General features: G+C 39.6%; 5 protein-coding genes across 5 annotated transcripts; 2 read left to right on the top strand and 3 right to left on the bottom strand.

Annotated features, from left to right (window-relative positions):
- Positions 1–42,161: 42,161 nt before the first annotated feature.
- On the bottom strand, positions 42,162–51,261 carry LOC307253542 (L-selectin-like; the record flags this gene model as incomplete). The annotated part of the gene is made up of 4 exons (XM_080031649.1): positions 42,162–43,050; positions 43,517–43,629; positions 44,646–44,990; positions 51,069–51,261. 4 exons carry the CDS (start codon positions 51,259–51,261, stop codon positions 42,913–42,915), a joined length of 789 nt encoding a protein of 262 aa, XP_079887775.1. The 3' UTR covers positions 42,162–42,912.
- An 18,374-nt stretch (positions 51,262–69,635) lies between these two features.
- Positions 69,636–113,336, bottom strand: LOC307253660 (C-type mannose receptor 2-like). The gene is made up of 9 exons (XM_080031781.1): positions 113,125–113,336; positions 110,805–110,854; positions 94,196–94,277; positions 89,347–89,435; positions 81,292–81,509; positions 79,348–79,570; positions 74,818–75,162; positions 73,695–73,807; positions 69,636–73,228 (listed from the first exon to the last, which is right to left on the bottom strand). The coding sequence occupies exons 4-9, from the start codon at positions 89,381–89,383 to the stop codon at positions 73,091–73,093; spliced, it is 1,074 nt and encodes a 357-aa protein (XP_079887907.1). The 5' UTR covers positions 89,384–89,435; positions 94,196–94,277; positions 110,805–110,854; positions 113,125–113,336; the 3' UTR covers positions 69,636–73,090.
- A 205-nt stretch (positions 113,337–113,541) lies between these two features.
- Positions 113,542–115,419, top strand: LOC307253541 (ATP-dependent DNA helicase RecQ-like; the record flags this gene model as incomplete). Its single annotated transcript, XM_080031648.1, has 4 exons — positions 113,542–114,087; positions 114,238–114,317; positions 114,601–114,737; positions 115,351–115,419. The coding sequence occupies exons 1-4, from the start codon at positions 113,555–113,557 to the stop codon at positions 115,417–115,419; spliced, it is 819 nt and encodes a 272-aa protein (XP_079887774.1). The 5' UTR covers positions 113,542–113,554.
- Positions 115,420–116,157: 738 nt separating this feature from the next.
- LOC307253417 (uncharacterized protein) lies at positions 116,158–121,571 on the bottom strand. The gene is made up of 8 exons (XM_080031452.1): positions 121,175–121,571; positions 119,537–120,173; positions 118,959–119,440; positions 118,734–118,810; positions 118,454–118,631; positions 118,243–118,319; positions 117,741–117,865; positions 116,158–117,624 (listed from the first exon to the last, which is right to left on the bottom strand). The coding sequence occupies exons 1-8, from the start codon at positions 121,550–121,552 to the stop codon at positions 116,669–116,671; spliced, it is 2,910 nt and encodes a 969-aa protein (XP_079887578.1). The 5' UTR covers positions 121,553–121,571; the 3' UTR covers positions 116,158–116,668.
- A 12,421-nt stretch (positions 121,572–133,992) lies between these two features.
- On the top strand, positions 133,993–141,817 carry ppdpfb (pancreatic progenitor cell differentiation and proliferation factor b). The gene is made up of 5 exons (XM_080031020.1): positions 133,993–134,155; positions 136,302–136,397; positions 138,059–138,136; positions 140,045–140,138; positions 141,215–141,817. Exons 2-5 carry the CDS (start codon positions 136,343–136,345, stop codon positions 141,327–141,329), a joined length of 342 nt encoding a protein of 113 aa, XP_079887146.1. The 5' UTR covers positions 133,993–134,155; positions 136,302–136,342; the 3' UTR covers positions 141,330–141,817.
- The last annotated feature ends 2,362 nt before the right edge of the window (positions 141,818–144,179 follow it).

The following is a 144,179-nucleotide window of genomic DNA, read 5'->3' as shown; positions in this document are numbered from 1 at the left end:
TCACGTGACTATTTCAACCAATAAAAACCACATTACAAAAGCTTGCCAATCAAATGCAGCCACTTCAGTCAAATGACAAGTGTTGTCATGTTGTCATAGGGCTCAACAATGTCCGCATGTTCCGCACCGATGTTGTGTCCGTGGCCGTGCCATGTAGGTTAAACGCATATTTTACCGACTATCTGGGTGAGTCGAGAAAATGGAAGAAACCGCTGATTCCGAGGAGCAATAGCCACACCCCTGGCCTCAAATACAAACTCACACACTCGCAAGCTCTCAATCACACTAACTCACAAAATAACAATCACACACTCACAATCACAGTGACACAGACTCCCACACACTCGCAATTACAGAGAAACTGTTCTTCTTTGACACATGTCCTGTTCTCCCTGTTCTCCCTGTAGAACAGGACATGTGAGCCAGACCAAACTACTCACTTCGCATGCCCCAGTCTGGCTGTGTGAGAGTCTGAGAGTGGTCTCTTTGTTCAGCCACTCTGTAGTTTCATACGTTAAGTGAGTGTGCCAGCAGGTTTTGATGTGTAACAAAGTTTAATTTTGTGTGTTTTATATTTTTGGGGCTAAACACAACCTAGATAATTTTCTCAGGGCCAGTGACATATTGTAGGAATTTGTTTTAAAATGTGTATGTGCAAAACAATTGCAACAGTGTTATAAGTGTATTGGTTTTAATTAATATAATTTTGGACAAGCCTAATTTATTATCATTTTATTTGAAGGGTGATGTATTTAATTTGGCAGATAATTAATTTATTATTGTTTGAGTTCAAAGGTTATTAATTTGATTTTTAAATACCTTATTTATTGTTTTATTTAAAATTATGTTATTTAACATATCTTTATTTGAACATTGCTGTTTTATATTATGTTTGTGTCTATTCTGTACCGTTTGTGTTGTTCTGTATATTTAAAAAATAAATCCGGAGTAATTCAGTAGGCCTACTTGTACTCTTGAGTACTTGAGTAGTCTTTTCACTGCATACTTTTTTACTCTTACTCGAGTAATAATTTCTATGAGTACTTTTACTTCTACTTGAGTAATTCTAATCTTAAAGTAACTTACTTTTACTTGAGTACATTTTTTGGCTACTCTGCCCACCTCTGACTGTGAATAATGGTACTCTGGTTCAGAGGCTATGGGGATGCCCAAAAGTACTGTTGGAATTTTCAAAGTAGGCCTATCATTGAACCCAATATAATCAAATCATAATAAAATTAAAAATTAAAACTCAACTCATCATGATGGAATGTTGTTTATTAATTTTCATGAGAATGTTACATTGGATATTACTTTGATTTCATAATACACAATTTTATATTTTGAATTTTTCCCACTGGCACTTTTATTTCATGTAACATCTCATTTAATTTCAAACTTATTAACGTGACAATTTATTTAATTTTAGTTATTTTCTTATACAATGGTAGGGTCACCGCCCCTTCACCTTTCAGCCAATGCTGTAAACACACTGATTGGATGAAATGTCCAAAAGGGGAGAGGCTGAATTATACTTGTGAAGAATTTTTATACTTATAGTTTACATGACAAATATTTTACTCATAAAAAAACTATTTTAAAGATCTTCACAAGAATAAACCTGATTTTAGTTAATGTGGTTAGTAACATCCATTCAAATTTTATTTTTTCTATCTTAACAGTATCCTAAAGAAAGTTGGTTAAATATGAAATACTTCAGTGTGGAGTCAGAGATTCTAGAGAATGCTTGTTGTCCAAATAACGTCAAAATCAGTGAATATCTCCTCGTGATCTGCTACCTGTTTGTACCGTGTGTGCGCTGAATTGACAAAAAGTGAATTTGACAACAATTGTTCTCCAGAATCTCTAACTCCACCTCTAACTTGGTGATACAAAATCACTCGCCTACAGCGGCAACTCACGTCTACTATCAATATCGTCTAACTAATTTTTTTGTTTGTAAATGAATCAGTTAAAATATTAAGTGTCAGAAAAGTGATACATTTCCCACAGCCCGAGGAGATACATTTTCATATATTGCATTATTCAACCACAACTCTTAAAACCAAAGATATTAAATTCATGATTATATATGACAAAAACACACAAAAAAAACAATCAAAATCCTCTACACAGTCAGAGATTCTGGAGAACGCTTGCTGTCCAAATAACGTCAAAATCAGTAAATATCTCCTCGCGATCTGCTACCTGTTCCTACCATGTATGCGCTGATTTTGACAAAAAGTTTTTTTGTTCTAAGTGTTCTCCAGAATCTCTGACTCCACCTTTAACTTGGTGATATAAAATAAATAACTTGTTACACATATATCACGGCAACTCACGTCTACTATCAATATTGTCTAACTAATTTTTTTGTTTGTAAATTAATCAGTTAAAATATTAACTGTCAGAAAAGTGATACATTTCCCAAAGCCCAAGGAGATACATTTTCATATATTGCATTAATCAACCACAACTCTTAAAACCAAAGATATTCAATTCATGATTATATATGACAAAAACACACAAAAAAGCATCAAAATCCTCAAAACAGAGCCAGCCCTGGTCTCTGGGGGCCCATAGAAAATATATTTTTAAATGAACACGAGACAAGAAGGAACTAAAGATTTCCTGAACAACATTTGGAGACGTTGGCACTCCCAGGATTCTGTGGTAAAAACAAAGTTAAACTAAATTAAGTAAAGTCAACTCAGACTTGGAGAAGTGTCTTCACAAGCTTTTCCTGGACATTTTTTTAAATCAATTTTTTAATTGAAACATTTATTTATACAGGTAAATCCCATTGAGACCGGAGACTCTTTTACAAGGGAGACCTGTTCCCATTCACGCACACATTAATACACGGATAGCAGGCTAACTATCGAAAAGTATGCAGCTCTGACAGTGAAAGCAATGACATTTGGAGGTGGCTGCTTTAAGAAAATGCTCAGATTTTTACAAGGGAGACCTGTTCACATTCACGCACACATTAATACACGGATAGCAGGCTAACTATCGAAAAGTATACAGCTCTGACAGTGAAAGCAATGACATTTGGAGGTGGCTGCTTTAAGAAAGTGCTCAGATTTTTTTCATATTGTAGCAGCCATAGATTCTGTCCTGACGTGCAATGGAGTTTACCGTGTCACTACAAATTATTAGATTTACAAGTTTTGGACATTATGTCAGCTTTAACTCATATTGGTATATTATATTAACACAAATTTGGTTCAAACTGAATTCTGCTTAGGGCCCCAAAAGTCTAGGGCCGGCTCTGCTTGGAAGATGTTACAGTTACATTATAATCACATGAGTAACATGACAGCTTAAGAATAAAACATATAATTATTTTCTATATAACTCAGAAGTTGAATATAGTCTGACACACTACAGCTAGACAATAAAACAGTATATATCACACAATCTTATATTAAAACTAGGGATGCCCGGATCGATCGGCCACCAATTTAAAATCGGCCAATTTTCACTCCAAATGACTTATCGTAGCAAAGAGTAAACATAAAAAATTGGTATCGGCCCTGAAATCAGGATCGGAGCATCCCTTAAACTTCTATTCTAATAAATCTTAAATGAAGAAGGAATTTTTTTTCTCATGAAACCAAAGATCTTCATATAATTAAATCATCTTCCTTCAATGGTGTTCAAATCTTATCCCACAGTATGTTATCTTATGTTGTTTTTATTTTTAATTATTTTACTGCATTTTTAAAGCAGTTGTTTAAAACAGGCCTAATAATTTATATGACATATCATAATTACCTGAATGCTGCAGCTCTATTCTAACCCATTACATGAGGACTTTGAGGAATTAAAACTTTAAAACCTCTGGAAACCTGGTCTAAAATAGTAAAAATCTATATATGATATCAAAGTTGGGTGTGTCAATAAGCTTTTACTACAATCTGATTGAATATTAATGTAGATAAATATTAATTAAAAAAATATTATAAAACTTAGTTAATTTGAATTTTTTCCTGTCTAGAATGTTTGACAGGACTGTGAGGGTGTGGCCGTATCAAATGGTCTCCATGGCAACAGTAATTGTTTTCACAGAAAGTTCGGCAAGGGAATTGGCATGATTGTTTTGAAAATACTTTTTGTATAATAAGAACCGGAGCATAAGCCCGCCTCATCTAAACCGAATTTCCGTAAAGTTTATGAAAATTAAACAACAATATCTTTCATTTAGATTGATAGATATGCCTAACTCTTTTCAGATGCTTTACTATCATAAAACTAACTCCCCACATTACATACAGGTGATACTCATATTATTAGAATATCATGGGAAATTAATTGGAATTGAGGCAAGAATTCATGCAGAAGGGGCCTGAACCAAGTAGGGAGAACGGGGTAATTTGTCACATGGGTTGGATGTCACATTCGTTATATCTCGCCACCAGAGCGCGCTAGCTCTGAAATGTTGATATAAAAAAGGTCCAGAATTGGGATCAGAGGTCACATACATAGACTTCCTTGGAGTTAGACAGCTGCATTTCAGGTGAGAGGATGTTTTGTGTTTTTCATGTCAAATTCTAAATATTTTGCTTCTCAGTATTTTTCTTCTAGGCTTTTACACAATGGGTTTATAACAAAACACTTGTTACCCTCAGGAAGTGTGAAGGGTAAACTATAGTTTAGATTGTGGTTAGCAAGCTAATTAGTTGTCAGATGGTTGTTGGCCTTGATGCTAGCAAGAAATTCAAGTTGGGGTTGGTCGTCAAATTTTTTGGGGGGTTGGTTGTCACATGTTATCTCAAGGCTGCAGCCAGAAAAGGAACCCAATAACGAAAGAAATTGTCAAGCTGTATCCTCACTGACACCCCAGAGAAGGAAAGAATAGAGCAGGAAAAGGCAGCTAGCAAGCAAAAGAAAAAAGGGCAACAAAATCAAAACAACCCAGTGCATCCCAAACTAGACCAGCTGCCAAGGCTACAGAACGTTATGTAGGCCTATTTGTCAACTTGACAATGCAATTAAACATTCAAATTTGGTCCTGCCTCCTTGCCTTCTTTTTAAGATTTTTCCCATTAAGATAACGTTGTGACAAACAACCCCATAGTGTGTGACAACCGACCCCTTGATGGGGTTGGTTGTCACAATGTGTCAGAGTGTCTTTGATGGTAAATTACTTCTTCATTACAATAAGTTGGAAAAAAAGAGAGACACACATTCCTAGCCAACACCTTAAGCTTCAATTTAATGTAGGAATGGCTATTGACAGATGTTTTGGTGATGAGCAATTCTCACTAGAGTAAAAAGTGTGCCTACTTACCCCGTTCTCCCCTACTGGGTACATATTGATGATTATACTTTATATAGGGCTGACATTTCTGTATTTAAAATCCCTTTTTTATTGATTTTTATGTAATATTAAAATTTTCAGAGATTTTTAATGTGGGGTTTTCATAAGCTGTAAGCCATAATAAATACAATTATAACAAATGAAGGCTTGAAATATCTCACTTTGCATGTAATGAGTCTATATTAGGGATGGGCATTTTAAGAAATTCAATTGATCGATCATCGGGAAAATTAACGAGCAATTATCGAGCAATCGTTATCTTTTTTTACATATTAAAAAATGCCAACAGAACATCAAAAATACAGCGTTTTTACCATAGACTGTATCTATTAAGACAAGGCAACTTTTTAAAATAAAATAATAATAAAATGCGGCGCTGGTGAAAGCCCGAGGCTATGAGCCAACAAGGAGCCAATGCTACGATACCTTTAAAGTTTAAACACATATGCGCCTCCTAAGATGCTGCCAAAGACTGCATAAGGGCACGGCACGTTTCTCTGAGTGGTAAAGGACCTAACCTTACTTCATCTAATAGACAAAATGTGCAAATTATTTCCCTGATGAAGGCGAAGTAGGAAAGCATAGACGCTAAAGTTAGCTGCTAATGCTAGCAGCGCTAACGTGACACGTTTAACAGGGTCGGATGTAGGCTTCAATGAACAAGTGGTACATAATTCGGTTTGTTTAAGTGTTGTACTTATACAAGGTTTCACAATGCTTAATGAACTTAGTTATTTTCGGTTCTAAAGCTGTCCGGTCCGATGCCAAACTTCTCCTTAACTTCTTCCTGTTTATGTTTTGAGATCTACGGCAGCCTGAGCCTGTTCTGTTGTCTCCTACTACTAGTTAAGTATCTCTCCCTGCTGGTAGGATGTTTAATTGCTGCCCATACAGTCTTTGGTGCTGCCACTTAGTGAAACTCATTGCTGTGCTGCCGGACTCACACTGCGCAACACAACGGCTATATGATCGATAACAATTTCACGTGATCGACAATATTCTTAACGAGCAATGATCGATTAATTATGCCCATCCCTAGTCTATATAATATTTTAGTTTCACCTTTTAAGTTGAATTACTGAAATAAATTAACTTTTGCACGATATTCTAATTTTTCGAGTTTCATCTGTAGTTAGAAGGATTTAGTGGATTTGGGTTTAGAGGGGCTTTAAAGCTCGTCGTTTTCCTTCTCTTCCTTGGTGAAGAACTTTCCATCCGCCTGCTTCCTGAAGGACACTTTGACGTGTCCCAGCCCCTGATCCTTCAGCCTCTGTTTGACCTGAGACACAAAACTCCTCAGCATTATCACTCACATAGATGAACCTTAATGCTGAATGCACTCTTGTTAAAGGGGGAGTCAGTGATTCTGGAGAACGCTTGTTGTGAAAATCACTTTTTGTCAAAATCAATGAATATCCTCAGAATCCACTACCTGTCCATTGTGTGTTCACCGGAAAGTCTAGGCTCTGTAAATATGTTAACAAAGGTCATGTTAACCCACCATAGCTAGCAACATGGCGTTTTTTGACATCAAACTTACTCAAGAATCGCTGACTCCACCTTTAAATTACAACCTGCAATCCCTGTTTCTGTTTTCTACCTTCACACTGTTTTTTGTGCTGTTGTAACATGTAATGCTCTTTTTGAAATCAATTATTCTTAATATTTTTTTAAAATTTTCCTTTTAAGAGTAATTAGGTTATTCTGTTTTAACGTAAAATAATAATAAAATCAAACATGATATACCTCCTTCAAGAGGGCTTCCTTCATCGCTTCGTCATCCAGATTCTCACTGTCTTCTATGTTCAGACGCAATTTGAACACTTGCCTTGTCATCACGGGGGCCAACTCTGCCAGGGACAAAAAATATAGATTCAAAAACCCATTTCCTGTAATTCTAAATTACTTAAATAAATCACGAACAGTTGGAATAATTTTTTTTAATACATTTTTACAATAATGTCTATTTGTGCTTTTTCCCCCTTTTGTATTGTACCCTGTCATCTCTTTAATAATCTGGCTGTAGTAAAATGTTATTATTGGTTCCGTGTTACAATAATAAGTGTCCCATCAAAAGCTGATGGGAACTTTAATCTCCTTTGACAAACGGCACGCAGAAATTCTCTAAACAGTAAAACTATAACCAGTATAAATAATAAAAATGGCAATTTAAATGTAGATAGCTATATTTATAATTCCATTTGATAATTAGAAATAAGTGTGCCTGCCTGTCGTGACACAGCAAAGAAAAAATGTATTATATTTTTTATATCAATATATTCAGGGGGACTTTTTGTGCATATTTTATTTTTATATGGGGGGGTGTAGATACAGCCATATGTGATGTGAAAATGTGGTATTTAGATCGTCCATGTTTTGCATATTTTCAGCACACACTTATCTGCAGCTGATAACCACGGCATTCTGCCAAACAATTTCAGGTAAACTATCCAGACTGCTTAAGTGCATTTTTTATTTGGGACACTTTGATGCTAAAATAAACCTAAATCAAAATGTTATTTGAATGGATGGGTTACCTTCGGTTAGACTGTAGCAAATGAATGGGTACTTGTTCCCGTTACAATTGTTGTCTGACCATTTTCCAGAGCGGCTGAAGTCTGCATACACACAATCCCACCCGGTGGTATTAGGTTGACCCTGATCCCAGAACCTAAATGAGGAATCACTTCCGTCCGACCACTTCCAGGAGTCTCTGAAAAGGCCGATCCAGACTGCTGTTCCTCGAGCCAGCTCTTTCACCTTCTCGTTCTCTGCATTGTTTCTCACACTGACCAGGTCTGTGTAGTTTTTTCTGCAGAAGCTCTGAGCCTCAGTCCATGACATACTGCTGCTGGTGAGGTGATATGTGACATTTGACCCTGAAAATAGACCACAGAGAGGCACTGTTATGTAGAGGGACCATAACCTATCATTTGTTTAAACACATTTTTCCCCTCAGTCTTTCCAAATCAACAACAAATAAAACATCCCTTAAAATATACATTGAATACATGAGTACAGATAATTTTTCTCAATAAATTCTATTTATTTTGTAAAACTATGGGCATACAATCGGCCTTAACGAGGAAAACAAAGTGTCAAAGAGAAGCAGAGAATTGGTCAAGAAACTAAACTCATATGTTATATGGTGTGACTTCATATCCTCACCTTGGACATCACAGCAGACTGCCTTATAGAGTCCACTACATGATGTGTCGCTCCATAGTCCATCATCCTCCATCAGTCCACAGTATGGTCCACTGCCGTTTGGTTCTCCGGTCGACCAGTTTCTAAACTCCATCTCTCCGTGTTTGTAGAAACTGCTGTTTGTCAGTGACCACATCCAGCTGTACATGTCAGTACGGTTCAGCCCTATCCAGACAGCCTGAAAGCAATATTTGATTGTGTTACTTTAGCCTCAACTGTCATGTGAAGCTAAAACAAACGCTTTTCGAGGACAGGAAAGACTTGAGAAAAAATGGTCTGGAGCCTTGAAACTGTTGAAACATATTAACTTTGTTTTCATTAAAATGGACAAAGACATAAGGCATCATCAAAACAGAAGGACACAGATATACCTTAAAAAAAGACCTTTAAAAAACAATAGATCACAAAGTGCTTTGACATGATAAATAGGAACAAATACAAATCAGATACACATAAACATTAAGTCAATAGACATACTGTACATCATTGTGATGGTGAGAAAGAAAAGGGAAGATAGAGCCGTAAATGCAATAAACAAAATGAGATTAAAAGGTGCTAGGATACAAAGACAATGAGAAAGACGATAAACAGACGGCCTCACATGAACGCAAGTCTATACAAATGTGTTTTAATAATTGATTTAAAAGCACTCACTGATTCAGCCAGATTTATCTCCGTTTTCTGTATTGTATTTGTACATTTGTATTAATTTTCTCTAATCATTAGTTTTTTGTGTGTAAAGCTGGATCGTTTGAACTCCAACACTGATTTAAATGGAACCAGTTTAAATGTAAGAGATCACAAGCTAAAAGGGTTGTGAACCAGCAGGGGTTAAATGACATATTTGATCAACAAAAAAGTAAAGGACAAGTACGTCTAAATGTTACTGAAGTAGCTACAGTCTATCTACTTTAACTTTACTCAAACATCAAAAAAAAAATCTTTGAAATGTCAGAGAGAGACAAGTGAACTTACATTTCTCACTGTAAGTGTCATGTTGTCTATAGTTGCCAGGTCAGTGTAGTGTTCTCTGCAGTAACTCTGCGCTTCAGTCCAGTTCTTCTCTAGCTCAACATAATGGTACGTGCGTCCAGCATGTGAGGAGACAGCACACAGCCCTGTAGAGACAGACATGAATAATGATAAAATGGCAATAATGGCAATATCAAATAACCAAATAATAGTCTTGGCTTTAGGTCTCAGTGTGTTTAGGTTAGATTGGTCATTTGTTTGCCTTCATTCATTTCCAGATTAATATAGTCTGTGGCTTTCTACATGTCCACGTTGATGCAGGTTGTTGGTTGAACAGGTGTTATAAACTTTGAGCTTTTTACTTTTGAAGGTTTTATTGCACTCAAGCTACTAATGAGCAGAGTTCACATCAACTGGGTAACTTTAATCTTTAGGTTATCTTTCATCACTCTTCCGTGACTGGAGCCCGACGGCGACTCCCTGTGTGTGTGTGTGTGTGTGTGTGTGTGTGTGTGTGTGTGTGTGTGTCTGTCTGTGGTGTGTCTGCAGCGCTGGCTGATACATACACACACACACACACACACACAAACAAACACACTGAGAAGGACAGAGAGATTCTGCAGAATAACTTATGTGTTATTTGTGATGTGAAATTAATAATTGCGTGTCTCCAGAACATATTATATTGAAATAATTGTCAAAACTTTATTTAAATAAATATATGAAAAAAAAAGGTTTTTCGTTTAATGATTTTTCCTAAATGGTTAAGATTTACTAACCAGTTACATGTGTTCACCTACTGTCAAATACTGTTGAAAGTTGTTTTTGTGACCTGCTGTTACTGTCTTGGCTGGGAAAGCACTTCCAATAAGGATGTCTTGAAAGTATAATAATAATTATAATATATACAACAAAAACAAATAATAATGAATATGATATTTTTAAGTATTTTACATCTACATGTATAGTGTTCGTCTCACAATACATTATAGTAAAACGTCTTTACCACATGACATTGAAGGTATCTGTGGTTCAGATAACATTGCAAAATTATGGCGTGAGCATTATATCAAGCTGTTCAACTGTGTCAAGAGTAGAGGTGGGTATAGATTAATTTTTTTAATCTAGATTAATCTAGATAAATTTTGGAATTAATCCAGATTAATCTAGATTAAAATGGCTCATTTGAATTCATTCATAATATGTGTGTGCTCCTAAATAATGACTCAAAGTAAGTCTTTGAGAACGTGTTTCTCAAGCCAGGTGGCGCATCAGACCAGGGGCCGTATTACAGAAACTTCCTAACTCACAATTCCTATCTTAACTGTTTGGTAACCATGGTAATTAGAGTTAGGACCTAATTTAGGAAAATAGCCATTACAGATGAACAGTTCCTAAGTCAATGTTCCTATCTTAAGTCAAGATAGGAAAAGTGTATTACAGAAGCATCCTAACTGCCCAGAATCTTAAAAAAAGTCTCCTAACTTTAGGATAACCCTTCAGCCAGCCTAACTTTAGGATAACCCTTCAGCCAGCCTAACTTTTCAGTTAGACCCAGACTAGCTGTATTTTCTTTTTTTAAACCAAGTCAATGGAGACACAGTTAATGTATTTACTGAAAGGCTATTGAATGACTTGAAATTACTCTTAAAAAAAAAGAAAAAAAATTGTTGGAGACAAAACTTCCTTCACCCTCTCCACAGATCTCACCAACAGCTCAAACTTGTCTTTTTTAAAGTCAAAAGCCTTTTCTGCTCCATAAAGCAAAGTTAGCTGTTAGCCTACACAATACTGTCAGGCTGGGCTGAGAGTCAGTTTAGATAGAACATTGTCGGTTGCTATGCAACAGACAGAAATGCTGCAAACTGACGTTTGATTTAGCAGTTAGGATTTCCTAAATAGACTTAGGATAGGATGTGGTAAGATAGGATAGGATTCCTAAAGTTAGATAGGATTTGCTTCTGTAATACCAAATCAGAGAAAATCCTATCTTAGACTCTCCTATCTTAAGTTAGGACTTAAGATAGGAAGTTTCTGTAATATGGCCCCAGGGGCTCATCTCCTGTTTCCAACATGCATCACAAACTGCTTGAGGAAGCTGTTCTACTATGATAATCGGTGATGAATGAATGTTCAACAAGATGTTACTTAGTAACGCGTTACCGGCATCGGACCTCTTTTTTCAGTAACAAGTAATCTAACGCGTTACTATCTCCAAACCAGTAATCAGATTAAAGTTACTCATCAAAGTCACTGTGCGTTACTTTTTCTGTAATTTTCCTTAGTGAAACATTTTACATAACTGCACAAATGACTGCGATTGCGATTTTATGTAAATAAATGTGCACGCATGTGTCTCTAAACGCTCCAACTGCTCCAACCGCTCCTCTCGTCTTTTTGGTAGCGCCCCTCGTCTCTGTCATGCAGCGTGTGTGTGTGCGCCTGTGTCTGTGTGTGTGTATGTGTGCAGCAGCATTACGGCCGAACTGTGGCGCAAAACAAAGTTTCCCCCCCGATGAAATATAGCGTCTGCTATGGGGATATTTAGGATTCGGGTACGGTGACGTTGACGTTGAAGAGATAGAAGTGTTTAAAACTTGGAAACTTATAGTCACGTGGCGACCGGTGACCACACACACCCACCCTGCGTTCCAATACCCGATTGTGTCGTGGGCAAGTGATGGAGAGAGAGAGCGGCGGGTGTGTGAGAGAATAAAGGCTCCTCAAGTGTCAACAACGGCCCCCGGCTATTATTATCTCCCCAGAGCCGAACAGGAGGTGGAATAAGAGATTAACGGCGATATTTTTTTTATCGCCGATAAGAGTCTTGCGTTAACGCAGCACGTTAACGCCGATAACGGCCCACCACTAGTCAAGAGTAATGTTGTTGCTGTTAATAATGTTGATTTGGACACTAATGTTACAGTAAGCCCAGCAGAGGTGGCACATGCTATTGAGACGCTTGATAACAACAAAACATGTGGTACAGATGGTATTGCTGCAGAGCATCTTAAGCATGCCAGCTATAGGCTCTCTCCACTGTTAGCCATGTGTTTCACTGGTATCATGGTGCATGGTGTTCTCCCTGACTCCATCTTGTCTGTTTTGCTGGTTCCTGTGCTTAAGGAGAAGGCTGGAAAATTAAACAGCATGGACAATTATAGGCCAATTGCCCTTGCCAGTACTCTGTCTAAGGTGCTGGAAAAAATTATTTTAAATAGGATGGAAATGTATGTATTAACTACAGAAAATCAATTTGGATTCAAGAGAAAACATAGTACTGATTTATGCATTTATGCTTTAAAGGAGATTGTCGCTAAATATCAACGCCAAAACACCTCTGTGTTTCTCTGCTTCATTGACGCCTCTAAGGCATTCGATAGAATCAACCATGCAAAACTATTTGGAAAACTACTTATGAGAGATGTTCCTAAATATATTGTTAGAATTCTAATGTATTGGTATGCTCAGCAAACATTCCAGGTCAAATGGGATAATACTGTTTCTGATCCTTTTCATGTGGCGAATGGGGTCCGTCAAGGAGGAATCTTATCTCCTATTCTTTTTAATGTATATATGGATGACCTTTCAAGACAGCTAAATGAATGTAAAACAGGATGTATTGTGGGAGATCAAGTTGTGAATCATCTCATGTATGCTGATGACCTGGTTTTACTTTGTCCATATTCTGTTGGGTTACAAGAGCTGTTGAGGATATGTACACAATATGGAAGAGATTTTGACATCAACTATAATGCCAAAAAGAGTAAGGTCGTTGTTGTGAGATCTAGAGAGGACAAAAAATCCTCTTTTCCTGTTTTCCACCTCTCAAATGGACTATTAGAAATATCCAGGGAATTAAAATATCTAGGACATGTCTTCTCAGATGATCTCATGGATGACAGTGACATTCGTCGTCAATGGTGTAAAATATATGCACAGGCCAACATGATGTTGAGGAAATTTTCCATGTGTTCCACAGATGTTAAGTGTGCTCTGTTTAGGGCTTATGTCACGCCGCTGTATACAGCTCATCTGTGGTCCTCTTACAGAGTGAGAAGTATGCAGAGGCTTAGAGTGGCATATAATGATGCCATGAGGTTGTTGCTGCGTGTTCCTAGGTGGCACAGTGCTAGCCAGTTATTTGTGTCCTCTAATGTACCTACATGTCAGGCACTGTTGCGAAAGTTGATGTTCAGTTTCATGTGTCGTTTGGATTTGTCAGAGAATGGCATCATTATGGGCTTAACCAACCCTATGATGGGCTATCGGTTCACATCCAGGCTTCGAAAGCATTGGCATGATAGCTTGCACCTATTTTAGTACAGTATTTTATTGAGTAATGTATTTTAATGTGTTCTATGTGTGTGTGTATGTTGGATGTGAGTGGACCATCTGAGTCCTTAATAAAGATTATTTATAAATATATAAAACACTTACCTGAAGCCACGATGATGCTCAGAAGAACCTTCTCCATCGTTGTCTGTTCCCCGTCTGCCCTCTGTTAGTCTGTGACCGTCGATATGAAGCTGCTGGAATGAAGCAGAGATATACATCAACCTCTTTACTGCACATTCAAACTTTATGCAAAGTGATTATGGGACTAAACTGTTTATCTTATACTGTACTGAACAGACTATCAGGTCAAGAATGAGAGCAAAAAAATGTACATTAGATTTTTTGATAATCTTTTATAGTTGAGACATAATTGAGTTTCCTAATGGAGCATACACATACAGCCATAGAAAATAAGAACATCTGAGATGAATTCCCATCAGCAGTATGTAAAGACATTTAAATCAACTCCACTTTACCAGCTGCAGCATAAAGTAATGAACACATTAATGCATTTATGAATATAATATAATATTATTGGTGGTCATTCTGTACAGTTAACACAAGATTAAATCTAGTCACTGCTCAGGAGCCAGATGCCGAGCTCATGTAATGTCAGTATGTGTTAAAAGTCCCTCTCCCCCTAAAGGTTATCAGAGGTTATTACAGAGAGTCAAAGGAGGGAGGAAGGTATTAGGGGTGTGAACGTTTACAAAAATGTCTAAAAGGTGACACGACTGCACTTTCATATGGGGGGGTGAGGTTGCTCATTGTTGCTCATGTCTCTCTGTCTCTCTCGCGCACACACACACACACACACACACTCGTTCGTCCGCACGTCATTATCAGTCTATCTTTCTACAAGTTCACGTTTTAGCAGGTTGAACAGGATAATTAATAGATAAAGTTTGAGCTTTTGACTTTTGAGATTTTATAGCACCTATTTATGTTACATCAATCTTCAGTTTATCTTTAATCTCTCCCCCTCTGTGGCTGTGACTGAGCCCGCATGTGTGCCTGTAGCGTGTCCGCAGTGCTGGCTGATACACACACACACACACACACACACACACACACACACACACACACACACACACACACACACACACACACAGAGCGCGGGGCAGACGGATTCTGCTGACTAGCTTTTTATCTTTATTCAAATAGTTTGTGTAATTTCAAATCTGAAATTAATTAATACCTGTTCCTAGAACACATTGAAGTCATTTTCAAAAATTAAAAAGGGAAAAAAAAATTGCATTGTTTATTGATTTTATGATTTAATAACCGGTTACATGCGTACACGTGCCTACTAGGGGTGTGCAGTGTGCACACACACACACACACACACACACACACACGTTCGTCTACCTGTCATTATCATCTTCATTTCTACCTTGACAGAGTAGATTAACAGCCTATCTTTCTACAGGTTTAAGCTTGTTAACAGGAGTATAGATAAACTTTGAGCTTGTACTTAGGCCACTTATGAGCATTCTTTACGTCGACCGAGTTACATCAATATTAATTTTATCTTTTCATCTCTATGCCGTGGCTGTGACTGGGTGCACAAATGTGCGCAGTGCTGGCTGACACACACACACACACACACACACACACACACACACACACAGAGAGAGAGAGCGGACGGATTCTGCTGACTAGCTTTTTATCTTTGTTCAAATAGTTTGTGTAATTTCAGATTTTAAATTAATTAATGCGTGTTTCCAGAACACATTGAAGTCATTTGCAAAAAAAAGAAAAAAAAAAGAAGAAGAAAAAAAAAAAAAAGGCAGCGTTTATTGATTTTATGATTTAATAACCGGTTACATGTGTACACGTGCACACCCCTAGTAGGTAAACCCCGACCTAGGACTCCTGCCCTGATACCTCCATTGCTAGTCCCTCTTTAGGGGCAAAGATAAGCAGCTTTCACAGTTCAAATGTTAGAAAACAAGGGGACTTACCGAAGCGTTGTTGGAGAAGCCTTGGTGAAGTGGATGGAAAATCGAAGTAGGGGAAAAATTCTTAGAAATAGTCTTTCAATAGATCAGGTGATCTACTTTGTTTAATTCACTGAAATCTCAAACGGAGCAAAAGCCTTGAAGAGTATCCTCGTCTCTCTCTCTCTCCTGTCTGTCGCTGTTGGTCCGAACATGTCAAAGTGAATATCACCTGTTACTCCTCCAGTATATAGTGGATATTTGGGGATTGACGCCCTGCCTTCGCACCGAGGCATATTTCCATATTCATAATTTTGTTTGAAACAACATGCTCATACCAGGAAAGGTTATGTGCAAAGCGTGACGTTTCCTTCTGCTATGGACACAGTGAACCTGTCTGCAGCTCATTACTGTCCTGTCACATGCAGATAATTTGCATGTTTGTAAAGCAGTCTTCCTAGGAATGAAGGCAAGAACCGGTCAATTTTGCTATTTTTGTCAATTTTGCTATTTTTTTCTCCTAAACATACAAGTATAAATAAATCAAATGATCTACTTTGGTTCATTCACCGAAATCTCAAACAGAGAAAAAGCATTGACGGGTATTCTCTCTCTCTCCCTCTCTCTCCCTCTCTCTCTCCCTCTCCCTCTTTCTTTAAACAACATGTTTTAGCTCATTTGCAAAGACCGCAACTTCCCGTTTCCACAGAAAGCTACATTGGGACTATCAGCCCCTTGTATTATTCAGGTGCACAGCCCTCCTTTGCATGTTGCATGTAGGAACACTAAGCCTTATAATCCTAAACCCAAAATATACTTCCTTTTAACACGCGTGTGCATGACGTCACCAGGCGTAACTTGCATCAGTTTGAATTGGTGGTTGTGCACGTGCTCAAATATTACCATAAAGGATGCAGAGCCTGTTCCCTTTCCAGTGAAATGCACAAAAGGGCCCTATTCACTGTTGCAGCCCTGTTTTCCCTATTTTTTAGATATATGATGTAATTTAAAATATATATATAGACACGAGACGGTAACAAATAAATTGAACAACATTTGGTGCCTTTTTTAAATAAGACACTTTTCTTATAAGTATCTCCCCTCTGGAAGTCAATAAAGGCTGATCTATTTGTTCAAGCTTTACATGTATTTTAGGTATAGTTGTAATTATTTCAAGAATGATTAGTAGTTTGAGGGTAACTCCTGGCCCCCGTTAGTGTGTGTGTGTGTCTTACTGAGAGTCACCTGCAGCTCCATCAGCTCCTCCCTCTCATGTCCCTCCTCTTCTGATTGGCTCCTCACTGTGACTCTTTCTAAAAAAATATTTCCATATCAGGCAAGGCAAGGCAAGGCAAGTTTATTTATATAGCACAATTCAGACACAAGGCCACTCAAAGTGCTTTACAGGGGCAGGATTAGAATACATAAAACACATTATAAAACATTTAAAAGTGAATAAAAGAAGCAAATAAAAATTAAATTAAAATTAAAACTCGATTTAAAAATCACACACACACACACACACACACACACACACAGCTCATAACTGTCCTGTCACATGGAGATAATTTGCATTTTGATTCCATTAAATGTCTTTTTTCACATAAGTATAAATAAAAAGTCTAAAGTAGTTTATGTGGCCTACTTTTCATCACAGCTAAATTGCCTTCAGAAGTAAACACACATCCAGTCATCTCACACTTACAATGTACCTGAAGGAGGGTCACACAGGTTCACTATTTTCATTTACATGCAGGAATCTGGTTTAATCCTAAACTTTGTATTGACAAAGAACACTCTTTTTGGAAACTGTGCTATCAAAAAGGAATCAAGGTTTTAGGTGATCTGTATGATGAGGGAACAATGACATAATTTGAAAAAAAAACAATTTGACATACCACCAATTAGCAGCTGAGGCGTCTGCTGATACAGACCTTTGGCTGTGTGTCTGTGGCTCCCCCTAGTGAGGACATCTGGCATCGCACATTAGACTATTTTGGAAAGGGTCATGAGGTCAGCAGCATATTATTCCTTGCTGCTTCTTAACTCTGAGGAAGATTTGTCAGCCCTTAGATTGACATGGGAAGCTGATCTTAATAAAGCTTCATCAGAGAACTGGAGTTTGATCCTTAAAGATTCAAAAAAGATGTTGAGAGAACTGAAAACAAGACTTATTCAATTATTTAAAACATTGCATGGAGTTTCTTGGACCCCATCCAGGTTACACAGAGCAGGGTTGAGGGAGGATGCAGGGTGTTGGAGGTGCACTGTGAATAATGGTACTCTGGTTCATAGGCTATGGGGATGCCCAAAAGTACAGGAGTTCTGGTGCAATATCCATGACTCTATAAAAACAATTACTGGCCAAGATATCCCTCTCACTCCAAGTGTTGTACATCTATTCAGGTCATTTACTTCAAGAAAAGTAGCAATACTGTAAAAATACTACACTACAAGTAAAAATCCTGCATTAAAAATGTTATTCACGTACAAGTATTTCTAAGGTAGGCCTATCATTGAACCCAATATAATCAAATCATAATCAAAGAAATAATTAACTCATCATGATGCAATGTTGTTTATTAATTTTCATGATAATGTCACATTAGATATTACTTTGATTTCATAATACACAATTTTATATTTTGAATTTTTCCCACTGGCACTTTTATTTCATGTAACGTCTCATTTAATTTAAAACTTATTAACGTGACAATTTATTTAATTTGAGTTATTTTCTTATACAATGGTAGGGTCACCGCCCCTTCACCTTTCAGCCAATGCTGTAAACACACTGATTGGATAAAATGTCCAAAAGGGGAGAGGCTGAATTATACTTATGAAGAATTTTTATACTTATAATTTACATGACAAATTTTTTACTCATAAAAAAAACGATTTTAAAGATCTTCACACGAATAAAGCTGATTTAGTAAATGTGGTTAGTAACATCCATTCAAATTTAATTTTTTCAATCTTAACAGTATCCTAAAGAAAGTTGGTTAAATATGAAATCCTTGAGTGTGGAGTCAGAGATTCTAGAGAATGCTTGTTGTCCAAATAACGTCAAAATCAGTGAATATCTCCTCGCGATCTGCTACCTGTTTGTACCGTGTGTGCGCTGAATTGACAAAAAGTGAATTTGACAAGTGTTCTCCAGAATCTCTAACTCCACCTCTAACTTGGTGATACAAAATAACTCGCCTACAGCGGCAACTCACGTCTACTATCAAAATCGTCTAACAAATTTTTTTGTTTGTAAGTTAATCGGTTAAAATATTTAGTGTCAGAAAAGTGATACATTTCCCACAGCCCAAGGAGATACGTTTTCATATATTGCATAAATCAACCACAACTCTTAAAACCAAAGATATTAAATTCATGATTATATATGACAAAAACACACAAAAAAAACCATCAAAATCCTCTACACAGTCAGAGATTCTGGAGTATGCTTGTTGTCCAAATAACGTCAAAATCAGTGAATATCTCCTCGCGATCTGCTACCTGTTCCTACTGTGTATGCGCTGATTTTGACAAAAAGTTTTTTTGTTTTAAGTGTTCTCCAGAATCTCTGACTCCACCTTTAACTTGGTGATATAAGATAAATAACTCGTTATACATATATCACGGCAACTCACGTCTACTATCAATATTGTCTAACTAATTTTTTTGTTTGTAAATTAATCAGTTAAAATATTAACTGTCAGAAAAGTGATACATTTCCCACAGCCCAAGGAGATACATTTTCATATATTGCATAAATCAACCACAACTCTTAAAACCAAAGATATTGAATTCATGATTATAAATGACAAAAACACACAAAAAAGCATCAAAATCCTCAAAGAAGAGCCGGCCCTGGTTTCTGGGGGCCCATAGAAAATATATTTTTAAATGAACAGGAGACAAGAAGGAAATAAAGATTTTCTGAACAACAATTGGAGATGTTGGCACTCCCAAGATTATGTGCTATGACATTTGGAAGTGGCTGCTTTAAAAAAGTGCTCCAAATGTTTCATATCATTCAATACAAATCTATTTTAGCATATCATCTAATTGTTTGCAATGCAATAGCAATCTTAATTGTAGCAGCCATATATTTTGTCCTAACGTGAAATGGAATTTACCGTGTCACTACAAATTATTAGATCTACAAGTTTTGGACATTATGTCAGCTTTAACTCTTATTGGTATATTATATTAACACAAATTGGTTCAAACTGAATCCTGCATAGGGCCCCAAAAGTCTAGAGCCGGCTCTGCTTGGAAGATGTTACAGTTACATTATAATCACATGAGTAACATGACAGCTTAAGAATAAAACATATAATAATTTTCTATATAACTCAGAAGTTGAATATAGTCTGACACACTACAGCTAGACAACAAAACAGTATATGGACACAATCTTATATTAAAAATAGGGATGCTCTGATCGATCGGCCACCAGTTTAAATCGGCCAATTTTCTCTTCAAAAGACTGATCAGCTTTTTAGCCTATTTGCAAAGGCCGATCTTTTAATTATTCATAATTTATTTTTATTTTTTATTCATCTTAAATAATTAAGACAATAAAATAGTTTTTGTTTAGGTCTGCAGCATTATTGTTACTGCATCCCATTTAACTGTAACAGTAATCACACATTTTTAGGTTTGTTTTAATCAAAAGAGGTTACCAAATACAAATGTGTCACTTAGCATTTGTTTTATATTGCATAATGAAGTATAATATATCTGATACTGAAAAATATGTGGAGGCCTATTCATGAGTTTAATAAGTGTTTAATAATGGGCAACCTTAATCTAAGTGACAATGTTATGTAAATTCATCATAAGAGTACAATAATATGTATTAGGCCTTTCTAAGAAGAGCCAGCTAATACAATTACTTGGTTAAATACATTTTAAGTAGCAAAGGGTTAATATTAAAAATGTGTATCGGTATCGGCGCAAAAATCAAGATCGGAGCATCCCTAAAACTTCTATTCTATTTAATCTTAAAGAAGAAATTATTTCATATATATAATCACCTGAATGGTGCAGCTCTATTCCGACCCATTACATGAGGACTTTGAGGAATTAAAACAGACACAGAGATTCAACATTAAAGCCTCTGGAAACCTGGTCTAAAATAGTAAAAAAAAAAATATATATATATATCAAAGTTGGGTGTGTCAATAAGCTTTTACAAAAATCAGATTGAAAAAAAATGTTCATAAATATTATAAAAGTTAGTTAAAAAAACAGTTTTACTGTCTAGAATATTTGACAGGACTATGTGGGCGTGGCCGTATCAAATGGTCTCCATGGCAACATGGTTGTTGTTTTAATAGAATGTTTGCACAGAGAACTGTCGTGATTGGTTAAAAATAATATTTGTATTATAAGAACCAGAGCATAAGCCCCCTCATATAAACCGAATCTCTGTCAAATTTATCAAATTTAAACGACAATATCTTACATTTGGATTGATGGATACGCCTTACTCTTTTCAGATGCTTTACTATCATAAAACTAACTCCCCAAAATTACATAGTTAGAAGGAATTAGTGGATTTGGGTCTACAGGGGGTTTAAAACTCATCCTTTTTCTTCTCTTCCTTGGTGAAGAACTTTCCATCCGCCTGCTTCCTGAAGGACACTTTGACGTGTTCCAGCCCCTGATCCTTCAGCCTCTGTTTGACCTGAGACACAAAACTCCTCAGCATTATCACTCACATAGATGAACCTTAATGCTGAATGCACTCTTGTTAAAGGGGGAGTCAGTGATTCTGGAGAACGCTTGTTGTGAAAATCACTTTTTTTCAAAATCAATGAATATCCTCAGAATCCACTACCTGTCCATTGTGTGTTCACCGGAAGAAGTCCAGTGTTTATACACAGTCTAGGCTCTGTAAATATGTTTACAAAGGTCATGTTAACCCACCATAGCTAGCAACATGGTGTTTTTTGACAACAAGCTTACTCAAGAATCGCTGACTCCATCTTTAAGTTACAACCTCCTATCCCTGTTTCTGTTTTCTACCTCTTCACACTGTTTTGTGCTGTTGTAACATGAAATGCTCTTTTTGGAACCAATTATTCTTAATCTTTTTTTTTATTTTTCCTTTTAAGAGTAATTAGGTTATTCTGTTTTAACGTAAAATAATAATAAAATCAAACATGGTTTACCTCCTTCAAGAGAGCTTCCTTCATCGCTTCGTCATCCAGATCCTGACTGTCTTCTATGTTCAGACGCAATTTGAACACTTGCCTTGTCATCACGTTGGCTTCGGGGGCCAACTCTGCCAGGGACAAAAAATATAGATTCAAAAACCCCTTTCCTGCGATTCTAAATTACTTTACAGTTTACCGTTTGAATTTTTTTTTTCAAATACATTTAAAATGTTACTTACTTGTCACTTGCTCTGTCGTCACGGCGGCTGTGGTGGGGGCCAACTCTGCCAGGGACAAAAAATATAGATTCAAATACCCTTTTCCTGGGGCGCTCCGGTGGTGTAGTGGATAGAGTGCGTACCATATTGTCTCCGGCCTTCGTTGCAGTGGTCATGGGTTTAAATCTGACCCAAGGACCTTTACTGCAGGTCATCCCCCCTCTCTCTCTGTCTCCCTATTTCAACTCTGTACTGTCTAATAAAGCTTGAAAATGCCCAAAAATTATCTTAAAACAAAAACAAAAATCCTGTCATTCTAAATTACTTTACAGTTAACCGTTTGAATTTATGTTTTTTAATAAATTTAAAATGTTACTCACTTGTCACGTGCTCTGTCGTCATGGTGGCTGTGGTGGGGGCCAACTCTGCCAGGGAAAAAATATATAGATTCAAAAACCCTTTTCCTGGGGCGCTCTGGTGGTGTAGTGGATAGAGCGCGTACCATATTGGCTCCGGCCTTCGTTGCAGTGGTCATGGGTTTAAATCTGACCCGTGGACCTTTACTGCAGGTCATCCCCCTTCTCTCTCTGTCTCCCCATTTCAACTCTGTGCTATCTAATAAAGCTTGAAAATGCCCAAAGATAATCTTAAAAAAATAAAAACATTTCCTGTCATACGCCTGCTAATTAATATGTAATTCATGAACCAGCGTTTCCCACAGAATTTTGTGAGACAGAGGGAACCCAGTCCTTAGGGGGATCCGGGGGCATGCTCCCCCGGAAGAAAATTTGGTACTTTTTAACCCAGAATGCATCAATCTGGTGCACTTTTGGAGGAAAATGAACTGTGTAGGCCTACTATTATCTGGAATAATATGGAGACACTGGGTCACATAACATGGAAGCTATTGAAGAATAAATGATTATCCTACTTTTTATTCAAATATTTGAAAAAAAAATATGAATGACATATTATCAATCAAAGTGGGTGTGTTCATATAATACCCCCCCTGGAATACTTTTTTTTTTTTTACCTTTCAAAAGGTAAATGCATCAATCTGGTGCACTATGAGAAGAAAATTAAGAGGCTAATTCAACTGTGTCCTATGTGAGCTGTTTAGCAGCCTATTATTTTTTTGGAATAATTCAGAAATTGGGAACCCTGCCTGATATAAGTGAACATACAATATGCAGTTTAGCCAAAACACTTAATTTTCCTCGTTTGTGGAGCTTTGTATCTGTCCACCTGGTGCCCAACTGGTTATGAATAGACATCTAGCAATTTTCAGCACATGTTCAGTCAATTTCAGTCCTTATAACACCAGTTAAATAGCCAGCATGAAATGTTGAAATCGCATCCAAGCTAGCGTTGTTGCGGTACTGTGCGTATGGTTGCCAGGTTGTTAGTATCCTCCAATTTAAATGTCCAATTTAGCGATATAAAACGAGATCTATTTTCTGCAAATGATTTAATATACTCCATATTCGTGAGCATGCTTGTGATAGACGGTATGCATAACATATTTTTATTGGCCGTGAGTAGGGGTGTACGGTATAAACGGTACAGAAGGTAAACCGGTATGAAGTTGCGCTATGATATGGATTTTGACGCTGCCGTGTCACCGGTATAGCAGTTATAAAGCAGTGATGAGCGCTGCCACACAATGAATGCAGGCGGCCGCTGCGTCGCACGTGCACAATACATCCATGACAATGCTGCTAGATCCCGTGTCATTCACAAAAATAAATTGTAGTAGAGGAAACTGGTGGATGTAGGCTATGTTACAGTGCTGATCGGCTATATCACTTGTTTTACTTCAGAAGTGTCGGCCAAAACACAGCCAATACACCGCCCAGAATATGAAGCATGAGACGATGAGACGAGGAGTAAGGATGTATCCGCCGTTTATTTCCTTCTTTAACATGCACAGCAGCATACAGATCCCGGGAAAAGAACATTATAGCAATACGCTCGTGATGAGACATTAAACAGCTGCTGCGAACGGCGAATCGCGACCGTTTAATAACGTGCATAAATTATAACTTATACAGCGATCGGGAAACCCCATGCACTTACTCAAACAGGTGATGCAAAACAAACTCAGGGGAAGCACGTTTCAACCGTGGAATGATAGTTTACTGCGCCAACTTGCAAGCGAGGGGAGAAGGGAGGGAGAAGGAAAAGGAAACTTCACCTAACAGACGCTCCGGCTGACTAACGTCACGGCCGCTGACTGACAGCTATAATGTCATCCGCACTGAACAACTCACATCTTCAAACACTATACGAAAATAACAAACACTGTGACCTATAAAGAGCGATCAGTTTTTCATACTGCGACCGTGAGCGTGTTGAACACTGGTTTACGCGCGCCTCAAGACGGTCGGGCTCATTCTCGTCACTCACAGCCCGCTGAGAAATGCTCCTCGCGGTGTACAAAGAATTGCATCCGCGAGGGGAAAAGCTTCATCCAGTCATGACATAAAGAGCGACCAGTCTGACACACTACAAACGTAAGCGAGTGTTGAACAACACTTACGCGCGCCTAGAGAGGGCCAGGCTGCGCTCCTCACTCACAGCCCGGTGAGAAATGTGTCCTCGCGATGAAGCTTGTCCACTCGCGGAAACTGTTCTGTGCGCGCGTGGATTTCATGTCAGTTTTTATAAAAAATAAGCACCACACAAGGAGTTTAAACTGAAATGAAAGTTAAGAGATGATAGAACCATAAACCGATTGTAAAAGAAAAGGCAGCCACCAGAGCATCAGCAGCATCCCCAGTGAGTCATAGTCAAATCAAACTTCCTATATAGAGTCATTTTCATACACAAAAAGTCAGCATAGAGTGCTTTACATATAAAAACATATTGACCCCCTCCCATACCCATCCACAGAGCAGAACATTGCAGATTGCACAATTGATGTTATTTAAATCCCTCTGTATGGGAGACCGGGGGCAAGTGTAACACTTCACTTGTTTTTTGATTAGTCAAAAACATCTTGAACAATTTGGATAATTTATTCTGTGTTGTGTTACTGTGCTCTACTAGTTAATACAAATTGTATTTATTTTATAAGCAATAGATGTCCTATAAATACAAGAGTATAGGCCTATAGTAATAGCAAGTATTTTACCTCTTCACAAGCATTCATTTAAAGATAAATGAAAATACCGTGATATAATACCGTTACCGTCTATGCTTCAAATTATACCGTGATATACATTTTAGGCCATACCGTACAGCCCTAGCCGTGAGATATTTTTTTTTGCCCACAGTAGCCCAATCCATCCAAGAGCACGTTCTCCCTTGTAATGCATGAAAACCGAAAATCTGGCAACCCCGCTGTCAGTCTGCGTAGGGCTGAGCAAGTTTAAATATATTTTCTAGTCTGTATTTCCACCTTTAATGCCGCTGTTGACTTATTATTTTAATAAGTATTTGTAAGAGAGCAGCCACGTTAGTTTAACAGGTTTAATGTTATAGATCTGCTTGTTTTTAATGGTTTTATGAAATATCTGTATTACTGAAACTGCATGATCATATCACAGTATTTTTTTACTGCCATGCGAGCCGCAAATAGAAGCTTGGCGAGCCGCATGCGGCTCGCGAGCCGCGCAATGAGTAACACTGATCTAGATAATTCAAAAACTATCAGAAAGCGGAGAAGTAGAGCTTTGCGACCATATACTAATCATTACGGCAGCCCACTGGACTTCTGCAGAACGACCGTCCAATCACAGACAAGATTCACCAGCGTGTGACGTATTTGTCACATGAGCTTCTAAGTACCGTAACTCCTGAATGGGTGGGGCAATTCAAAATATTCGAATGGTTTCTGAAAGGAAATAACGAGAGCTTTCCGATGGTACATGCTATGACACACTAGGCTTTACGGTAAAAACACTAAACGTTACGGTAAACATAGGTCGAGCCCGAGCGAGGGAAAAATGACACATTCGGACCAACAGTGTTCAGTTGAGCGGGTGAACGACATCGCGGACATCGTGTGGAGAGGTTTATTGAGTTTTGGAGAGCACTTTCTGACATATTTGAGCTTCTGTCTAAGAAATAACATGCTAAGGAAGTTAACAAGAGTGAGCAAACGTCCCTGGAGTTTCATTACTGTCACACAGCAACTCCAAAGAGAGTAGTGGAGAGAGTAGAGCAGAAGAAAATATGTCTCTGGAACTAACAAAACGCCTTTGCACTCCTCTCATAAAAAATATCATATCTCAAAAACTAAAACATGTACATTGTTCAAATCACAAATGAAGTATTCAGAAATATTTTGTTCATGTTTCTACATTCAGAAATCTTTTGTATGAATATATATATTTTTTTGTTAGTAGAATACGATGAACATATATTTATGCTATTTATATTTTTCTCATTTATGACACAATTTCAAAATGTTCATTAATATTTCTGAATTATTGACTTAGATAACCTTTTAGATTGGGTTGTACAGATTCTAATGATATGAAGCATTTGAAGATACTCAAATAAATCACTTCACAGTGAGCAAAAATACAAATGTATGCGCCGGTTAACGTTATCATTACAGGCCTCAAAGGGTTAAAACATGTTTCCACCTTAATCACACATAATCTTCCAACTTGAGTTTTTGCAGCGTTTTCTGGTATATGACGCAGTTTGCGATGCATACTTTACAGCTATTCAGATAACGTGAAAACATGCAACATGGCCCCTTCAAAGAAGAGGCGTCATGTGTGGCAGACAAGGCAATGCATCCAACACTACAGTGACATTTTCCTCAGATGGGACAGGAATTTTTGTCAGAAAAGAACACGAAAATGTCATGACATCAGATGTCTGGTTATTTGCTGGAAGGGTGTCCTGGGATGGAGTCACATTTCCAGCCTGAATTATTGTTTTAGTCCACACATGCTCTCTACTATCAAGTGGTGTGTGTTGCCCTTTACTGCCAAATAAAAAATATGTTAGACCTGCACTTTAAATTCTAGTACAAACCATTTATTCCTTACCCTCTTTAGAACAGATGTCTCTGATGATGTCATCTTTGATGGGATTCAAAGCGTCAAAATTTTTCACGGAGAATTTTTTGGCGGGATCGCCGGCAATCTCCAGCAACTGAGCCTCAACTGCGCCGCTCACTCCAATGGCGTAGACAGTGATTCCCTGTGCTCTGAGTGTTTCTGCAGGAGTCTTGACCTCATCACTGGATTTTCCATCAGTGATGACCACAAGAAACTGTGGGACTTTGTGACCTCGACTTTGCTCTGCTTGTGTAAAGAGTGGACCCATGAATGTCAGTGCTTTTCCTGTGTATGTCCCACCCCCGTCTTGTACAGTATCATTGACGGCTTTCTCCAATGTCTTGGAATCTGAATGGTCTGTCACATTTATTTCTAACTTTGGTGAATTTGAGTATTTGGCGACGCCCACGCGGACATGCTGTGGCCCAACACGGAAGGTAGTTAGGAACACAAGGATGAACATCTTCATGTGTCTGAAGTCATTGGACCCAATGCTTCCCGATTGATCGATCAGGAAGAATATGTCTGCTTCACCCGTTTGCAAGCAGCCTAGAAAAGCAAAACAAAAGTAGTAAAAGTTATTTCTAAAATGCATCAGTTGTACATTTCCTTTACATTACGGCGCTACACAGCAAACACTGGTCAATTCAAGATTTTTGGCTATTTTGCTTCGATAACATCTCTTCTGTCAGTATAAATAAAAGGTTGAAAGTGTACAGAGTAGGTTTTTATTTGAATTTACCTTGTCAGTGAGCGTCGGTGTTTTTCTCCTACACAACCATCTCCTATATAAACATCTTTAATGGCCATGATGACATCTATAAATTAGAAACTTTTACCCCATTCACCTGCATTGTACCTAATTAAAAAAAATTATGTGTATTGCAATTTACATTTACTTATATTTATGATTACATTTGGTATTGATAATTTAGTTTGACGCTACCTATTGTAACAGAAAACTATTTTTCCTTATTTTTTATAAGCTATCAATATATGCTGGGGGAAATTTTGTGCATATTTTAATATTGGAGGGAATGTGCCAAAATGTTGTTATAAATACGGCCATGTTTGTTGTAACTAAGAAAATGGTATTTAGATCGTCCATGTTTTGCATATTTTCAGCACACACCCTATCATCTGCAGCTGATAACCACTGCATTCTCCCAAAACATTTCAAGAAAACCATTCAGACTGCTTCTCAGTATATTTAAAAAAATATAGATTCAAAAACCCATTTCCTGTAATAAATTACAGGAAATTACTAAATTACTTTAGAGTTTACCGTTTGAATATTTTTTTTAAAATAAATCTAAAATGTAAAATGAATACATTTTTACAATAATGTCTATTCTTGCTGTGTTCCCCCTTTGTATTATACCCTGTCATCTCTTTAATAATCTGGTTGTAGTGAAAAGTTATTATTGGTTCCGTGTTACAATAATAAGTGTCCCATCAAAAGCTGATGGGAACTTTAATCTCCTTTGACAAACCACACGCAGAAATTCACTAAACAGTAAAACTATAACCAGAATAAATAATAAAAATGGCTATTTAAATGTTGTTATATTTATAATTCCATTTGATAATTAGAAATAAGTGTGACTGCCTGTCGTGACACAGCAATGAAAAAATGTATTATGTTTTTTAAATCAATATATTCAGCGGGACTTTTTGTGCATATTTTTATATGGGGGGGTGGGGGGAGGGTGTAGATACTAGGGGTGTAACGGTACACAAAAGTCACGGTTCGGTACGTACCTCGGTTTTGAAGTCACGGTACGGTACAGTACGGTACGGTTCATAGTTAAGGGGGAATAATGAAAAAACTGCTTGTTTGTCAGAATGACATAAGTTTAATTAGTAAACAATTAAACACATTAGTTTAACAGTTTTAGCTGTCAGTATGAAACATACAAATAACATGTATAACAAATATAAAAGAAATACTGCTGCAATTCTGCAATAAATGAAATGCTTCATTAATAAAAGTGTACGTGCAGCATAAACTAAAATTGCTCTGAAGAAAATACAGTGTTAATGCTTAGCCTAGGCTCTGTAAGCTCAGCTGGTATGTAAACAAAGGGTATGTAAACTTTAAGGGTATTTTTCATTATAAATAAAGAAAATATTGCTGCAGCTCTCTTAAGCTCTGAAGTATATATAATATAAAAATAATCATTAAATAAAAGTGAGACTGCAGCATTAACTTAAATTACAGTCACAGTACACTTAATGTACATGTCTTCAGTATAAAAAATTAAATACTGCTGCAAACAACAAGGTTCTCAAATAAATAAAATAATGCTCAAATAAAAGTGCAAATAAAAAAGTGCAGCCTACACAACTTCATTCAACTTTCAGGTTTTTTTTTAGGAAGATCAACATGTCCACATTGTGTGCATTAAGCACAGCTCTTTGGGCACTTACAATGTCTCCAGCTGTAGAAAATACCCTTTCGCTAGGGACTGAGGTAGCAGGTACCGCAAGGTAGCGTTTTGCTAACTCAGCAACATGAGGATATTTCGGCTCATTGGTCTTCCACCATAAAAGTGGATTGGAATCCAGTGAAATGCAGTCCACTGCTTTGTATAAGGCAACCTCTTCCCTCACCAGCTGCTGGACAGCAGGCCTTTTCCTCACTTCCTGGTCCTGAAGCTTGAAGAGATCGCCAAACAGTTCAGCCATGGCTGACTTCTTGACAGGAGGAGCTGCCTCTGGCTCTTCTCTTGCTGAGGATGAACTGGCTGCTGTTGTCTCTGTGGCCTCTTCTTTCTGCAAAATAAAATTACACAAATGAAAAAAAATAATGAGTAAGGCTAAGCCTAATGACAGTAACAGCAAGTGTTACAAATTAAGCATTTAAGGCATTTTATGCTAAAAAAAAATGAACACAATACCTGTTCTTCCATGGTCACAATCTCTGTGATGAGGCTGTTGTAGACGGTGTCACAACAGGCATCATCCACATGAGGGAGGGTCTTGAATCTTGGGTCAAGGGCTGTGGCTTTGTGGAGGAAATCATGACAGGAAGTAGAGTACCTTCCCATCAGGTTTTCTCTGATGGCAGCCTTGACTTCTCTCACAGTTGGACTGTCTTCCTCATTGGGCTCCACAGACTTGAGCACAGTGGTTTTTAGGGGCAGGATCATTGACACTGAAGGTGTGGATTCAGTGCTCATCAGTGTTGTGACAGTTTTTAGGGGTTTTAGGACTGTAATGAGCTCCTCTACCAGACTCACATCCTGGTCAGACAACGTGTTAATGTCTTTATTCTTCTTGAGGGCCTTCTCGGTCAGCGCTGAGTACACAGCTGCTTGCTGCTCTAGGTACCTTTCCAGCATATCGTAACTGGAATTCCAGCGGGTCGGGACGTCATGGATCAGGGTGTGTTTTGGTATACCAAGCATCTCCTGTTTGGTCTCCAGTATGTGTGCAGCTGTTGTGCTACGATGAAAAAAAGACACAACCTTTCTGACTCTACCTAGCACTCTGGACACCTGGCTGAGTCCTGTTGCTTTCTGTGCTGCTAAATTAATTGTATGTGCAAAACATCCAATGTGGGGGCCCAGTCCTGCTTCACTGACTGCATTTACAATATTTTTAGCATTGTCTGTTGTGACAGGAATCGTAGTTCCTGGCCTCTCCAAGTCCCACTCCAACACCGCCTCCTTAAGTGCCGCTGCCAGATTTACACTTGTGTGCTGGTCATAAATGGGGCGAGTTTGTAAAACATGGCTTACCATGTCCCATTCAGAGGTGATGTGATGGGCAGTCACCGTTAAGTAGCTCTCTGTAGCTCTGGATGTCCACCCATCAGTTGTGAGTGCTACAGCAGATGCATTAGACAGGTGGTGGACCACAGCAGATTTGTTTTCTTCATACAGAGCTGGTATGACTTTCTGGCTGAAGTGTGGACGAGAAGGAACTTCATACCGGGGCTCAATCACCTTAGAGAAGAATAAAATATACTTTATTTTCATTGCATTTAGATACAACAAAACGTAATGTGGCACTCATTTAACAGCATTAATATAGGCCTACTGAAACACTAGTATGCGCTAAATCAGCGCATACTAGTCAATAAATATTATATTCAGTTAATTCAGTCAATAATATTCATGTTTCGAGTAGCCTATTGTGCAGCAGTATATTACAGCATTGATTTAAGATTAGAGTACGCTTACCTCAATCATATGTTTAAAGCCTGGGTTTTCAACAACGGAGAATGGCCGTAGATCAGCAGCAATGAAAACACCAATAGACTTTGTTATGGCATTTGCTCGTTCTGAAGTCCCAGACAGGGGTTGCTGAAATAGTGTCGGGAGCTGGGTTTGCACGGCTCGTTTTTTTCTAGCAGCAACGGTGATGGTCACACCTGGATGGTGCCTTTTTAAATGCGTGTGCATGTTTGATGTGTTGCCATCTGCATAGCCGATCGCTTTTGAACAATGTCGGCATACAGCTTTCGACTTGTCCACTTTTCTTTCACCATTTTCAAAATGAACCAGAAATCCGAAGTTTTCCCAGACTTGGGATTTAAATGCCAGGGGGGCGTCTTCAAGCTCCGGTATCCTGTTCGCCATGCAGTTCCCTCTCTTTTCACTAGCAACCCACACAGTCGCGCTCTCGGGGGCGGCGGGGCGTCCTGTGTGCTACTCTCAATGCTCTCACTAGCTGGCTGCTACTGCCATGGCAACTGCGCACGTGCGAGCGGAGCCGCAGGCTAAACGGTCCGGGGGGAACTCCGACTTCAAGTTTTAAGTTCCGCGCCTCAAAACAAGCCTTTACATTCGCCATATTAACGCTATGTATGCCACATTTGCGGACCGCGGTCCACCTCTGTAACACCAAATACGTGCCTGTACCGTCACGGTACGGTACAAATACGTGTACCGTTACACCCCTAGTAGATACAGCCTTATGAGCTGTGAAAATGTGGTATTTTGATCGTCCATGTTTTGCATAGTGTTTAGCACAAACCCTATCATCTGCAGCTGATAACCAACGCATACTTAGAAAAACTATTTCAGGTAAACTATCCAGACTGCTTAAGTGCATTTTTGATTTGGGATATCTTATTTGAATAAATGGGTTACCTTCGGTTAGATTGTAGCAAATGAATGGCCGGCTGTAGTGACAGGGGTGGTTATACCATTTTCCAGAGTCGCCGATGTGTGCATCCACACAATCCCTCCCGGCGATGTTATCAGGTCGACCCGCTCCCCAGAACCTAAATGAGGAATTACTTCCGTCCGACCACTTCCAGGAGTCTCTGAAAAGGCCGATCCAGACTCCTGTTCCTGGAGGTACCAGCTCTTTCACCTTCTCGTTCTCTGCATTGTTTCTCACACTGACCAGGTCTGTGTAGTTTTCTCTGCAGAAGCTCTGAGCTTCAGTCCATGACATTCTGTTGCTGGTGAGGTGATATGTGACATTTGACCCTGAAAATAGACAGAGAGGCACTGTTATGTTGAGGGACCATAGCACACAATTTGTTTAAACTATATATAATATATTTTTTTTATTTTGTAAAACTATGAGGTACAGAAACTGTATGAAAGGTGTTACACATATTAAGTAAGTATGTTTCACTGATTAATACGTCATAGGCCGACGTGTTGAAGAGAAGCAGAGAAGTGGTCAGGACACAGAACTCGTGTTATATGGTGTGACTTAATATCCTCACCTTGGACATCACAGCAGACTGCCTTAAAGTGTTCGCTACATGATCTGCCGATCCATAGTCCATCATCCCCCATCAGTCCACAGTTTTCTCCGTTGTTTGGTTCTCCGGTCGACCAGTTTCTAAACTCCATCTCTCCGTGTTTGTAGAAACTGCTGTTTGTCAGTGACCACATCCAGTCAGTACGGTGCAGCCCTATCCAGGGATACTGAAAGCAATATTTGATTGTGTTACATTAGCCTCAAGCTTAAACAGACGCCTATTGAGGACAGGAAACAGTATGACAGAAGGAATCATCAAAACAGAAGGACACAGCCATACCTTAAATCTACAAAAAAAAAAAGACCTTTGAAAAACAATAGCTTACATAGTGATTTGACATAATAAATAGGAGCAAATACACATAAACAATAAGTCAATAGACTGTACATCCTTGTGATGGTGAGAAAGAAAAGGGGAAGATAGAGCCGCAAATGCAATAAACAAAATGAGATTAAAAGGTGCTAGGATACAAAAACAATGAGAAAGATGAGAAAGAGACGGCATCACGTGAAGTCTTTTAAAAATGTGTTTGAAGAAGTGAATCCAAAGAACTTACTGATTCAGCCAGATTTATCTTAGTTTTTTGTGTGCGGATAAAACTGGATAATTTGAACTCCGACACTGATTTAAATGGAACCAGTTTAAATGTAAGAGATCACAAGCTAAAAGGGTTGTGAACCAGCAGGGGTTAAATTACATGTTTAATCAACAAAAAAGTAAAGGACAAGTACGTCTAAATGTTACTGAAGTACAGTCTATCTACTTTAACTTTACTCAAACATAAAAAAAACTATTATTTTAAATGTCAGAGAGAGAGACAAGTGAACTTACTCTTCCCCCTGTACGTGTCATGTTGTTCAGGATGTTCATATCCTCCATGTTGTCTATAGTTGCCAGGTCTGTGTACTTTTCTCTGCAGTAACTCTGCGCTTCAGTCCAGTTCTTCCATTCATTCCGTTTATAAACAAGATGAAACTGACGTGCAGCATGTGAGGAGACAGCACACAGCCCTGTAGAGACAGACATCAATAATAATAAAATGTCAATAATGGCAATAATAAATGACCAAATAATAGTCTTGGCTTTAGGTCTCTGTGTATTTAGGTTAGATTGGTCATTTGTTCGCCTTCATCAATTTCCAGATTAATATACTCTGTGGCTTTCTATATTTCTACATTATATCAAATCATTTATAAATGCATAAAACACTTACCTGAAGCCACGATGATGCTCAGAAGAACCTTCTCCATCTTAGTCTGTTCCCCGTCTGCCCTCTGTTAGTCTGTGACCGTCGATATGAAGCAGAGATATACATCAACCTCTTTACTGCACATTCAAACTTCATGCAAAGTGATTATGGGACAAAACTGTTTGCTTATGGCGCTTTTCCACCGCATGGTATCAGCTCGACTCGACTTGACTCGCATTTTTGGCTTTTCCACCGCAATTTCATGGTACCTGGTACCACGTAGCGGCTGCTTTTTTGGTATCGCCTCGCTCTAGGTTCCAAGCGAGCTGAGCCGATGCTAAAAGGTGACGTCGGCAGACGGCCGGCCACTGATTGGCCAGAGACTATTGTTTGGCCAATCAGTGGCCAGAGACTACCGGCTTCATTCTGTTGTTTATTCTCCCCAACTCTCCGGGACTTTTGAGTGTATTTACGCCGCGTGCAGCCTTCTCTGGCTCTCTTTCATTTGATTTGCATCACAGATCCGAATTTATTTTCCATATATTCGCTAAGCTCACCCAGTGTTGGTTGTTGGGGAAGTTACTTAACATACGAGAGGAGACATGTAGGGCAGCTAGCAGCTAGGCTAGTAGCCAGCTGGGACAGACATGATAGCGAGCGAATACATTACAAGCCTCGGACTGAACTGATTACCTCAATAAAATATTCAGGCTGAGACACGGCTTGCATTTGAAAACACGTATCCTGAAACAAGCACTAAACAGTCAACTTTATCATGCCCGTGTTTACGTAGGTACGTGACGCATCCCTACAGCTGACTGTGTGGCACACATCGGGACAACAACCATCCCTTTTAATGGCCCGTAGCAATATTCTTCTACTTCTTTTAGCAAACAGATACAAGGGGGGTATTTCTTAAACATTTTTCATCCGTGTTTTTGGCGGTTGGTTCAGTTAATAGTGCAACAACTGCTCGTAATTTCTGCTTTGCTACTTTGCTCCGGAGTAGGCTTTCAGCCCCTTACGACAACCCCGCCCACGTTCAGCAGGTACTATTTGCGGTGGAAAACGACCCGTGCTACTACCAAACCAAGTTGAGTCGAGTCGAGTTGAGTCGAGTCGAGCTACATTTGCGGTGGAAAAGCGCCATTATACTGCACTAAACAGACTATCAGGTCAAGAATGAGCCCTAAAAAAATTTACATTTTATTTTCTGATCATTTTTAATGGTTAAGACATAATTGAGGTTCCTAATGGAGCATAGACACATAAAGCCAATCAAAATAAGAACATCTGAGATGAATTCCCATCAACAGTTTGTAAATACATTTAAATCAACTCCACTTTACCAGCTGCAGCATAAAGGTGATAGACACATTAATGCATTTATAAATATAATATATATAATTATTATTGGTGGTCATTCTGTACAGTTAACACAAGATTAAATCTAGTCACTGCTCAGGAGCCAGATGCAGAGCTCATGTAATGTCAGTATGTGTTAAAAGTCCCTCTCCAGGGGGCGCCTTTAGCTCAGTTGGTAAGGCGTCCCCCTCCCGGGCCGGACCCAGCAGCAGACCCGGGTTCAATTCCCACCCGCGGTCGTTCTCTGCATGTCACTCCCCTCTTTGCCCCATTTCACCTCTGTCTCTCTGCACTGTCAATAAAGCATTAAAAAAAAAATGCCAAAAAAATATCTTAAAAAAAAAAAAAAAAAAGTCCCTCTCCTCCTAAAGGTTATCAGAGGTTATTACAGAGAGTCAAAGGAGGGAGGAAGGTATTAGGGGTGTGAAAGTTTACACAATTGTCTAAAAGGTTACACGACTGCACTTTCATATGGGGGGGGGGGGAGCTCATTGCCGTTTCTGCCCCTGCCTGTGCGCACACACACACGTTTGTCTACCTGTCGTTATCTTTTTAATTTCTACCTTGACAGAGTAGATAAACAGCCTATCTTTTGCACGTTGAAGCAGGTTAACAGGAGTATCGATTACGTTTGGGCTTTTTACTTTTGAAGGTTTTATTACTTTTGTTCACGTCGACCGAGTTACATCAATATTCATTTTATCTTGTCATCTCTCTGCCGTGGCTGTGACTGGGTGCACAAATGTGCGTGTTGCGTGTCCGCAGTGCTGGCTGGCGCACACATACACACACACACACACACACACACACACACACACACACACACACACACACACACACACACACACACACACACACACACACACACACACACACACACACACACACACACACACAGCGGGGATGGAATCTGTATCCATGTGCACACCCCTTGTAGGCTTATCCCCACCTAGGACTCCTGCCCTGATACCTCCATTGCTAGTCCCTCCCTAGGTACAAAGATATGCAGCTTTCACAGTTCAAATGTTAGAAAACAAGGGGTCTTACCGAAGCGTTGTTGGAGAAACCTTGGTGAAGTGGATGGAAAATCGAAGTAGGTGAAAAATTCTTAGAAATAGTCTTTCAATAGATCAAGTGATCTACTTTGTTTAATTCACCGAAATCTCAAACGGAGCAAAAGCCTTGAAGAGTATCCTCGCCTCTCTCTCTCTCCTGTCTGTCGCCGTTGGTCCGAACATGTCAAAGTGAATATCACCTGTTACTCCTCCTCTATATAGTGGATATTTGGGGATGTACGCGCTGCCTGGCAACGGGACATATTTTCATATCCATGTTTTTTCTTTAAACAACATGTTTATTGTAGCTGAGCTCATTTGCAAAAACTGGGACTTTCTGCTTCCACAGAAATCTACATAGAGACTACCATATCATGTGTCTTTCACGTCCACAGTCCTCCTTTGCATATAGGTACACCTAATATCCTCAACTCAAAATATACTTCCTTTTAACACGCGTGTGGATGACGTAATTCAGGTGTAACTTGCATCAGTTTGAATTGTTGGTTGTGCACGTCCACAAATATTACCATGAAGGATGCAGAGCCTGTTCCCTTTCCAGGGAAATGCACAAAAGGGCCTTATTCACTCTTCCAGCCCTGTTTTCCCTATTTTTTAAATATATGATGTAATTTGAAAATATATATATAAACACGAGACGGTAACAAATGAATTGTACATTTGGAGCCTTTTTTTAAATAAGACACTATTCTTATATGTATCTCCCCTCTGGAAGTCAATAAAGGTTCATCTAATTGATCAAGCTCTACATGTATTTTAGGTATAGTTATAATTATTTCAAGAATGATTTATAGTTTGAGGTTAACTCCTGGCCCCCTTTAGTGTGTGTGTGTGTGAGAGAGAGAGAGAGAGAGAGAGAGAGAGAGAGAGAGAGAGAGAGAGAGAGAGAGAGAGAGAGAGAGAGAGAGAGAGAGAGAGAGAGAGAGAGAGAGAGAGAGAGAGAGAGAGAGAGAGAGAGAGAGAGAGAGAGAGAGAGAGAGAGAGAGAGAGAGAGAGAGAGAGAGAGAGAGAGAGAGAGAGAGAGAGAGAGAGAGAGAGAGAGAGAGAGGGGGAGCGGAGCGAGTGAGTGTGTGTGTGTGTGTGTCTTACTGAGAGTCACCTGCAGCTCCATCAGCTCCTCCCTCCCATGTCCCTCCTCTTCTGATTGGCTCCTCACTGTCTGGCTCCATCTCTTTCTAAAGAAAATATTTCCATATGAATCTCACACACACACACACACACACACACACACACACACACACACACACACACACACACACACACACACACACACACACACACACACACACAAACACACACACACACACACAGAACCAGTGAGAAACACGCAGTCGCACAGGTTCACGGGGGTCAACCCACTATCTTCATTTACATGCAGGAATCTGGTTTAATCCTAAACATTATATTGACAAATAAACCTTTTAAAAACGGTGCTGTCAAAAAGGAATCAAGGTTTAAGGTGATCTCTATGCATGACAACTGGCGTCGCATATTATACTTTAAAGCGGGAATGTTGTTAGCTACGGTGGGCCACCTTTGTTTACATAACCTTTGTTTACATACCAGTTTACAGAGCCGAGCCTGTATATTAAAACCAGATTTTTTTTATCAGGGCACACAGCACTGACAGGTAGGGGTCGCATAAGGAGGTATTCACTGATTTTAACAAAGAGTGATTTTGACAACAAGCATTCTTCAGAATCACTGACTCCACCTTTAACTCACAACTTGAAGCCTACAGCTCATAACTATCACCACGCGGGAAAATTAAAACATCTAGCAACATCAACGCCACTTTAACACACACATGGCAACTTCAGACAGCGAAGAAACTCACTCACTCACTCACTCACACACACACACACACACACACACCTTTGACATATTTTCAAGTGTAACGACGACAGACGTGACGACACGCGCTATGCTACACCGTTAGAAAGCATTGTTAACTGCGGTTAGTTAGCACATCATTTCTCACTTTAACTAAAATAGTAGAACTACACTTAAACTATTCTAGCAACTTATTTTTCATAGAGACTCACCGAGGGAATCGCTTCACAGTGCGGGCTCCACGGGACTCGTAGCGGAGGAAAAATATTTTTCTGACGTAGCTAGCTAGCTAAAAACTCATCTAATAAACGTTATTAATATTAGCAGGTCCTTCACACGTTTTCACAGTCTCAAAAATCACTAATTTATCATCAAAATATCTAGTCCTGTATTCTAAATCAACATTAGAATCTTTTAAAATTAGCTTCGTTTACACAGAGAGGTTTGACCCAGCCACTGTGACTTTTTAAAAGTCCCGAAAAGAGCAATTCTCCGTAGCTCTCGCGGGTAGACGGTAAAAGAAGGCGGGTCTAACTCCTGATTGGCTGGCTAACTAGGCCAACTAATACGTCATCTTACTGTGATTGACAGGTGATTTAACGAATCAAACACTATTATATAGATACAGAATATAGAATAGAGATTAAAGGCATTTCAATATTGTTCTATTAGGCCTATCTATTTGATCTGTTTTTCTGACACTATTTAAAATGAAATCATAATGTTTTTGTTACTGATTAGTTACAAATACTTTAAATTGGTTCTGATTTGAAGCCATTTAGCCATTTTAGTGTATTTAAAGTTTGATTTATTGAATTGATGTGAAACTGCCAAGAAGCTGAAAAGTTTAACTTTTTTGTTTTTAACATAATGTGTAATGTGATCTTGTTAAACGGAATGCATTGAAGGTGCTGTGTGTATACTTTGGCATTTTTCAGGACAGGCTTTGCAGAAATATAATATTCACAAGTACTATGTTTTAATTAGTTATTAATTATTTTAATAACATCATCACTTGATATAGTATAAAGACTTGAGGCTGTGGGGGATGATGCCATCTTAAGTGGGCCTTACTTGCTTCTTGTCCTTGAAAAACACTTTTTTGTTCCTTGAATAAAGTGCTACTAAACTAATAATACTAACACTGCCTATGTGTGTAACGTTTATTAACGGGTTGTTCTTGAACGCAGCTCTAACTACTAATAGAAACCCATCATAAAAGCAGGGAAAAAAACATTTATTTAATTTAGCAATCTTCATTTACATACAAGAATCTGGTTAAATGCTAAACTTTGTATTGACAAAGAACCCTTATTTTGCAAACTGTGCTATCAAAAATTAATCAAGGTTTTAGGTGATCTCTATGATGAGGGAACAATTACATCATTTGAAAAAAAACTATTTGATATCCCACCAAATCAAACTGGTGTTATTTGCAGGTGAGGCATCTGCCGATACAGACCATTGGCTGTGCTTCTGTGGCTCCCCCTAGTGACGACATCTGGCATCGCACATTAGACTATTTTGGAAAGGGTCATGAGGTCAGCAGCATATTATTCCATGCTGCTTCTTAACTCTGAGGAAGATTTGTCAGCCCTTAGATTGACATGGGAAGCTGATCTTAATATAGCTTCATCAGAGAACTGGAGTTTGATCCTTAAAGATTCAAAAAAAGATGTTGAGAGAACTGAAAACAAGACTTATTAAATTATTTAAAACATTGCATGGAGTTTATTGGACCCCATCCAGGTTACACTGAGCTGGGTTGAGGGACGATGCAGGGTGTTGGAGGTGCACTGTGAATAATGGTACTCTGGTTCAGAGGCTATGGGGATGCCCACAAGTACAGGAGTTCTGGTCCAATATCCATGACTATATAAAGATATCCCTCTCACTCCATTTTTTTTTACATCTATTCAGGTCATTTACTTCAAGAAAAGTAGCAATACTGTAAAAATACTACAATACTAGTAAAAATCCTTAATTCAAAACGTTATTCACGTAAAAGTATTTCTAAAGTAGGCCTATCATTGAACCCAATATAATCAAATCATAATCAAATAAATAATAAAAAATCAACTCATCATGATGGAATGTTGTTTATTAAATTTCATTTATGTAACATAAGATATTACTTTAATTTCATAGTACACAATTTTATATTATTTGGATTTTTCCCACTGGCACTTTTATTTCATGTAACGTCTCATTTAATTTCAAACCTATTAACGTGAGAATTTATTCAATTTGAGTTATTTTCTTATACGATGGTAGGGTCACCGCCCCTTCACCTTTCAGCCAATGTTGGAAACACCCTGATTGTCTAAAATGGCCAAAAAGGGGAGATGCTGAATTATACTTATGAAGAATTTTTAGGTTAAATGACAAATCTTTTACTCATAAAAAAAAATATTTTAAAGATCTTCACAAGAATAAACCTGATTTTAGTTAATGTGGTTAGTAACATCCATTCAAATTTAATTTTTTCTATCTTAACAGTATCCTAAAGAAAGTTGGTTAAATATGAAATCCTTCAGTGTGGAGTCAGAGATTCTAGAGAATGCTTGTTGTCCAAATAACGTCAAAATCAGTGAATATCTCCTCGCGATCTGCTACCTGTTTGTACCGTGTGTGCGCTGAATTGACAAAAAGTGAATTTGACAACAATTGTTCTCCAGAATCTCTAACTCCACCTCTAACTTGGTGATACAAAATCACTCGCCTACAGCGGCAACTCACGTCTACTATCAATATCATCTAACTAATTGTTTTGTTTGTAAATTAATCAGTTAAAATATTTAGTGTCAGAAAAGTGATACATTTCCCACGGCCCAAGGAGATACATTTTCATATATTGCATTAATCAACCACAACTCTTAAAAACAAATATATTAAATTCATGATTATATATGAAAAACACACACAAAAAAAACATCAAAATCCTTAAAGCAGAGTCGGCCCTGGTCTCTGGGGGCCCATATAAAATATATTCTTAAGCGAACACGAGACAAGAAGGAACTAAAGATTTCCTGAACAACATTTGGAGACGTTGGCACTCCCAGGATTCTGTGGTAAAAACAAAGTTTAACTCAGTCAACTCAGACTTGGAGAAGTGTCTTCACAAGCTTTTCCTGGACAGTTTGCAGCACTGACAGTGAAATCAATGACATTTGGAGGTGGCTGTTTTATGAAAGGGCTCTAATTGTTTTCATATTGTAGCAGCCATATATTGTGTCTTTACGTGAAATGGAATTTACCATGTCACTACAAATTATTAGGTCTACAAGTTTTGGACATTATGTCAGCTTTAACTCATATTGGTATATTATATTAACACAAATTGGTTCAAACTGAATCCTGCTTAGGGCCCCAAAAGATTAGGGCCGGCTCTGCTTGGAAGATGTTGCAGTTACATACTTATAATCACATTAGTAACATGACAGCTTAAGAATAAAACATATATAATTATTTTCTATATAACTCAGAAGTTGAATATAGTCTGACACACTACAGCTAGACAACAAAACAGTATATAGACACAATCTTATATTAAAACTAGGGATGCTCCGATCGATCGGCCACCGATTTAAAATCGGCCAATTTTCTCTCCAAATGACTGATCAGCTTTTTAGCCTATTTGCAAAGGCCGATCTTTAAATTATTAATAATGTATTTTTATCCATTTCTTTTTTACTAATCTTAAATAATTAAGACAATAAAAAAAATTGTTGAGGTCTGCGGCATTATTGTTACTGTAGTGCATCCCATTTAACTGTAACAGTAATCACACATTTTTAGGTTTGTTTTAATAAAAAGAGGTTACCAAATACAAAAATATCACTTAGCATTTGTTTTATATTGCATAATGAAGTATAATATATCTGATAGTGAAAAATATTTGGAGGCCTATTCATGAGTTTAATGAGTGTTTAATAATGGGCAACCTTAATCTAAGTGACAATTTTATGCAAATTCATCATAAGAGTACAATAATATGTATTAGGCCATTTTAAGAAGAGGCAGCTAATACAATTACATTACAAGTATCTCCATTTTAAATAGCAAATAAAAAATATTAAAAATCGGTACCGGGATCGGCCACAAATTGAGATCGGAGCATCCCTTAAACTTCTATTCTACTTAATCTTAAATGAAGATTTTTTTTTATGAAACCAAAGATCTTCATATCATTAAATTGTCTTCCCTTAATGGTGTTCAAATCTTATGTTATCTCATCTTGTTTTATCTTATAGCGTTTTTAAAGCAGTTGTCTAAAACAGCCCTAATAATTTATCTGACATGTCATAATTACCTGAATGCTGCAGCTCTATTCCGACACATTACATGAGGACTTTGAGGAATTAAAACAGACAGAGATTCAACATTAAAGCCTCTGGAAACCTGGTCTAAAATAGTAAAAATCTATATATATATTATATTAAAGTTGGGTATGTCAATAAGCATTTACAAAAATCAGATTGAAAATAAATGTTCATAAATATTATAAAAGTTGGTTAAATTTTTTTTGGGGGTTTACATGGGGTTTAAAACTCATCCTTTTTGCATGCTGTGGTCTCCTTCTCTGTCTCCTTCTCTTCCTTGGTGAAGAACTTTCCATCCGCCTGCTTCCTGAAGGACACTTTGACGTGTTCCAGCCCTTGCTCCTTCAGCTTCTGTTTGACCTGAGACACAGAACTCCTCAGCATTATCACTCACATAGATAAACCTTGATGCTAAATGCACTCTTGTTAAAGGTGGAGTCAGTTATTCTGGAGAACGCTTGTTGTGAAAATCACTTTTTTTCCAAATCAATGAATATCCTCAGAATCCACTACCTGTCCATTGTGTGTTCACCCAAAAGTCTAGGCTCTGTAAATATGTTTACAAAGGTCATGTTAACCCACCATAGCTAGCAACATGGCGTTTTCTGACAACAAGCTTACTCAAGAATCGCTGACTCCACCTTTAAGTTACAACCTGCAATCCCTTTTTCAGTTTTTCTACCTCTTCAGTTTTTTGTGCTGTTGTAACATGCAATGCTTTTCTTGAAATCAATCATTCTTAATCTTATTTTTAAATGTTCCTTTTAAGAGTAATTAGGTTATTCTGTTTTAACGTAAAATAATAATAAAATCAAACATGGTTTACCTGCTCCAAGAGGGCGTCCTTCATCGCTTCGTCATCCAGATCCTGACCGTCTTCTACGCGCAGATGCAATTTGAACACTTGCCTTGTCATCACGGGGGCTTTGGGGGCCAACTCTGCCAGGGACAAAAAATATAGATTCAAATACCCTTTTCCTGGGGCGCTTCGGTGGTGCAGTGGATAGAGCGCGTACCATATTGGCTCCGGCCTTCGTTGCAGTGGTCATGGGTTTAAATCTGACCCGTGGACCTTTACTGCAGGTCATCCCCCCTCTCTCTCTGTGTCTCCCAGTTTCAACTCTGTACTATCTAATAAAGCTTGAAAATGCCCAAAAATTATCTTAAAAAAAAATAAAAAATCCTGTAATCCTGTAATTCTAAATTACTTTACAGTTTAGCAATTGAATATTCTTTTTTCAAATAAATTTAAAATGTTACGGCAGCTGTAGGGGCAAACTCTGCCAGGGAAAAAAATATATATTCAAAAACCAATTTCCTGTAATTCTAAATAACTTTAAAAAACCACGAACAGTTGGAATCATTTTATTTCTAATACCTTTTTACAATAATGTCTATTTGTGCTGATTTTCCCCTTTTGTATTGTACCCTGTCATCTCTTTAATAATCTGGCTGTAGTGAAATGTTTTTATTGGTTCTGTGTTACAATAATAAGTGTCCCATCAATATCTGATGGGAACTTTAAACTTCTTAGACAGAAATGCACTAAACAGTAAAACTATAACCAGAATAAATAATAAAAATGGCAATTTAAATGTACTTATATTTATAATTCCACTTGATAATTAGAAATAAGTGTGACTGCCTGTCGTGACACAGCAAAGTGTATATTTTTTATATCAATATATTCAGGGGGACTTTTTGTGCATATTTGCAATTGGGGGGGTTGGGGTGGGGTTGTAAATACAGCCTTATGTGATGTGAAAATGTGGTATTTAGATCGTCCGTGTTTTGCATATTTTTCAGCACACACTTATCATCTGCAGCTGATAACCACGGCATGCTTCCAAACAATTTCTGGAAAACTATCCAGACTGCTTAAGTGTATTTTTAATTTGGGACATTTGATGCTAAAATAAGCCTACATCTAAATGTTATTTGGATAAATGGGTTACCTTCGGTTAGATTGTAGCAAATGAATGGCAAGATCCCGTTACAGGGGTGGTCATTCCATTTTCCAGCGTCGCCGAAGTATGCATCCCCACAATCCTCCCCGGCCTGGTTAGTAGGTTCACCCTCTCTCCAGAACCTAAATGAGGAATTACTTCCGTCCGACCACTTCCAGGAGTCTCTGAAAAGGCCGATCCAGACTGCTGTTCCTGGAGGTACCAGCTCTTTCACCTTCTCGTTCTCCGCATTGTTTCTCACACTGACCAGGTCTGTGTAGTGTTCTCTGCAGAAGCTCTGAGCCTCAGTCCATGACATGTTGTTGCTGGTGAGGTGATATGTGACATTTGACCCTGAAAATAGACCACAGAGAGGCACTGTTATGTAGAGGGACCATAACCTATCATTTGTTTAAACAAATATTTTCCAGTCTTTCCAAATCAACAACAAACTAAATAATCTCTTAAAATCTACACCGAATACATAAGTGCATATGATTTTTCTCAATAAATTCTATTTTTTTGTAAAACTAAGGTGTTGTGTATAGAAACCAGTGGCGTAACTTTGATGTTCATATTGGTGGGGACACAATTTGGCAAAACGCCCTCGCCCCAGACCCAGCATCCAACCGCTCACTAGTTTATTAACCAAACCAGTTTTATCATGTATCTACACTCAACAAAAATATAAACGCAACACTTTTGTTTTTGCTCCCATTTTTCATGAGATGGACTTAAAGATCTAAAATTCATTCCAGATACACAATATTACCATTTCTCTCAAACATTGTTCACAAATCTGTCTAAATGTGTGATAGTGAGCACTTCTGCTTTGCTGAGATAATCCATCCCACCTCACAGGTGTGCCACATCAAGATGCTGATCTGACATCATGATTAGTGCACAGGTGTGCCTTAGACTGTCCACAATAAAAGGCCACCCTGAAATGTGCAGTTTTGTCTCACAGCAAAATGCCACAGATGCCACAAGCATTGAGGGAGCGTGCAATTGGCATGCTGACAGCAGGAATGTCAACCAGATCTGTTGCTCGTGCATTGAATGTTAATTTCTCCACCATAAGCCGTCTCCAAAGGCGTTTCAGAGAATATGGCAGTACATCCAACCGGCCTCACAACCGCAGACCACGTGTAACCACACCAGCCCAGGACCTCCACATCCAGCAGGTTCACCTCCAAGATCGTCTGAGACCAGCCACTGAGACAGCTGCTGAAACAATTGGTTTGCATAACCAAACAATTTCTGCACAAACTGTCAGAAACCGTCTCAGGGAAGCTCAACTTCATGCTCGTCGCCCTCATCGGGGTCTTGACCTGACTCCAGCACGTCGCCGTAACAGACTTGAGTGGGCAAATGCTCACATTCGATGGCGTCTGGCACGTTGGAGAGGTGTTCTCTTCACGGATGAATCTCGGTTTACATTGCTCAGGGCAGATGGCAGACAGCGTGTGTGGCGTTGTGTGGGTGAGCGCTTTGCTGATGTCAATGTTGTGGATCGAGTGGCCCATGGTGGTGGTGGGGTTATGGTATGGGCAGGCATCTGTTGTGGACGAAGAACACAGGTGCATTTTATTGATGGCATTTTGAATGCACAGAGATACCGTGATGAGATCCTGAGGCCCATTGTTGTGCCATACATCCATGAACATCACCTCACGTTTCAGCAAGATAATGCACGGCCCCATGTTGCAAGGATCTGTACACAATTCTTGGAAGCTGAAAATGTCCCAGTTCTTGCATGGCCAGCATACTCACCGGACATGTCACCCATTGAGCATGTTTGGGATGTGCTTGACCGGCGTATACGACAGCGTGCACCACTTCCCACTAATATCCAGCAACTTCGCACAGCCATTGAAGAGGAGTGGACCAACATTCCACAGGCCACAATTGACAATCTGATAAACTCTATGCGAAGAAGATGTGTTGCACTGCATGAGGCAAATGGTGGTCACACCAGATACTGACTGGTTCTGAGTCCCCAGACCCCCAATAAAGCAAAAAAATGCACATTTCAGAGTGGCCTTTTATTGTGGACAGTCTAAGGCACACCTGTGCACTAATCATGATGTCAGATCAGCATCTTGATGTGGCACACCTGTGAGGTGGGATGGATTATCTCAGCAAAGCAGAAGTGCTCACTATCACACACTTACAGAGATTTGTGAACAATGTTTGAGAGAAATGGTAATATTGTGTATCTGAAATGAATTTTAGATCTTTAAGTCCATCTCATGAAAAATGGGAGCAAAAACAAAAGTGTTGCGTTTATATTTTTGTTGAGTGTATGTACAGTTTAGTCAAGAGTTGAGCGGCTATTAGGGCTGGCCCGAATGCCATTTTTCAGGCTTCGAATATTCGTTGGTTTTTCCGAGCGAATATTCGAATATTCGTTCCAGAAAAACACACCATCAAAAACAACATAAAAAAAAAAAAAAAAAAAAACTTTAATAATCCCTATATACTCCCTGGAACCGATTTTGACAGTATCTGCATATTTTGTTGAATATTTACGCGCTCGGAGGTGAAGTAATGGATGTGCTATGACACTTAGTGATGTAATATCCTCCTAAATGAGCAATACTACTACTACTACTACTACTACAATATTACTAACTTTTATATCCAAATATAAAATTATTTGATGACATTATATTGCAGTACTAGCTTCTTGCAAAAAAAATGTTGGAAAAAAAAAAAATATATATATATATATAGGGGAAAGTGGGGTGAGTTGTGCATTTTGGAAGTTGCAAAACCCCTTGTTTCTAGAAAACCGTGGAAGAAATTGGAAATGTGACCACATATTTAAGAAGAGCCATCCATTTGACTCAACCTGTAAAGAAGGGAGACACAAGGAATAAGATATAAGCACATTTAAGCTCAAAAAACTGTGTTTTGCCTTTCAAAGTAAAATTTCCATGATCAAGGTTTTTTGATTATTGTGTCTGAACAATTATAGACACGTTTGAAAACATTTGACACATGTTTTAGTGCTTTGGTATGCTACACTTTGAGTCTATATAGTTAGCACAATGTCAACCCTAAATTGCTGCATCATGCCTATTATCCAAAATTCTGGGGATGGGGTGATTTGTGCCAAAGTGCCTAGGTGAGTTATAAGTAAGTAAGTAAGTAAAATGTATTTATAAAAGCACATTTATGACAGTTTGCACTGTCCAAAGTGCTGTACATAGTGCATTCAGTAGGTAAACAATGAAGGTAAAATAACAATAACCAAAATAAAAGACGTAAAGCCCATACATCCACATAAACACAGATAGTAGTGCAGAGGTAAGTAAGTAGTGCAGAGGTTAATGGGGAGGAAACACCAGGGTGTACATATGGGTTTGAGCCTTGATTTAAAGGCAGAAATGTAGGGGGAATCACATTTGTCAGGTGGCAGTTAGTTCCACAAGCACGGAGCAACTAGTGCAAAGTACATTTCTGAGAGTTGTGCCAGTGGCATGGCTGTATACGCTGGTCACCAAAAGAAAGTGATTGTCTACAGTAGCTCAGAAGAGAGTGACATCTCAATTCCACTTAACGACTAGCCTGGCATTCCCAGACCTGCCACTAGGCGCTGGCAAATTAAATTTGCTGCGCGTGTTGGTCTGGAGACGCTCCGTTGAAGCTTATCAAGACTACCAGAAATCTGGTATAACGTTTCAATTGGTTCTATCTAATATGGGCGCGCCAGAGCCCTTTATATGGTGCTCTGGGGAGGACGTAACCGGATGACGACAGTGACGTGCATGCGACGTCGAAGCTGTGATAGTAAACATCAAAGATGGCTGCGGATATGTTGTGTGAGTTTGAGACTGCTTTGGCCTCGACCCTTAACGAATTGGAAGACGGGACTCATAGCTTTCACTAGCAAGTAAGTGGAATGTTCTGTTTTGCCGACCGACAACGGCAAACGTTTAATTGAACAGTTTAACAGCTGTTCGCTAAACGAACGGGGCTTACGTCACTTGTGCATCGCTCTGATTGGTTGTAGTGCTATCCAACTGCGTGCAGTGGCATTTGAAATGCACGAGTAGGAGCCGCCCCTAGAGTTGGAAATTACTATTGATCGTCGCCAGACCCTCTATCGTTCAAGATATCAGGGTCAGGATTTCCAGGCTACTTAACGACACCACTGATGAGAGTTCAGATGGCCAGAAAGATGATGATGGTGACTTTGTCATTGTGAGCTTTGCAGGCAAAACCACCTAGATCTGCTAGGCCTTGTTTAAGAAAATGTACCTTCAATCTTTGTCAACTATTTACTTTATTTACTTTAAATACACCTTAAATAAGTGATTGTCTAATGGATTTGTCTTGCATTACAGTTTTTGAGATATATATAAATTGGCACAATTCACCCCATCTTATTTTCTCCAAATGCAGAAATCACCCCACGTAGTGGGGTGATTTGTGCGACAAGACAACTTTTTTTCCGAAAGCTATATTTCTTAAACAGTTTATTCCAGATCCAAAGTTTTTATTGCCAGGGATGCACAACATCCTGAAATATATGTACATATTTGAGTTGGAGACATAACTGTCAAGGCCTCACTTTAAAATCACTTTGAGTAAAAAGTTGCACAACTCACCCCACTTTCCCCTATATATATATAAAAAAAAAACGAAGCTCCGAATACTAATTTAAGCTCCGAATACTGATTTTCCGAACGAGTATTCGAATATTCGAATAATTCGGGCTAGCCCTAGCAGCTATTAATCGTTTTGCACTAAAAAAACTTTCATACTTTCTATTCATACATCCTTGGCTGCTTATGTTTCACTCCCCGACTCGGAATTTCAGTTTACGAGTGAACCGGGGAGTTGGAGCGCAGCTGGAGCGCAGCTGAAGCGCGAGCGTGCCCGAGCCTCGGCGAGCCGGTGAGAGAGAAACAACACAGAGCCGGTGATGGCTGCAGAGAATGGTGATTCGCGCGAGTAAAAAAGACAAGATGCTTGCGGTCTACGGGGGCTTAATTGTTTCCAAGGCGATCTAACTTTACTACAGCACATAGCAGAGCAGAATCAATAGGCATATTTGGTGCGCTGCCGCTCTCAAATTAATATAATAATAATAATAATACATTTTATTTATATAGCGCTCTTCTCTCTCTCAGAGCGCTTTACAAAAACAAAACAATAAACAAACAAAAATAACATGTAGAGTTGGGTTGGTGGGTGAACTAGGGGTAGGCAGAGGAGAAGAGATGGGTCTTGAGGTGCGACGGAGCTTGCAGGTAACCGGACGAATGGGATGGAGTTTCCGTGCTGGGTCAAAACAAACCCGCGGCGGGAGCCTCTGTGGATGTAGCGGCGGCGGCGTAGGAGTCCAAGTTGTTTAATGACTGAGATGGACGATGGGATGAGGTAGTTGAAAAGTCCAAACAGCTGTGCAGGTGAATAAGTAATCATAATGAACCAGGGGAAGAGTCTGACTGAGGGGAGACCATGCGGAGTGAGGAGGATGGATGCGACCAGATGTAGCCGACGGAGCAGCGATCGTTAGCCGCCACTCAGTAGCTCGGTAGCTGAGCGAGGGCGACCTGCTAGCAGTACACAACACAGTGCGATCAGAGAGACCAGGAGGCGGCTGAAGCAGGTGGGACCAACGATGATGGTCAGCAGGCACCCGGAGATTATCCGACTGGCCAGTGTTGGAGCACAGCGGCAGCAGGTGAAGTGGCGTGTGTGGCTATATGAGCAGTGGCGAGAAGCAGCGAACAATCAGCAGCAGCGGCCTCTGCCTACGGTTGTTACGTCCCTTCGGTTGCCAACACACGAATGGTGTTATGAGATAAAGTCCCCGTTCAATCTTGAAGTAAGCTAGCATCCAATGAATCGTTGTTCCCACACAGGTAGTAATGCCAGCGGATTGAAAAAATATTCCAAGTGAAGCCAATCACACTGTCCGATTAGTTCATGGAAAATAAAATAAATAAAATTAAGTTATTGAAAGTTCAAAAGTTCAAACACCGGCGAGCAGCGGCAGCAAGTTGCCAGCGTTCACTCGTTGCCATGGTAACTCAAATTAAGCAACCAATCACCACTAACCGAAACACAACCCACGACAATCAACAGGAGGCAAAGCCAATCACAAAATACATAAGGCGGGACTATAAAGAGGCAACGCATTAACCCTTTCTCGTCGTTGTATATCGTTCTCATATTGGTGTGGACCATTTCAGCACATTTGAATATTGGTATGGACACGTCCACACCGACCATACGCAATTTTACGCCCATGATAGAAACTGAATGAAAGGTGTTACAAATAACAATTAAATAATAACAAATACAATTGGTATGTTTCACTGATTCATACATCATAGGCTGACGTGTCGAAGAGAAGCAGCAAAGTGGTCAAGAAACTAATCTCATGTGTTATATGGTGTGACTTAATATACTCACCTTGGACATCACAGCAGACTGCCTTATAGAGTCCACTACATGATGGGTGGCTCCACAGTCCATCATCCTCCATCAGTCCACAGTATTCTCCACTGCCTATTCCGGTTGGTTCTCCGGTCGACCAGTTTCTAAACTCCACCTCTCCGTGTTTGTAGAAACTGCTGTTTGGCAGTGACCACATCCAGCTGTACATGTCAGTACGGTGCAGCCCTATCCAGGGCCACTGAAAGCAATAATTGATTGTGTTACTTCAGCCTCAACTGTCATATGAAGCTGAAACAGACGCCTATTGAGGACAGGAATACTTGAGAAAAAAAAGGACTGGAGCCTTGAAACTCTGCAAACAGATTAACTTTGTCTTCATCAAAATGGACAAAGACATAAGGCATCATCAAAACAAAAGGACACAGATATACCTTAAAAAAGACCTTTAAAAAACAATAGTTCACAAAGTGCTTTTACACAATAAAAAGGAACAAATACAAATCAAATACATATACAAAATAAGTCAATACATGTATATCATTGTGATGGTGAAAAAGAAAAGGGAAGATAGAGCCGCAAATGCAATAAATAAAATGAGATTAAAAGGTGATAGGATTAGGGATGGGCATTTTAAGAAATTTCATTGATCGATCATCGGGAAAATTAACGATCAATTATCGAGTAATCGTTATCTTTTTACATATTAAAAAATGCCAACAGTGTATACTACAATAATACAGCATTTTTACCATAGACTGTATACAAGAGGTTTTTACTCAATTACATCTTTATTCCAAGATCTTCTAGGCAAACAACAATCTATTAAGACAAGGCAACTTAAAATAATAATAAAATGCGGCGCTGGTTAAAGCCCGAGGCTATGAGCCAACAAGGAGGCAATGCTACGATACCTTTAAAGTTTAAACACATATGCGCCTCCTAAGATGCTGCCAAAGACTGCATAAGGGCACGGCACGTTTCTCTGAGTGGTAAAGGACCTAACGTTACTTCTAATCATCATCTAAAATGTGCAAATTAGTTCCCTGATGAAGGCGAAGTAGGAAAGCATAGACGCTAAAGTTAGCCGCTAATGCTAGCGGCGCTAACGTAACACGTTGAACAGGGTCGGATGTAGGCTTCAATGTACAAGTGGTACATAATTCAGTTTGTTTAAGTGTTTTACCTATACAAGGTTTCACAATGCTTAATGAACTTAGTTATTTTCGGTTCTAAAGCTGTCCGATGCCAAACTTCGCCTTAACTTCTTCCTGTTTAAGTTTTGACATCTACGGTAGCTTGCAGGCTGCTGCCTGAGCCTGTTCTGTTGTCTCCTACTACTAGTTAAGTATCTCCCCCTGCTGGTAGGATGTTTAATTGCTGCCCATACAGTCTATGGTGCTGCCACATAGTGAAATTCATTGCTGTGCTGCCGGACTCACACTGCGCAACACAACGCTATATGATCGATAACAATTTCACGTGATCGAAAATATTCTTAACGAGCAATGATCGATTAATCGATTAATTATGCCCATCCCTAGATAGGATACAAAGACAATGAGAAAGATGATAAAGAGACGGCATCACGTGAACCCAACACCATACAAATGTGTTTTAAGAAGTGATTCAAAATAATTTACTGATTCCGCAAGATTTATCTCCGTTTTCTGTATTGTATTTGTACATTTGTTTTAATTTCTCTAATCATTAGTTTATTTGTGTGAGTGGATAAAACTGGATCATTTGAACTCCAACACTGATTTAAATGGAACCAGTTTAAATGTAAGAGATCACAAGCTAAAAGGGTTGTGAACCAGCAAGGGTTAAATGACATATTTGATCAACGAAAAAGTAAAGGACAAGTACGTCTGAATGTTACTGAAGTAGATAAACTCTACTACTCAAACATAAAAAAAAAATATTTTAAATGTCAGAGAGAGAGACAAGTGAACTCACATGTCCATTTGTAGGTTCGATGTTTTTCAGGATTTCATCTGAATATCCCGGGATGATCAGGCTGATCAGGCTGTACACGCTGTTCATATCCTCCATGTTGTCTACAGTTGCCAGGTCTGTGTAGTGTTCTCTGCAGTAACTCTGTGCTTCAGTCCAGTTCTTCCATACATTAACAAAATGGAACTGACGTGCAGCATGTGACGAGACAGCACACAGCCCTGTAGAGACAGACATGAATAATGATAAAATATAGTCAATAAATAACGATAGATAGATAGATAGATAGATAGATAGATAGATAGATAGATAGATAGATAGATAGATAGATAGATAGATAGATAGATAGATAGATAGATAGATAGATAGATAGATAGATAGACAAAAATATATTATATTATGCTGGTGTAACATGGTTGGTTGAGTTATTGTTTAATTCCAGCTAAAATAGTTCAACAGTGCCATCTACTGTCGTAAATGTGTACCTGCACAGAGTGGTTATTAGGGCAATGAATTCTGGGGATTCTCCAAAGCCATTGAGAGAATTCCATGAGGTAAAACGTGTGTTGAGTCTGTACGCATATTTAATAATTAACTATATGAACTGTAGTTAGAAGTTGAGCTGTTTATGTAAAGTAGGAATATATATGTTAAAGATACGTTTCGCCATGTTTTTGTTTGTTTTCAAGTCGCCTTTTGTATGTTTTATTGGTCGGTAAAATTCCTGTTTAAGCTAGCTCACATTATGTGCCAGTGAACACACTGCTTGTCCGTGCCCACATTGATGACTCTCTCCGCTGTTGTTTTCTATAAAATATGCAGGTATGTACAGTAGTAGTACTTTTGTAGTACATCTTGCAAAAGTGTTACTTTTGCAAAAGTGTTACTTTTGCAAGATGTTTTAATATTGTGCAGGTAGAATATCGTCTGCTGGTTCAAGTGTTTTATTGTCACTTTGTAATACATGTTAAGAGGTTACTAAATATATGGTAATAGCAGGTTAATGCACTTAAGTGAGGTCTGTGGCTCAGTTGGTAGAGCGGGTCGACTGATGATCAAAGGGTTGGAGGTTCGATCCCCGCCCTGCCACCTGTGTCATGGTTGTTGTGTCCTTGGGCAAGACACTTCACCCACCTTGCCTCGTGTGAATGTCGATAGTTAGCCTGCTATCGGTGTATGAATGTGTGTGTGAAAGGTAACGTGGGAAAGGAAAACAGGTCTTGCAAAAGAGTCTTCGGTCTCAATGGGATTTACCTGTATAAATAAAGGTAAAAAAATAAAAATAAAATAAAAAATGTGTTATTATATAGGACATTTCTTTATTGTTTAAAAGAAGAGTGAGACTTCTGTTATGCTTTATTTATTTTATATATGTGAACCAAATACCACTATACGATCACACTGTAATAGTTAAAAAAGCCATTGAGAGAATTCCATGACACGTTGATGACTCTCTCCGCTGTTGTTTTCTATTAAATATGCAGATGCAGAGCCATTAAAAACTGCTGTTGCCAAAACCTGGGTTCCGAGACGTTATTGTGCGGGAAAAACAAATACTGATGAACATGCATTTTTATTTTTTATTTTTTTTATTTTTTTTTAAACCTTTATTTTTCCAGATAAAACATTAAGAACATTTTACTGTACATCAAAAGATAAGTATCGTAAATCTTAAGTTATAGTGTTTGTTTCACAATGTGGACAACAGTCTATGGCCCTATTTATTAATGTTTTAATAGCGCCAAATAAAAACTGAAGTCATCTATCCACGGTCTTTTTTCATAGAACAGCTACTATTTTATTAAATAAACAAAACGCTCATGTTATTTATATTTATGTAATTATTTTGCAGGTAGTGTCTACTACTGGGTTGTTTGCTCTCTCCTCTTCTGTTTTGTGAAGGGCGGGGCTACAGAGCCGACACACACACACACACACACACACACAGGTGCGCACATACACACACACACACACACACACACACACACACACACAGGTGTGCGCGCACACACACACACACACACACACACACAGTGAGAAACACAGATGTTATCATAGTTCCTGATATGGACATAGTGAACCTGTCTGCAGCTCATTACTGTCCTGTCACATGCAGAGAATTTGCATGTTTCTAAAACAGTCTTCCTAGAAATGAAGGCGAGCCACTGAAGGCAAGTCATTATTTTTTTAAAGAACTGGTCAATTTTGCTATTTTTGTCTCCTTACATAATAGTATAAATAAATCAAGTGATTTTCTTTCTATTAACCGAAAACTCAAACAGAGCAAAAGTCTTTAAGGGTATTCTCTCTCTCTCTCTTTCTCCAAACTTTTCAAAGTGAATACCACCTGTTAAGGCCAGGACACACCAGCCCGATAATCGCCGTCGTCAAAAAAAAAGACGAATCTGTTTGGTGTGTGCCGTGACGTCGGCCGACGTAGAGGTCGTCGGGCTTGTTTTGAGCCTGTCGGCCGCCGATTGAACTTGTTCAATCGGCGGCCGACCGTCTTTCATTTGGAGCAATTTGATTGGTGGAGAGCTAGCGAATCAGTGAAGCCCGGAAGTGAGGCGGGTAGCACAAACAGCTAACAACAGCTAGCCATCGTTTTAATGTGTTTGTTCGTTTCGTTTTGAGAGTACTCACATGCATCAACCCTTGTTGACTGCTCGACACTCTCTGCTAAAAATTGTGCTCTTATGGTCCATAAATATAAATACGTATTTCTATGTTTATGCTCTAGAGCAGGGGTGGCCAACCAGTCAGAGACAAAGAGCCACATTTTTTACTGTGTTACTGCAAAGAGCCACATCGTACACACGGGTACACACAGTGGCGATTCCAGGAAATTTTGACTGGGGGTGGCCAAGGTGGGCCACAGAGTTAGAGTGGGGTGGCCATCGCACCCCTGAATGAATAGCATGTGATATGCTGTACAACCAATTCAAAGATGATTTATAATCCCAAATGCCCAAATCATGTTAGTATCCATTGTAATGTTTGAAGATTTTTTTGTGTTTTTAACATGTAATCTAAGCATTCTGGTGTATTCTGGCGAAGATAATAAAGGAAAAAGTCAATATTTATTTCAGCTCAGATGAATAGTAAAATTAGCAAGACAACATAACTTGCTAGCAGCCAGATGCCTAACAACTGCACAGAGGGACGGATGACCACTAGTTTTTATTTTCGCGGGGAGCTTGCACATGCATGCACAAGCATTATTTATTTAAAAAAAAAAAAAAAAAAAAAAAAAAAAAAAACAGGGGGCCCCACACTAGGACTTGAAACGGGCCCCCAGATCGTTAAGGCCGCCCCTGTGATAATGACAGGACTGGACTCCTACAGTACTAAAGACGACAGGGCAGTCATTTTCAATGTCACAATGAACATTGTGTGCACTGCCTCACACACAAACTCGCAGTTCAACCAAGTCCACAAACAAAAATATAACAATTTAAAATAGCGTTTTTCTCTTACTATGCATGTTGCTTTGTGGGACTTACTTTTAGCATGGAGAGAGCTGAAGTGGCGGCGAAGATTTGAAGCCTTGAAATGCGCAAATGACACCTGGCATATAAGGCAGAATGGCCTGCCATAACGTTCAACAAAAAATATGAACTCTCCCACTCTGTTTCGGAGCAAACTTGACACAAATAGTTTACTCACGGAAAACCTCCCTCCAAGCTGAGCGGGCAGTTTTATGTTGCGTCCGCACCAAACGTTTGCGAACGTTATGTTGCGTCCTCAATTAAACATTTGCGAACAGGCATAGGGCATACACATAGGGCCTACACATTAATACAATTAAAAATGAAATAATAGACAACATGTAAAACGAACGTAAGAGCCGCATGAAACGTTTGCGAACATGCACACACATAGGCCCACACAAAAAAAAAGTATAAGAAAAAAAAAAAAAAAAAAAAAAAAATTATAATCACATAATTTGATATGAACTGAAGAGCCGCACGAAGCTGGGCAAAGAGTCGCATGCGGCTCGCGAGCCGCGGGTTGGCCACCCCTGCTCTAGAGCAGTGGTTCTCAACCGGTGGGGCGCGGACACTCTACCAGGGGGGCGCGAGGGGGATGAAAAAAAAAAAATAATCTTAATTTTTTTTTTTTTTTTTTTTTTTGTAATTTCAATTTTTTTCCTGATATGTAGCCTAGTTCAGAGATGATATGTATTTTTTTTCTTTCTTAACTTTTTTTGATAGGTAGTTGCCAAGTTCATCACACAAACACTCCAATCCACTGATATGAGATCAGTTTGCAATTTTCAAGTACTGAATTAATGGTAGGGCTGTGGCCACTAGAACTGGTCTCTGGTCAGCAAAGGTCTTGAAAACAGCATAAGTGTGCTTGTGACATGCGTGCCACCCATGCATGTGTATGGGCACGTGTCCCTGCAGATTTTTGAAATCTGAATAAAAAAATTTAAGTTTGTAGTTAGCAAGTGTAACATGTTCTTAGGACAGAATTTCATAAATAAAGGTTTATTTTTTTAGCAAGATATTTGGTCAAAAGCTAGTTGTCATCCGTCCCTCTGTCCCGTTGTTAGGCATCTGGCTGCTAGCAAGTTATGTTGTCTTGCTAATTTTACTTTTCATCTGAACTGAAATAAATATTGACTTTTTCCTTTATTATCTTCGCCAGAATGCACCAGAATGCTTAGATTACATGTTAAAAACACAAAAAAATCTTCTGGGGGGGATGCCCCCAGACCCCCCTTCAGGGGTTTAGTTTTCTGACAAACATTACAATGGATACTAACATGATTTGGGCATTTGGAATTATAAATCATCTTTGAATTGGTTGTACAGCATATCACATGCTATTCATTCAGGGGTGCGATGGCCACCCCACTCTAACTCTGTGGCCCACCTTGGCCACCCCAGTCAAAATTTCCTGGAATCGCCACTGAGACACACACAACTCCGCGTTCAGGCTGCACAGCACATTAATCGCAGGTAGCATTTTGAGCTAAATCTGGCCACTTTCCAAATCCAAGACTCAATAGTTGAAACATTCTCTGAACTGGGTTGTCAGACAGCAGTGTTTCCCATTGATCATAGACTTTGTTTTGTGAAGCTTTTTCATAACAGGTATACCTATTGTAGAATGTATTCTGTGTATGTTCTATTTAGGCTACTATTTTATTCTCTTCTAAGGAGATTTAAAAAAAAAACATTTCCTCAGTGTCTCATTGATACAATCTCATAATTAGCTTTTAAAGTGCACCAGAATTTAACGTTAAAATATAAGAAATTTCCGGACCCCAACCCTAAACCCAATGTTCAACTCAAAGGTGCGCCACTGGCCTAGCCCTTGTGATAATAACAATAATAGATTATCTATCTATCTATCTATCTATCTATCTATCTATCTATCTATCTATCTATCTATCTATCTATCTATCTATCTATCTGTGTAGGGTGGTGTGTGTGTGTGTGTGTGTGTGTGTGTGTGTGTGTGTGTGTGGGGGGGGCGGGGGGGGGGGTTGTCAGGGTCGGTGGGGGGGCCCAACTGCAATGACCCAGCTTTGGGGGGGCCCAGCTTGCAGAAGGTTGAGAACCCCTGCTCTAGAGAGCTGTCCCATCATTTCCGGCTTTCGTATTTTTTCGGGCCACAATACAGATTAGCGTCGCCTGCTGTTGTGGATACGTTACGTCCCGCGAGCGTACGGAAAATAAACAGTCGTCTTGGTGTGTTCTTTGACGGCGACGGGAAGACTGGAGCTTCCTGAAACGGCCGACTCCATTTTTTGCGTTGTCGGAACATGTCGGACTGGTGTGTCCTGGCCTTTACTCCCCCTCTATAGTAAAGCTGTGGGGAGCAACACCCTGCTTGGCACTGAGGCATATTTCCATATCCATGTTTTTCTTTAAACAACATCCCTGCGTTCCAAATCACATACTTTTCTCTTTCACTGTACTACATACTATACTAAATCATGCTGGTTTCCACATTTCAAAATGTAATTGGATGTATTAGGGCATCCTGGTCAGGGCTGTACGCTTATTTTTTTAGGTGGTAGCACTGGTGCTAGCAAGCAAAAAAAATCAGTAGCACAAAAATAAATTCAGTAGCACACAAAGTATGATCGAAAACTTGCATAACCTTAACCCATGCATTTCGCTCTAATTACCTTTTAGCCTGTCATATTGGTCTCATTAGAAATTCTCAATTAATATCATATCATAGTGTGTGCAGTAATAATTGTAGAAAAATGAATAGGGGTGCACTGATTGCAATTTAGACAAAATGATCTAACCTGCCAATTGCAATTTTTTTGCTGATTCAGAATTATTTCTCCTCATAAAATGTATATCTATATATTTTTTGTATACACATATAATTATTATATTCATAATAATATTTTTTTTTTGGTAAATGTCCTTCTGTTAATTAAAACCAAACTTTAAAACATATAGCCTATTAAATAAATAAGTATACATATTGGTACAATTTAGGATAAGTTAAATAGGTTGTTGTGAATGTGTTGGAAGGTGTTCTTCAGTGGCTTATCAGTTATTTAAAACTTTGTTTAAATAGACTACTGGTGACTGCTCTCTGCTGTGAAGCGCGAACTTCCTGTTCTTACCGGCTTCAAAATAAAAGTCAACTCACGTTTGGCTAGTAACAGGCTTTTAATGTGAAGACGCACAGGAAATGTTCTGTTTGCACACGCGCTAACTTAACTGCGTGCCGTCTCCTTCCGGTTATTGCCGTTGGTGAAGTTTATTAGACGCCAGCACTAGTGTGAGCAGCATTGTATTCATCATCGCACGTGATCAATTTCAGTAGCAAATGCGATCAAAACTGTCGCACTGTACAGCCCTGCTGGTATTTTTGGCATACTTCATTTGACATGCATGTATTGGGACATCCTTATTCTTTTTCTGGCATATTAAATAGTATGGGGATAAGTAAGTGTAAGTAAGTTTAATGTCGAAGGGTAATTTTAATGTAGCTGAGCTCATTTGCAGAAACTGGGACTTTGTGTCCCCCCCTCCCCACACAAACACACACACACACACACACACACACAGGCACACACACACCCACCCATACACACACACACACAGACACACACACAGGTGAGCACACACACACACACACACACACATAAGTGTGCACACACATACATACACACACACACACACACACACACACACAAACACCCACACACAGGTGCGCACATACCCACAGTCAGAGAGGTAGAAAAGAACTACACTTGTTACGTTAAAGTGCAAGAAAGTTCAAAAGTAAATAATAAATTAAGCAACTTTAACCCCACCCGTCTGAAAGGCCCCCAACCTGAATCTAGAACCAGTGACTAGGATGCTAATGTAGCTCTGCTGCTAGTCTGATGATAGACATCACTCTGCATGTAGATCTCAATAAATGGATCGGAGGTGTCTGACTTTGCATAGGAGTAGGGCTGCAACTAACTATTATTTTGATAATCGATTAATCTGTCGATTATTTTCTCGATTAATCGATTAATCGATTCGTGTTTTGGCCCGTAAAATGTCAGAAAATGGTGAAAAATGTTGATACATTTTCCAAAGCCCATGTTGACGTCCTCAAATGTATTGTTATGTCCAAAACACAAAGATATTTCAGTTTACTGTCATAATAGGATTAAAGAAACCAGAAAATATTCACATTTGAGAAGCAGAAATCAGAGAATTTGGAATTTTTTTATAAAAAAAAATACTCAAAACGATTAATCGATTATCAAAATAGTTGGCGATTATTTTAATAATCGATTAATAATCGATTCGTCGATTAATCGTTGCAGCTCTACATAGGAGGCAGTGGAAACTGCTTGAAAATAGGATACTTATAAAATGATGCAGTAAAACAAACAGACAAAAAAACTTTAAAGACAGATTGTTGCAAAAAAAATAAAAAATGTAATTGTTAAAAGAAACATCTGCCCACAGCAGTAACTTAGGGGAAACATTGATACATTATATTAAAACATTTATAAATGTATAAAACACTTACCTGAAGCCACGATGATGCTCAGAAGAACCTTCTCCATCTTTGTCTGTTCCCCGTCTGCCCTCTGTTAGTCTGTGAGCGTCGATATGAAGCTGCTGGAATGAAGCAGAGATATACATCAACCTCTTAACTGCACATTCAAACTTTATGCAAAGTGATTATGGGACTAAACTGTTTGGTTATACTGTACTGAACAGACTATAAGGTCAAGAATGAGCCCTAATAAAATGTACATTTTATTTTTTGATAACTTTTTATGGTTGATATAATAATAATAATTGAGGTTCCTAATGGAGCATAGACACATTAAGCCATAGAAAATAAGAACATCTGAGACGAATTCCCATCAGCAGTATGTAAAGACATTTAAATCAACTCCACTTCTACCAGCTGCAGCATAAAGGTGATAGACACATTAATGCCTTCATGAATATAATATAATATTATTAGTGGTCATTCTGTACAGTTAACACAAGATTCAATCTAGTCACTGCTCAGGAGCCAGATGCAGAGCTCATGTAATGTCAGTATGTGTTAAAAGTCCCTCTCCTCCTAAAGGTTATCAGAGGTTATTACAGAGAGTCAAAGGAGGGAGGAAGGTATTAGGGGTGTGAACGTTTACAAAAATGTTTAATCGATTACACGACTGCACTTTCATATGGGGGGGTGAGGTTGCTCATTGTTGCTCATGTCTCTCTGTCTCTCTCGCACACACACACACTCGTTCGTCCGCGCGTCATTATCAGCCTATCTTTCTACAAGTCCACGTTTTAGCAGGTTGAACAGGATAATTAATAGATAAAGTTTGAGCTTTTGACTTTTGAGATTTTATATCACCTGTTTAGAGCATTGTTTATGTTACGTCAATCTTCAGTTTATCTTTAATCTCTCCCCCTCTGTGGCTGTGACTGAGCCCGCATGTATGCCTGTTGCGTGTTCGCAGTGCTGGCATACACACACACACACACACACACACACACACACACACACACACACACACACACACACACACACACAGAGCGGGGCAGACGGATTCTGCTGACTAGCTTTATTCAAATAGTTTGTGTAATTTCTGATTTTAAATTAATTAATACCTGTTCCTAGAACACATTGAAGTCGTTTAAAAAAAATTAAAATTAAAGAAATATGAAAGGAAAAAAAAAAGGCATTGTTTATTGATTTTATGATTTAATAACCGGTTACATGCGTACACGTGCCTACTAGGGGTGTGCAGTGTGCACACACACACACACACACACACACACGTTCGTCTGCCTGTCATTATCACCTTCATTTCTACCTTGACAGAGTAGATTAACAGCCTGTCTTTCTACAGGTTTAAGCTTGTTAACAGGAGTATAGATAAAGTTTGAGCTTGTACTTAGGCCACTTACGAGCATTCTTTACGTCGACCGAGTTACATCAATATTCATTTTATCTTTTCATCTCTCTGCCGTGGCTGTGACTGGGTGCACAAATGTGCGCAGTGCTGGCTGACACTGACACACACACACACACACACACACACACACACACACACACACACACACACACACACACACACACACACACACACACACACACACACACACACACACACACACACACAGAGCGGGGCAAACGGATTCTGCTGACTAGCTTTTTATCTTTATTCAAATAGTTTGTGTAATTTTAGATTTTAAATTAATTAATGCCTGTTTCCAGAACACATTGAAGTCATTTTCAAAACTAAAAAAAAAAAAAAAAAAAAAAAAAAAAAAAAGGCAGCGTTTATTGATTTTATGATTTAATAACCGGTTACATGCGTACACGTCCACACCCCTAGTAGGTAAACCCCCACCTAGGACTCCTGCCCTGATACCTCCATTACTAGTCCCTCTCCAGGGGCAAAGATAAGCAGCTCTAACAGTTTAAATGTTAGAAAACAAGGGGACTTACCGAAGCGTTGAAGTGGATGGAACATCGAAGTAGGGGAAAAATTCTTAGAAATAGTCTTTCAATAGATCAAGTGATCTACTTTGTTTAAATGACTGAAATCTCAAACGGAGCAAAAGCCTTGAAGAGTATCCTCGCCTCTCTCTCTCTCTTCTGTCTGTCGCCGTTGGTCCGAACATGTCAAAGTGAATATCACCTGTTACTCCTCCAGTATATAGTGGATATTTGGGGATTGACGCCCTGCCTTCGCACCGAGGCATATTTCCATATTCATATTTTAGTTTGAAACAACATTCGCATACCAGGAAAGGTTATGTGCAAAGCGTGACGTTTCCTTCTGATATGGACACAGTGAACCTGTCTGCAGCTCATTACTGTCCTGTCACATGCAGAGAATTTGCATGTTTCTAAAGCAGTCTTCCTAGAAATGAAGGCAAGAACCGGTCAATTTTACTATTTTTGTCAATTTTGCAATTTTTTTCTCCTAAACATACTAGCATAAATAAATCAAGTGATCAACTTTGGTTAATTCACCGAAATATCAAACAGAGAAAAGCATTGACGGGTATTCTCTCTCTCTCTCTCTTTTTTTTCTTTAAACAACATGCTTGAGCTCATTTGCAAAGACTGGGACTATCAGTCCCTTGTATCTGTCACGTCCAGTCCTCCTTTGCATGTTGCATGTAGGTACACGGTCAGAATTTCTGATGAATCCTAAGCCCAAAATAAACTTCCTTTTAACACACAAATATTACCATAAAGGATGCAGAGCCTGTTCCCTTTCCAGTGAAATGCACAAAAGGGCCCTATTCACTGTTCCAGCCCTGTTTTCCCTATTTTTTAAATATATGATGTAATTTAAAATATAAACACGAGACTGTAACAAATAAATTGAACAACATTTGGTGTCTTTTTTTAGATAAGACACTTTTCTTATATGTATCTCCCCTCTGGAAGTCAATAAAGGCTCATCTATTTGTTCAAGCTCTAAATGTATTTTAGGTTTAGTTATAATTATTTCAAGAATGATTTAAAGTTTGAGGGTAACTCCTGGCCCCCGTTAGCGTGTGTGTGTGTGTGTGTGAGTGAGTGAGTGAGTGAGTGAGTGAGTGAGTGAGTGAGTGAGTGAGTGAGTGAGTGAGTGAGTGAGTGAGTGAGTGAGTGAGTGAGTGAGTGAGTGAGTGAGTGAGTGAGTGAGTGAGTGAGTGAGTGAATGAGTGAGTGAGTGAGTGAGTGAGTGTGTGTGTGTGTGTGTCTTACTGAGTCACCTGCAGCTCCATCAGCTCCTCCCATGTCCCTCCTCTTCTGATTGGCTCCTCACTGTCTGACTCCATCTCTTTCTAAAGAAAATATTTCCATATGCATCACACACACACACACACACACACACACACACACACACACATACACACACTCACACACACACACACACACACACACACACACACACACACACACACACACACACACAGAACCAGTGAGAAACACGCAGTCGCGCAGGTTCACGGGGGTCAACCCACTATCTTCATTTACATGCAGGAATCTGGTTTAATCCTAAACATTATATTGACAAATAAACCTTTTAAAAACGGTGCTGTCAAAAAGGAATCAAGGTTTAAGGTGATCTCTATGCATAACAACTGGCGTCGCATATTATACTTTAAAACGGGAATGTTGTTAGCTATGGTGGGCCACCTTTGTTTACATAATAATAATAATTGATTGGATTTATATAGCGCTTTTCAAGGCACTCAAAGACGCTTTACAGGGTTCCAGGTTCCATCCATTCCAGTCATACTGGTGGTGGTAAACTACGATAGTAGCCACAGCTGCCCTGGGGCAGACTGACAGAAGCGTGGCTGCCATTCAGCGCCTACGGCCCCTCCGACCACCACCTCAAACATACACATTCACACCAGGCAAGGTGGGTGAAGTGTCTTGCAAAGAACACAACAACTATGACACAGCGGGGATCGAAACACCAACCCTTGGATCAGAGCCGGCCCAAGCCTTCAGGGGGCCCTAAGCAAAATATGATTAGGGGGCCCCTCTCCAATGTTAGCGCTGCTGAAACTATAGATCTTTGTTAAATATCATTCACACACCCAGTATTTTCCGCTAGTGCCTCCACTGTGCAGCTGTGCGAAAATATTAGACAGCCGAGATTCAGACCCTCTTAGGGGGGTCCGGGGGTATGCCCCCCCGGGAGATTTTTTTAACCTTTTTAAAGTGAAATGCATGAATCTGGTGCACTTTGAGAGGAAAATTAAGAGGCTAAATCTGAGAAATCTTGTGTGAACAAATAATTTGGAGACACTGGGTCAGATGAATTAGAAGCTATTGAAGAAGGACACATGGATTTTCCATAAAAATATTAATATAAAATAAAATATTATGGGTTGGGCTTGGAGCTCTTTTTCTTTTACGGGACATATTTCTCTGTAATATAGTGAATGCATTTAAATGCAGTGTGAGGAACGAAGCAGAAGAACTCTGTTATCCAGCTACTGTATCTTTTTTTCTGAGGCTGACATAGGCTATAGACTATACACAGTGCATGGGCAACTGAGGGCAGCCCCATTTCCAATTGTTTTTAAATAAACTCAATACACACTGTGCATGGATGTGAACGTGACATGATCAGATAATTTCGGATTTCCTCCGAGATGAACTAATTACATTTTAAGGCTATTAATTATCTAGACCAAAACATTTTGTTCCTTTTTTTGTATGATAACTCACATTTGCATAGTATGATGTTAATATCAAACACACAAACTAAAAAAAAAAAAAACATATATATTTTTTTTTTAGGGGGCCCCCCAGGCAGTCGGGGGCCCTAAGCGGCCGCTTAGTTCGCTTATGCCTCGGGCCGGCTCTGCCTTGGATCATTGGCCAACCCGCTCTACCACCTGAGCCATGGTCGCCCATACCAGTTAACAGAGCCGAGCCTGTATATTAAAACCAGGTTTTTTTTTCAGGGCACACAGCACTGACAGGTAGGGGTCGCATAAGGAGGTATTCACTGATTTGAACAAAAAGTGATTTTGACAACAAGCATTCTTCAGAATCACTGACTCCACCTTTAACTCACAACTTGTAGGCTACAGCTCATAACTATCACCACGCGGGAAAATTAAAACATCTAGCAACATCACCGCCACTTTAACACACATGGCAACTTCAGACAGCGAAGAAACTCCCTCTCTCCCTCCCACACACACGCGCACGCACGCACACACACACACACGCTGACACCTTTGCTTTGACATATTTTCAAGTGTAACGACGCAACAACAAGCGCCATGCTACAACGTTAGAAAGCATTGATAGCTGCGGCTAGTTAGCACATAATTTCTCACTTTAACTAACATAGATAGTAGCCTACACTTAAACTATTCCAGCAACTTCACAGAGACTCACCAATCGCTTCACAGTGCGGGCTCCGCGGGACTCGTAGCGGAGGAAAAACATTTTTTAGCTAGCTAAAAACGTTGTTTAATATTAGCAGGTCCTTCACGAGTTTTCACAGACTCAAAAATCACTAATTCATCATCAAAATATGTAGTCCTGTATTCAAAATCGATATTCAAATCATCCAAAATTAGCTTCGTTTACACAGAGAGGTTTGACACAGCCACTGTCACTTTTTAAAAGTCCCGAAAAGAGCGATTGTCAGTTGCTCTCGCGGGTAGACGGTAAAAGAAGGCGGGTCTAACTCCTGATTGGCTGGCTAACTAGGCCAACTAATAGAGACAGTGCATAACGCGTCATAATCTGAGGCCACGCCCATCGTGGGGGAAAACAATTCACAGCGCTCCGTTCACTTTCTATTGAATGACACTCGTATTCGGCAAACAAACTTAATAAAAACGTAATACGACATGCCTTTCACAAATACACGTTACATACTCTAAAGCCACGACTCTTGTCTGTCTATACGAGCTGTTTTTGTGAAAATTGATTGAGTTATTTTCCATATCGAGACAAAACTCTTAACTAATGTATGCTTTATGCTAGGCTAATGTTAGCCTTCTGCTGTAGGCTAGCCAGGTCGGACGGGAAAAAACACCTCAATATCTAAAATTACTCAATCATTTTTCACAAAAACAGCTCGTATGGATAGACAAAAGTCGTGGCTTTAAAGAAAGTAACGTGTTTTTGTTAAATGGATGTTTGAATAAGTTTTAATTACGTGTGTTTGGAGAAGACGGGTCTCCTTCAATACAAAGTGAACGTAACGGTGTTCAACGGTTTCCCCCACGATGGGTCCGACCGGACAAAAACACCTCAATATTGAAAATTACTCAATTATTTTTCACAAAAACAGCTCGTATAGACAGACAAGAGTCGTGGCTTTCAAGAAAGTAAAGTTTTTTCGTTAAATGGATGTTTGATTAAGTTTTAATTAAGTTTGTTTGCAGAAGACAGGTCTCCTTCAATACAAAGTGAACGGAACGCTGTTCAATGTTTTCCCCCACGATGGGCGTGGTCATGGGCGTGGCCTATTTCATGCACTGTCTCTATACGTCATCTTACTGTGATTGACAGGTGATTTAACGAATCAAACAATATTATATAGATACAGAATATAGAATAGAGATTAAAGGCATTTAAATAGTGTTCTATTAGGCCTATCTATTTGATCTGTTTCCTGACACTATTTAAAATTAAATCGCAATGTTTTTGTTACTGATTAGTTACTAATACTGTGAATTGGTTCTTATTTAAAGCCATTTAGCCATTTCAATTAGTTATTCATTATTTTAATACCATCATCACTTGATATTGTAGAAAGACTTCAGGCAGTGGTGGATGATGCCATCTTTAGTGCGCCTAACTTGCTTCTTGTCCTTGAAAAAACCTTTTTTAATTGTCTAAATGGGGGAGTCATCCTTGAATAAAGTGTTACTAAACTAATAATAATAATACTGCCTATGTGTGTGTAACGTGTATTAACGGGTTGTTCTTGAACGCAGCTCTAACTACTAATAATGACCTGTCATAAAAGCGGAAAAAAACATTGATTCAATTAAGCTATCTTCATTTACATGCAAGAATCTGGTTAAAACCTTTTTTTTTTGTATCGACAAAGAACCCTCTTTTTGGAAACTGTGCTATCAAAAAAGAATTTAGGTTTTAGGTGATCTCTATGATGAGGGAAAATGACATCTGCCGATACAGACCTTTGGCTGTGCTTCTGTGGCTCCCCCTAGTGTGGACATCTGGCATCGCAAATTAGACTCTTTTGGAAAGGGTCATGAGGTCAGCAGCATGTTATTCCATGCTGCCTCTTAACTCTGAGGAAGATTTGTCAGCCCTTAGATTGACATGAGAAGCTGATCTTAATAAAGCTTCATCAGAGAACTGGAGTTTGATCCTTAAAGATTCAAAAAAGATGTTGAGAGAACTGAAAACAAGACTTATTCACTTGTTTAAGGGTGTATTCACACATGGAAAGTCCGTTAGTTCACTTGCTTTGGTCCAGACCAAATAGAATTTGGATTTTTTTGTTTGGTGTGGTCCACTTTCATATTGCCCCTTTTGCAAGTGAACCAGCATTACGAAGCAAAACCACACGTGATCTAAGGTCATTCATTCATTGGACAGACATTCTGGGGTGGAGAGAAGCAGGAAGAACGAAGTAAAAACTGCGAATTTATCATTGATATAATATGGAGTTAAAAATAATAAAAATGCCTACATCTAGCCTATAAATAAAGAAGAAAAAAATCTAATTATTGTTGTTTCATATGTTTATAATATGTAGCCCTATGACAATGCCACGTTATGTGGCTTCTAGCCTACGATGTGAAACATCATTTTTACTGTATTTTTGCTGCTGGACGCGCGACTCGCGTGAAGAATAGGCTCAAACTGAAACACAGCTGATTAAGCTGTGTATCAGCTGGGTGTCAGTTCGGCGCAGTTCAGCACCAAACTGACACGGGGACAGTATTGACGGTCCCGTTGGGAAGAACAATAAAAACACACACTTCATGCAAAGCGCAGCGTGAACCTGTTGGCACTGTAGGCTACGGGAGACGCTCCTCTCCATCTGATCGCTGATCCGCACGCATCATTATCAAATGTAATATTTTCGCTCGGGGCTCCCGGTCAAACCACAACTAATCTTCCTAACAATGGCGACAACAACACTTTCCCATAATGTGAAGCTGATGGCGATTTATTAAAAAAGAAAAGAAAGAAAAGGCGCAGTGCTTCCTGCAATTGGGTCGGATCGAGTCCGGCCAAATTCACACCACAAACGAACTGCAGCAGAGTGCGTTTTAAAGCGCATCGAGACTACCTCTTCAGCTGGGTCTCGGAGCGTTTGTTTGGTCCGCCCCCGAGTGCGATTGCTGTATTCACACCTGTCTGAAAGATGCGCACCGAAGGTGGAAGTGCACCTGAGTTCGTTTCAACCGAACTAAACACAGCATGTGTGAATACACCCTAAAACATTGCATGGAGTTTACTGGACCACATCCAGGTTACACAGAGCAGGGTTGAGGGACGATGCAGGGTGTTGGAGGTGCACTGTGAATAATGGTACTCTGGTTCATAGGCTATGGGGATGCCCAAAAGTACTGTTAGAATTTTCAAAGTAGGCCTATCATTGAACCAAATATAATCAAATCATAATTAAAAAAAAATTAAAACTCAACTCATCATGATGGAATGTTGTTTATTAATTTTCATGATTTCATAATACACAATTTTATATTCAGAATTTTTCCCACTGGCACTTTTATTTCATGTAACGTCTCATTTAATTTCAAACTTATTAACATGACAATTTGTTTAATTTGAGTTATTTTCTTATACAATGGTAGGGTCACCGGCCCTTCACCTTTCAGCCAATGCTGTAACACCCTGATTGGCTAAAATGGTCAAAAGGGGAGACGCTGAATTATACTTATGAATAATTTGTATAGTAATAGTTTAAATGGCACATTTTCTACTCATAAAAAACAATTTTAAAGATCTAAATAAAACTGATTTAGTTAATGTGGTTAGTAACATCCATTCAAATTTAATTTTTTCTATCTTAACTGTATCCTAAAGAAAGTTGGTTAAATATGAAATCCTTCAGTGTGGAGTCAGAGATTCTAGAGAATGCTTGTTGTCCAAATAACGTCAAAATCAGTGAATATCTCCTCGCGATCTGCTACCTGTTTGTACCGTGTGTGCGCTGAATTGACAAAAAGTGAATTTGACAACAATTGTTCTCCAGAATCTCTAACTCCACCTCTAACTTGGTGATACAAAATCACTCGCCTACAGTGGCAACTCACGTCTACTATCAATATCATCTAACTAATTGTTTTGTTTGTAAATTAATCAGTTAAAATATTTAGTGTCAGAAAAGTGATACATTTACCACAGCCCAAGGAGATACATTTTCATATATTGCATTAATCAACCACAACTCTTAAAACCAAAGATATTAAATTCATGATTATATATGAAAAACACACACAAAAAAAACATCAAAATCCTTAAAGCAGAGTCGGCCCTGGTCTCTGGGGGCCCATATAAAATATATTCTTAAGCGAACACGAGACAAGAAGGAACTAAAGATTTCCTGAACAACATTTGGAGACGTTGGCACTCCCAGGATTCTGTGGTAAAAACAAAGTTTAACTCAGTCAACTCAGACTTGGAGAAGTGTCTTCACAAGCTTTTCCTGGACAGTTTGCAGCACTGACAGTGAAATCAATGACATTTGGAGGTGGCTGTTTTATGAAAGGGCTCTAATTGTTTTCATATTGTAGCAGCCATATATTGTGTCTTTACGTGAAATGGAATTTACCATGTCACTACAAATTATTAGGTCTACAAGTTTTGGACATTATGTCAGCTTTAACTCATATTGGTATATTATATTAACACAAATTGGTTCAAACTGAATCCTGCTTAGGGCCCCAAAAGATTAGGGCCGGCTCTGCTTGGAAGATGTTGCAGTTACATACTTATAATCACATTAGTAACATGACAGCTTAAGAATAAAACATATATAATTATTTTCTATATAACTCAGAAGTTGAATATAGTCTGACACACTACAGCTAGACAACAAAACAGTATATAGACCAGGGCTGTACGCTTATTTTTTTAGGTGGTAGCACTGGTGCTAGCAAGCAAAAAAATTCAGTAGCACAAAAATAGATTTGGTAGCACACAAAGTATGATCGAAAACTTGCATAACCTTAACCCTTGCATTTCGCTCTAATTACCTTTGAGCATGTCATCTTGGTTTTATTTGAGATTCTCAATGAATATGATATCCTAGTGTGCAGTAGTAATTGTAGAAAAATGAATAGGGGTGCACTGATTGCAATTTAGACAAAAGAGTCTAACCTGCCAATGGCAATTTTTTTGCTGATTCAGAATTATTTCCCCCCTATAGAACTATAAAAATAATGTCTATACCTATATATTTTTTATATAAACATATCATTATTATATTAGGCTAATAATAACAAACATTTTTAGAACATTTCATTCTTTTAATGAAAACCAAACTTTAAAACATTGAACATATAGCCTATTAAATAAATTAGTCAACATATTTATACAATTTAGGCCAAGTTAAATAAATTGTGTCAATCTTTGTCAGTTACTATCATAGATAGTTACTGCTGTTGACTGCAGGGCTGTGAAGCGGCCTAACTTCCTGTTCTTACCTGCTTCAAAATAAAAGTCAACTCGCATTTGGCTAGTAACCGACGTTTATTGTGAAGGCGCACAGGAAATGTTCTGTTTGCACACGCGCTAACTTGACTGCCTTAATGTAAAGGGAGCCGTCTCCTTCCTGTTTTTAACCGTTGGTGAAGTTAGACGCTATAATCTCGCCGCACAAGCACAGATCCCGAGCACACATCTTTCACCAGCCAAAGTGGAGGGTAGACTTAATAACTTACTCGCCTAAGACTACATTCACCCGCATTTGGAGAGTTTTAATGTAGAGCCCTCTAAGCAGTGTTGTGCAGCGCTCCTCTGTGTCTCAAACAGACAGCATCTGCTCATTAGCACTGGTGGGACTGGATTCGTATTCATCATCGCACGTGATCAATTTCAGTAGCAAATGCGATCAAAACTGTCGCACTGTACAGCCCTGATATAGACACAATCTTATATTAAAACTAGGGATGCTCCGATCGATCGGCCACCGATTTAAAATCGTCCAATTTTCTCTCCAAATGACTGATCAGCTTTTTAGCCTATTTGCAAAGGCCGATCTTTAAATTATTAATAATGTATTTTTATCCATTTCTTTTTTACTAATCTTAAATAATTAAGACAATAAAAAAAAATTGTTGAGGTCTGCGGCATTATTGTTACTGTAGTGCATCCCATTTAACTGTAACAGTAATCACACATTTTTAGGTTTGTTTTAATAAAAAGAGGTTACCAAATACAAAAATATCACTTAGCATTTGTTTTATATTGCATAATGAAGTATAATATATCTGATAGTGAAAAATATTTGGAGGCCTATTCATGAGTTTAATGAGTGTTTAATAATGGGCAACCTTAATCTAAGTGACAATTTTATGCAAATTCATCATAAGAGTACAATAATATGTATTAGGCCATTTTAAGAAGAGGCAGCTAATACAATTACATTACAAGTATCTCCATTTTAAATAGCAAATAAAAAATATTAAAAATCGGTACCGGGATCGGCCACAAATTGAGATCGGAGCATCCCTTAAACTTCTATTCTACTTAATCTTAAATGAAGATTTTTTTTTATGAAACCAAAGATCTTCATATCATTAAATTGTCTTCCCTTAATGGTGTTCAAATCTTATGTTATCTCATCTTGTTTTATCTTATAGCGTTTTTAAAGCAGTTGTCTAAAACAGCCCTAATAATTTATCTGACATGTCATAATTACCTGAATGCTGCAGCTCTATTCCGACACATTACATGAGGACTTTGAGGAATTAAAACAGACAGAGATTCAACATTAAAGCCTCTGGAAACCTGGTCTAAAATAGTAAAAATCTATATATATATTATATTAAAGTTGGGTATGTCAATAAGCATTTACAAAAATCAGATTGAAAATAAATGTTCATAAATATTATAAAAGTTGGTTAAATTTTTTTTGGGGGTTTACATGGGGTTTAAAACTCATCCTTTTTGCATGCTGTGGTCTCCTTCTCTGTCTCCTTCTCTTCCTTGGTGAAGAACTTTCCATCCGCCTGCTTCCTGAAGGACACTTTGACGTGTTCCAGCCCTTGCTCCTTCAGCTTCTGTTTGACCTGAGACACAGAACTCCTCAGCATTATCACTCACATAGATAAACCTTGATGCTAAATGCACTCTTGTTAAAGGTGGAGTCAGTTATTCTGGAGAACGCTTGTTGTGAAAATCACTTTTTTTCCAAATCAATGAATATCCTCAGAATCCACTACCTGTCCATTGTGTGTTCACCCAAAAGTCTAGGCTCTGTAAATATGTTTACAAAGGTCATGTTAACCCACCATAGCTAGCAACATGGCGTTTTCTGACAACAAGCTTACTCAAGAATCGCTGACTCCACCTTTAAGTTACAACCTGCAATCCCTTTTTCTGTTTTTCTACCTCTTCAGTTTTTTGTGCTGTTGTAACATGAAATGCTTTTCTTGAAATCAATCGTTCTTAATCTTATTTTTAAATGTTCCTTTTAAGAGTAATTAGGTTATTCTGTTTTAACGTAAAATAATAATAAAATCAAACATGGTTTACCTGCTCCAAGAGGGCGTCCTTCATCGCTTCGTCATCCAGATCCTGACCGTCTTCTACGCGCAGATGCAATTTGAACACTTGCCTTGTCATCACGGGGGCTTTGGGGGCCAACTCTGCCAGGGACAAAAAATATAGATTCAAATACCCTTTTCCTGGGGCGCTTCGGTGGTGCAGTGGATATTAGAGCGCGTACCATATTGGCTCCGGCCTTCGTTGCAGTGGTCATGGGTTTAAATCTGACCCGTGGACCTTTACTGCAGGTCATCCCCCCTCTCTCTCTGTCTCCCAATTTCAACTCTGTACTATCTAATAAAGCTTGAAAATGCCCAAAAATTATCTTAAAAAAAAAAAAAAAATCCTGTAATCCTAAATTACTTTACAGTTTAGCAATTGAATATTCTTTTTTCAAATAAATTTAAAATGTTACGGCGGCTGTAGGGGCAAACTCTGCCAGGGAAAAAAATATAGATTCAAAAATTCAATTTCCTGTAATTCTAAATAACTTTAAAAAACCACGAACAGTTGGAATCATTTTATTTCTAATACCTTTTTACAATAATGTCTATTTGTGCTGATTTTCCCCTTTTGTATTGTACCCTGTCATCTCTTTAATAATCTGGCTGTAGTGAAATGTTATTATTGGTTCTGTGTTACAATAATAAGTGTCCCATCAATATCTGATGGGAATTTTAAACTTCTTAGACAGAAATGCACTAAACAGTAAAACTATAACCAGAATAAATAATAAAAATGGCAATTTAAATGTACTTATATTTATAATTCCACTTGATAATTAGAAATAAGTGTGACTGCCTGTCGTGACACAGCAAAGTGTATATTTTTTATATCAATATATTCAGGGGGACTTTTTGTGCATATTTGCAATTGGGCGGGTTGGGGTGGGGTTGTAAATACAGCCTTATGTGATGTGAAAATGTGGTATTTAGATCGTCCGTGTTTTGCATATTTTTCAGCACACACTTATCATCTGCAGCTGATAACCACGGCATGCTTCCAAACAATTTCTGGAAAACTATCCAGACTGCTTAAGTGTATTTTTAATTTGGGACATTTGATGCTAAAATAAGCCTACATCTAAATGTTATTTGGATAAATGGGTTACCTTCGGTTAGATTGTAGCAAATGAATGGCAAGATCCCGTTACAGGGGTGGTCATTCCATTTTCCAGCGTCGCCGAAGTATGCATCCCCACAATCCTCCCCGGCCTGGTTAGTAGGTTCACCCTCTCTCCAGAACCTAAATGAGGAATTACTTCCGTCCGACCACTTCCAGGAGTCTCTGAAAAGGCCGATCCAGACTGCTGTTCCTGGAGGTACCAGCTCTTTCACCTTCTCGTTCTCCGCATTGTTTCTCACACTGACCAGGTCTGTGTAGTTTTCTCTGCAGAAGCTCTGAGCCTCAGTCCATGACATGTTGTTGCTGGTGAGGTGATATGTGACATTTGACCCTGAAAATAGACCACAGAGAGGCACTGTTATGTAGAGGGACCATAACCTATCATTTGTTTAAACAAATATTTTCCAGTCTTTCCAAATCAACAACAAACTAAATAATCTCTTAAAATCTACACCGAATACATAAGTGCATATAATTTTTCTCAATAAATTCTATTTTTTTGTAAAACTAAGGTGTTGTGTATAGAAACCAGTGGCGTAACTTTGATGTTCATATTGGTGGGGACACAATTTGGCGAAACGCCCTCGCCCCAGACCCAGCATCCAACCGCTCACTAGTTTATTAACCAAACCAGTTTTATCATGTATCTACACTCAACAAAAATATAAACGCAACACTTTTGTTTTTGCTCCCATTTTTCATGAGATGGACTTAAAGATCTAAAATTCATTCCAGATACACAATATTACCATTTCTCTCAAACATTGTTCACAAATCTGTCTAAATGTGTGATAGTGAGCACTTCTGCTTTGCTGAGATAATCCATCCCACCTCACAGGTGTGCCACATCAAGATGCTGATCTGACATCATGATTAGTGCACAGGTGTGCCTTAGACTGTCCACAATAAAAGGCCACCCTGAAATGTGCAGTTTTGTCTCACAGCAAAATGCCACAGATGCCACAAGCATTGAGGGAGCGTGCAATTGGCATGCTGACAGCAGGAATGTCAACCAGATCTGTTGCTCGTGCATTGAATGTTAATTTCTCCACCATAAGCCGTCTCCAAAGGCGTTTCAGAGAATATGGCAGTACATCCAACCGGCCTCACAACCGCAGACCACGTGTAACCACACCAGCCCAGGACCTCCACATCCAGCAGGTTCACCTCCAAGATCGTCTGAGACCAGCCACTGAGACAGCTGCTGAAACAATTGGTTTGCATAACCAAACAATTTCTGCACAAACTGTCAGAAACCGTCTCAGGGAAGCTCAACTTCATGCTCGTCGCCCTCATCGGGGTCTTGACCTGACTCCAGCACGTCGCCGTAACAGACTTGAGTGGGCAAATGCTCACATTCGATGGCGTCTGGCACGTTGGAGAGGTGTTCTCTTCACGGATGAATCTCGGTTTACATTGTTCAGGGCAGATGGCAGACAGCGTGTGTGGCGTTGTGTGGGTGAGCGCTTTGCTGATGTCAATGTTGTGGATCGAGTGGCCCATGGTGGTGGTGGGGTTATGGTATGGGCAGGCATCTGTTGTGGACGAAGAACACAGGTGCATTTTATTGATGGCATTTTGAATGCACAGAGATACCGTGATGAGATCCTGAGGCCCATTGTTGTGCCATACATCCATGAACATCACCTCACGTTTCAGCAAGATAATGCACGGCCCCATGTTGCAAGGATCTGTACACAATTCTTGGAAGCTGAAAATGTCCCAGTTCTTGCATGGCCAGCATACTCACCGGACATGTCACCCATTGAGCATGTTTGGGATGTGCTTGACCGGCGTACACGACAGCGTGCACCACTTCCCACTAATATCCAGCAACTTCGCACAGCCATTGAAGAGGAGTGGACCAACATTCCACAGGCCACAATTGACAATCTGATAAACTCTATGCGAAGAAGATGTGTTGCACTGCATGAGGCAAATGGTGGTCACACCAGATACTGACTGGTTCTGAGTCCCCAGACCCCCAATAAAGCAAAAAAATGCACATTTCAGAGTGGCCTTTTATTGTGGACAGTCTAAGGCACACCTGTGCACTAATCATGATGTCAGATCAGCATCTTGATGTGGCACACCTGTGAGGTGGGATGGATTATCTCAGCAAAGCAGAAGTGCTCACTATCACACACTTACAGAGATTTGTGAACAATGTTTGAGAGAAATGGTAATATTGTGTATCTGGAATGAATTTTAGATCTTTAAGTCCATCTCATGAAAAATGGGAGCAAAAACAAAAGTGTTGCGTTTATATTTTTGTTGAGTGTATGTACAGTTTAGTCAAGAGTTGAGCGGCTATTAGGGCTGGCCCGAATGCCATTTTTCAGGCTTCGAATATTCGTTGGTTTTTCCGAGCGAATATTCGAATATTCGTTCCAGAAAAACACACCATCAAAAACAACATAAAAAAAAAAAAAAAAAAAACTTTAATAATCCCTATATACTCCCTGGAACCGATTTTGACAGTATCTGCATATTTTGTTGAATATTTACGCGCTCGGAGGTGAAGTAATGGATGTGCTATGACACTTAGTGATGTAATATCCTCCTAAATGAGCAATACTACTACTACTACTACTACTACAATATTACTAACTTTTATATCCAAATATAAAATTATTTGATGACATTATATTGCAGTACTAGCTTCTTGCAAAAAAAATGTTGGAAAAAAAAAATATATATATATATATATATATATATATATATATATATATATATAAAAAAAACGAAGCTCCGAATACTAATTTAAGCTCCGAATACTGATTTTCCGAACGAGTATTCGAATATTCGAATAATTCGGGCTAGCCCTAGCAGCTATTAATCGTTTTGCACTAAAAAAACTTTCATACTTTCTATTCATACATCCTTGGCTGCTTATGTTTCACTCCCCGACTCGGAATTTCAGTTTACGAGTGAACCGGGGAGTTGGAGCGCAGCTGAAGCGCGAGCGTGCCCGAGCCTCGGCGAGCCGGTGAGAGAGAAACAACACAGAGCCGGTGATGGCTGCAGAGAATGGTGATTCGCGCAAGTAAAAAAGACAAGATGCTTGCGGTCTACGGGGGCTTAATTGTTTCCAAGGCGATCTAACTTTACTACAGCACATAGCAGAGCAGAATCAATAGGCATATTTGGTGCGCTGCCGCTCTCAAATTAATATAATAATAATAATAATAAATTTTATTTATATAGCGCTCTTCTCTCTCTCAGAGCGCTTTACAAAAACAAAACAATAAACAAACAAAAATAACATGTAGAGTTGGGTTGGTGGGTGAACTAGGGGTAGGCAGAGGAGAAGAGATGGGTCTTGAGGTGCGACGGAGCTTGCAGGTAACCGGACGAATGGGATGGAGTTTCCGTGCTGGGTCAAAACAAACCCGCGGCGGGAGCCTCTGTGGATGTAGCGGCGGCGGCGTAGGAGTCCAAGTTGTTTAATGACTGAGATGGACGATGGGATGAGGTAGTTGAAAAGTCCAAACAGCTGTGCAGGTGAATAAGTAATCATAATGAACCAGGGGAAGAGTCTGACTGAGGGGAGACCATGCGGAGTGAGGAGGATGGATGCGACCAGATGTAGCCGACGGAGCAGCGATCGTTAGCCGCCACTCGGTAGCTCGGTAGCTGAGCGAGGGCGACCTGCTAGCAGTACACAACACAGTGCGATCAGAGAGACCAGGAGGCGGCTGAAGCAGGTGGGACCAACGATGATGGTCAGCAGGCACCCGGAGATTATCCGACTGGCCAGTGTTGGAGCACAGCGGCAGCAGGTGAAGTGGCGTGTGTGGCTATATGAGCAGTGGCGAGAAGCAGCGAACAATCAGCAGCAGCGGCCTCTGCCTACGGTTGGTACGTCCCTTCGGTTGCCAACCCACGAATGGTGTTATGAGATAAAGTCCCCGTTCAATCTTGAAGTAAGCTAGCATCCAATGAATCGTTGTTCCCACACAGGTAGTAATGCCAGCGGATTGAAAAAATATTCCAAGTGAAGCCAATCACACTGTCCGATTAGTTCATGGAAAATAAAATAAATAAAATTAAGTTATTGAAAGTTCAAAAGTTCAAACACCGGCGAGCAGCGGCAGCAAGTTGCCAGCGTTCACTCGTTGCCATGGTAACTCAAATTAAGCAACCAATCACCACTAACCGAAACACAACCCACGACAATCAACAGGAGGCAAAGCCAATCACAAAATACATAAGGCGGGACTATAAAGAGGCAACGCATTAACCCTTTCTCGTCGTTGTATATCGTTCTCATATTGGTGTGGACCATTTCAGCACATTTGAATATTGGTATGGACACGTCCACACCGTCCATATGCAATTTTACGCCCATGATAGAAACTGAATGAAAGGTGTTACAAATAACAATTAAATAATAACAAATACAATTGGTATGTTTCACTGATTCATACATCATAGGCTGACGTGTCGAAGAGAAGCAGCAAAGTGGTCAAGAAACTAATCTCATGTGTTATATGGTGTGACTTAATATACTCACCTTGGACATCACAGCAGACTGCCTTATAGAGTCCACTACATGATGGGTGGCTCCACAGTCCATCATCCTCCATCAGTCCACAGTATTCTCCACTGCCTATTCCGGTTGGTTCTCCGGTCGAAAAGTTTCTAAACTCCACCTCTCCGTGTTTGTAGAAACTGCTGTTTGGCAGTGACCACATCCAGCTGTACATGTCAGTACGGTGCAGCCCTATCCAGGGCCACTGAAAGCAATAATTGATTGTGTTACTTCAGCCTCAACTGTCATATGAAGCTGAAACAGACGCCTATTGAGGACAGGAATACTCGAGAAAAAAAAGGACTGGAGCCTTGAAACTCTGCAAACAGATTAACTTTGTCTTCATCAAAATGGACAAAGACATAAGGCATCATCAAAACAGAAGGACACAGATATACCTTAAAAAAAGACCTTTAAAAAACAATAGTTCACAAAGTGCTTTGACATGATAAATAGGAACAAATACAAATCAAATACATATACAAAATAAGTCAATACATGTATATCATTGTGATGGTGAAAAAGAAAAGGGAAGATAGAGCCGCAAATGCAATAAATAAAATGAGATTAAAAGGTGATAGGATTAGGGATGGGCATTTTAAGAAATGTCATTGATCGATCATCGGGAAAATTAACGATCAATTATCGAGTAATCGTTATCTTTTTACATATTAAAAAATGCCAACAGTGTATACTACAATAATACAGCATTTTTACCATAGACTGTATACAAGAGGTTTTTACTCAATTACATCTTTATTCCAAGATCTTCTAGGCAAACAACAATCTATTAAGACAAGGCAACTTAAAATAATAATAAAATGCGGCGCTGGTTAAAGCCCGAGGCTATGAGCCAACAAGGAGGCAATGCTACGATACCTTTAAAGTTTAAACACATATGCGCCTCCTAAGATGCTGCCAAAGACTGCATAAGGGCACGGCACGTTTCTCTGAGTGGTAAAGGACCTAACGTTACTTCTAATCATCATCTAAAATGTGCAAATTAGTTCCCTGATGAAGGCTAAGTAGGAAAGCATAGACGCTAAAGTTAGCCGCTAATGCTAGCGGCGCTAACGTAACACGTTGAACAGGGTCGGATGTAGGCTTCAATGTACAAGTGGTACATAATTCAGTTTGTTTAAGTGTTTTACCTATACAAGGTTTCACAATGCTTAATGAACTTAGTTATTTTCGGTTCTAAAGCTGTCCGATGCCAAACTTCGCCTTAACTTCTTCCTGTTTAAGTTTTGACATCTACGGTAGCTTGCAGGCTGCTGCCTGAGCCTGTTCTGTTGTCTCTTACTACTAGTTAAGTATCTCCCCCTGCTGGTAGGATGTTTAATTGCTGCCCATACAGTCTATGGTGCTGCCACATAGTGAAATTCATTGCTGTGCTGCCGGACTCACACTGCGCAACACAACGCTATATGATCGATAACAATTTCACGTGATCGAAAATATTCTTAACGAGCAATGATCGATTAATCGATTAATTATGCCCATCCATAGATAGGATACAAAGACAATGAGAAAGATGATAAAGAGACGGCATCACGTGAACCCAACACCATACAAATGTGTTTTAAGAAGTGATTCAAAATAATTTACTGATTCCGCAAGATTTATCTCCGTTTTCTGTATTGTATTTGTACATTTGTTTTAATTTCTCTAATCATTAGTTTATTTGTGTGAGTGGATAAAACTGGATCATTTGAACTCCAACACTGATTTAAATGGAACCAGTTTAAATGTAAGAGATCACAAGCTAAAAGGGTTGTGAACCAGCAAGGGTTAAATGACATATTTGATCAACGAAAAAGTAAAGGACAAGTACGTCTGAATGTTACTGAAGTAGATAAACTCTACTACTCAAACATAAAAAAAAAATATATTTTAAATGTCAGAGAGAGAGACAAGTGAACTCACATGTCCATTTGTAGGTTCGATGTTTTTCAGGATTTCATCTGAATATCCCGGGATGATCAGGCTGATCAGGCTGTACACGCTGTTCATATCCTCCATGTTGTCTACAGTTGCCAGGTCTGTGTAGTGTTCTCTGCAGTAACTCTGTGCTTCAGTCCAGTTCTTCCATACATTAACAAAATGGAACTGACGTGCAGCATGTGACGAGACAGCACACAGCCCTGTAGAGACAGACATGAATAATGATAAAATATAGTCAATAAATAACGATAGATAGATAGATAGATAGATAGATAGATAGATAGATAGATAGATAGATAGATAGATAGATAGATAGATAGATAGATAGATAGATAGATAGATAGATAGATAGATAGATAGATAGACAAAAATATATTATTATGCTGGTGTAACATGGTTGGTTGAGTTATTGTTTAATTCCAGCTAAAATAGTTCAACAGTGCCATCTACTGTCGTAAATGTGTACCTGCACAGAGTGGTTATTAGGGCAATGAATTCTGGGGATTCTCCAAAGCCATTGAGAGAATTCCATGAGGTAAAACGTGTGTTGAGTCTGTACGCATATTTAATAATTAACTATATGAACTGTAGTTAGAAGTTGAGCTGTTTATGTAAAGTAGGAATATATATGTTAAAGATACGTTTCGCCATGTTTTTGTTTGTTTTCAAGTCGCCTTTTGTATGTTTTATTGGTCGGTAAAATTCCTGTTTAAGCTAGCTCACATTATGTGCCAGTGAACACACTGCTTGTCCGTGCCCACATTGATGACTCTCTCCGCTGTTGTTTTCTATAAAATATGCAGGTATGTACAGTAGTAGTACTTTTGTAGTACATCTTGCAAAAGTGTTACTTTTGCAAAAGTGTTACTTTTGCAAGATGTTTTAATATTGTGCAGGTAGAATATCGTCTGCTGGTTCAAGTGTTTTATTGTCACTTTGTAATACATGTTAAGAGGTTACTAAATATATGGTAATAGCAGGTTAATGCACTTAAGTGAGGTCTGTGGCTCAGTTGGTAGAGCGGGTCGACTGATGATCAAAGGGTTGGAGGTTCGATCCCCGCCCTGCCACCTGTGTCATGGTTGTTGTGTCCTTGGGCAAGACACTTCACCCACCTTGCCTCGTGTGAATGTCGATAGTTAGCCTGCTATCGGTGTATGAATGTGTGTGTGAAAGGTAACGTGGGAAAGGAAAACAGGTCTTGCAAAAGAGTCTTCGGTCTCAATGGGATTTACCTGTATAAATAAAGGTAAAAAAATAAAAATAAAATAAAAAATGTGTTATTATATAGGACATTTCTTTATTGTTTAAAAGAAGAGTGAGACTTCTGTTATGCTTTATTTATTTTATATATGTGAACCAAATACCACTATACGATCACACTGTAATAGTTAAAAAAGCCATTGAGAGAATTCCATGACACGTTGATGACTCTCTCCGCTGTTGTTTTCTATAAAATATGCAGATGCAGAGCCATTAAAAACTGCTGTTGCCAAAACCTGGGTTCCGAGACGTTATTGTGCGGGAAAAACAAATACTGATGAACATGCATTTTTATTTTTTATTTTTTTTATTTTTTTTTAAACCTTTATTTTTCCAGATAAAACATTAAGAACATTTTACTGTACATCAAAAGATAAGTATCGTAAATCTTAAGTTATAGTGTTTGTTTCACAATGTGGACAACAGTCTATGGCCCTATTTATTAATGTTTTAATAGCGCCAAATAAAAACTGAAGTCATCTATCCACGGTCTTTTTTCATAGAACAGCTACTATTTTATTAAATAAACAAAACGCTCATGTTATTTATATTTATGTAATTATTTTGCAGGTAGTGTCTACTACTGGGTTGTTTGCTCTCTCCTCTTCTGTTTTGTGAAGGGCGGGGCTACACAGCCGACACACACACACACATCCACACACACACACATACACAGGTGCGCACATACACACACACACACACACACACAGCCGACACACACACACACACACACACACAGGTGTGCGCGCACACACACACACACACACACACACACACACACACACACACACACACACACAGTGAGAAACACAGATGTTATCATAGTTCCTGATATGGACATAGTGAACCTGTCTGCAGCTCATTACTGTCCTGTCACATGCAGAGAATTTGCATGTTTCTAAAACAGTCTTCCTAGAAATGAAGGCGAGCCACTGAAGGCAAGTCATTATTTTTTTAAAGAACTGGTCAATTTTGCTATTTTTGTCTCCTTACATAATAGTATAAATAAATCAAGTGATCTTCTTTCTATTAACCGAAAACTCAAACAGAGCAAAAGTCTTTAAGGGTATTCTCTCTCTCTCTCTCTCTTTCTCCAAACTTTTCAAAGTGAATACCACCTGTTAAGGCCAGGACACACCAGCCCGATAATCGCCGTCGTCAAAAAAAAAGACAAATCTGTTTGGTGTGTGCCGTGACGTCGGCCGACGTAGAGGTCGTCGGGCTTGTTTTGAGCCTGTCGGCCGTCTTTCATTTGGAGCAATTTGATTGGTGGAGAGCTAGCGAATCAGTGAAGCCCGGAAGTGAGGCGGGTAGCACAAACAGCTAACAACAGCTAGCCATCGTTTTAATGTGTTTGTTCGTTTCGTTTTGAGAGTACTCACATGCATCAACCCTTGTTGACTGCTCGACACTCTCTGCTAAAAATTGTGCTCTTATGGTCCATAAATATAAATACGTATTTCTATGTTTATGCTCTAGAGCAGGGGTGGCCAACCAGTCAGAGACAAAGAGCCACATTTTTTACTGTGTTACTGCAAAGAGCCACATCGTACACACGGGTACACACAGTGGCGATTCCAGGAAATTTTGACTGGGGGTGGCCAAGGTGGGCCACAGAGTTAGAGTGGGGTGGCCATCGCACCCCTGAATGAATAGCATGTGATATGCTGTACAACCAATTCAAAGATGATTTATAATCCCAAATGCCCAAATCATGTTAGTATCCATTGTAATGTTTGAAGATTTTTTTGTGTTTTTAACATGTAATCTAAGCATTCTGGTGTATTCTGGCGAAGATAATAAAGGAAAAAGTCAATATTTATTTCAGCTCAGATGAATAGTAAAATTAGCAAGACAACATAACTTGCTAGCAGCCAGATGCCTAACAACTGCACAGAGGGACGGATGACCACTAGTTTTTATTTTCGCGGGGAGCTTGCACATGCATGCACAAGCATTATTTATTAAAAAAAAAAAAAAAAACAGGGGGCCCCACACTAGGACTTGAAACGGGCCCCCAGATCGTTAAGGCCGCCCCTGTGATAATGACAGGACTGAACTCCTACAGTACTAAAGACGACAGGGCAGTCATTTTCAATGTCACAATGAACATTGTGTGCACTGCCTCACACACAAACTCTCAGTTCAACCAAGTCCACAAACAAAAATATAACAATTTAAAATAGCGTTTTTCTCTTACTATGCATGTTGCTTTGTGGGACTTACTTTTAGCATGGAGAGAGCTGAAGTGGCGCCGAAGATTTGAAGCCTTGAAATGCGCAAATGACACCTGGCATATAAGGCAGAATGGCCTGCCATAACGTTCAACAAAAAATATGAACTCTCCCACTCTGTTTCGGAGCGAACTTGACACAAATAGTTTACTCACGGAAAACCTCCCTCCAAGCTGAGCGGGCAGTTTTATGTTGCGTCCGCACCAAACGTTTGCGAACGTTATGTTGCGTCCTCAATTAAACATTTGCGAACAGGCATAGGGCATACACATAGGGCCTACACATTAATACAATTAAAAATGAAATAATAGACAACATGTAAAACGAACGTAAGAGCCGCATGAAACGTTTGCGAACATGCACACACATAGGCCCACACAAAAAAAAGTATAAAAAAAAGAAAAAAAAAAAAAGAAATTATAATCACATAATTTGATATGAACTGAAGAGCCGCACGAAGCTGGGCAAAGAGTCGCATGCGGCTCGCGAGCCGCGGGTTGGCCACCCCTGCTCTAGAGCGCCCCCCTTGTAGAGTGTCCGCGCCCCCCCGGGGGGGCGCGGACACTCTACAAGGGGGGCGCGAGGGGGATGAAAAAAAAAAAAAAAAAAAAAATCTTTTTTTTTTTTTTTTTTTTTTTGTAATTTCAATTTTTTTCCTGATATGTAGCCTAGTTCAGAGATGATATGTATTTTTTTTCTTTCTTAACTTTTTTTGATAGGTAGTTGCCAAGTTCATCACACAAACACTCCAATCCACTGATATGAGATCAGTTTGCAATTTTCAAGTACTGAATTAATGGTAGGGCTGTGGCCACTAGAACTGGTCTCTGGTCAGCAAAGGTCTTGAAAACAGCATAAGTGTGCTTGTGACATGCGTGCCACCCATGCATGTGTATGGGCACGTGTCCCTGCAGATTTTTGAAATCTGAATAAAAAAATTTAAGTTTGTAGTTAGCAAGTGTAACATGTTCTTAGGGCAGAATTTCATAAATAAAAGGTTTATTTTTTTAGCAAGATATTTGGTCAAAAGCTAGTTGTCATCCGTCCCTCTGTCCCGTTGTTAGGCATCTGGCTGCTAGCAAGTTATGTTGTCTTGCTAATTTTACTTTTCATCTGAACTGAAATAAATATTGACTTTTTCCTTTATTATCTTCGCCAGAATGCACCAGAATGCTTAGATTACATGTTAAAAACACAAAAAAATCTTCTGGGGGGGATGCCCCCAGACCCCCCTTCAGGGGTTTAGTTTTCTGACAAACATTACAATGGATACTAACATGATTTGGGCATTTGGAATTATAAATCATCTTTGAATTGGTTGTACAGCATATTACATGCTATTCATTCAGGGGTGCGATGGCCACCCCACTCTAACTCTGTGGCCCACCTTGGCCACCCCAGTCAAAATTTCCTGGAATCGCCACTGAGACACACACAACTCCGCGTTCAGGCTGCACAGCACATTAATCGCAGGTAGCATTTTGAGCTAAATCTGGCCACTTTCCAAATCCAAGACTCAATAGTTGAAACATTCTCTGAACTGGGTTGTCAGACAGCAGTGTTTCCCATTGATCATAGACTTTGTTTTGTGAAGCTTTTTCATAACAGGTATACCTATTGTAGAATGTATTCTGTGTATGTTCTATTTAGGCTACTATTTTATTCTCTTCTAAGGAGATTTAAAAAAAAAAAACATTTCCTCAGTGTCTCATTGATACAATCTCATAATTAGCTTTTAAAGTGCACCAGAATTTAACGTTAAAATATAAGAAATTTCCGGACCCCAACCCTAAACCCAATGTTCAACTCAAAGGTGCGCCACTGGCCTAGCCCTTGTGATAATAACAAGAATAGATTATCTATCTATCTATCTATCTATCTATCTATCTATCTATCTATCTATCTATCTATCTATCTATCTATCTATCTATCTATCTATCTATCTATCTATATATCTATATATCTATCTATCTATCTATCTATCTATCTATCTATCTATCTGTGTAGGGTGGTGTGTGTGTGTGTGTGTGTGTGTGTGTGTGGGGGGGGGGGGGTTGTCAGGGTCGGTGGGGGGGCCCAACTGCAATGACCCAGCTTTGGGGGGGCCCAGCTTGCAGAAGGTTGAGAACCCCTGCTCTAGAGAGCTGTCCCATCATTTCCGGCTTTCGTATTTTTTCGGGCCACAATACAGATTAGCGCCGCCTGCTGTTGTGGAGACGTTACGTCCCGCGAGCGTACGGAAAATAAACAGTCGTCTCGGTGTGTTCTTTGACGGCGACGGGAAGACTGGAGCTTCCTGAAACGGCCGACTCCATTTTTTGCGTAGTCGGAACATGTCTGACTGGTGTGTCCTGGCCTTTACTCCCCCTCTATAGTAAAGCTGTGGGGAGCAACACCCTGCTTGGCACTGAGGCATATTTCCATATCCATGTTTTTCTTTAAACAACATCCCTGCGTTCCAAATCACATACTTTTCTCTTTCACTGTACTACATACTATACTAAATCATGCTGGTTTCCACATTTCAAAATGTAATTGGATGTATTAGGGCATCCTGGTCAGGGCTGTACGCTTATTTTTTTAGGTGGTAGCACTGGTGCTAGCAAGCAAAAAAAATCAGTAGCACAAAAATAAATTCAGTAGCACACAAAGTATGATCGAAAACTTGCATAACCTTAACCCATGCATTTCGCTCTAATTACCTTTTAGCCTGTCATATTGGTCTCATTAGAAATTCTCAATTAATATCATATCATAGTGTGTGCAGTAATAATTGTAGAAAAATGAATAGGGGTGCACTGATTGCAATTTAGTCAAAATGATCTAACCTGCCAATTGCAATTTTTTTTGCTGATTCAGAATTATTTCTCCTCATAAAATGTATATCTATATATTTTTTGTATACACATATAATTATTATATTCATAATAATAATTTTTTTTTGGTAAATGTCCTTCTGTTAATTAAAACCAAACTTTAAAACATATAGCCTATTAAATAAATAAGTATACTAGTATATTGGTACAATTTAGGATAAGTTAAATAGGTTGTTGTGAATGTGTTGGAAGGTGTTCTTCAGTGGCTTATCAGTTATTTAAAACTTTGTTTAAATAGACTACTGGTGACTGCTCTCTGCTGTGAAGCGCGAACTTCCTGTTCTTACCGGCTTCAAAATAAAAGTCAACTCACGTTTGGCTAGTAACAGGCTTTTAATGTGAAGACGCACAGGAAATGTTCTGTTTGCACACGCGCTAACTTAACTGCGTGCCGTCTCCTTCCGGTTATTGCCGTTGGTGAAGTTTATTAGACGCCAGCACTAGTGTGAGCAGCATTGTATTCATCATCGCACGTGATCAATTTCAGTAGCAAATGCGATCAAAACTGTCGCACTGTACAGCCCTGCTGGTATTTTTGGCATACTTCATTTGACATGCATGTATTGGGACATCCTTATTCTTTTTCTGGCATATTAAATAGTATGGGGATAAGTAAGTGTAAGTAAGTTTAATGTCGAAGGGTAATTTTAATGTAGCTGAGCTCATTTGCAGAAACTGGGACTTTGTGTGTGTCCCCCTCCCCACACAAACACACACACACACACACAGGCACACACACACCCACCCATACACACACACACACAGGTGAGCACATACACACACACACATAAGTGTGCACACACATACATACACACACACACACACACACACACACACAAACACCCACACACAGGTGCGCACATACCCACAGTCAGAGAGGTAGAAAAGAACTACACTTGTTACGTTAAAGTGCAAGAAAGTTCAAAAGTAAATAATAAATTAAGCAACTTTAACCCCACCCGTCTGAAAGGCCCCCAACCTGAATCTAGAACCAGTGACTAGGATGCTAATGTAGCTCTGCTGCTAGTCTGATGATAGACATCACTCTGCATGTAAATCTCAATAAATGGATCGGAGGTGTCTGACTTTACATAGGAGTAGGGCTGCAACTAACTATTATTTTGATAATCGATTAATCTGTCGATTATTTTCTCGATTAATCGATTAATCGATTCGTGTTTTGGCCCGTAAAATGTCAGAAAATGGTGAAAAATGTTGATACATTTTCCAAAGCCCATGTTGACGTCCTCAAATGTATTGTTATGTCCAAAACACAAAGATATTTCAGTTTACTGTCATAATAGGATTAAAGAAACCAGAAAATATTCACATTTGAGAAGCAGAAATCAGAGAATTTGGAATTTTTTTATAAAATAAAATACTCAAAACGATTAATCGATTATCAAAATAGTTGGCGATTATTTTAATAATCGATTCGTCGATTAATCGTTGCAGCTCTACATAGGAGGCAGTGGAAACTGCTTGAAAATAGGATACTTATAAAATGATGCAGTAAAACAAACAGACAAAAAAACTTTAAAGACAGATTGTTGCAAAAAAAATAAAAAATGTAATTGTTAAAAGAAACATCTGCCCACAGCAGTAACTTAGGGGAAACATTGATACATTATATTAAAACATTTATAAATGTATAAAACACTTACCTGAAGCCACGATGATGCTCAGAAGAACCTTCTCCATCTTTGTCTGTTCCCCGTCTGCCCTCTGTTAGTCTGTGAGCGTCGATATGAAGCTGCTGGAATGAAGCAGAGATATACATCAACCTCTTAACTGCACATTCAAACTTTATGCAAAGTGATTATGTGACTAAACTGTTTGCTTATACTGTACTGAACAGACTATAAGGTCAAGAATGAGCCCTAATAAAATGTACATTTTATTTTTTGATAACTTTTTATGGTTGATATAATAATAATAATTGAGGTTCCTAATGGAGCATAGACACATTAAGCCATAGAAAATAAGAACATCTGAGACGAATTCCCATCAGCAGTTTGTAAAGACATTTAAATCAACTCCACTTTACCAGCTGCAGCATAAAGGTGATGAACACATTAATGCCTTCATGAATATAATATAATATTATTGGTGGTCATTCTGTACAGTTAACACAAGATTGAATCTAGTCACTGCTCAGGAGCCGAATGCAGAGCTCATGTAATGTCAGTATGTGTTAAAAGTCCCTCTCCTCCTAAAGCAGGCATGCAAACTCATAAGCCATGAAAAAGGTGAGAAGTCCGAAAACAAACACCGGTAGGGGGGTCTGGATGTTAATCTGCAGTGACAATCCGCCAACCGCGGCCGTTAACCAGCATGCGCATAAATCAATGCAAATGGCTGTAAAACAACGGTTGGCAAACTCTGTGAATTTATTTAAAAAGTGATTCACATAAACCGAGTATGCACTAGGGTTGCCACCTTGGATTTAAGAAAAAAAGGGACACTTGATGTTTGGGGCGGAGGGATCGGCCATTATTAGGCTACCAGTTCAGACTGACCAGTCTAATGACCTATAATAACCATAAACACCTACAGTGCTTTTTACAGTATGATATATAAGGAGACTGAGGTGGAAACCCTGTACCTTGTAGGGGGGTTCGGGGGAATGCTCCCCCGGAAGAAAAAAATGCAACCTTTTAAAGTAAAATTCATCAATCTGGTGCACTTTGAGAAGAAAATTGCATGCAACCAGGCCCAAGGGCTCAGGGGGGCCCTAAGCCAGAAATACTGATAGTAACTTTACATGTCAAATTGTCAAAGAGCTCAGTCACTCATGTCAATAACAGGGTCCAAAAAGGAATCACCTAAAATAAGGAAATAAATCATCATGGGCCCCTCAACTAGTAGGTGAATAATAGAAAAGCAAGTGCAAAACTAAAGCATTATTAGCTCTGTCTTAGGGGCTTCATGAGGGGCCTTGAAGGCCCCCTCACACATACAGTAATAAGCTTTCTATGTGTAAATTCTATACTGTTCATAAAAAGTAGCTATCCATCTGTTGAATAGGGATAGGGAGGAGTGGGGCAGGGGGAGGGGGGGGGCATTCTGGGCCCATTATCTCATAATCCGTATATGAACCAAATAGTTTCCACAATCTTTTTTTCTATTTTCGCGGGGAGCATGCACAAGCATTATTTATTAAAAAAAAAAAAAAATTGGGGGCCCCACACTTTGTCTTGAAACGGGCCCCGAGATCGTTGAGACCGCCCCTGCCCGCTGCGCTTTCTCTCTGCCCAGCCCCGCTCGCCTCTCCATTGAGAATGCATTAGTTGGCGCAACATTTTTGAATTATTTACTGCCTCCTTATGGTATAAAAATCAGCTGTTCGGTTTCTTTGCCTTGGTATTGTTGGAACTGTCTGTCACTGACTGAATGTCTGGCTAATTATCTATAGACTACATGTAGGCCTACTAACGTTAACAGAATGTAACTTTTTTTTTTCCTCTAATTTGTACTCTTACTTCAGTCATGTATTTTTTGGGCTTTCCAGTCGACTCCGTCGGGACTTCTTTCGGCTATATCAATACATTGTATCAACACAACTGGCGAAAAATTCTCGTCTCTGGGCTCGCGCTCGGCCGTTTCAGATGGTAGGCGACTTTCCGCTCGCGCTGTCAGCTGGCTTCGCGTTGGGCTCCCCGTGTGAAGTGACGGGCGGAGGATCCCACGAGCGCGCGCATGCGTTTGACGAGCAGCACGGAAGCGAAAGTTCAAAGGGAGTGCGCCCGCTTGTTGTGCCGCCTGACAGAACGCTGCACCTTCTCTCTGCCTGCTCGCTTCTCCATCTCTCTGCCCGCTCGCCTCTCCATTGAATGTATAAGCAGCCGCGACAAGGACTCCCGTGTGCAACGGCCATGGCCGGCCATCGGACCCCCCCCCCCCCACCCCCAAAAAATATTTTCTCAACGGATCTCCACGAATCACACAAGTGGCCAATTTTGTTTTCAAAAAGGTGAGTTTCACCGAAAGGTGACGAGTTTGCATGCCTGCTAAAGGTTATCAGAGGTTATTACAGAGAGTCAAAGGAGGGAGGAAGGTATTAGGGGTGTGAACGTTTATAAAAATGTTTAATCGATTACACGACTGCACTTTCATATGGAGGGGTGAGGTTGCTCATTGTTGCTCATGTCTCTCTGTCTCTCTCGCACACACACACACTCGTTCGTCCGTGCGTCATTATCAGCCTATCTTTCTACAAGTCCACGTTTTAGCAGGTTGAACAGGATAATTAATAGATAAAGTTTGAGCTTTTGACTTTTGAGATTTTATATCACCTGTTTAGAGCATTGTTTATGTTACGTCAATCTTCAGTTTATCTTTAATCTCTCCCCCTCTGTGGCTGTGACAGAGCCCGCATGTATGCCTGTTGCGTGTTCGCAGTGCTGGCATACACACACACACACACACACACACACACACACACACACACACACAGAGAGCGGGGCAGACGGATTCTGCTGACTAGCTTTATTCAAATAGTTTGTGTAATTTCTGATTTTAAATTAATTAATACCTGTTCCTAGAACACATTGAAGTCATTTAAAAAAAAATTAAATTAAAGAAATATGAAAGGAAAAAAAAAAGGCATTGTTTATTGATTTTATGATTTAATAACCGGTTACATGCGTACACGTGCCTACTAGGGGTGTGCAGTGTGCACACACACACACACACACACACACACACACACACACACACACACACACACACACACACGTTCGTCTGCCTGTCATTATCACCTTCATTTCTACCTTGACAGAGTAGATTAACAGCCTGTCTTTCTACAGGTTTAAGCTTGTTAACAGGAGTATAGATAAAGTTTGAGCTTGTACTTAGGCCACTTACGAGCATTCTTTACGTCGACCGAGTTACATCAATATTCATTTTATCTTTTCATCTCTATGCCGTGGCTGTGACTGGGTGCACAAATGTGTGCAGAGCTGGCTGACACACACACACACACACACACACACACACACACAGAGCGGGGCAAACGGATTCTGCTGACTAGCTTTTTATCTTTATTCAAATAGTTTGTGTAATTTTAGATTTTAAATTAATTAATGCCTGTTTCCAGAACACATTGAAGTCATTTTCAAAACTGAAACTGAAAAAAAAAAAAAAAAAAAAAAAAAGGCAGCGTTTATTGATTTTATGATTTAATAACCGGTTACATGCGTACACGTCCACACCCCTAGTAGGTTAACCCCCACCTAGGACTCCTGCCCTGATACCTCCATTACTAGTCCCTCTCCAGGGGCAAAGATAAGCAGCTCTAACAGTTTAAATGTTAGAAAACAAGGGGACTTACCGAAGCGTTGAAGTGGATGGAAAATCGAAGTAGGGGAAAAATTCTTAGAAATAGTCTTTCAATAGATCAAGTGATCTACTTTGTTTAAATGACTGAAATCTCAAACGGAGCAAAAGCCTTGAAGAGTATCCTCGCCTCTCTCTCTCTCTTCTGTCTGTCGCCGTTGGTCCGAACATGTCAAAGTGAATATCACCTGTTACTCCTCCAGTATATAGTGGATATTTGGGGATTGACGCCCTGCCTTCGCACCGAGGCATATTTCCATATTCATATTTTAGTTTGAAACAACATGCTCATACCAGGAAAGGTTATGTGCAAAGCGTGACGTTTCCTTCTGATATGGACACAGTGAACCTGTCTGCAGCTCATTACTGTCCTGTCACATGCAGAGAATTTGCATGTTTCTAAAGCAGTCTTCCTAGGAATGAATGCAAGAACCGGTCAATTTTGCTATTTTTGTCAATTTTGCTATTTTTTTCTCCTAAACATACTAGTATAAATAAATCAAGTGATCTACTTTGGTTCATTCACCGAAATCTCAAACAGAGAAAAAGCATTGACGGGTATTCTCTCTCTCTCTCTCTCCCTCTCTCTTTTTTTTTCTTTAAACAACATGCTTGAGCTCATTTGCAAAGACTGGGACTATCAGTCCCTTGTATCTGTCACGTCCAGTGCTCCTTTGCATGTTGCATGTAGGTACACGGTCAGAATTTCTGATGAATCCTAAGCCCAAAATAAACTTCCTTTTAACACACAAATATTACCATAAAGGATGCAGAGCCTGTTCCCTTTCCAGGGAATTGCACAAAAGGGCCCTATTCACTGTTCCAGCCCTGTTTTCCCTATTTTTTAAATATATGATGTAATTTAAAATATAAATACGAGACTGTAACAAATAAATTATACAACATTTGGAGCCTTTTTTTAAATAAGACACTATTCTTATAGGTATCTCCCCTCTGGAAGTCAATAAAGGCTCATCTATTTGATCAAGCTCTAAATGTATTTTAGGTATAGTTATAATTATTTCAAGAATGATTTAAAGTTTGAGGGTAACTCCTGGCCCCCGTTAGCGTGTGTGTGTGTGTGTGTGTGTGTGTGTGTGTGTGTGTGAGTGAGTGAGTGAGTGAGTGAGTGCGTGAGTGAGTGAGTGAGTGAGTGAGTGTGTGTGTGTGTCTTACTGAGAGTCACTTGCAGCTCCATCAGCTCCTCCCATGTCCCTCCTCTTCTGATTGGCTCCTCACTGTCTGACTCCATCTCTTTCTAAAGAAAATATTTCCATATGCATCACACACACACACACACACACACACACACACACACACACACACACACACACACACACACACACACACACACACACACACACACACACACACACACACACACACACACACACACACACACAGTGAGAAACATGCAGTCGCGCAGGTTCACAGGGGTCAACACACTATCTTCATTTACATGCAGGAATCTGGTTTAATCCTAAACATTATATTGACAAATAAACCTTTTAAAAACGGTGCTGTCAAAAAGGAATCAAGGTTTAAGGTGATCTCTATGCATAACAACTGGCGTCGCATATTATACTTTAAAACGGGAATGTTGTTACCTATGGTGGGCCACCTTTGTTTACATAATAATAATAATGGATTGGATTTATATAGCGCTTTTCAAGGCACTCAAAGACGCTTTACAGGGTTCCAGGTTCCATCCATTCACACACAGTCATACTGGTGGTGGTAAACTACGATAGTAGCCACAGCTGCCCTGGGGCAGACTGACAGAAGCGTGGCTGCCATTCAGCGCCTACGGCCCCTCCGACCACCACCTCAAACATACACATTCACACCAGGCAAGGTGGGTGAAGTGTCTTGCAAAGAACACAACAACTATGACACAGCGGGGATCGAAACACCAACCCTTGGATCAGAGCCGGCCCAAGCCTTCAGGGGGCCCTAAGCGAAATATGATTAGGGGGCCCCTCTCCAATGTTAGCGCTGCTGAAACTATAGATCTTTGTTAAATATCATTCACACACCCAGTATTCTCCGCTAGTGCCTCCACTGTGCAGCTGTGCGAAAATATTAGACAGCCGAGATTCAGACCCTCTTAGGGGGGTCCGGGGGTATGCCCCCCCGGGAGATTTTTTTAACCTTTTTAAAGTGAAATGCATGAATCTGGTGCACTTTGAGAGGAAAATTAAGAGGCTAAATCTGAGAAATCTTGTGTGAACAAATAATTTGGAGACACTGGGTCAGATGAATTAGAAGCTATTGAAGAAGGACACATGGATTTTCCATAAAAATATTAATATAAAATAAAATAATATGGGTTGGGCTTGGAGCTCTTTTTCTTTTACGGGACATATTTCTCTGTAATATAGTGAATGCATTTAAATGCAGTGTGAGGAACGAAGCAGAAGAACTCTGTTATCCAGCTACTGTATCTTTTTTTCTGAGGCTGACATAGGCTATAGACTATACACAGTGCATGGGCAACTGAGGGCAGCCCCATTTCCAATTGTTTTTAAATAAACTCAATACACACTGTGCATGGATGTGAACGTGACATGATCAGATAATTTCGGATTTCCTCCGAGATGAACTAATTACATTTTTAGGCTATTAATTATCTAGACCAAAACATTTTGTTCCTTTGTTTGTATGATAACTCACATTTGCATAGTATGATGTTAATATCAAACACATAAACTAAAAAAAAAAAAAAAAACATTTTTTTTTTTTTTTAGGGGGCCCCCCAGGCAGTCGGGGGCCCTAAGCGGCCGCTTAGTTCGCTTATGCCTCGGGCCGGCTCTGCCTTGGATCATTGGCCAACCCGCTCTACCACCTGAGCCATGGTCGCCCATACCAGTTAACAGAGCCGAGCCTGTATATTAAAACCAGGTTTTTTTTTCAGGGCACACAGCACTGACAGGTAGGGGTCGCATAAGGAGGTATTCACTGATTTGAACAAAAAGTGATTTTGACAACAAGCGTTCTTCAGAATCACTGACTCCACCTTTAACTCACAACTTGTAGGCTACAGCTCATATAACTATCACCACGCGGGGAAATTAAAACATCTAGCAACATCACCGCCACTTTAACACACATGGCAACTTCAGACAGCGAAGAAACTCCCTCCCTCCCTCCCACACACGCACGCGCACACACGCTGACACCTTTGCTTTGACATATTTTCAAGTGTAACGACGCAACAACAAGCGCCATGCTACAACGTTAGAAAGCATTGATAGCTGCGGCTAGTTAGCACATAATTTCTCACTTTAACTAACATAGATAGTAGCCTACACTTAAACTATTCTAGCAACTTCACAGAGACTCACCAATCGCTTCACAGTGCGGGCTCCGCGGGACTCGTAGCGGAGGAAAAACATTTTTTAGCTAGCTAAAAACGTTGTTTAATATTAGCAGGTCCTTCACGAGTTTTCACAGACTCAAAAATCACTAATTCACCATCAAAATATGTAGTCCTGTATTCTAAATCGATATTCAAATCATTCAAAATTAGCTTAGTTTACACAGAGAGGTTTGACACACAACCACTGTCACTTTTTAAAAGTCCCGAAAAGAGCGATTGTCAGTTGCTCTCGCGGGTAGACGGTAAAAGAAGGCGGGTCTAACTCCTGATTGGCTGGCTAACTAGGCCAACTAATACGTCATCTTACTGTGATTGACAGGTGATTTAACGAATCAAACAATATTATATAGATACAGAATATAGAATAGAGATTAAAGGCATTTAAATATTGTTCTATTAGGCCTATCTATTTGATCTGTTTCCTGACACTATTTAAAATTAAATCGCAATGTTTTTGTTACTGATTAGTTACTAATACTGTGAATTGGTTCTTATTTAAAGCCATTTAGCCATTTCAATTAGTTATTCATTATTTTAATACCATCATCACTTGATATTGTAGAAAGACTTGAGGCTGTGGTGGATGATGCCATCTTTAGTGCGCCTAACTTGCTTCTTGTCCTTGAAAAAACCTTTTTTAATTGTCTAAATGGGGGAGTCATCCTTGAATAAAGTGCTACTAAACTAATAATACTAATACTGCCTATGTGTGTAACGTGTATTAACGGGTTGTTCTTGAACACAGCTCTAACTACCAGTGGCGATTTTGGGTTGAAATTTCTGGTGGGGCCATGCAGGAAAATCTTAAAACGCAATCCAGAAATACCACATATTACTACCATCACAACAAAAACAAAGCAGCAAGTGACAGAGGGGACCAAAATTGCAGCTGAATAATACCATCACTCAAACGCGAATCTGACGACACATACATCAGGCTATTATATCAATAGCACCACCATAATCCACTAGACCTACATGAGCCCCGTGTTCATTAGCCTGAATCTGACCGAACCACATTATGGGCAGGAGCCTACAACCCGACAGGAATACATTGGCTACAATTCCGAGTTTGATTGACAGAAAACTGTTCAGGTGAGAACGTATGCTAATGAGCGCAACGCGCAAGCATGTAGGCTATTATTTAGCCTACCAAAAGTGTTAATAGAAAGAAAACACATTTAAACCTCCAAAAGACCTGCCCCTGCACGGCAGCCGAATAGTCGAATCTCTGGACTGAAAAGGCAGATCTGACGGGGGGCGGCCGCTCGTAAATTCGCTCGGTCGAGGGGGCGACTGAGCCAGGCATCACTGGAGCTTCTCCCCGCGGGGAGAGCCAGCGAGTCGGGCAGGGCTGGAGCGGCTCTGCCCCCAGCTACGGCGCATGAAACTATTGCGACCGGGGAACATAGGACCATTTTTGGGAAAAACGAGAAACACAGGACCCTTTTTTTAGCCTACTATTTAGATATTAATGTGGGTTACTTGCAACAGGCAGTGACGACAACACACAATTCAAACAAAGCACATTCACAGACAAATAGTCACAGTGAATAAACGTGACGTCAATTTACTGTAACAGTATTACTACGTTAGCTACGTAGCTAGCAAGATCTGCGCAGCTCCCGCCGTACACCCCGCCCTTTCTACAAATCAGCCAATGAGAAGCGATTTGGGGCCCTAACCTTCGGGCCCCTCTGTCGAAACTAAAGCGGGCGTTGCGCACGCGCATGCTCGCGCACCAACTCCCCAGTCCGCGGCTACACAGCAGCAGGGCCATCTCGGCTGGGCCCCACCGAGCGGAACAGACGAGACGGAGCAACGAACTAGTTCACACACAACTACTACACTACAAAAAGTAAGACAATTGCGTTCATCAAATTAAAACTGCGCACAAGTAATTCATTATTAACAATGAATTTAATATTAACTTATGCTCAATGACATTTTTGACAAAAAAATAAAAATAAAAAGTTTATAATCCTGCCCTGCACGGCAGCGCCCTCTGGTGGGGCCGTGCCCCACTGGCCCCTAATGCAAAGACGCCACTGCTAACTACTAATAATGACCTGTCATAAAAGTGGAAAAAAAAAACATTGATTCAATTAAGCTATCTTCATTTACATGCAAGAATCTGGTTAAAACCTTTTTTTTTTGTATTGACAAATAACCAAGAACCCTCTTTTTAGAAACTGTGCTATCAAGAAGGAATCAAGGTTTTAGGTGATCTCTATGATGAGGGAAAAATGACATAATCATGAAATCTGCCGATACAGACCTTTGGCTGTGCTTCTGTGGCTCCCCCTAGTGTGGACATCTGGCATCGCTATTAGACTATTTTGGAAAGGGTCATGAGGTCAGCAGCATATTATTCCTTGCTGCTTCTTAACTCTGAGGAAGATTTGTCAGCCCTTAGATTGACATGGGAAGCTGATCTTAATAAAGCTTCATCAGAGAACTGGAGTTTGATCCTTAAAGATTCAAAAAAGATGTTGAGAGAACTGAAAACAAGACTTATTAAATTATTTAAAACATTGCATGGAGTTTATTGGACCCCATCCAGGTTACACAGAGCAGGGTTGAGGGACGATGCAGGGTGTTGGAGGTGCACTGTGAATAATGGTACTCTGGTTCATAGGCTATGGGGATGCCCAAAAGTACAGGAGCTCTGTTCCAATATCCATGACTATATAAAGATTTCCCTCTCACTCCAATTTTTTTTTTACATCTATTCAGGTCATTTACTTCAAGAAAAGTAGCAATACTGTAAAAATACTACACTACTAGTAAAAATCCTTAATTCAAAACGTTATTCACGTAAAAGTATTTATAAAGTTTATTAAATTTCATTTAATTGTTTAATTGTTGCTAAGATATTACTTTAATTTCATAGTACACAATTTTATATTATTTGGATTTTTCCCACTGGCACTTTTATGTCATGTAACGTCTCATTTAATTTAAAACTTATTAACGTGACAATTTATTTAATTTTATTTATTTTCTTATACAATGGTAGGGTTACCGCCCCTTCACCTTTCAGCCAATGTTGGAAACACCCTGATTGTCTAAAATGGCCAAAAAGGGGAGAGGCTGAATTATACTTATGAAGAATTTTTATACTAAAAGGTTAAATGACACATTTTTTACTCATAAAAAAAATATTTTAAAGATCTTTACAAGAATAAACCTGATTTTAGTTAATATGGTTAGTAACATCCATTCAAATTAAATTTTTTCTATCTTAACAGTATCCTAAAGAAAGTTGGTTAAATATGAAATCCTTCAGTGTGGAGTCAGAGATTCTACAGAATGCTTGTTGTTCAAATAACGTCAAAATCAGTGAATATCTCCTTGTGATCTGCTACCTGTTCGTACCGTGTGTGCGCTGAATTGACAAGAAGTGAATTTGACAACAATTGTTCTCCAGAATCTCTAACTCCACCTCTAACTTGGTGATACAAAATAACTCGCCTACAGCGGCAACTCACGTCTACTATCAATATCGTCTAACTAATTTTTTTGTTTGTAAAATAATCGGTTAAAATATTTAGTGTCAGAAAAGTGATACATTTCCCACAGCCCAAGGAGATACATTTTCATATATTGCATAAATCAACCACAACTCTTAAAACCAAAGATATTAAATTCATGATTATAAATGACAAAAACACACAAAAAAACAATCAAAATCCTCTACACAGTCAGAGATTCTGGAGAATGCTTGTTGTCCAAATACCGTCAAAATCAGTGAATATCTCCTTAAGATCTGCTACCTGTTCCTACCATGTATGCGCTGATTTTGACAAAAAGTTTTTTTGTTCTAAGTGTTCTCCAGAATCTCTGACTCAACCTTTAACTTGGTGATATAAAATAAATAACTTGTTACACATATATCACTGCAACTCACGTCTACTATCAATATTGTCTATCTAATTTTTTTGTTTGTAAATTAATCAGTTAAAATATTAACTGTCAGAAAAGTGATACATTTCCCACAGCCCAAGGAGATACATTTTCATATATTGCATTACAGTTTTTCACAATTGTTTAAACACATTTTTTGGAACATCAGACACAATGTGCACAATCTGTAACTAATTTACCAACTGCTTAACCAATTCTGCTGAACTCCAAACACATTTCCTGCCTTACACTCATATTCTCATTCCAGAACACACATTTTTCACAACATTACACACAATTCTCTATATATTGAACACTCTTCCTGAATTCTCTCTCTTGGTGATCTCACAGAACACACTGCCAATCAAATTTCTAAACTCAAAAGGCTTTTATGCAGTTAGCTATAGAAGGGTCAGAGATGAGCTCATGTTTGCTGTGATTTACAGTAGACTGCACATTTTGGTACAAATACAGTTTTTGCAGAATACTGTAAACACTAAAAGTGACTGCTATGACCACAGCATCACAACCTCTAACTTTTGTAACCTTGCCCTAAACCAAAGCTCCAACCCTACAAACACGATAAATGCTTTGCGCTGTGTTTGAAATTCTCCAACATACTTCTTGAAAAAAAATTAAACTAATTGAAAACCAATCAGTCTAAACCTTAGCACTACAAATAGACCCCAGGTGAGCTCAGCTCCTTTCTGAAACAGTAAGAGTCAGGGAAAGAGGAGGAGAGAGAGTGACAGGAGGACGAGGACAAATAAGGCAACAGACGGAGACACATACACCAGGGACACTATAATGGACTATGTTATAGATCATGGCCTAACAATGAGGGAGCCTGGACAGAAAGTGCAGCCCAACCTGAGTCGCTCCATAATTAGGAGATTTAGTCTGGATATCAGGTGATCATTTCCCTGTTGCTTCTCAAAGGATGACATTGAGTGTGATGTTGATGAGGCGATGTGGCCAGACGCAAACAGAAGGAGGTATCCATAAAAGGATTCATAATCCAACCACCCGATTCCTTACAACGCTGTTTTTTTTTATTCTACTGTAATTGTTTCTTAGTTCATACTGACGCACTGAATTGCTTGAACTGCAGTCCTACCTATTCATTGTGTTTGTTTGAAATGGCAAAATAAACTATTCTGCAACATGTGTGTTAGCATTTGGCAAAAACCGTAAAGTATTTGTTGTTACTGTAGGTGAAAGTGTATGAACATGCAAAGGCATAATTCTACTGATAAAGCATTAATATAGTGGTTTGCATTTATACTATAGTGTTTTCCATTCTGCACACCAGTGTTCAATGAGTGCTAGAAATGTCTAGTCATATGATGTATGTGTTTGTCATTTGAAAAGAAAACACCATTTAGTGAAGAGTTAACACTGTTTTGAGCGTAAAGTGTGCTTTTGCAAGAGAAGTGAAGGATTTTGCATTTTGTGTTTGAGTTTTGAAATTTGGGTTTAGGGTTTTGAAAAAGTGAGGTAGTCTATCAGGAAATGTGTTTAAGCAATTGTGAAAAACTGTAATCAACCACAACTCTTAAAACCAAAGATATTCAATTCATGATTATATATGACAAAAACACACAAAAAAGCATCAAAATCCTCAAAACAGAGTCGGCCCTGGTCTCTGGGGGCCCATAGAAAATATATTTTTAAATGAACACGAGACAAGAAGGAACTAAAGAATTCCTGAACAACATTTGGAGACGTTGGCACTCCCAGGATTCTGTGGTAAAAACAAGGTTTAACTAAATTAAGTAAAGTCAACTCAGACTTGGAGAAGTGTCTTCACAAGCTTTTCCTGGACAGTTTGCAGCACTGACAGTGAAATCAATGACATTTGGAGGTGTCTGCTTTAAGAAAGTGCTCTAATTGTTTTCATATCGTAGCAGCCATAGATTTTGTCCTGACGTGAAATGGAATTTACCGTGTCACTACAAATTATTAGATTTACAACTTTGGACCTTATGTCAGCTTTAACTCTTATTGGTGTATTATATTAACACAAATTGGTTCAAACTGAATCCTGCTTAGGGCCCCAAAAGTCTAGGGCCGGCTCTGCTTGGAAGATGTTACAGTTACATTATAATCACATGAGTAACATGACAGCTTAAGAATAAAACATATTTTCTATATAACTCAGAAGTTGAATATAGTCTGACACACTACAGCTAGACAACAAAAAAGTATATATCACACAATCTTTTATTAAAACTAGGGATGCTCCGATTTAAAATCGGACAATTTTCTCTCCAAATGACTAATCGGCTTTTGAGCTTGTTTGCAAAGGCCGATCTTTTAATTATTCATAATTTTTTTTTATTTTTTTATTCATCTTAAATAATTAAGACAATAAAATAGTTTTTGTTTAGGTCTGCAGCATTATTGTTACTGTAGTGCATCCCATTTAACTGTAACAGTAATCACACATTTTTAGGTTTGTTTTAATCAAAAGAGGTTACCAAATACAGATGTGTCACTTAGCATTTGTTTTATATTGCATAATGAAGTATAATATATCTGATACTGAAAAATATGTGGAGGCCTATTCATGAGTTTAATGAGTGTTTAATAATGGGCAACCTTAATCTAAGTGACAATGTTATGTAAATTCATCATAAGAGTACAATAATATGTATTAGGCCTTTCTAAGAAGAGACAGCTAATACAATTACTTGGTTAAATACATTTTAAGTAGCAAAGGGTAAATATTAAAAATGTGTATCGGCCCAAAAATCAAGATCATCCCTAAAACTTCTATTCTATTTAATCTTAAAGAAGAAATTATTTTTTTCTCATGAAACCAAAGATCTTCATATTATTAAATTGTTTTCCCTTAATGGTGTTCAAATCTTATCCCACAGTATGTTATCTGAACTTTTTTTATCTTACAGACGTTTTTATGGCAGTTGTCTAAAACAGCCCTAATAATTTATCTGACATATCATAATTACCTGAATGCTGCAGCTCTATTCTGACCCATTACATGAGGACTTTGAGGAATTAAAACACAGAGATTCAACATTAAAGCCTCTGGAAACCTGGTCTAAAATAGTAAAAATCTAAATATGATATTAAAGTTGGGTGTATCAATAAGCTTTTACAAAAAACTGATCGAAAGTAAATGTTCATAAATATTATAAAAGTTAGTTAAAAAAACAGTTTTACTTCTAGAATATTTGACAGGACTATGTGGGCGTGGCCGTATTAAAAGGGTCTCCATAGAAACAGTGATTGTTTTCATGGAATGTTTGTATAAAGAACTGTCTTGATTGGTTCAAAATATTTGTATAATAAGAACCAGAGCATAAGCCCCCTCATATAAACCGAATTTCTGTCAAATTTATCAAACTTAAAGGACAACATCTTAAATTTGGATTGATGGATACGCCTAACTCTTTTCAGATGCTTTACTATCATAAAACTAACTCCCCACATTACATAGTTAGAAGGAATTAGTGGATTTGGGTTTACAGAGGGTTTAAATCTCATCCTTTTAGCAAGCTGTGGTCTCCTTCTCTGTCTCCTTCTCTTCCTTGGTGAAGAACTTTCCATCCGCCTGCTTCCTGAAGGACACTTTGACGTGTCCCAGCCCCTGATCCTTCAGCCTCTGTTTGACCTGAGACACAAAACTCCTCAGCATTATCACTCACATAGATAAACCTTAATGCTAAATGCAGTCTTGTTAAAGGGGGAGTCAGTTATTCTGGAGAACGCTTGTTGTGAAAATCACTTTTTGTCAAAATCAATGAATATCCTCAGAATCCACTACCTGTCCATTGTGTGTTCACCGGAAAGTCTAGGCTCTGTAAATATGTTTACAAAGGTTATGTTAAGCCACCATAGCTAGCAACATGGCGTTTTTTGACAACAAGCTTACTCAAGAATCGCTGACTCCACCTTAAAGTTACAACCTGCAATCCCTGTTTCTGTTTTCTACCTTCAGACTGTTTTGTGCTGTTGTAACATGTAATGCTTTTCTTGAAATCAATCATTCTTAATCTTATTTTTAAATGTTCCTTTTAAGAGTAATTAGGTTATTCTGTTTTAACGTAAAATGATAATAAAACCAAACATGATATACCTCCTTCAAGAGAGCTTCCTTCATCGCTTCGTCATCCAGATCCTGACTGTCTTCTATGTTCAGACGCAATTTGAACACTTGCCTTGTCGTCACTGCCAGGAAATAAAAAAAATTTATTCAAAAACCCATTTCCTGTAAATCTAAATTACTTAATTAAATCACAAACAGTTGGAATAATTTTTTTTAAAAGATTTTTACAACAGTGTCTATTTGTGCTGATTTCCCCCTTTTTGTATTATCATCTCTTTAATAATCTGGCTGTAGTGAAATGTTATTATTGGTTCTGTGTTACAATAATAAGTGTCCCATCAACAGCTGATGGGAACTTTAGACTCCTTAGACAAACCACACGCAGAAATGCACTAAACAGTAAAACTTGAATCAGTATATGGCAATTTAAATGTAGATTTATTTATAATTCCATTTGATAATTAGAAATAAGTGTGAATGTCTGTCGTGACATAGCAAAGAAAAAAATATTATATTTTTTACATCAATATATTCAGGGGATAATGTGGTATGTAGATCGTCCATGTGTTGCATATTTTTTAACACACCTATAATCTGCAGCTGATAACCACTGCATTCTGCCAAACAATATCAGCAAAACCATCCAGACTGCTCAAGAGTATTTTTAATTTGGGACATTTTGATGCTAAAACAACCCTAAATCTAAATGTTATTTGAATGAATGGGTTACCTTCGGTTAGACTGTAGCAAATGAATGGGTACTTGTTGCCACATTCCCTGTCATACCATCTTCCAGAGTCACCGAAGTTTGCTAACACACAATCCTCCCCGGTCCTGTTAGAAGGTTCACCCGCTGACCAGAACCTGAATGAGGAATTACTTCCGTCCGACCACTTCCAGGAGTCTCTGAAAAGGCCGATCCAGACATCCTGAAACTAATATTTGATTGTGTTACTTTAGCCTCAACTGTCATATGAAGCTGAAACAGACAAAACTTTGTTAACAGACATATTAACTTTGTCTTCATCAAAATGGACAAAGACATAAGGCATCATCAAAACAAAAGGACACAGACATACCTTTAAAAAACAATAGATCACAAAGTGCTTTGACATGATAAATAGGAGCAAATACAAATCAGATACACATAAACATTAAGTCAATAGACATACTGTACATCATTGTGATGGTGAGAAAGAAAAGGGAAGATAGAGCCGTAAAAGCAATAAACAAAATGAGATTAAAAGGTGCTAGGATACAAAGACAATGAGAAAGACGATAAACAGACGGCCTCACATGAACCCAACACTATACAAATGTGTTTTAAGAATTTCTTTAAAAGCACTCACTGATTCAGCCAGATTTATCTCCGTTTTCTGTATTGTATTTGTACATTTGTATTAATTTTCTCTAATCATTAGTTTTTTGTGTGTGTGGATTAAACTGATCATTTCAACTCTAACACTGATTTAAATGGAACCAGTTTAAACGTAAGAGATCACAAGCTATAACGGTTGTGAACCAGCAGGGGTTAAATAACATATTTAATAAACAAAAAAGTAAAGGACAAGTACGTCTAAATGTTACTGAAGTACAGTCTATCTACTTTAACTTTACTCAAACATAAAAAAGAAAAATATTTGAAATGTCAGAGAGAGACAAGTGAACTTACACCTGTACGTGTCATGTTGATCAGGATGTCCATTTCCTCCATGTTGTCTATAGTTGCCAGGTCTGTGTAGTTTTCTCTGCAGTGTTTCTGTGCATCAGTCCAGGTCTTCCGTTCATTAAAAACATGGAACTGACGTGCAGCATGTGACGAGACAGCACACAGCCCTGTAGAGACAGACATGAATAATGATAAAATGGTAATAATGGCAATATTAAATAACCAAATAATAGTCTTGGCTTTAGGTCTCAGTGTGTTTAGGTTAGATTGGTCATTTGTTTGCCTTCATTAATTTCCAGATTAATATAGTCTATGGCTACATATCCACGTTGATGCAGGTTGTTGGTTGAACAGGTGTTATAAAGTTTGAGCTTTTTACTTTTGAAGGTTTTATTGCACTCAAGCTACTAATGAGCGGAGTTAACGTCAACTGGGTAACTTTAATCTTTAGGTTATCTTTCATCACTCTTCCGTGACTGGAGCCCGACGGCGACTCCATGTGTGTGTGCATGTCTGTCTGTGGTGTGTCTGCAGCGCTGGCTGATACACACACACACACACACACACACACACACACACACACACACACACACACACACACACACACACACACACACACACACACACACACACACACACACACACACACACACACACACACACACACACACACACACACACACACACACACACACACACACACACACACTGAGAAGGACAGAGATTCTGCAGAATAATTTATGTGTTATTTGTGATGTGAAATTAATAATTGCGTGTCTCCAGAACATATTATATTGAAATAATTGTCAAAACTTTATTTAAATAAATATATGAAAAAAAAAGGTTTTTCGTTTAATGATTTTTCCTAAATGGTTAAGATTTACTAACCGGTTACATGTGTTCACCTACTGTCAAATACTGTTTAAAGTTGTTTTTGTGACCTGCTGTTACTGTCTTGGCTGGGAAAGCACTTCCAATAAGGATGTCTTGAAAGTATAATAATAATTATAATATATACAACAAAAACAAATACTAATGAATATGATATTTCTAAGTATTTTACATCTACATGTATAGTGTTCGTCTCACAATACATTATAGTAAAACATTTATAAATATATAAAACACTTACCTGAAGCCACGACGATGCTCAGAAGAACCTTCTCCATCTTAGTCTGTTCCCCGTCTGCCCTCTGTTAGTCTGTGACTGTCGATATGAAGCTGCTGGAATGAAGCAGAGATATACATCAACCTCTTTACTGCACATTCAAACCGTATGCAAAGTGATTATGGGACAAAACTGTTTGCTTATACTGTACTGAACAGACTATCAGGTCAAGAATGAGCCCTAAAAAAAATTACATTTGATTTTTTGATAATTTTTTATGGTTGAGACATAATTGAGTTTCCTAATGGAGCATAGACATAAAGCCATGGAAAATAAGAACATCTGAGATGAATTCCCATCAGCAGTTTGTAAAGGCATTTAAATCAACTTCACTTCTACCAGCTGCAGCATAAAAGTGATGAACACATTAATGAATATATGAATATAATATAACATTATTAGTGGTCATTCTGTACAGTTAACACAAGATTAAATCTATTCACTGCTCAGGAGCCAAGTGCAGAGCTCATGTAATGTCAGTATGTGTTAAAAAGTCTCCTAAAGGCCAGGACACACCGGTCCGACTACACGAAAATGGAGTCTGCCGTTTCAGGCAGCTCCAGCCTGCCCGTCGCGGCCAAAAAAGTGCCAAGAACACACCGAGCCGACTACTGACTTTCCGTACGCTCTGCGCTTGCGCGGGACGTAATGTCTCCATAACAGCAGGCGGCGCTAATCTGTATTGTGGCCCAAAAAATTGTCCATAAACATAGATATAAATACGTATTAATATCTCTGGACCATAAAGAGCACCATTTTTAGCAGAGAGTGTCGAGCATGGTGTCGAGCAGTCAAGAAGGGTTGATGCATGTGAGTACTCACTCACTGAATGAAACAAACAAACAAACACATTAAAACAATGGCTAGCAATGCGATACTGTTGTTAGCCGTTTGTGCAACCCGCCTCACTTCCGGGCTTCACTGATTCGCTGGCCCTCCACCAATCAAATTGCTCTGACTGAAAGACTGCCCGACGCCGATTGACGACATCTACGACGGCCGATGTCACCGAACACACCAAACAGATTCGTGTCCCCGCCCCCTCCAGACTCTCCGATGGCGATTATCGGGCCGGTGTGTCCTGGCCTTAAAGGTTATCAGAGGTTATTACAGAGAGTCAAAGGAGGGAGGAAGGAATTAGGGGTGTGCACGTTTACAAAAATGTCTAAAAAGGCTACAATACTGCACTTTCATATGGAGGAGGGGGGGGGGGGACACTCATTGTCGTCGTTCCTCGCACGGGCGCACACCCGCACACGCACACACACACTCGTTCGTCTGCCTGTCATTATCACCTTAATTTCTACTCGGACAGAGTAGATTAACAGCCTATCGCTTTCTAAAGTCCAAGTTTAGAAAGGTTGAACAGGAGAACAGATAAAGTTTGGGCTTTTTACTTTTGAAGGTTTTACTGTACTTAGGCTACTTAGGAGTATTCTTCACGTCGACCGAGTTACATCAATATTCATTTTATCTTTTAATCTCTCTGCTGTGGCTGTGACTGGGCACACACAGACACACACACACAGAGCGGGGCAGACGGATCCTGCTGATTTGCTTTTATCTTTTTCAAATAGTTTGTGTAATTTGGGATTTGAAAAAAATTAATGCCTGTTTCGAGAACACTTTTGAGTAATTTTTAAAACTAAAAATAAATAAATAATAAAAAAAATATATTATTGATTTTTGTTTATTGTTTATTGATTTTTCCTAAACAGTTATGATTTAATAAGCAGTTACATGTGTCCACGTGCACACTCCTCGTAGGTAAACCCCCACATAGGACTCCTGCCCTGAAACCTCCATTGCTAGTCCCTCCCTAGGTACAAAGATAAGCAGCTTTCACAGTTCAAATGTTAGAAAACAAAGGGACTTACCGAAGCGTTGTTGGAGAAGCTTTGGTGAAGTGGATGGAAAATCGAAGTAGGAGAAAAATTCTTAGAAATAGTCTTTCAATAGATCAGGTGATCTACTTTGTTTAAATGACCGAAATCTCAAACGGAGCAAAAGCCTTGAAGAGTATCCTCGTCTCTCTCTTCTGTCTGTCGCTGTTGTTCCAAACATGTCAAAGTGAAAATCACCTGTTACTCCTCCTCTATATAGTGGAGCTGTGGGGATCAACACCCTGCCTTCGCACGAGGCACATTTCCATATTCATATTTTTGTTTAAACAACATACGCATCCCAAAAATCTAAATTTTAGACAATGTCAGTGTCTATCTGACCGTCCTACTTTGCATGTTCGTGTAGGGACACAGGCAGAATTTCCTCTCTCAACAAATTTCTCACAATGTGCCTCAGTGGCCCCTGCCTCATCTGAGTGATGGGTCTCATGTCGTTTTCACATCAGGAGCCTTTACATGTGTGGTTGCCCCTACGAAGTCAAGCGAAAAGGAGTCTTAAAAATGTGCCAATTATCACCCTTAGAAAATCAGGGTTAGCCTGTGGAGAGGGGTACATGCATAACAATGGCATGTGTATTATCATTCTTATTGCAGCACGTTGAGCTCTCAGGGTCACCATAGGCCATTCAGTGATCTAAGTAGTATCTGAGGTTCACTATGTCCATATCATAAACTATGATAACATCTGTGTTTCTCTGTGTGTGTGTGTGTGTGTGTGTGTGTGTGTGTGTGTGTGTGTGTGTCTTAGTCTTACTGAGAGTCTCATGCAGCTCAATCAGCTCCCCCCTCCCATGTCCCTCCTCTTATTTCCATATGCAACACACACACACACACACACACACACACACACACACACACACACACACACACACACACACACACACACACACACACACACACACACACACACACACACACACACACACACACACACACACAAACAGAAACACAGATGTTATCATAGTTCCTTATATGGACACAGTGAACCTGTCTGCAGCTCATTACTGTCCTGTCATATGCAGAGAATTTGCATGTTTGTAAAACAGTCTTCCTAGGAATGAAGGCGAGTTTTTTTTTTTTTCGAGAACTGGTCAATTTTGCTATTTTTGTCTCCTTACGTACTAGTATAAATAAATCAAGTGATCAACTTTGGTTCATTCACCGAAATCTCAAACAGAGAAAAAGCATTGACGGGTATTCTCTCTCTCTCTCTTTAAACAACATGTTTTAGCTCATTTGCAAAGACTAAACCTACATTTAGACTATCAGTCCCTTGTATCTGTCACGTGCACAGTCCTCCTTTGCATGTTGCATGTAGGTACACGGTCAGAATTTCTGATGAATCCTAAGCCCAAATTATACTTCCTTTTAACACGCGTGTGCATGACGTCACCAGGCGTAACCAGCATCAGTTTAAAACGGTGGTTGTGCACGTCCACAAATATTACCATAAAGGATGCAGAGCCTGTTCCCTTTCCAGGGAATTGCACAAAAGGGCCCTATTCACTCTTCCAGCCCTGTTTTTCTGTCTATTTGATCAAGCTCTAAATGTATTTTAGGTTTAGTAATAATTATTTCAAGAATGATTTATAGTGTGAGGGTAACTCCTGGCCCCCTTTAGTGTGTGTGAGTGTGTGTGTGTGTGTGTGTGTGTGTGTGTGTGTGCGTGTGTGTGTGTGTGTCTTACTGAGTCACCTGCAGCTCCATCTTCTGATTGGCTCCTCACTGTGACTCTTTCTAAAAGAATATTTCCATAGGCATCACACACACACACACAGGTACACACACACACAGGTACACACACACACACACACACACACACACACACACACACACACACACACACACACACACACACACACACACACACACACACACACACACACACACACACACACACACACACACACACACACACACACACACACACACACACACACACACACAACCAGTGAGAAACACGCAGTCGCGCAGGTTCACGGGGGGTCAACCCACTATCTTCATTTACATGCAGGAATCTGGTTTAATCTTACACTTTGTATAGACAAATAACCCTTATTTTGGAAACTGTGCTTGCAAAAAGGAATCAAGGTTTTTGGTGATCTCTAAGATGAGGGAACGATGACTTAACAACTGGCGTCGCATGTTAGGACTATAAAAACGGGCATGTTGTAGGCAGGGGTGGACTGGCCATCTGGCATACCGGGCATCGTCCCGGTGGGCCGGCAGGCATTTTGGGCCGGGCCGGGTCCATTTATAAAAAAAAAAAAAAAAAAAAAATTTTTTTTTTTTTTTTTTTTTTTATGGACCCTCGGCTGTGTGACTCGGCCCGGCCCGGCCAAGTCACACAGCCGAGGGCCGAGGGCCCTTCCCTCTCGGGAGTGCCATGGACATATAATTGTGCGTGCAGGCTGTCAACTTCACCTGAAAGTTAAATAAAACTTTGTCCCAGGCCATTACTCATTATGATTGGTTCTAGGCTGGGCCTGGCCCAATCACACACACAGCAGAGGGCCGCCCATTCAGAGGCTGCATTAAATTGTATTATCATGCATTCAACTTCTACTCCGTAATTATGAGCATCTGACGATGGTCAGTTACGTTCAGGGCCGTCGGACTGCGGACAGGCTTGGGGGGCCCAAGGCAGAGGGGGGCTGCACCCAAAAAAAAAAATATATATATATATTTTTTTTTTTTTTTTTTTTACTGGCTCAATATAGGCCCCTGATCTTTGAAGGCCCAGAAAAACGTTATTTAGGGAAAAAAAAGATTTCATGGGCCTTTCATTCGTCAGTACATTTATGTTATTTTTTAAATAACATTGTTCGGGGCTACGAAGATCAGGGGCCTATATTGGGCCATTAAAAAATACAAACAAAGGAAAAAAATTCCCGAAGCTGACTGGATTTTTTAAACATGTACATTTCTTCTTTCTGCTTTTTGGTCATCTGTGTCTATACATTATTCCAGCAAATAATAGCCTATAGCTTACATAGGAAACAGTTGATTTATCCTTAGTTTTCTCTTCAAAGTGCACCAGATTGATGAATTTTACTTTAACATTTGAAAAAAAATCTTCCGGGGGAGCATTCCCCCGGACCCCTCTAGAAGGTCCAGGGTCCACGACACAGTCTCCCAAATTCCTGTGAGAAACACTGTGTGTGTGCATGGTTATTAAGAGTCATTAGACCAGGGGTTGTGTTCAAGTACGCGTAATGATTTGGTCATTCATCAATAGAAACATTGTGTTGTTATCTGGCTCAGAGAGTGACCAGTCACTCATACGTTTTGGACTATAGACAAACATAGCTTTTACATGTTTGTATTGTAAGACTGCCTCTCAGAGGGCCCATCAGGACTTCCTGTATAGGGGCCCAGAATTTGGAGCAACGCCCCTGCCTCCACATATCGCATAAATAATCATGGTGGGCTGCCATGGCCAAAAATGCCAGGGCTGAATTTTTGTCCCAGTCCACCCCTGGTTGTAGGCTATGGTGGCCCACCTTTGTTTAGGCTACATAGGCCTACTAATTTACAGAGCCGAGCCTGTGTATTAAAACCAGATTTTATTTTCAGGGCGCACACAGCATGGACAGGTAGCGGATCATGACGAGATATTCACTGATTTTGACATAAAGCGTTCTCCAGAATCACTGACTCCACCTTTAACTCACAACTTCTAGCCTACAGCTCATATAACTATCACCACAAGGCAAATTAAAACATCTAGCAGCATCAACGCCACTTTAACACACACGGCAACTTCAGACAGCGAAGAAACTCACTCACTCACTCACTCACTCTCTCACACACACACACACACACACACACACTCACCTTTGACATATTTTCAAGTGTTACGATGACAGACGTGACGACATGCGCTATGCTACACCGTTAGAAAGCATTGTTAGCTGCGGTTAGTTAGCACATAATTTCTCACTTTAACTAAAACAGCAGAACTACACTTAAACTATTCTAGCAACTTATTTTTCATAGAGACTCACCGAGGGAATCTCTTCACAGTGCGGGCTCCACGGGACTGGTAGCGGAGGAAAAATATTTTTCTGACGTAGCTAGCTAGCTAAAAACTCATCTAATAAACATTGTTAATATTAGCAGGTTCTTCACACGTTTTCACAGTCTCAAAATCACTAATTTATCATCTAAATATCTAGTTCTGTATTCTAAATCAACATTAGAATCTTTTAAAATTAGCTTCGATAACACAGAGAGGTTTGACTCAGCCACTGTCACTTTTTAAAAGTCCCGAAAAGAGCGATTCTCCGTTAGCCTGGCTCCGCCCGCCCTCCTACTTCCGGCCAAATTTCATTTTCCCTTCAGTAGTCAGTCTGGTGATGGGGTGTATCAGTGGGATCCTGCTCGACTCAGATTTCTGAGTGTCCAATCAGCGAACAGAGGGAGTGGTTGAGAACGATGACGTCGAAGTTGCGCGCGAGTTTCAGTTGTAGTCAGAACAATAACAGGAAGACAATGGAGAAGGAAGCAAGAGAAGCTATTCTGTCTGTTGTTGCAACGCTGCCGAATATCGATGCATTAAAGCCGGAGCAAGAAGAAGCCTTGCTGAATTTCGTTGGTGGCCATGATGTTGTGGCACTTCTCCCCACCGGGTTCGGGAAAAGTTTGATTTTCCAGCTGGCTCCGTTAGTCGTGAAGGAGTTAGCGAAGGAGAACGCTAGCTATGCTGCTAAGCCGATAGTTGTTGTCGTCTCCCCTCTGGTCGCACTTATGGAGGACCAAGTGAAGGAGGCAGAACAGTTGGGAGTTCGTGCTGGGCAGCTCGGTGTCCATGATGACGGTGACATTCTGGCTGGAAACTTTAGTCTGGTGTTCGGAAGCCCCGAGTCCTGGCTGCTAAATAATAAATGGCGACGAATGCTAGCCTCAAGCATTTACCAGGAAAACCTCATTGGCATCGTCGTTGACGAGGTCCACGTTACCTACAAATGGTAAGTTAGCACTTAATACCGTTAAAGAACATAATAGGGCTGTTTTTGCAAACTCGATAGCTTAGGCTAACGTTGTCATTTTGCATTCAACATGCATTCAAAGTCTGTTAGATTCATGAGGAATTGTACTCTTCATTTCGTTTTTCTCAGGGGCGAGGCTTCCAAAGGCGAGTCGGCATTCCGGGACAGTTTTGCCAAGCTCGGGGAGCTAAGATCCATTGCCAAAGAGGGTGAGTTGAATGCACTGCCCTCTGTGTTGCTCATCTTACATGTTGTAGAATATTTCATTTGTATGCTATTATAATGTCAACATTCTGTATAGATATATCTGTTGCAAGGATTAGTTACTGTCCCTGTAATGTAACCGAATTGCGTGATCACTCGGAAAGTGCATTCATGTTCATAGCGCTCTTCATTAAATCCTCCCTGCCATAGTCTATTAAACAAACACTAGACAACTTGTTGGGTACGTTATGAAATGGGTGTTAATTGTGAACTTTTTTACTCTACCAGGTACACCTGTTTTGGCCCTGACTGCCTCCGCTGACATCAAGTCCAGAAGCAGAGTCATCAGACTTCTCCATATGGACAATGCAGTTTCCATCATTGCCAGTCCCAACAAGAAAAACATCCGTCTTGGGTTGGGCAAGGTGCCCACTCATCACATGAACTGCCTAGACTGGATTGTGCAACATGCAAAAGACAAGGGCTCAACAATGCAACCAATATTAATTTATTGCCAAAGCCTGAAATCAGTGGGTAGAGTTTTCTCTTATTTAAAGGCAGAACTGCAAGCACATGCCTGGGTAGGCTGTGATCCGGACTGCAGAAGTGAGAACCTCCTGATTGGCATGTTCCACAGCAAAACCCTCCCCCAAAACAAGGAGAGAGTGTTGGCTTCAATGAGGGGGGAAGGGAATTGCCGGATAGTTGTGGCAACAACAGCTCTGGGGATGGGGTTAAATTTCCCTAATGTTTCACACGTGGTAATGTACGGGGCTCCAAGTGACCTAGAGGTGATTTTACAACAGGCAGGCAGGGCTGGGAGGCATGGTCAGCCATCACATGCCATCCTCTACAACACCGGACAGTACTTCAAGGTGGATGAAGAGGTGAAAAAACTGCTTGCTGTTGGAAAAGACATGTGTTTCAGGAAATCTCTCTATTCACATTTTGAAGCAGAACCCAGTAACGTAGAGCCAGGCCATCTCTGTTGTACATACTGTCAGACTGTTTGCTCTTGTTCATCTGGAACATGTACAGAAGCCACGCCAAAGTATGAACCTACTGAAGCTGAACCAACTGATCAGAGATCTAGGCATGTGGCTGTAAATGAGAAGTCTTTGATTGCAGATTTGCTGAATGACTACAGAGGTAGTTTAACCAATTCATCCATTCCACTGTACACCTCACATGCAGCCTGCACTGGATTCAGCCAGCAACTGGTTGATGCAGTATTGACCCACTGTCAATACATATTTGACCTCACATACATTATCAATAACCTTCCTGTGTTTAAATTGGACCATGCAAAGGAGATTTTAATTATCATCAGTGAGGTTTTTGGGGATATTGATGGTGATTTGCAATATGATTCAGAGAGGCATGCAACTGACCCAGATCTCTATTACAGTGAATACTTTGACGATGATGATGATGTTGAAGATGCACTCCTAAGCCGTGTCAGTAGCTCTGAGTCTGAACAGTGAAGTCAGTGATGCTTGTGATCGGAACACTTAAACCCTCTTTTGTGTACTTGTGCAGGAACATGGTTGGTGTCAGTTGTACCTATTTTGTAAATGCGTTTGGTTGTAATTTGTGCAATTCTACAAAATGTGCTAAATAAAAGTGCAAAACAAATACTTGTAAGACCATTATTAAGTTATAAAGGAAGCGATGAGACGTACTATTAAAAGGTATTCTTTAAAGATTCAAGTGTTGTCATATGCAAAATAGGAAACATGTTCTCAGTCATACAATGGAATTCTTCCTTGTTTTCCACAGAGTGAATGCCAAGAAAGAAATTAAAATATGCAGTATACAAGTAAAATAGAAAAAAAGCAGCAACAATTCAGAATATACATTTTTATTTACCAGGCAAATAGAGCAGCAACTAGGTAAAACAACAACTATATGCTCAAATAAAACTTAATAGTGCAAATCAAAGAAAGTGTGCCGTTGTGCATAACCAAAATGTAAACAGTGGTGGCAGTCCTGAGGTAGAATAATAACAACAGTAACAGCAGACTCCTATCTGTTGTTTAGGAGTCTGAGGGCAGTGGGGAAGAAAGAGTTTTTTAGTCTGGCTGTACAACAATACAGAACATACAATTTACAAGGCAAATAGAAGAGCTAAAAACTAATTAATTTACTAATTCAACCAAAAAGTACTTATAACAATATACAATAACAATATTAACTATGTACACATTTATACAAACATTCCAAGTAATTCGGTAACAGAGCTTCAAATGAAGTACAAAGGTCTGGTAGGACCAGACTAGGAGCATTACAGACCAGGAATGACAGTACTGTGTATAAATAGATGGGCCATCACGAGACAGCACTGTTCCCATGTTGATTAAAGTGCTACAGCCCTCCAGTCTTTCAGCCTGTCACGCATCCACCGCCACACATCTTTGTAATTTAGCTTGGCCAGAATGTTTCTGTCAAAGCTCGGGAATGCAGAGTAGTCTCTTCCCGGTTGGTGGTTGAAGACTTCCGTCTTCCTGAACACCTCAACCAAGATGAAAATGTTGTTTTGGAGATCAGCTGCATGGTGGATGCCACTGGGCCGGGATAGCTGCAGCTCTCCGTCTGTTGTGTCCATCAGGGTTTTCAATATGCCAGCAGACCTGCTGACCCTGCCAGCTGTTCTCTCTGTAAGGTTAGTGCCTTTGTTCTTCAGAAAGGATTTGAGGAAGTTGTTGAGGTGCTCGAGGTGCAGATCCAGAGGAATGTTTTTCCCTTTTCCACCTCCGCTATTCCAGAATCTGTTCCAGATGACGTCATGCGCAACCCGAGGGGACAGTGTTGTGTTGATTTGTACTGTCAAAAGGAAAGTGCTGTAGGCATAATTTGTGTGCCCATAAGCCTTGTAAATCAGGAGTGCCACCTTGTACAGCCTTATCAAGCGCTCCCCATCTCCCTCCTTCACTGCATCCAACATGTCAAAAAGCAGAAATCCAAAGCTAAGCCTGGCCTCTGTGTGCTGCTTTTTGTAGTCAATCAACCCAGATGAAGCCGGCTCAGCAACTGGCAAAGACACCACCTCAAGACTGTGGACTTTACTTTCGTGGGTTACTCTGGCTTTTCCATAAATGAATACTTTGGAGCAACCTGGCTCACGACAAGGGAGCTTCTCCCTCTCTGTGCTTTGGGCTGTTGCTGCTCCAGTAACGCCGGCTGTCAGGTCAGAAATATCTGTTGACAACAAATACTTGTCAACAACCTCTGCCACAGAGTCATGGAGCCAGGTCCTCTTCTGTTCTGCAGAGCCTTGCTGGATGTGGTCTGGCAGTAACCCCTCAGGAGTGGCTGTGACAAAAAATACAAAATAAAATAATGAACTTCATTCATTGTACCTACGCCAAGAAAAACATTGGTTTGATTCCTTGATATAATCCTTTCAACACAATGTAAAAGCTACAAACCTGTGACATCATCCAAATGAAAATGTTCCATTGCTGCTGCAAGGAAAAGTGCTGTCGTGTCAGTCTGTACAAACTGTTTGTAGGCGTTGTATGCAGCATGTGGGCCTTTTTTCGCATTGCTGCACCTGTAAATGACATAGAAGTTATTTAAATGGCTGTATAAAACATCTGCTTGTGAGATTCTATTCATAGTTCATAAATTCATGATGGTGTGTGTTTGTTTGTAGTACCATTGGAAAGCAGCCGAATTCATGGTGGCTGTGCTTTCTATGTAACATGCACACTCGCACACACACACATACACATACACACAGACAGACAGACACAGTTCATAGATCCACGCCAACGTCATGGTTGGCGAAGATCATCTCTAGGGGAAGAGTCCCTAGGAGGAAACATGTAGAGAGAAATGAATTATAGAATAATATACACAACGAGTAATGAATATCAATATGACATTAATCTGAAGACACATGGTTTCAGATGTTTGGTGATTGATTACCTCAAGAGATTCATGTTGGCGAGGAGTGTGCCATGGTCTTTGGCAGATGCTTCACTAAAGAAGATCTGATGATATATCTGTAATGCATATCAAAAAAATCATGTTTGAACCAGTTCTTAGAAAACAGAACACATTATTACTTAAGTGCCTTTTGTAAATAACAATAGTGTATCCGGTTGTTGTGCATGTAGTTAATGATTACAATACTGACCTCAAAGAGATTCCGAATAGCGTGCCAGTCTTCAAATTTGATAACAAGGCCTTCCAGTCGGTCCTCCTCAGTCTCCCCATCAGCAAACGCCAACTGGATGTTCCGGGAATTGGCCTCTGTGAGTCTGTCACCCCCGATCAAAATCTTCTCAAGCCCATCAAGACATCTTGGCACATACCTAGAGAGAGAGGACTTACAGTTAGAATATCAATTTAAACACAATAGGTACATTTCTGTCCCAGGGTACACAAAGCAATTAGTGATCTTGCATGATATTTACTCCTTTTGAAGGTGCTGGAGCACATCCACCAAGTCAGAAGTTTGTGTTTCATCCTTGAATAGAAGTCCAAGTGGAAACTGCAAAAGTGTAATATTACAATTATGTGTCAGTGTGTGAAACTGACACATTTCAAAGCATGCAAATAAGTGCATTATTTCTGCAACTTGCACTGTGCATTTACAAAATGATTTGTTTAATTTGATATTTTAAGGACATGAAACTTACATGAGTGGATGGCTGAGACATTTTCTCAGAGAACTGGTGGGGTATGTGACGAACAACCACACTGGAGAGGGTCTTGAAGGATTCCAAATGAGTTGTCAGGATTCGGCTCCCCAAAACCACAAATTCCCGGCGCATACTGGCTTGTGTGTCTGGTCCAGGAAGTGAATTTGTGAGATCATAGTCAATCATAGAATTTGCCGGTTTCAACTTGTCGAGGTGTAGTGAGTTGATCCTGTTGATGACACACATGTGGTGGATCCAGTGTATTGACTTGTTGGTTTGGCTGATGGACTGATGGTGCGTCTGCATGTAAAAGTCCAGGTTGTCGAAAATGATTGAATATGTCTGAGGTGCAGATGAGGTTGGCAATGCTGAGGCAGACAATGGAGCAACACCCAAATCGGCCATGTCCAAGTCTGACAGTGTTTGGAATGTGAAGGTATCAGCGACGTCCACCTCCTTGCTTGGTTGGACAGTGGTCTCTATGGTAGTGAACACATAAATACAATTAGTCATTATAGTAGGGAAAAAATGCATACTTCTAAAGTGTACCTAAAGGTTATGTTGAACAAACTCACCTGATAAGGACAGATCTTCAAGGCTTCTTTGAATAATCCTCTCTTGTTCATCTGTGCTGGGCTGATTCAGGAATGACTCCAAGTCCTGTTTTAAGGACATGACTGGAAGCATGCAGTAGTTGGCCATTTCTTGCTGTTTGCCAACTGCATTGGAGTGTACTGTAGAGATGCCCAGTTTGGCCAGTCGCTGGAAAACTGCCTTTTTTGCCCCACCATACAATAACACTGAGTTGATGTAGTAGGATAGGGCTGAAAGACGGTTCTCTCTTCCTCTCAAAGCCACTGAGGCTGCAGCACAGATGTGAGGGAGAGAGTCGTTTGTGATTGTTGATATAACGCTGAACAGGAACGGGGACAGTCGCTTCAGGTCGTCGTGTAACTCTTGAAATGAAAATGATTGCAGGTCTTCCGCACTCGACCTCCACAGCATGAACTGGTTCTGTCGTTTACACAGGGCCGCACAGTCAGCCTCCACTACATCCAACACACTGGCTTTTAAATGCTCCATCATCTCTTTGTGTCTTGAAATGAGATTGGCAGCTCTGGTAAACTTCCTTTTTGCCAAATTCTCAACAATACCAGCTATGTCAGATTGGCATATCAGTGTCTGTTCCACGAGGTCATAGTAGATCACAACCTGAAATAAAAACAAAAGGGAAATCTTGCATGAAAATTCAATTACAGGGGAGTAGGTCTATGGTATGTTAAAAGGTGTGTGTGTGTGTGTGTGTGTGTGTGTGTGTGTGTGTGTGTGTGTGTGTGTGTGTGTGTGTGTGTGTGTGTGTGTGTGTGTGCCTCCCAGGGGGGAGTCTAAATTACAATACGTAGGAGACAGGTTCAAATATACATACTTAAGGAAGCTGGGTGGGGGAAGACGACTAATTTACATTACAAGAGGAGGGGGAGAAAGGTTGGGAGGCAGACAGGTTGAGATACAAAAATGGCTTCAGTTCACCATAACAACAATGCAATGCTCTCAATTGGCCAGTCATGTGAGGGGGGGACAGTTTGAAGACACAGCAGGGGGAGTTCTGAGCATAAGACAATAGAAGAGGTGTGGCCCGTCTGAGTGGTTTGTTGGATACGCATTTGAGGAATCTACATTTCAGTTTACAATTAAACAACATGCAATATATCTCACTACACTTATGAGTCTATACAAGATAAAAACAATGTTTCCTATTGCCTTAATAAGCATTCCAACATTTGAGTCCAGAGATATATCATATGCAATATCTGCCACCACACATTGAATAAAATTCATATTGCACATTTGATTTTCCTACATGTGTATTCCCCCACTTTAAATGACTGTCCCAGATTAGGCAAATCATGCTGTCCCACTTTTGGAAAAACCTTTCCGAATGTGGGACAGCTAAAGATTGATTGAAGAAGAAAAAAACTTAAAACATTTTTAAAACAATATTATCTATTTACATGTGTCAGAAATAAGAGATAAATGCTCTAGAATGCTCTGTAACACATTAGGGCAACTCACCCTAGTTAGGTTGCGTTTCAACTAGTGAAGCAGTTACTGTTGATAACAATTACATGGATGTTTATCTGAGGCAATACAACGAATGAGAAAACAGCATGACAAAGACTACAAATAAATAACAACTCGTTTGGTCTCCTTACCTTGGTCACACTGGTTCTCGACGGCATTTCAGTGGATTTCCTGGACTTTTTTACGGCCCTTGGAGTTTTCGACGGTGTAGGTTCTCTGACTCTCTTGTCAGTGGAACTGTCATCTCCCCCATGGCACGTCTCTGTCTCCGCGTCCTTCCACTTCTGCAACATTTCTGAATCGCGCAGTAGCCTGGTAATCATCGCGCAGCATTTTCGGCAAATACGATAAGACCGAAGCGACGTATTGTCAATGACAAGACCCAGCCTCGACAGTTGACTGCAAACATTATCTGTGTCCTTAGTATCGAATATTAATTTAGAATTTTTAATTGTTCCTTGAACTCTAAAACTAGATAAACAAAACCTGCAGTTATCGTTGACAGACATCTCCACGCTTCATCTTGTTTTGTTTGTGTACTCTGCCTGCGCCTGCGCGCAACGTAGTTTCCGGCCGGTCCCGGCGCATGACATACGTCACGACCAAACGCTATTGTGATTGGTTATGGCAGATCCAGAGTGGCACTGGGCAGATCCAATAGTTTTAAACTTCAACAGACACCCGCCTCCAAGTGAGTGAACGTTTGCCAATTACAGCACCTCCAGACCTTCTGTACAAATGAAATGAAGTACGATGGTCTGGTAGCACCAGGCTAATTCTCCGTAGCTCTCGCGGGTAGATGGTAAAAGAAGGCGGGTCTAACTCCTGATTGGCTGGCTAACTAGGTCAACTAATACGTCATCTTACTGTGATTGACAGGTGATTTAACGAATCAAGCAATATTATATAGATAAAGAATATAGAATAGAGATAGAGATATAAATACTTTGAATTGGTTCTGATTTAAAGCCATTTAGCCATTTTCATATGACATCATTGACCAGTTTCTGTTTAGGGCGAGTGTTTACATTCAAATAAGTAACAACAGATGATTTTTTAATTATTCACATTCTGTAGGCCTATTTTTATAAAAGTCCCCGGCGTCAATTGTGACTTGGCACAATCAGTAGCCAAAGAAATGCTGCTGTGATTCAGTGTGTTTTATATAGGGTACTATCTATGGTGTGTGTGTGTGTGTGTGTGTGTGTGTGTGTGTGTGTGTGTGTGTGTGTGTGTGTGTGTGTGTGTGTGTGTGTGTGTGTGTGTGCATCTTTTGGTATAGGTCCAAGTGTTATAACTCGCAAAATTATCCCACAAAATGCCAGCACCCAAACCTCAAATCACAATAAACGGGTAGATGAACAACATTGGCACTTGTCACACTAGAAAAAGTAACAAAATTGTATTGTATCGCTCTATTTGTATTGTATTTATGTCTATGTATATTATGTTATTTTATTATTTTATGTATATTATATTATTTTATTGTTTATGTATAAGCTTGTGTTATTCTTTCTACAAAGATATAAGGTGTACTTTTGATTTATGTATTGCTAAAGAATTTTTCAATATAGTTAATTGAAAAAAAGAAAAGAAAAAAAATTGCAATCCGCGGTAGGACATAGCCATCCAGTGGCATATGTAGGCTACTGCTTCACATAGATTTCCAAAGAAATACAGCCTAATAAGATGAACAGGGACCCATCGCAGGCTATGTAATAAATTGAATAAACTATTGATTTGAATATGGTTTAATTGAACGAAAAATAAATAGATAAATAAATAAAAAATAATAATAAATTGAACAATCGCTAAGCTCCGCCCCTGACACGCAGCTGGCCAATCACAGCGCCATATGACAGGATCCACCCGACAAATGTCCGACATCTTCTTTGCTCCTTTGGAAAACACGCTCGATTTTTTTTTTTTTTTACTTTTCGGGCTTTTTTTTTGTTGATTTATTGTTAGAAATGGCCAAACGTTGTTCCTGGGACACTTGTTATAGGAACACCCATAACCCGGCGAGGCTGGAAGACAAAATATGTGTTGTTTTCCTTTCCAAAACACATCAAAGCCTGAGAAGTTTGGGATGTGGGTAAAGTTATGTGAATGTCTTCATACCCAGATTAACCATGGACCTATAAACCCTCAGAAATCGACATGCAGCGGGGCTTTGTCTGCTCCAAGGTAAATCATTACTTTTTAAACTGTCAAATAACATATTGCTGTAGTTAGCCGTCGATAGCTGGCATTGGTGGTTATTGTTAACCTACATTAGCGTTAGCTCGCGAGCTAAGCTAATGTGGCTACGGTCTGTATACAGTTCCAGGTTGAAATGGTGGTTGGTGAACGTTAGACTTGATGTAGACTTGATGATGAACGTTAGACTTGATTAGACTTCATGTTTATTTTGTCATTATTGATCCTGCTAGCTTGTTAATGTTTAGATAGTACAGTCAAGTTCTAGCAACCAAGTGGTTAGCGTTAGCTTGATGTCAAAATGTTTTGATTATAAGGCAGTGCAGTGGTTCACTTTCACTCTGTGATTGATTGGATTTAGCTTCTAGCTTTGTTTTTTTACTTGATTTCGTGGCCGGGGTAGTTGATATCCCGATATAGCCTATCATGTTACTATTGATAGCGATCGGTCAGTGTAGAAATGCTGTCATTGCTTGCACTACTAAAAAAATATATATATTTTTATTTTTTTTCGTTGGAACTGCGTGCATAGCAACGGTAACTATCTAGTTAGGTGACGCCGGATACGAAACTGTTTGGTGTTCTCGCGAGATTTGAGTGGACTAATTGTCAAGAATAGTGATTCAGTGCGTGTGTGTTGTCGGAAGTCCGAACAAGTCCTAACAAGTCCTAACACATTCGACCAATTCCGACCAATTCCTACCACTTTACCGACCCAGCTCCTAACAGTCCTAACAAAGTCCTAACAAAGTCCTAACAAAATGGAACGTTCAGGGCCGGGGGAAAAAATCGAACGTTCAAGCTGGCAAAAACGGGGCCGTGCGCAAACCGTTTATTGCCTAGCGCTCATTTTCACACTCGGCTTTACATTTGTGTCGTTAGCTTTCGTAATGCCTAAAACAGGTAAACCCGACTCATATTGGGCACTTATTATGTACCAATATGCCCAGGGGAAGTTTAGTTTTGGTACAGGAAAAAAGCCCGGGTCAAAGAAGTGGAAGACGGTGATAAAGCGCATCAGTGAATGTCCGTTGACGCCGATCGCTGTCAATCTCCCAGTCAGACATATCGACATCTTCGGCAGACAAATACCATGCCAATGTGGTTATCACAAGGTAACTGATGTATATATTTTATTTTTTATATATAGTTTGAAATAGGCTAACGAGATTACGCTATTCTCTTGGTTTGAATGTTTCTGAATCATCGTACTTTTACCGTGAAAAGTAACGGTTCAACCGTTGGTAGAACCACACAGTGTATAACTACTAAAGTAACTAGCTCAAAGTGCTTATTTTATTACCATGAACTGAAGAATATATTTATATAGGCTAGAGATGACAGTGAATAAATAAGACAAGTGGATGCTATTTCCAAAATGCTGAGCAAAGACTGTAGCCTCGTCTTTATCTCAATAACGGCGTATGCTAGGCTACTAAATAAAATAATTAAAAATTCCATTGGCTACTTTTGTTGTAACAGGGAGTGTAGTCTCGTCTTTATGTGTTGGCTATTTTGTAACTGGTACTCGGACATACATTTACTGACAAGAGTAGGCCTACTCCGTACGGGGCTACATGTTTTGACCGTGATGTAGTGTTTTGACCGTGATGTAGCCTATAGTCTACACTTATTTTGTGACTGGTCGCTCAACATATTTAATGAAAAAGTAGCATATTCTCCATACAAGGCTACATGTTTTGACAGAGAAATAGCCTAGGCTATATGTTGCCTCACCTATACGTATTTTTTAACCTGATAGCCTACTTAGAAAATAGAACTATTCTCGGTATAGGCTACATAGAGCAAAAGTTGTAAATTAGTAGTGTTTTATAAATCTTATAAAAAAACATAAATCTTTAGGTATTTTATAACAGAGTTATGTACCTGTTCTACTACCAGTAGTGTACTCAGTGAGTTTGTAGGAAAATGAAAATGATTGTTTCACAAAAATAGACCCAGGAATAAGGTTGTCCTTTTCTTTTTCATTGCATAGACAGGTGAGCAGACTTCGCAATCCACCACCACTACATTGAGCTCCAGCTCTGTAGTCAGCTCTACCCCCGCCTCAGCTACATTGAGCTCCAGCTCTGTAGTCAGCTCTACCCCCGCCTCAGCTACATCAGCCTCCGCTACATTGAGCTCTAGCTCTGTAGTCGGACCAAAAATAAATTGCTCAATTTGTGGCATGTGTGTGGATGTGGAGCAGTTTAACACACATCTAGCTGACTTCCATGCTGAGCAAACATGTGACCAGTGTGGGAAAAGGGTCAGGGGTGTGTTTGAGCTGCTGCAGCATATTGAGGAAAGCCATCAACTCACACAAGCTCCTCCTCCATCACCACCACCTCAACAGCAACCCTCACCTCCTCCTCCAACATACGCCAACATCATTCCGCTAAGGCCACCTGCAGTGGATTGGACTGGCTTTCTGCCCAAGCAGTTTTTGAGAGTTTTGAAGCCTGCAGACAGAGAGTGGATTGCTCAATGTCTCTACGAGCCCACAGGACAGTTGAGACAAAACCTGTCTTCTAACTGGTTCCATCCACCTTCCCAAAACAGGCTTTCATCAGCACCACCTGATCCCAATACTTATTTCAGGCAGCGCATGTTTGTGTGGGCACCAATGAGGATGTGGGGGATCCCAATGAAGTGCAGTGTGTGCAAATCTAAAATGCACCACTCGGGCATCTACACCAAGGTGAGGGAAGTCATCGATCTAGACTCCAGGTACTACTTGGTCGGCGGGGATTATCCACGTTGCAGTCAATGCAAGATCCCCGTCTGTCCTTGGAGTTCTGACATCCTGAGTCAGTTGGATCCAGCTCATCGAAACAGGTTCCCCGCTGTGCTCACCACACAGCTGGCTCTGGACAGGAAGTGTGTGACGATGCTCAGGCCGCGAACAGCTGGAAATAGCTCTAGCTATATGCAGCAAGCCCTGGAGGAGGTGCATAGTGAGGAGTGGGCAAGGCGCTCCATTGAATACCTCTCCGACTGTGCACTCCACAAAAGAAGCTTTGCTTTTCCAGCTGAAGTGTGTTATGAGCAACCACCGCCCTTTGTCCCACTTCCTCTTGCCCAGTGGTTTGAGACCGTGCATGCCAATGACATCCTTTGTCATCTGGAAGAGATGAAAGGTGTCATCACTTCCACCTATGGCAGGATCTTAAAGCTCGACTCAACAAAAAAGGTAAAAGGAAATATTTTCTTGACTTTAAAAAATACTGTATTGTCATTTTTATACTAGTTTATATTTTTATACAGATTTTTCTTTCTTTTTCTCATAGATCACAAAGAAACTGGCTGGTGGCATTGCAGACACGGCAACGTGGATGACTAATGTGAGCAACGAGTGTGGTCAGGTGCTGAACTGTGTGCTGACCACTGGTGAGGGAGCTGCGCTTGATGACCTGTGTCAAGGGATCGTAAAGCGCTACCAAGACGCAGGGGAGCCAGAGCCATTGGTCATGTACGTGGACAGAGATTGCTGCAGCGGGTCAGGTGTGTGACCTTTTAAAATACAATACATTTCAAAGTGCAGTAATTTATTGAAATTTTGAGAAACATTTCTGGTACAGTATTTAAAATATACACTACAACTAAGAGCTTACTATTGCACTTATACATACACGGTATGTAAAAGAAAGACACATTAATGATGAACAGATGTATAATCAGTCATTTAAGGAATAGTTAACTTTATCTGGAATTTCTTTTTGAGCTTTTACAGCAGGATATGTTTTTTTGTAATGCATTGCAATGTATCTCTAACATAATTACTGTGCTTTAAGAAATATCCCAACAAAAAAATTCTAGCTGTTGAAAGGAGTTCTTGTACTTTATTCTATGTAATTATTTATATGTGTGTCTTATTTGATTGTACTCATGTCATATCTTGTATAACTTGTAAGTGGTTTCAATCACGGTGAACTGAATTATAAAAATAGTTTCTCTTTTGTGCAGGTCCAACCCCAGTTCAGGTGTGGTTTAGGCCGTGGAAGATCAACGTGAAGCTGGATATATTCCACTTCATGCGGCGCTTCTCCTCTGGCCTAACCACAGAGCACCATCCTCTCTTCGGCACTTTCTGCTCAAAGTTGTCCTCTTGCATTTTTGAGTGGGATCAAGAGGACATCTGCAAGCTCAAAGATGCGAAGAGGTCAGAGCTGAAGAAGAAGTATGCTGGTCTTGCTCCTTCTGACGCTCAGGTTTTGGCTGAAATCACCTCAAAAGAGTTGGCGCGGCATTGCAGGAGGAGAACTCGTGGGGTTGAGGAGACACGGGCCCTGATCTCTACTTTGCTTCACTCCATGTGGGACCTGACTGACACCACAGGTCTCAGGCTGGTCAACCCAGAGAGCATGGAACGAGTGTGGGCAAACCAACAGAAGCATTTGCCATGCATCCAGGATCCACCAGGTGTTGAGCTGTACACCAGACTCGGTGCAGGGCTGCAGAAGGGAGACAAGGTCCTGGACGTCCTAAAATGTGGCAGAGGGTCGTCGTCTCTGGAGAGCTTCCATCGTCACCAGTGCACCTTTATCCCAGGTTAATAATGATTAAATATCTCTGGCCTCATTCATGTTCTTTACATGTTTTGTATAACTACATAGCCATATTTTTTTCTCTTCTCAACCAATATTTCTATAATTTTTAACATTATTTTGCTTTTTCAAGGATGGAGATGTAACGCCACGCACACACAGATGTACATGCTGGAGGGTGGATCCAGGTGGAACATCAACAGAGCGCATGAGGCCGTGGATATGAGTGTGGCATCACAGACCAGGATATATGATGTCCGCCTCATGTCCAACCTCAATGAGTTCAGCAGAAGAGTACTCGGCTGTGATCTTCTCCCAGAATTTGTTCCCCCTGGAAAACCAACTGGTAAGAAGCTCCATAAGACACACTTCTCCCTGCACATTTAATCGACACATTCAAAATGTTAAATTTTCAGTGTCTCATCCATTACAAAGCAAAAATATCTATTCTTATAAATTGAACATGCGTTTTCCCCACAATGATTTTGTCTGACAGGTGAGAGAATTGCTGTCGAGTACCTGTTGCATCAGACTGACAGAGGTGACCTGCTGGCTACACAACAGCATGCAGAGCTTGGCGTCATTTTGCCAGACCTGCAGGTTGAGGTTCAGGAGGAGGAATGGTCTGATGTAACAATAAGTGCTGCAGCTGACATCGTTGTACCAGGTGCATCATCTCAGGTAATCATCTATTTCATGATTATCTGTTATTGAAATTCTACAAAACCTCCACCTGTGCCTATGCGTTCACCTATATGGTCCTTGTGGGCACCAATGCGCCACCCAGTGTTTATACACAATATCACAAACCTTGAAATGGCTGTAACAGGTTTAATAAAAATAAATAAGTAATAAGAGAATACATTTTTGTTTCTGTCTCAAATTTCCAGGAACCCAGTTTTGATGCAGGTGTTTGCCACAGTCCTGACCCTGCAGCCAGCACATCTGCTCAGGTACTATAAACATATGTATTTAGACCAATGTGATTGATTAGAAAAGGTGTAATAGGCTTATAGACCAAAATCTTATGTCCAGAGGTAATGTAATAAAACAAGGAAATACTTTGTTTCTTCCTCCAGGAGCCTATTTTGGATGAAGGTGTCTTCCACGGTCCTCACACTCAAGACCTTAGTGACACCTCTGTTACACCAGGCACATCTACACAGGTATTATGATTTTTTTTATTAAGGCCAATATCACAAATTACAATTTGCCTCAATGGTGATGTAACCAATAACAATTTGTCCCTGCTATTTTTCTTTTTTTCAGGATGAGCGATGTGACACACGAGGTGTTCCAGGATGGGAGCTGGTGGATGCTTTGGCCAAGTATTTGGCAGACCTCAACCGCACAATAACAGCACTATCAACAGCAGAGGTGGCTGAGATTGTGCGGTTGTATTCGTGCCTCTATCCTATGGACAAGACTCCTGCCAAGTTCAGTCATAAGTCCAAGAAGACAACCTTGCCAGGGCCATGGAGGGCTTCCAGGAAACGAAGCGGCTCTGCACCAGGACAACAAGCAGCTGAGAGGTGAACACACATTACGTACTTCACGTTTGTTATATTTATCATTCAAATATATTAAAGTTAGTGGTGTAAGAACATATCATGGAAGCGAAGCCATTTTGTTGTATATGTCCTTGTTTGGTTTAAGATTATTTAGAAACAGATTTACTATAAATACTAAAGATGCATCTGTAACACTGTCAGTACAAATGTAGTAGCTATAGTGGTACCGGTAGTACAAATTATCAGAATGAAACTGTCTGTTATATAATATTGATTAATTCTTTTTTCCTTCAAAGATTGTTCATGACCCATGGCCAGGCTGCACAGAGTCCTGATATGAACCGCATTTCAGAGTGTGTTTGCATCAGGCTTCTAAAGGAGTACCAGATGGCCAGGAATAGGTCACAAGACATACATGGCAAAACATTGCCAATCCCCCAGTCGATTGTTTCCACCTATTCCCACATCAAACAGCTTCTCGAGGACAGCCAGGAGATCACTCATCAGACCAACTTGTTACTAGTTAACATCAATAACACTACAGTGTCTTCTTGGTGAGATACATTTTTTGCATTCTACATTCACTTTTACTAACATTCACTTGAAGCTGTACTTGATAAAATACATATATTAAATTATTTATATGAAATAATTATATTTTCAGGTTGTATGAAAGGCAGAAGAGGACAATCAGGGGCTCATTACTCCAAGCCACTGACCTTCCCCACACCATAACTGCAGCAAAGGATCCTTTGCCAAAAGCAAGGGATCTCCCTCCAACACCAGTTGAACATGGGCATACTGTTCTGGAGTTCCAGGAGCCAGAGAATCAGGAGGGCGAGGCAGTAATCCGCCAGCGCAGTAGTTCAAGGACCGTCTCGGCACAGCAGTGTCCTCCTGGGCTCCATGCATGGCCAGGTTCCTCACAGCCACCACCAGCTCCGTCACCTGCCTGGTCCTCTGATGCAGCCGGTTACCTTTCACCAACCCAGTCACCTGCCCCATTCGCCTACCAGCAGAGTCATCAGCCCCCGGCCCCATCGCCTGCCCTGTTACCCTATCAGCAAGGTAGCCAACCACCGGGCCCCTACCCTGGCTGGTCCCCGTATGCACCATCTTACCCTCCGCCATCCCAGTCCCCTGCCCCGTTCCCTTACCAACAGGGCTACCCTCCATCCGCCTCGTACCCTGGCTGGTCCTGGCTGCCACAACCTCCTCCCCCTCACCAATACCATCCTTCAGCCTACATGTCACCACCACCACAATCCCAAGGAGCAACTCAGTCCTCAGATGCAGAAACAGATCCATCCCTGAACTTCAGTCGACACCGAAAATGGAGACTGCAAAAGGCTGCCATGGAAGACCAGGAGCGTGTGGCAAGAGGGGAGCAGCCAAAAAAGCGCCACCGCAAGGAGGACTACCACTACCAATGCAAAACGTGTGGTCACTCTAAGAGCAAGAGCACTGGCCATACCCAGGTGAAGGGAAGGTGGTACTGTCCAGCCTCTGGACTAACAGTTGAGGAATGGAAAGAGAGCCTTAACAAGCAGCAGTAACTGTTATCTTGGTTTCTCTTTCAAAAAAGTTTTGTATATATTATTGATTTGTATATAGTTATTTAAGTGAATATGTTTTATAAGAATATTTTGTGACCATTTATATAATTATTTTCTATATTTTCTATTACGACTATTATAAGAAATGTTTAACTATTGTCACCATTTGATTTGTAATATAATATAATATTATAATATACATCTTACAGGTGCATCTCACATAATAAGAATATTATGAAAAGTTCATGTTTTCTAGTAGTTTAATTCAAAAAATGAAACTTTCATATTTTAGATTCATGACACATGAAGTGAAATAATTCTGGCTTTTTTTTTTGTTTTAAAATAAATTATTTCATTTTACAGCTCATGAATCATCCAGCATCTCAGAATATTAGAATATTACTTAAGACCAATAAAAAAAAAGATTTATAATACAGAAATGTCAACCTTCTGAAAAGTATGTTGATTTACGCACCCACTTCTTGGTCAGGGATCTTATTTTGCATTAATTATTGCATTAAGGAGATGGTACAGCATTTTTGAAGTGGGTTTGTAAGAGGTGCTTACGCATATCTGTTACCTTTTGGAGATGGCGATCAGCGCAGCCATTTATAAAAGTTTTGTGGGAGACGTCGCTGTAGCAGAATTCAGCTTTGTGCTGTTGCAGAGGGGGTCATCAGCTTACCTAAAAAAATATATCTGTTCACGGTCAAGCAGCCTTTCGACACCCTCTGCAACGGTACAACATTGATTTCTGCTACAGCGACGTCTCCCCCAAACTCCTTATAGTGACTGCGCTGAACGCCATCTCTATGAGGTAACACACTAAAACTATGCAGAAGAAACTCATACAAACCCACTTTAAAAATACTGAAATATCCCTTTAATGCAATAATTCATGCAAAATAAGATCTCTGGCCAAGTATTTAGTGCATAAATGAACATACTTTTCAGAAGATCGACATTTCTGTATTATAAATCCTTTTGATTGTCTCATGAAATGTTCTAATATTTTTGATTTTCATGAGCTGTAAGCTGTAATCATTTAAATTAAAACAGAAAAAGGCCTGACATTTCAGTTTTTGTGTAATGAATCTATAATACCTGAAATTTCACCTTTGAATTAAATTACGAAAAAAAAAACCTTTCCCATGATATTCTAATTATAGGAGATGCACCTGTATAGGCCTATCATACATTACTAATATGAGTGTTTTATTATAGTTTAATTATTTAACCCTCCTCCGGCCTGGTTGGGCCATATCAGACATCTGGTCATATTTCAATAGTGTTTTATTCAATCATTCAAATTTTTCATGACTTTGTCAATAAACGTGTTCCTCATGACTAAATATAATTGTTTCTTGATTTCTTTCTAAATGACCCCAGTCAAACACATCAAATTACGCCTATGCAGTTTGTATGTATTATTATCTTTACACATAGTTTTTAGTTTAAAGTGTCACTCACCATCAGGGAGAGTAGTAGGACTCTATCACTTTAAATAGACAGACAGCAGAGTTACTCTAAAACAATGATATTTCCATTTTCCACAATGAGAAAATAGACTTTAACTCTGCAAATATTATTATATCTGTAGCTTTTTTCTTAAATGGTATTGTTTAAAACACTAATATTGTTTATAGAAGACACATATTTTATGGTTGTGGTGGTTTATTACAGTATTTTTATGCTTGAGGTCTCTAGTGACCATGTTTGTAAACTATTTTATTAGGAAGAGGGTTAAAAAGCCTACTCTGTCAGACCAAAAACAACAAGCAGCACAAGATGAAGGTTTGCATCCATAAACAATATAAATAAATAGCAACTGAGAAACATAAATGTACATTTGTTTCACGCTTTTATTGACAGTGTGGAGAGAGATGAAATGGGCTAGCGAGGTGCATGATATGCCATGGGCAGGATTCGAACCAGGGTCAGCTGCTTCCGAGGATTGAGCCAAATGTGTCGGATGCACTGACCACTACGCCACGGGGGAAAACCTCCTCTTTCTCCTCCCCCTTTTCCCCCCCTCCCCCCCCTTTCCCCCCCCCCTCAAGCAGTCCCTTTTGCCCCTTTTCTGGCCGAGTGGTTAAGGCGATGGACTAGAAATCCATTGGGATCTTCCCGCGCAGGTTCGAATCCTGCCGACAACGTGACTATATTTTTTCACGACTGTGTCTAAATACTAAATCAAAAAGAAATGATCACTACGAGAACTGTGGAAATTGCTGCGGACCAACAGTGGTAGGAATAAGTAGCCATTTTTGATATTACAGTGTAAGCTATTTGAACTAAGCTAAAAAAAAAGAAGAGTAGGGTTTACAAAAAATACAGCCGTTACAAATCATACCTTTCAGTTTTGTCGTAATGCCAACATGTGCCTGCACGCTAAAAACTAAACACGTAGCCTATGCATCCCGTTTATCAACCTATTAATCAAATAAATGTTGAATTTACTCGAGAGATGACAGTGACAGTGTTGAAGTTCATACATTTCACCAGCAGAGAACGCTGCTTGCAGACAGCTTTGTGTTTGATATACTATCTATGGTTTTAGCCAAGTACCTACACACTAATACTCACACTCTGATACTCACTCTAGTCTCGCACACACTGTTCAGTGATCAAGGTGTGGGACTGGGACATGTAGGTCAAAGTTTACAGTGAAATTGAGATTTGAATCAGGGCAACAACTTTGATAACTAGCCTACTGTAAAAATAGCTAATTAAAATATACCAAGAAACAATAAAAAAAGCAAAACAAAGACAACGAAACGGCTCCAATGTCATATGTATTTTTTAATGAGCAATAGGAAAAACAATTAAATAGCCTACATAATATTCAAGTTTCCTGCTTTTGAGTAATTTTACTTTTAATAGTTTGATTACATTTTCCTGTTTATACTTTTACTTTGAAAGACATTTTATTCTTTACAGTTGGGAACTAATCTCAATACTTTGTCCAACAATGGCTTTCAGTTGTATAAGAAAATATATACTGTATTATGTGTTGTGTACATTAGGGGCGGCTTTTATTTTTCCGCCCCTATTCATTGTCCACGTCACCGCTGCTGCCTACGTTACCACGCCTCTGTGATATAAAAGCCGAGCGGACGGTTGATTCCATCAAAAAAAAACATACAGCGTCCATCTCCGCCTGGACCTTGGAGGGTTACATTTACCCAAAACTTATTTTCAAATGGGCCCCGTTGCCTAGCGTTTACTCCCCCCAGCCTGGCCGACTGAGTTGAATTTTGTGCTACTGAACATCGAGCGCCGTCTTGGTTACTAAAAAGGTAAGAATTTGAGGGGGTTTTCCCATTCCTCGGGTGATGGGGGCGATCATAAGCTAGCGATGCTAACTAGCCGTCTACAAATGGCAGTTGTTATTACTAAACTCAACTGTAACCTAACGTATGTGTGTGTGTCTTTGTTTTGTTTTAAGAGGAATACACGTATTTTTGTTCTTCTGTCATTTACATCAACGGCTATGTTTAACTGGTGTCAACTGCTACTTTCAATTAAATTGTCATAGCGTTACATTCTGTTTTCTGTATATTTTTTGTGTTGTGTTTTAAAAAAAAAATACATTCGTTAGTAGCCTACATAAAATGTCCCCTTTAAGTCTATATATACCTTTGACGAGACATTGTATTTCTAACTTATCGTGGCGTTTTTATTTATTTATGTGTAATAATAATGTTTACTATTCAGTTGTAGAAGCAGATTTAACGTCAAAATGTCGGTTTGCTGCAGCGACAGTTCAATGTAAACAAGAGGGGGTGGAGGGTGGGGGTCCACTGTATGGAATATGTTGACGTGCACGGCAGCACCATAACATAATGCTAAATATTTCTTAATTATTGTCTATAAAAACACATTTTGATGATGTTTTGAGACGCAATTATGTCTTTTGCGATGCCTTGATATATTTTTTCTGCTCTGGGGATGTGTTTCTAGGATGTATGTCACGTTTTCTTGCGTGTAAACAGTGCTATAAGGACTAGTTTAGTATTTGATGAATCGATTTACTAATCACCAAGACCATTTTATCCATCCAACACTTGTCTGTTGTTGGTATTTATTAACAAAGACGATCAAATTAATCCATTCACCTTTTAAAATTAATCTGATGAATAGAATAGGCTACTTGTTTAATCATGACATAATTGAGTAGCTGATTGAAAATAAATAGTACATTGACATAATCAGCATCAATTTGAGTTGTTTTTTAAAGTAAGTACAGAGAATATATGGATTAAGAGTAGCGAATATAATAAATATTTTAATTTTTTTAATTTAATAAATATTTTAATTTTTTATTTTTTTACTATGGAAAAGGGGTAGGATTAAATAAGTGTATACTTCTTCCTGCCCCTTTTCAGGCATATCTCAGCAATACAGATCATTTGTTTTCTTTTTTTTTTTTTTTTTGAAAACATAATTTTTGTTTATTGTATTTCCATGCTTTTCATTTTGTTTTGTATGTTTGATATGTCTGAAATAAATTGAATCAAATCAAAAATACCAAAATGCCAGTGTTTTTATGGGAAGATCTACACTTTTCTGTGATAATAATTTAAATATTTTTAGAGTTTTGAAATGTCTGATGGAAATAATAATGTATTTGAAGTTCACATGCTTTTTTTTCTGGCATTTTTAGTAGCGCTACAAAGAAAGCGAGGCGTTTAAAATATCAACTAAATAGAAAGATCCATGAAATAATAATCTGTGAATATACATTCTTGATATTAGCTAATAGCTGTAGGCCTGATTCCAATAACTGGTTAATAACACAAGTGGGTTAAAGGTGAAGTGATATCTTGTAAGGGCATAAGGAAAGGAATGCAAAAACATGCTTTACTGACAATCTGGTTTTCATCTCTGTCTCTCTCCCTCCCTTTGTCTCTCTGTCTCTCTCTCCCTCCCTTTCTCTCTCTTCCTTCCCCCTCTCTCCCTCCCTCTCTTTCTCTCTGTCTCTCTCTCTCTTTAGTTTATTGGTTTAACTATTTTTCAAACATATTGGGATTTTAATGCATTGGCACTTTATTGAACTGTTGAATTGTTGTAAAACTAAAATTATGTAAATAAAGTGTTTTGTAAAAATCTCTCTCTCCCTTTCTCCCCCCTCTCTCCCTCTCTCTCTCTGTCTTTGTCTGTCCCCCCTCTCTCTCCCTCTCCCCCTCTCTCTCTCTCTGTCTTTGTCCCTCTCCCTCCCTCTCTCTCTCTCCCTCCCTCCTCCCTCTCTCCCTCTCCCCCTCTCTCTCTCTGTCTCTCCCCCTCTCTCTCTCTCTCTCTCTCTCTCCCCCTCTCTCTCTCCCCCTCCCTCTCTCTTCCTCCTCCCTCCTCCCTCTCTCTCTCTCCCTCTCCCCCTCTCTCTCTCTCTCCCTCTCTCTCTCTCTCTCTCTCTCCCTCTCCCCCTCTCTCTCTCTCTCCCTCCAGGTTTCCATCTAGCCCAGCGTCTAGCCACCAACACCAGTAGAATGTCAGCCATCCCAGCAGGCGGTTCCCTCGTGGCCACCACTGACTACTACAGAAGTGAGTCTTATCATTTACCACAGAAATTAAAATTAAAATCACTTTATTCATCCCCGAGGGGCAATTTAAAAGGGCCACATGACAGTAACTTAAAAAACACAAAACACAATCAACAAACATAAGCAGCGCACACACACACACTGTACAATCAACAACACACGCATCACACTCACACACATTTGCAACAACAATATTCAACACACAAATAATGAACCAACTGACTCCAGTCCATTCACTAACTGTTAGTATTACATCATGTATGTTCCTAAATGTAACAGTCACTGTGGCGTTTACTCTTGAGTGTCCCTGATCAAAACATGACTAATGTGTGAAGCCTTTGCTAAGGGGGAAATAATGTGGGACTCGGGCTGAGTCATAGGTTTATTTCTGATAGTATAATACTAACCAAGTCTTTATTTTATTTTTGATATAAAGTTACCCTCTTCAATCAAGGAGTTCTACTGAAATGCAATACTGTCCTGACTCTTGTGTAGCGAAATATTAGATTTATTAGTAAAAGCACAGGAATGTACATTAATAGAAGCTGCTGCGGTGATCTTTTTTCCCCCATGTAACAGATGCTGCATCTGAGTAATGTTGCATCATGTCAGTCCCCAGTCTTCAGCGTTGAGCCAGGTTTATTTTAAAGGGGGAATAGGGAAGTCGCAGTGACTACACCCTGCTTCCTGTTTCCTTTTCTTCTTGTTCATATATTTAGGGTCACTTCAAACTAGACTCTGAAACCATGAGACATCACATGTTTCATTTAAAGGTGGAGTCAGTGATTCTGGAGAACGCTTGTTGTCAAAATCAGTTGATATCTCCTAATGATACCCCACCTGTACATACTGTGTGTATGTGTAAAAAAAAAAAAAAAAAACACAGCATAGGGCAGTAGATGTGAAATTTGCTAGCTACCGTGGGCTCCATTTTGTTAACATAACCCTTTCTTTACATACCAGTTTACAGAGCCTAAGCTGTGTATTGACAAAGTGATTTTGACAACAAGCATTCTCCAGAATCACTGACTCAACCTTCAAGGAATACATTCTGTACATGTATCTCCGTATAGCCTTCAGAGCTCATAGTCTGGATGGAAGTTGTAACCTGTCTCAGTAAATCAAATCAGCGTGGGCCTCAGGCGAAACCACAGCAGAATGGATTTTAATATCCTGTGTCCCTGGTAGAGCGCCTCCCATTGGGGGAACAGTTAGACGTTATGTAAGAAGATTGAGTTCTCCATAGTTAACCTTTCAGTGTGATACATGCAAAAACATGTTAAAGGAATAGTTAAACTTTTTTTTTTTTTGCTTTTTGCCCTCACTCTCCGCCTCAAGAAAAGACGACAGAATTCATTGCGTGTGTTTTTTTTATATATAAATGTGCAAAGGTCGCTCATCCATCTTAGCTTAGCTCAGACACTGAAAGTCAAGGGGAGCAGGTCAAAAGATAAATGCTCCTGTGTGCTACTGTGCTTGTTAGGACTTGATGATTTACCATGTTATGTTGCACTCTATATGGTTAGACGTATTAGAATCAAATACATACTGGAAAGAAACCTTGAAGTGCATGTGACAGTCATGTATGTAGTTGGTTCTAAAATGACAGTGTTAAAAATCAAGATTGAACAAACACATTAACTGTTGTCCTCCCCTCTTCAGGGCGCATCGGCTCGACCTCCAGCAGCAGCTCATGTGGCAGTTCAGAGTTCAGCGGCGAGGTCATCCCTCACCATCCAGGTATGTGTCCAGAGACTTTCAAAATAAAGGTCTTCGGGCAAAACATAACCCAAAATAAAGTGCCTGTAAAGCATCTGAAACAGAATTAGGACCCTAAAGCCTTATTTATACTTACAAATCTGACGTCCAATCAAATCTCTGCGGCATCTGGCGCGTAGTCACATGTTTCAGTTGGTTCACAACGCGGCTCTGCGGGGCTCTGAGACCTCAGCACAGAAAAGGCTTTATTATGATCAACATGGCCATTATTGACTAAACACTGAATTATCTGAATCAAAGCTAAGATAGCACCGAAGGCTAAGTTAGTTTTTATCTTGTTTCACAGAGATATAAAACACAGTAAATACAAGGTAAAACAGACACATAGCGAGATTAAAAGATAGTGAGTTGTTAAAATAGGTGTGTGTGTGTGTGTGTGTGTGTGTGTGTGTGTGTGTGTGTGTGTGTGTGTGTGTGTGTGTGTGTGTGTGTGTGTGTGTGTGTGTGTGTGTGTGTGTGTGTGTGTGTGTGTGTGTGTGTGTGTGTGTGTGTGTGTGTGTGTGTGTGTGTGTGTGTGTGTGAAGGGGTGACAATGTATGCTCCACGTCACAGTGCTGCTGGTTTATCTGGTAATATCACGAACACAGCGCTGGGTCTGGTTTATAACCTCAGAGCGTGGCTGTGGTTGTGTCAGCTGTTTCCTAACACTACACATATTAACCAAGAGTTGAATCATCCTGGAATACACTTTGGCTCTTACTCTTTCTAATTTAACATAAGAGTTCCAGTAATATCCTCAGCAGCAATGTGTAGAATTTTGGGTTTTATTTCCCTAGCAGATTTTGTAGAAAATAAATATAATATCCATAAGTACGTTTAATTTAGTGCATAATAGCTGATTTTCTTTTTTAGAATTATTATTATTTTCCTTAGAAAGGGTCTCATATATGTCTTTCTAGAACTTACTTGATGATGTCATATTACACACTCCACCTTTTAAAGGTGCAGTGTGTAATATGACATCATCAAGAGCAATTCTACATTTTAAACAATGCACCTGATGACATTCCAACTATGACACTTTCAAGATGGCGGCACTAGGCCTTGGTCCAAAATATGCAGCAATATGGACATATATGAGATAGGAATGGCCATTTATAATTTTTTCTTTAACCGGTTAACCACCAGAATTAACGGTTATTAACCGGTTAACCGTTAAGATTTAATGTAGCCTATTTATAGTGAAATACATGAAGCATTATAGCAGGGCTCCCGACCTTTTTTTGTTCCAAGAACCGGCATATTAATTTAAAAACAATTCAGGGACCAGTAGCCAATTTAAATGCCTACATTTTGACATTCACACGGCACCTTGTCTGTTGTGAGAAGTGGTCTAGTATGCGAATGTAGGAGCAGAAAGTGCAATAAGTGACTGAAAAGGGACATTTACACACACACACACACACACACACACACACACACACACACAGGCTTAGGGGATGGGTAGCCTACCGAAACCCGGTGCTAAGTAGTGCTGAGCACAGGGCAACATTTTGAAAGACCGTAATATTGATAAGCTCAGATGTTATCAGTACTGCATAACGATACTTAACGCTTTTGTTTATGACAGATTTTCGCTATTGATCCTGGCACACAAGCATGGTAGACCTCTCTGTGTCTGTGCAGGGGCACTCACTGAGGATGTATGAATGAGGATATTGATTTTAGCTAATAAATTACTTAAAATGTTACACAGTGCCCCTTTAATAATACAAAATACAACTTATAAGCACAAACATAATATAAGTTAATATGTACATAAGATAAAATATAATGTATAAGCTTTAAAAAAGTGTGTTCTGACTCTACACTAAAGCCAGTTCCCTGTATAAAGCTAAAGCCTCCTATGTGTGTGTTCTCTGCCCTCAGGACTCCCCAAACAGGACTCTGGACACTGGTGGTCCAGCTTCTTCTTTGGGAAGCAGCCGGGGATGACCCCACTGACTGAGGAGGCACAGCACAAGTACGGATGAACACTGACACAGACAGACGCGCAGAGAGACGGACGGGCAGAGACACAACCATAGACAGACAGACAGGCAGACAGACACAACCACAGACAGACAGGCAGACAGACAGACAGACACAACCACAGACAGACAGACAGACAGGCAGACACAACCACAGACAGACAGGCAGGCAGACAGACAGACAGACAGACAGACACAACCACAGACAGGCAGGCAGACACAAAACCACAGACAGACGCGCAGAGAGACGGACAGGCAGACAGACAGGCAGACAGACACAACCACAGACAGGCAGACAGACACAACCACAGACAGACAGGCAGACACACAACCACAGACAGACAGACCCGAGGCTGACTCATATCTTAACACTCCCACTGTTTCTTTTATAACTTTAATCCTTGTAATAAACTGTCACCTTTTCCTGCCCTGTACTCAGACGAGTCCAGACCAGCTTTGCACATGTTCAGAATCAGATTTATTTGTCATTGCACCGTTACAGAACAACGAAATTTAATTTCAGTTCAGTTCACGCCCCGCCAAGAAACAGACTTTACAATGTAACGTTGTTAAAGCTGAGCCTTCCTGTCTGTCTTTACTTAAACCTCCTACGAGGAACTTTGAAATGTTTGTGAAACAGTTTTCCTCTGATGATCACGAATGAACTTTAACATCAAATGAGACCATCAGTGCAAAGAATGCTATTTTTATACAGTTATTATTAAGGACTTTGCTCTGGTCTCAATCCCCACCAACTCAGACCAAACCATTAACAGTTTACTCCCTCTCTCTCTCTCTCCCCCCTCTCACTCTCACTCTCACTCTCACTCTCACTCTCACTCTCACTCTCACTCTCACTCTCACTCTCACTCTCACTCTCACACTCACACTCACACTCACACTCTCTCTCTCTCTCCCCCCCTCTCTCTCTCCCTCTCTCTCACTCTCACACTCTCTCTCTCTCTCCCCCCTCTCTCTCTCCCCCCCCTCTCTCTCTCTCTCTCTCTCTCTCTCTCTCCCCCCCCTCTCTCTCTCTCTCTCTGTCTCCCCACCCCTCTCTCTCTCTCAGGGCGGGGGCTCAAGGTGTGGTGACCAACGGCGTGATCACCTGCGTTGCCAAGGAGATGGTGATGCAGCGTCAGGTGAGTGAGAGCAGCGAATCAGGAACTCCCACCTCACCCTGAAGCTGCCCTCACTCTGACATCATCGCTCTGACATCATCACTCTGATGTCATAGTGATGTCACCCACAAACGACCAGGGAATCAATGCAACGACCAACGCTAGGTGACGGGAAGCGGCCCGATCACAACCTTCAGTTACTTGTTTTTTTTATATTGTTGCTCATCGTAGTTCAGGCTGCCCCCGCCCCTACCCTCTTCCCCCTCTCCTCCCCCCTTCCCCTCTCCCCCCCTACCTCCCTACCTGTTTTCTGTAAACGTAACCTTGTGTTTTTCTATTGACGACCAAGCTAAGAAAAAAAACTAAAATAATAAAAACAAAACAAAGACGATGATGCAACTGATAAGCTCCTGTTGTATTTTTTTAATCATTTGTACTGTTGTGTGTTTGTAATACTGTGGTGCATTCACGTCCACATGCCTTTTGTTAAGAAACATTTTTCACTTTTGTTGCCCTGTGATGCAATAAAGTACTAGACTCTTGCAGCCTAATGTTGGTGTCGGCTCCACGTCTGTGTTCATTTTAAATGTTTTTATTTGTATAGCACTTTTCTTTCTTCACACTTACTAAGGGCTTAACAACGGTTTAGTCGAATAAACACTCAATGTATTTGATTTATGCCAGTATGAAGTAAGACATGGTATGGAAACAAAATTAGACCAAAAATATGAGAATTTACCAGTGACTGAAAATATATAATTTTTCTGCAGTGTCTCTCCTTAAAAAAATAACCGATTACATTTTAGAATCATTATGAAAAGTAATTGGTATCCAATGTAGGGAGGCGAGCACAGCTGGGCTATTTGCTCATTCATGATTACATGATTTTAACTGTGAAACATGATTGTGTCCAGAGCTGTTGGTTTGAAATTACCCTAAAAAGAGAGTTTGAAAGGCCTAAATATGAGGTGTATTTGTTTACTAAACTAACGCATTTCTTGCAATCATAAAAATAGTTTACCTTGGTGGTGTTTTTGTAAATTATTTATTTATTTACTAGCATTTTAGTGTCAAACATTTCCACTGCATAAACTGCACACTCACACTCTCACACAGTGAAAAATGCTTTTGCTGACGTCTGTATTTTCCCATCTGACTAAATGGGTTTGTATAACTAAGCACTGCTGTCTCTGTGAAACAGAGGAAAAACAAACAATGGTAAAGTGCTGCCTCTTCCACACACACACATAGACACACACACACACACACACACACACACAGCTACACACACTCTCAGCATGACAGTGTTCAAAGGTTGAAAAGAGGAATTGTTCCGTGGCTAATTTGAAGCGCTGCAGTGTTTCGAGGTCATTGGGTTTTCAAAGGGTCGCGGATAAAGTTAAAGAGTAAAGGAGAAGTTTTCTTCTCCTCCATTTGATCCTAAACATCTGTTCTTCTTCTGGTTTCCTTATAATGCTGCTGGCCTGCATGGGTTTATCATGATATACAGCCCTGGAAAAAATTAAGAGACCAGTCTGGATTTTTCTTCAATCTTCATCTCTACATAACTAACATAACTTGACAAAAAATGGATTGGAATTTGGTAGAAAAACTCAAAAATATGCCTATAAATAGTAAAACAAGAGACACTGAACATTTAGAGTGGTCTCTTAATTGTTTCCACGGCTGCATATTCAAAGACAATCAATCTCTGCAATCAATAGATTTTCTTTCTTTTTTTATTATGATTTTCCAGGTCCCTACATTACATTCAATAATAATACATATCATACTTGTCATTAAGACGTCTGTAAATGTATATTTATAGCCGAAAGAAAAGTTTCACAGGCTCAGTAAGCAGGACAAAAGTGAGCAAGGACTTCATACATACTGTATTATATTCATCAATCAATTGATTTTTAATCGCAATTACAATTTTGTCTTGGGTAGTGTTTGGCAGGAGAAGCCGGGAAACTGATTCAGAACTGCTATGTTATTATATGTTACTCATACTCTTTTTTTTTTTCCTATTCTACATACTACATCTGACCATAAAAGGAATCTAGTAAGGATGCAGTAGGCATACACTTGTTGGGACATACTTTTACTTATTTGTTTCATCATAACGTTGCTCCTTGATCTTGCCTCTCTTGCTTATATATTCGTCGCATCCCGTTTGTTTTCATATGGAGGCTTCATCGATGTGACGTCACTTCCGGTGCGTACTGGATTGTGGGTCAGAATCGCCCAAATAGGATGTTGTTTCAACACTAAAAATCTCAGCCGGATGTAGTAGAAATCCGGGGATTTCTAATCATCCTAAATCTGGCCACAAGAATCGGGACATCCTAACTGTATTTCATCAGGACATTTCTGACATTAGAAGCTGTCTTCATTCTTTGGTACCACAAAACAACAACAACAAAAAAGTCAAATTTAAATACACAGGTCTTTGAATCATCAAGTAAAGTTTCTTTATTTGTCAATTTACACAAGGCACATCGAAATTCATTCTTCGCGTATCCCCTCTCAAGTTCCCACACTCTAGAGGGGGTCAGAGCACAGGGTCAGCCGCAGTACAGCGCCCCTGGAGCAGTTTGGAATTAAGTGTCTTGCTAATGTAATAGTAGCCACCACTAGTTTTACTACTAACATCCTCCTGTCTGGTGCCGGGGATCCAACCAGAGACCTCATGGTTACTGGGAGGAGGAACCAGAGACCTCATGGTTACTGGGAGGAGGAACCAGAGACCTCACGGTTAATGGGAGGAGGAACCAGAGACCTCATGGTTACTGGGAGGAGGAACCAGAGACCTCATGGTTACTGGGAAGAACCAGAGACCTCATGGTTACTGGGAGGAGGAACCAGAGACCTCATGGTTACTGGGAGGAGGAACCAGAAACCTCATGGTTA

The sequence above is a fragment of the Ammodytes marinus genome, assembly GCF_949987685.1.
Source record: "Ammodytes marinus genome assembly, chromosome: 7".
NCBI lineage: Eukaryota > Metazoa > Chordata > Actinopteri > Uranoscopiformes > Ammodytidae > Ammodytes > Ammodytes marinus.
This window is presented reverse-complemented; position numbering and strand designations above follow the sequence as displayed.

Excerpts from the sequence above, each read along its gene's own strand:
- LOC307253660 (XM_080031781.1), bottom strand. The coding sequence starts at position 89,383 with ATGGAGAAGGTTCTTCTGAGCATCATCGTGGCTTCAG. Across the intron at positions 79,571-81,291 it reads TCGAACCTACAAATGGACAT|TGGCCCTGGATAGGGCTGCA; the intron begins GTGAGTTCACTT and ends TATTGCTTTCAG. Across the intron at positions 75,163-79,347 it reads AGTCTGCTGTGATGTCCAAG|GGTCAAATGTCACATATCAC; the intron begins GTGAGTATATTA and ends GTCTATTTTCAG.
- LOC307253417 (XM_080031452.1), bottom strand. The coding sequence starts at position 121,552 with ATGTCTGTCAACGATAACTGCAGGTTTTGTTTATCTAGTTTTAGAGTT. Across the intron at positions 118,811-118,958 it reads TGTCTCAGCCATCCACTCAT|TTTCCACTTGGACTTCTATT; the intron begins GTAAGTTTCATG and ends ACACTTTTGCAG. Across the intron at positions 118,320-118,453 it reads CTATTCGGAATCTCTTTGAG|ATATATCATCAGATCTTCTT; the intron begins GTCAGTATTGTA and ends TATGCATTACAG.
- ppdpfb (XM_080031020.1), top strand. The coding sequence starts at position 136,343 with ATGTCAGCCATCCCAGCAGGCGGTTCCCTCGTGGCCACCACTGACTAC. Across the intron at positions 136,398-138,058 it reads CACCACTGACTACTACAGAA|GGCGCATCGGCTCGACCTCC; the intron begins GTGAGTCTTATC and ends TCCCCTCTTCAG. Across the intron at positions 138,137-140,044 it reads GGTCATCCCTCACCATCCAG|GACTCCCCAAACAGGACTCT; the intron begins GTATGTGTCCAG and ends CTCTGCCCTCAG.